Source organism: Balaenoptera acutorostrata, chromosome 15 (genome assembly GCF_949987535.1).
Source record: "Balaenoptera acutorostrata chromosome 15, mBalAcu1.1, whole genome shotgun sequence".
In the NCBI taxonomy this organism is placed as follows: domain Eukaryota; kingdom Metazoa; phylum Chordata; class Mammalia; order Artiodactyla; family Balaenopteridae; genus Balaenoptera; species Balaenoptera acutorostrata.
Window position 1 is genome coordinate 21,547,450 of NC_080078.1, and position 144,179 is coordinate 21,691,628.

The 144,179-nt window shown below is 43.2% G+C and overlaps 1 protein-coding gene across 1 annotated transcript; it reads right to left on the reverse strand.

Annotated features, from left to right (window-relative positions):
• Positions 1-3,265: 3,265 nt before the first annotated feature.
• On the reverse strand, positions 3,266-99,123 carry HS3ST2 (heparan sulfate-glucosamine 3-sulfotransferase 2). The gene is made up of 2 exons (XM_007198287.2): positions 98,326-99,123; positions 3,266-4,621 (listed from the first exon to the last, which is right to left on the reverse strand). Exons 1-2 carry the CDS (start codon positions 98,808-98,810, stop codon positions 4,003-4,005), a joined length of 1,104 nt encoding a protein of 367 aa, XP_007198349.1. The 5' UTR covers positions 98,811-99,123; the 3' UTR covers positions 3,266-4,002.
• Positions 99,124-144,179: the final 45,056 nt, after the last annotated feature.

The following is a 144,179-nucleotide window of genomic DNA, read 5'->3' on the forward strand; positions in this document are numbered from 1 at the left end:
CCAATGATATATTGTCTTTAGACAGAGGCAGGGAAAGCAAGGCTGACACAGGTGTAGGCACATTCGGATAGGCTCAGAGAGACACACTTACAGAGCGACACTCAGACGCAAGAGATCCAGACGCAGCTGGAAGCTTTGATGTGTGGATAAGGTTCTGTGCCCCGTACAGCTAGGTGTCCCCCAATATCTGCTCTCCCCTGCTTCTATAGAATACCCCAGTTTTAGCCGAGCCCTGTGCCACCAAAATGACAGATTATATTTCCCTACTCCCCTCGCATCTAAGAGTTCTACCCAAGGTGATGTGAGCAAAAATAGTACCACTATCCTCGCACAAGCCTAGGGGGCACTGTTTACAATGTGAGGAATACGTGAGTAAAAAGGATGTTGCAACCTTGACTGGAAGAGGTTTGTTCTGCCCATTCTCCCTTTTGCTCCCAGGAGACTGAATATTTGAAAGGAAAACAGCCAGACCATATATGACAACAGAACTCTGACCCATACCCCTGCAGCAACCGGCCTGGAATGGTCAGGACCTGCTCAATGACTGCCAGCTGTCCTACTTTTATGTCCCTGCTTCTAACTGAGGACCCACCAGAGAAAGTCAAGTATGCCCACAAAACAATCACATAGGATGCCCGCTTCTAGTTAGCCCACCTCCAGCTTCGTGGAGCCAATAACCACCTTCAGGGCACACCTGAAGAGTCAGGACGCTCCGTGTGTTCTCTTTTGGGCGATCTCCACTGATTTCTACACTCCCTTCCTGCTGGTGAGTATGGAATGAGCCATTGTGAATTGTGAGCTCCAGGATGGAAGGAACCTGAGTCTCCGGTATTTTGGAATCACTGTGCACCCTGGACTGTTAGTGAGAGAGAAAAACGCTTCACACATACACACACTCAGGTCCAGAGGAGACTTTTTTTTCCCAGATTGAATAGTCAGACCTCATCTATTTAAACCATACTAATTTGGAACTTGTGCAAGTTTGCCCTTGGGCAGCCTGGGCGAAAGGGTACTTTTGCACTGGATTAAAAATCAGAGGTTGCTGAGCAGATTCATGTATACACCTGATTTCACTCGTTTCAACTAGGATTTTTAAGGTACTTTAGCATCTTTCATTTGCATATGATGATTGATACGCTAATTACAATAGACTCTGACCTATTCATTAATACTTAGAGGCTACTTAGTCTGGGAGGTCTGTGAATGCTTATAATGCAAAGGAATAAAGCTGCATTTGTGCACACAAAATTCAGAATTTTCATCAATTCTAACCGGATTCTCCCTGATCAGGATAAACAAGCAAATTTCACTGACTCTTTCTTGGGTATTTCCTTTGTGTCCCAATGTAATTCTATCACCCTCTGGATACAACCTTGGCCACCGCATGGCCCAGGATCACAGGACACCAAATACTTTTGGATGGGGAATTTATAAGGGCAATTCATTAATGTCCACATACAACTCATCACCAGAGATTCAGGGCTCAGCTTCTGGGTGGTAGCAGCTCCCATTGGCCTCTGTGTCCCTTCTCCATGCCCATGGGGGATGCACAGAGGGGGCAGACTCCCAGAACTGGATTCTTGGTACAATGTTCTCAGTCATTTGATCTCCTAAGATGCTTGGGGTGGAAAGATGGGTTAAGACACAGAGCCAATATCTTATGTTTGTAAGTCTTGTAAGTCAGACTCTTATTTTCAGGAAGCTTCCATGATGCCTGACAGAGCAGACAAAGGCAAAGTGGCCCCTGGAGGTTCAGCAATCCTTCCCAGCTACCTGTGGGTCCTATGGAGCTATCTGGGAAGCGTCCCAGAAGTGCAGTTCCATGGGACATTCCTGTCCCTGCCACCAGAGCTCCAACATCCATCCACACACTCACACATTCATCCATCAAACACTTGCTGTGTGCCTACTACATGTCAGCAAGATACAACCTTGACTCTTAGGGAGTTCACGGTCTATGGTCAAGACAGGCGTTTACACAAATGATACTCTAGTGTGATAAAAGCTGGACCTGAGATGCATACAAACTACCAAGTGCAGAAGAGTGAGCAGATAACTCAGCTTGGTTGGGGAAGACTTCACAAATATCAAGCCAGCGACAATTGAGTGAAGTCTTATGGGAGCAGGGGTTTCCATTAGCTGGAGACACGTGGGGGGAAGCATTCCAAGCAAGGCATGGAGACAGAAAAGGATCAAGAAAAGACACGTAGTTCTGTAAGGATGGGTGAGGGAGGAGAAGTGCATAATCCCCAAACTGACATTGGGGTTGTTTTGGGCACCATGCTGGAGGATTCGGACTTTATTCTGAGGCCACGGTACATACTCAAAGCAGGGCTGTGAACGTAAATGCCTACAGGGTCAGGCAGATGATGAGGGGGGCCAGGTGGGAACTGAAAAACCAAGGAGTGCAGGTCCCATCCAAAGGTGACAGCCATTGTCCCCGTGCTGGAGCACAGGCTCAGCGTGGCCAAGTCTCTATGTCATACTGACTGAAGTAAGTCAGACAGAGAAAGACAGATATCATATGATATCGCTTATATGTGGAATCTAAAAAAATAGTACACATGAACTTTTTTACAAAACAGGAATAGAGTCACAGATGTAGAAAACAAACTTATGGTTAGTGGGGGGAGGGGAGGAGGGATAAATTGGGAGATTGGGATTGACATATACACACTACTATATATAAAATAAATTAATGAATAAGGACCTACTGTATAGCCCAGGGAACTCTACTCAGTACTCTGTAATGACCTATATGGGAAAAGAATGTAAAAAAGAGTGGCTATATGTATACATATAACTGATTCACTTTACTGTACAGCAGAAACTAACACAACAATGTAAATCAACTATACTCTAATAAAAATTTTTAAAATGGAAGCTGGAAATCCATATTTTTATATGAACACTACCAAGTTTTAAATGTTGGAAATTATTTCAAAACATCATGCTGGCCAAGCAAAAACATGTCTGATGTCCTATCAGCCTCTAGTTTGGCTTCACTTCAGATGTAAAGCATAAACAGAGAGTTGACACCGTCAGACTATGTTTCAGAAAGAGGATGTCCCCACTGACCTCCCCAGCCTTTGCCAGCAAGGACTTCTTCTCCCTCCTCCACCCCCTTGCTTCTTCCCTCACTGCCCTCCCAGACCATCCCCAGTGCAGCCCCATCTTGCCTGGAGGAGCTGGATGAATGCGCCGTGCTCCAGGCCTGACTTACAGAGAAAGCCCAGCCATGAGGACACGAGAGAGCCGTATTTATTTCACATGGACAAGCGTGATTCTGTCGCATGCTGAACATGAAAGCTCGCGTGAGGAAAGTACCCGTAACAGCAGAATTATGTGCTTTTGTCCACAGGGAGCAGGGAGAGTCACAGAGTGGTTTTCAAAGACAGTTCAAGCAGCGTTGAGACCACAGGCTTTGAAATCACTGGTTTATTTCATCAGCGAAGGGTCTGTCTCCTAGGAGTGGCCAGGGGGACACTTCCAGCTCTGTAATCTCGCCACGAGCTGCTAAGGTCAGGAGGACGAGGCTGGTCCCCCATCCATCACCCAGGGTGGCTCGGAGACTTAAGCTGAGAGGGGAGGTACATGCCACTCGAAATTAACAAACCCACCCCGGGGTGGACGGTGACAGGGACAGACTGCTGTGTTCATAGCAACAGACCATCATCCCTTATAATATGTATCGTAATTGGAAGATGCACTCCCACTCTTCCTAAAGCAATTTCCCAAGGCCTCTTAAGGGCTGAAGGGAAACAATTCAGAATTGACCGGACATGCCAGAAGCAGATCAGCTTTGCATGGACAGACTGGGAGGGCTAGTGGCAGGGACCCCTCTGGTCTCTTGGCCTTAGCTGGGCTCCCCGGTTCCAGGATGATGAAATCTGAGATGGGAACAGGGGTTGGAGCCTGGGTTCCCTGGGGGCAGAGGGTCAAGGGCTCTCAGGGCAAACCTCGCGGAAGAGACAAGTGGAAGAGCCCTTGCATCTCGCTGGCTCATTCCCACCTGAAGTCCTGCCCAACGGTTTCATAAAATTTAATATTATAAGGTCTATAAAATTCCCGGAGCTGGTCTATCACTTCCGGATCGATCTGTACATGAGTTCTGCCTTTCGATTTGCCCAGGCATCGAGGCAGGAGGCTCGATTCTGTTTTTTTCAAGCAAGGGAATCCTTTGGTCTTGTTGAAGTAGAAGTGCTTGTCCGTGATGAGCCGCTTAATGCCCAGGAAGTCCTGGACCCGCCCCATCTCGCCGGCTGGGTCAGTGATGAGCCGCTCGCCGCTGACGAAGTGGATCTGGGCCAGCGGGAAGTAGCGCAGCCAGCTCTCCAGGTGCAGCGCGTACATGCCTATGCGGATGGCGTTCCAGGACACATCCACCAGGCCCAGCGTGCGGTTGCGGAAGGAGAGGCCCTCGAAGGTAGGGATGTCCGGCTTCTTGGAGAGCGTCTGCGTGTAATCGGAGATGGCGCGGGTCACGGGGTTCCGCACGACCACTATCAGCTTGGTGTCTCGGGACATGTTGAAGATCCGGCGAGGGGCCTCTTGAGTAACGAAATAGCTGGGGGTCTTCTCCAGTGTGATCTGGCTCTCGAGGGTCCGGGGCATCAGGCTCCTGCGGGGCAGAAACGCACATGATCAGCCAGGGCTCTGCTGGGGGCTTGGAGGAGATCACTTCCCTCCACGCAGCTCCCTAGTGAAGCACCCGCCCCTCACCAACGGGACATTTGAGGCTCACCTGCTCTCATCTGATGAAGAACCCACTTTAACTCTTGTTGACTTTTTTTTTAGGTCTTTAACAGTTTGCTTTAAGACAAGAACCAACCTAAATGTCCATCAGTGTGAAATAAATAAATGATGGAATAGCCAATTAATAGAGTTAGGTAGATCTGCGTGTACTGTTATGGAATGATTTCCAAGATTTAGTGCTTAAATGAAAAAAAGCAAGATACAACTTGTTTATCTCAGGAAAGATACCAAGAAACCAATAAAAGTAATTGCTTCTGGGGAGGGGACTTGAGTGGGAGCAGAGCAAGGAGGTCAGGGATAAATGAGAATTACTTTTTATTGTGCAATCTTTTACGCTGCTTGAAATTTTTATTGTGTTTGTTACATATTCAAAAAATACAAAGGAAGCCACCGAATATTGTTCTAGCAAAAGATACTTCTCTAAATATATTAAGAAAATCTTTTGGGGGGAGGAAGGGCATGCTTTGTAGGAATAACATGTGTTTTAGAAATGAGTTCTGATGTCTTTTCCTCCTTGGTATAAGACTGAAGAAGCACAGAACTGCAGGCTAGTTGGGACCTCAGTCAGAAACCCTAATGCAACCTCTTGCTCCCTTACTTTTTTAGTTTCCTGGTTCTGCTTAAGGTTTAAGGGAGGATGGTGGGAAACGCTAATGTCTCTTTCTCAGGTGTGTCTCTTTCAGGCCCTTGTGAAGGGGAACACCTCTGGCTCCCAGTCACTACATTTTTCTTAAATAAAATTAAAATTTTGTTTTTATTTTTGGCTGCGTTGTGTCTTCGTTGCTGGGCGCCGGCTTTGTCTAGTTGTGGTGCGCGGGCTTCTCATTGCGGTGGCTTCTCTTGTTGCGGAGCACGGGCTTTAGGCGCGTGGGCTTCAGTAGTTGTGGCTCGCGGGCTCTAGAGCGCAGACTCAGAGCGCAGGCTCAGTAGTTGCGGCACGCGGGCTTAGTTGCTCCACGGCATGTGGGATCTTCCCGAACCAGGGATCAAACCCGCATCCCCTGCCTTGGCAGGTGGATTCTTAGCCACTGTGCCACCAGGGAAGTCTGCTACTTCTTTCTGAAGGTTGTGTTTTACCCTTAACTAGTTTTTCTTAATCCTGGCTGTTCATTAGATCACCCAAGAAAGTTAAAAAAAAACCCCACAAATGTCTGAGCCCCATCCTAGACCAACTGATTAAAAATATTTGGGGGTGGGTTCCTTTGTGAAGCTACTCAGATGATTCCAATGTGAAGGTAGGGGTGAGAACCACCAACACAGCATCCTTCCCCCACTCTTAACACTACGGCTTCCCAACACCCACAGAATGCATCTTCACAGTCCTCTGGAATAGAGGCGCCTGGTACCTGGTCTTCTTCGTCCCAGCCCCTATCATCATCTCTCTTCAGTAACCTGGCCTTACAGTTCTTTGACCAAATATCTCCTTTTTCTCTTCCTTTTAGCAACTCTTTCTCATGGCCATACCTTAGGTCTTGTCCTTGGGATTGCCCTAATTCTGAAAAGGTTCACACTGAAATTCCACTCTAGGACTATGTTGTGGGTTGAATGATGATCCTCCAAAAGATACCTCCACCCAGAACCTATGAATGTGACCTCATTTGGAAAAAGAGTCTTTGCAGATGGAAGTAAGTTAAGGATCACAAGATGAGGTCATCCTGGATTAGGGTTCCTTGTAAGGAATGTCCTTAGAAAAGAAGAGAAGGAGAGAAGAGATACACAGAGAAGGAGGCAATGTGATGATGAAGACAGAGCACGTAGTGATACGTCTACAAGCCAAGAAATGACAAGCATTGTTGGCAGCCTCCAGAAGCCAGGAGAGGAGCATCGAGCAGATTCTTGCTCAGAGCCTCCAGGAGGAACCAACCCTGCTGACAATTTGGTTTCAGAATTCTGGCCTCTAAAACTGTGAAAGAATAAATCTCCATTGTTTTAAGACATCCATTTTGTGGTCATTTGTTATGGTGGCCACAGGAAACAAACACAGACTACAACCTTCTTTCTTTCTACCTTTACCACGGTTTCAAAGTCATTGTATTGATACCCGATCTTCAGATTCATCTGTGATATTCTTGATTTCACTTTCTTCTAAACCTTCTCTGGACCCAGTGAACAATCATTTCAATAGCATCATCTTCACATCTAACCCTAACCCTAACCCTAACCACCATCGCCATCATCATCATCATTAATTTCTTTGTAATACTTGCTCTTCCAATCTCTAATAATGCATCTTTCCAACTTTTCATCCTTTCTAATTCTGTCTTTGGATTGCCAAACAGCAGGAGAGAAAATTGCTGATCCTGACAAAGGATTGCTTCTCCTTTATATATTTATTAATTCTAGCTTAAATTGAGCCCTCAACACTGCTCAATAATCTTTTATATTTGTCTTTACAGCGCCCCCATCATTCCTCATAGTAAGTGTTCCAAATTCTCACCATAAACTCTCAACCATACTCAATCACCCTAACACACAACTAGTCTCCCACTACTCTAGAAAACGATAAGCTTCCACCCCTCCACTCCTTCAGTCTTCCTCTCCTTCACCTTGAAAGTGACTATTATCCATCCTGAACCCCTCCCATTAATCTCAGAAGACAAGGTAGGCAAGGGCTCACCTGCCCACCTGTGCTGTCAGATCCCTTCCCCTACTGCCTTCCTTGCAAATCTACCCATTATCCCCTTGAATCTTCAAATTCTCTTTGCAGCTGATAAGCTGATACGACTGATATTTTGCTTCTAGGCCCAGAGTCTATAATGCACCCTTATGGGTTGAAACTTTTAAAGTATTTATTACTACTGAGAAGGCCATTTTTTAAGTTGGATATCATTCTTGGCAAATAATCACAGGTGTACTTGAATAGAATTCTTTGGCTGGATTTTCTTAAGACATCTGCCTGTAATATTTTACGACCTTGGCATACATTGTAATGAGGTTTTGGCCTTTATGACAAGAGTAGATGAAATTACATATATGTGACAGTGCATTTAAACTTAAGAACTTTCCAAACTTTATGGGGGTTATTGATATCAACACACAAAAAGTTGACCTGATAAGCCATTAAACAGATTTCTTCACAATATCCTTTTTTTTAAAAGATTTATTATTAATTAATTAATTTATTTATTTAATTTATTTTTGGCCGCGTCGGGTCTTAGTTGCAGCACACGGGATCTTCACTGAGGCATGCAGGATCTTTTGTTGCAGTGTGTGGGCTCTTTGTTGTGGTGCGCAGGCTTCTCTCTAGTTGTGGCGCGTGGGTTTCTCTCTAGTTGTGGTGCACAGGGTGCATGGGCTCTGCAGTTGTGGCACGCAGGCTTAGTTGCCCCGTGGCATGTGGGATCTTAGTTACCTGACCAGGGGTCGAACCCAAATGCCCTGAATTGTAAGGCAGATTCTTTACCACTGGACCATCAAGGAAGTCCCTCTTTGCAATATCCTTTAATATGCTAAAGAACATCCAAGAGAGGAATTGAAGGTGCAGCATTTCCAAAGCTTATCTGGCCAAGGAGCTGTGAACTTTTGCCAGGAGCACCAATTGACACTTCTTTCTGTTACCAGTTTGGGAAATTCTGACCAATTCCAGTGATCTTCAGAGTGTCACATCATTCCTCCAGCTGTGAACTGAAGTGAAGTTCCACCCTTCTAATTCCTAATTGGCATATCAGCTACAAAACCAAATTACAAATACTAAGAAAGATACAAACACCAGACTGTAAATAACATCACACCAAGGTCATCGTGTCGTCAGTCAAATGTGTACCCCAAATTTTCTCTATCCCACCAAAGGACACCCCTATATATTTATTTCTCATTAGGTCACTGGAATAGAGTACAGGAGGTCTGTGAGATGATAATGCACAAGGAGACCATATGGACACACACCTCCCTGCTCTGTGGTGGGAAGGGGGCATTAGGCTTTTCCTTAAGGCTCATTTTTCCTCCTCATGTCATTGTTCAAATTTTGCTGATTTGTTTCCAGCTGCTAACAAACAGCTGAACTTTTCTCTCACCCTGTAACCCTTTTAAGCTTCGGCGTCCTTTCTTTTCTGTGTAGCTCTGCAAAAATTCTGAAAGAATGGTCTAACGCTCATCGTTTGGACTTACCTCCCATCTGTTATTTTAACCTGCTCAGCAACAATTTCCACCACATCTGGTAACAGCTCCCAGATTTTTTTAAGGAACCACCACTCCTGCTTTAGATAAAATCTTAGCAGGCCAAGGGGAGGGTGCCGTGACTGAAGTTAGGCTAATTAGTGCCAATTGTGTCAGAAAGACAAAAATGTATCATAAAGACTGAAAGTGGACTGAATCTTCCAAGCAGACACAGAGCATGGAAGAGCCTCCCTATCGATTTCTTTTACCAAATCCCTTCAGCTCTCTGGGTTCTTGTCCTTTCTGAGACCTGGTTTTCCCACTTTCCTCTGTATTCTGTGAGTTACTGCACATCCTTCTAATTTGTTTGTTGATTGGTTTCTGGACTACTTTAAATTAGTCAGAGTCCGTTTCTGTTGTTTGCAACCCAAGAACTCCAACGTGTCTTACACAACTTGGCTTCCTCTCTGTGGAAGCTACACTCACCCCTACTTGATTATAAACTCCATGAGGGAGGGCAGGTGCACCTTATTTGCATCTACATCTGCAAAGTCTACCACAGCCGTGGCACAAGTAAAGTCTCCATCAGTATTTCTGAAGTTACATGAAGCCAACAACCTAATCCAATTATGCAGTGAAGCCCTCATCCCTTTTCACATTCTCAACTCTCTCCAAACCACTGGGAACCTTCCCAGGAGTCTATCTCCCACTTGCCTTATTCTACGTGATCTTCCTGGATGACCTCATTCCTTCCCCAGCCATTAGCACTGCCCAGGAGCTGTTGACTCTTCATGAGCCTGTAACTGCAGCTCCAGCTTTCCCACACTCTGGCCTGGAACGTCCAACTGTCTGTGGACTTGACACCTCACCTCAACAACTGAACTCCCCATTTTCCTTCCAAGCTTACTTCTCTCTTTTGCCTGTTTGTGTAGGTGATATCACTGTGAATCCACTCACAAAGCAGAAAAACGTCAGAGTCATTCTTGACTCCTTCTCACATCTAATGTCTGTCGTTCTTGTTAAGTTCTCAAGTTTCCCCCTCCCCCTCCCCCAGCACTCAAACACCTCAGGCTCTCTGTTCCTCTGACAACAGATTTCTCTCTGACCTCCATGCTTCTACTCTCTTCTCCCTTTCAATTTATTCTGCAGTCTGTGTCCACCAGGGAACTCCTTCTCAAGCAAATCCAATCTTGTCAACCATCAGTTATTCTTTTGAAGAAAGCCCACATTCCTTGACCTGGTACTCAAGGCTGCTGCCTACCTTTCCAGAATTTATCTCTTGCCACCTCCTGGCAATCTGATGCTTATACTATGCACTTATACTAAGTGGAACACAAAATCCACTCCCCAAACACATCCTGCTCTTACGTATGTTTTGCACTTGCTGGAGTTTTTTTTTTTTTTTTTTTTTTAAGACTCTTGATCATCTCTCTTGTCTCTTTCACCCTGGTAAATGTCTACTCATGTTTCCAAGTCCAAAGGAAAAGGCATATCCTCTGTGAACCATTTCTTGTAATTTCTTGGCACTTCCTGAATCCAACTACTAAGACCTCACCCCATTGTGTAGAACTTACTAGGTATGCATCCATTTATTTCAACAGATCATCAGCATCTTGGGTGTGTTTCTCATTCTTTTTTGCCTTCCTAGCACAATACCTGGCATGACATAGGTGCTCAATAAATTGATCAAAGATCCAGTGTCAAAGGTAGGTGCCTATTCAGAGGTTACCTCTAGTCCTCAGAAGTTACCAGTGTTTGCTTTATGAAGCTTGGCCTTTTCTTGGCATTCTGGCCTTGGGCAGAGGAAGGTTCCAGCAGATAGTCCTGGGGCGAGGGGATCGCTGTGCCGTTTTATAAATTTCATCATGGCCACACGTGCTCAGGTTCACAGGCTGAGGGGAATCCAAGCTCTGCTTCAATCAAAACCTCCCAATATAAGAAGGTAAAATGAGATTGAAAGGAACACATCTTGTGCCATTTCTGTTTTGCCATCTGCACTCTGTCCTTTGCCCAAGGCTCCCTCCAATGTTGAAAGAGGACAGGGCTGTGGTCATCTGTAGTGTGGCTGGGAAAGGAGGAGTTGGGGAAGTCAAGCTGGACTCTGGGATCACCTGGAGGGCTTTGGAAGTATGTAAATAACCCCACACCAGACTAATTAAATAAGAATCTCTGGGTGGGCACGGAGGCCTTGGTACCTGCGACTTTAAAGCTCCTCAGATGATCCCAGTGGGCCCCCCAGGGCTAAGAACCACGGTTGAGGACTGCATGTTCCTTTAGGCACGTAGCCTTCAATATGGTAGCTCAGGAGTATCACCTGGGGGTGCGCCTTAAAGAGTTCCAGTACATTCAGCTTCAGCGGGTTTGGGGTGCAGCCCAGTAGCCTACATTTTAAACAAGCCCCCTGCCCCAGGACTCATGATCAGAAAAGCTTGGGAAGCACAGCCTTAATAAAACGCACCCTCATAAGTAACATGATGGTGCTCATTACTACCTAAGATGTTATATATTTATTTGATGGATGTCTCTGCCCACCCCTGCCCCCAACCATAGACTGAAAGTTCCAAAAGAAGAGTGTTGGTGTCTGTCTTGTTCATGGCTGTGCTCTCAGCACCTAGGAGATGGCTGGCACTTAGTAGGGGCGTAGTCAATATTTGCTGAAGAGTAAAAATAGAAAGGCAAGGTTTTGGTTCCCAAGTCTGGGAACAACGAGGAAGAAGCATATTTGTGTGTGCCGGTGGAGATGTGTGCACGAAAGTCCGTATTTTATCTTCTCCCGAATGGAAAAATCACAGACTTCTGCAGCCCTTACCGAAAAAGACACACACACACAAAATCCAAACACTCACTTGTCAGCTTGAGGCTGTCTGGAAATGGCATTTTCTGACCCACCCAGTGGGACAGAGGCAGTTCCTGTGGCTCCACTGTCCACAGAGGGACGTGCTGTGCGGGGCCTCTGAGCAGGGCCGGCTCACCCCTGATTATCACTGAGAGGGTTCTCTGGAAGATTTCATTTCCTGCTAAATCTGTACACTCTGTGTATGTGTTCTAAAAGGTCTCGCTGCCTGGGGGACTTCAGTGATTTATTAGCTCCTAGCTGGGCAACCAGGCTCCTTGCAAAAAAAATCATTGCAGTCTCCAGAGGGATAATTAGGAGCGGAAGAGGGGGGAAAAGACTTTCTTGCAAGAAACTGGTTCTTAAAACTAAACCTAGAGGGGTGGGATAGGGAGGGTGGGAGGGAGACGCAAGAGGGAGGAGATATGGGGACATATGTATATGTATAACTGATTCACTTTGTTATACAGCAGAAACTAACACACCATTGTAAAGCAATTATCCTCCAGTAAAGATGTTAAAACAAAACAAAACTAACCTAAACCTGCTAAACCTGCTCACCCGCTACATGCTGGCTGCGCGCAGGCACAGCACCTGTGAGGGTAGAAATGAGGCCCCTCTAGCATTGTGGCAAGTCCTCCTTCCAAGTCCACAGCCCCAGATCCTTACACTGATGTGACCCAGGAGGAAACCGCTGAGTCCCAGCCTGAACCCCATCAATAATTCCTTACTGCTCACAGGATAGAGGCCTAAACAGGATTTATGTGGCTCATCTTGATCTGGCCCACAGCCGCCCTGGGCTCTGGCCAGACTGGACTATTCAGGGTTCTCCCCCGAAACTGCATTTTTCATGCTAAGGGACCTCTGACATGTTTTGCCCTCTGGGGAAAGGCTCTGTAGCCTATCAGGCGGAACTTCTTCATCTCTCAGCTCTTAGCTCATCATCACCTCCACCAGGGAGCCTTCCCTGACTGTGCCCTTATTATTTCCCCCCTCCCAGGAGTTAGGCAATTTGTTACCCTTGTGATTCCATGGTAGTCACTACAGACACATCCCATTTTTTTTATTTATTTTTTTTATTTATTACTTATGGCCGTGTTGGGTCTTCGTTTCTGTGCGAGGGCTTTCTCCAGTTGTGGCAAGCGGGGGCCACTCTTCATCGCGGTGCGCGGGCCTCTCATTATCGTGGCCTCTCTTGTTGCGGAGCACAGGCTCCAGACGCGCAGGTTCAGTAATTGTGGCTCGCGGGCCTAGCCGCTCCGCGGCATTTGGGATCCTCCCAGACCAGGGCTCGAACCCGTGTGCCCTGCATTGGCAGGCAGATTCTCACCCACTGCGCCACCAGGGAAGCCCGACACATCCCATTTTTTTACACATTATCTGCATCTGTCATCACCCTAGAGTGTTAGGTCACGGAAGGCAGCGATCACCACTGTCACATCTCTATCAACAAGGTCTGTCCTGTGCTTGGTACGCATTCATGTATTCATTGGACAAGGATTTATTGAGCACCTGCTGTATGCCAGGGTACAAAGACAGGCATGGTGTAGTCTCTGTCCTCAAGGAGTTAACAGTCTTGTAAACCCCAGGGGTAAGGGGGTTCCCTTTTCTCCGTGTGAGGGGCTGCACTGAACTTGGCTTCCCACTAGGGCTGGTGGCTTCCTCCTCTGCCAGGAGGGGCCATGCCTGAACCCAGTCTCTGACAGTCATCAAGGCCCCCAGGGGCTGGGCAGCTGGCTTTCCCAGATAACTTCTGTACACAGCTGGCACCTCAGCCCAGCCTGCCTGGTGTCCTAGTAGTTTGATTGTCCCCCCAGCTGACAAGGCTGTTCTCACCCCTGCCCTATAAGAAGGGAAGTTGATGTAGGTGTCGGGGCCGAGTCCCTTCCCTGGAGCGTAAACCCACAGCTGGTCCAGGCTCTGGTATGTCCCCCAGGGTGATGGTGAGAAGACAGAGTAACCCCTTGCCTGCCTCTTCTACTGCAAGTTTCCCCAGTGACGCTTATTCATTTTTTTTTTTTTAAGATTTATTATTTATTTATTTATTTTATTTTTGGCTGTGTTGGGTCTTAGTTGCGGCATGCAAGATCTTCATTGAGGCATGCAGGATCTTATGTTATGGCGCGTGGGCTCTTCGTTGCATTGCTCGAGTTTCTCTCTAGTTGTGGCATGCGGGTTTTCTCTTCTCTAGTTGTGGCATGCAGGCTCTGTAGTCTGCGGCACGCAGGCTCTCTAGTTGAGAGGCGCGAGTTCAGTAGTTGTGGTGCACGGGCTTAGTTGCCCTGCAGCCTATGGGATCATAGTTCCCTGACCAGGGGTCGAACCCGCGTCCCCTGTATTGTAAGGCAGATTCTTTACCAGTGGACCACCAGGGAAGTCCCCCCAGTGACACCTATTCTTTCACCCATACTTTGTGCATTATGGAATTTGTCTTGAGTCCTGTCATGTGACCGATGGAGACAAGAAAGGGATCCTCCTTGCCTGATATATCCTAGAGATGTTCGGAGGGCAGTGGGCTACTTTAGCAGCTGGTTGTGAGTATGGGATTTGGAATCAAAGAGACCTGAGTTTGAGTTCTGCCACTTGCTAATCAGAAGAAATGGGCACACAGCTTACTTCACTTCGCATAATGTCCTGTGGGTTCATCCACGTTGTCACAAATGGCAGGCGTTCCTTCCATTTTTATGGCTGAGTGAAATAAGCCAAGCACAGAAAGACAGATATCAATACTACATGATTTCACTTACAGGTGGAATCTGTATGTCGAACTCATAGAACCAGAGAGTAGAATGGTGGTTGCCAGGGGCTGGGGTAGGGGGTGGGGAAATGGGGAGACGTTGGAAAAAGGGTACGAACTTTTAGTTATAAGATGAATAAGTTCTGGGGATCTAATGCATAGCCTGGTGACTACAGTTAACAATACTGTGTTGTATACTTGAAATCTGTTACGAGGGTAGGTCTAAAGTGTTCTCACCACACACATACAAAAATGGTAACTAGGTGAGGTGATAGATATGTTAATTAACCTGACTGTGAAAATCATTTCACAATGTAAACGTATATTAAATCATTATGGTGCATACACACAGCATACATCAGCCATACACATAGTCTGCTACAGACTGAATGTTTGTGTTCCCACCATCCCCACCCCAAATTCATACGCTGATGCCCTAACTCCCAGTGTGATGGTATTTGGAGGTGGGGCCTGTGGGAGTAATTAGGACATGAGCGTGGAGGCCTTAGTGCCCTTATAAGAAGAGACATGGGAGAGATGATCTCTCCCTCTCTGCCACATAAGGACACAGTAAGAAGGCATCCGTCCATAAACTAGGAAGTGAGTCCTCACTGGGAACCAAATCGGCTGGCACCTTGATCTTGGACTTCCAACCTCCAGGCTGTGAGAAATAGCTTTCTGTTATTTAAGCTCCATGGTCTATGGCATTTTTGTTATAGCAGCCGGAGCTCATTGAGACGGGGTCATTGATGCCTTCGATGTAAACAAGCTCACAGCTAACATTTCTTGCGCAGTGACCGAGGGCCAGATGCGGTTCTCAGCTCTGTGTATGAACCACCTCCCTCAGCCTTCACATTAACTCTACGAGGCCGGCACTCTCACTATTCCTGTTTATGGGCTGAGGCATCTGGGACACAGGGAACTAAAGTCAGTCATCAAAGCGATGCAGCAAGTTGCAAAATCTGGATTCAAGCAAGTGTGACTCTAGCACTAGAAGAAAACATGAGAATATAAAATTAATCTTGGCACGAGGACAGCCTTTCTAAGCATGAGACAAAACTCATGGAGGAAAAGACTGAAAAGTTAGATACATAAAAAATAGAAGTCTCTGGGATGGAAAAATACCATAAATAAAATAAAGGGAAAATAACTCCCTGGAAAAATATTTGTAGCATATAAGATAGGGAAACAAAGGATGATTTCATATATTTTTAATATCTATATATGTGTTTATATATTTTTTCAAAGTTCTTGCAAATTAATAAGAAAAAGAGCCAGCTGGTAGAATAAAGGAATGCAGGCTGTGAAAAGTTAATAGCAAAAGAGCTACCTATGGGAAATAAATACATGAAAAGATACTCCATCTCTCTTAAAATTAAAGAAATGCAAATTAAAACTAAGATGAGATCATATTGTTCACCTATAAGACTGGAAAATATACTTTAAACAATTATAACAGTTATTGCTGGCAAGAGTGTGTAGAACTAAGTACTTGCCAATATTGGAGGGAGTGTAAATCAATGCATCTTTAGGAGGACAATTAGATATTATCTACCCAAATGTAAAATGCACATACCCTTTAACCCAGCAATTCCACTTCTGGAAATTTAGTTGTGCAAGTGTGTAAAGACCTGTGTACAAGAATGTTTGTTGCAGCATTTGTGGCAGAGATAGGGAGGTGTCCACCAAAGATCCCTGCCCCTCACTCCATAGTGTAGCTCTGTCTCTAGAGGGCGGTGGCCCAGCCACGGACTACATTTCCCAGCACCCCCTGCATCCAGGTGGGGCCCTGTGGCTGGTTCTATGTGTGTTACCTCCAGACCCAGGTGCTTACAAAGTAGGTGTGTCCTTTTCATTTTCTTTTCCATCTACTAGCTAAATGCAGAGAACTCTGAGGCCCTAGAAGGTCCAAAAGGTAGAAGGGGCACGAAGACCCCTTATAACTGGGAAAACAACCCCCTTGGACTACCGTGAGCAAGACATACACTTTTCTCTTGGCGTTTGTTTGTTACAGCAGCTGGCATTGACCTAATGACTGAAACACTGTTTGTAGCAGAAAGAGACCAGAACAACCTACATGTCTATTGTAAGAAGCTGGTTAAATAAAGCCAGACAATAGCTTATTTTGTGGCTGTTAAAAAAATAAGCTGGTTCTATAGATATTGACACAAAAAGGAGTCCAAGATGTATTCTTAAGTGAAAAAAAAAGCAAGATGCAGAACAGCGAGTTCAATATGCACCTATTTACATACAAAATATACACACAGATGCCAGTATGGATATGCATATACCATCTCTAAAAAGATACACAGTAAACTGTTAGCAGTGATCACCTTGGGGGACCTGGGTGGCCCGTGGTATAGAATGGACTTTTTTTTCACCTTTATCTTTCTGCACTCATTGGCTTTCTTTTCCTTTGCCATGAGCATGCATTCTGTGTAGTTAAAAAAACTAGCTAATAAAAAGCTATGTTAAAAAAATCTCCATTGATATTGTTTAGGGAGAAGATAGCCTGCATGGAAACAGTTTTGAGGAGTGAGGGGGAGGAAATGTGTCTGGAGGAGATGGGGTGTGGGTGAGAAGCAAAGATATGGAAGGCTGGGAATCCACAGCTCTGCTCTCCAGAATCTTGGCTCGGAAAGGAGGAAGGGCGACCGTGGGTGTGTTGAATGAATGGATTTTGCTGCTGCACGTACAGTTCTGATAAGTTTCCAGGCAACTGGACCTCAGTTTCTCAGGTGCCATCAGGCTAGTCTGGCCTGACCATGGGGACACTAGCAGGGCACCTTCTGTGGGTAACTCTGGGTCTCTCACCTTCTCTCACTGTCTGGGCTTAGCTCCTTCCCCACACTAAGCCTACGCTCCCTTTTCCCTGGGAGTGGGTCCCTTAAGTCAGCCCTTCTCACACTTGGAGGCACATTTGTATCACCTGAGGGTCTTGTGGAAAGGCAGATTCTGATGCTATAAGTCTAGGGAGGGGGCTGAGATTCTGCATTTCTAACAGGCTCTGCAGTGAGGCTGACAGGCTGGTCCATGGCCCACAGGTTGAGTAGCCAGGTCCTGGCCAGCCTGGCATGAATTGCATAGTCAGTGACTGTTTATGCACTAAATGGAATTGGCTAATGGATATTGGATGGCGAACTGTAGATGATGTGAATTCAGAAAACCCAGATTGGAGGCCCAGCTGTTCCATTTCCTGGCCTTGTGACTTTCATAGTAGTTTCCTCAGCGCAGCAGGTGGATGGTGATAAGGTGGGCTTCCCCTGGCTGCTGTGAGGTCTAAGCTGGATGAACACATGAGGGGCCCATGTAAACCATAAAGCACTGTACCCAGCCATCAATGGATTCCTCTTTCTCTACTTAATTTTCCCCCTTTCATTGAAGTCTTTCCTTTTTTGTTGTTCTTTCATTTATTCAGTTATTTTTAAAAACTGAGATATAAAAGACATATAACATTATATGAGTTTCAGGTGTACAACGTAATGATTCAACATACATATATATTGTGAAATCATCACCATTATAAGTCTAGCGAACACCATCACCACACAGACTTACACAGAGTTACCTTTTTTCCTCGCGATGAGAACTGGTTAGAGCTACTCTCTTAGCAACTTCCAAATACGCTATAGAGTTTTATTAACTGTAGTTACTGTGCCATAGTGTTTGTCTTCCTCATGTTCAAAAAGCCAGTCATCTGTCCCTTCATGCTCTCCTGCTACAGCCCTATATAGCTCCTTTTCTTCCCAACGTTCATGAAATAAAGCTCAATGGTTCTCCTTTCTCACCTTACATTCATCCTCAACTTGTCACATCCGCCTCCTTCCTCCTCACCCCCTTAAGGCAGCTCTCTCTGAGCAAACCCATAAATGCCGGTGTCATTTTGTCCTGGCCTTGTTTTAACTTTCTGTGGCATCTGAGGCATTAGCCCACTCCCTACTTTTTTATTTATTTATTTATTTATTTATGGCTGTGTTGGGTCTTCGTTTCTGTATGAGGGCTTTCTCTAGTTGCGGCAAGAGGGGGCCACTCTTCATCGTGGTGCGCGGGCCTCTCACTGTCGCGGCCTCTCTTGTTGCGGAGCACAGGCTCCAGACGCGCAGGCTCAGTAATTGTGGCTCACGGGCCCAGCTGCTCCGCGGCACGTGGGATCTTCCCAGACCAGGGCTCGAACCCGTGTCCCCTGCATTGGCAGGCAGATTCTCAACCACTGCGCCACCAGGGAAGCCCCACTCCCGACTTCTTCAGGAATGTGTTCTTTCTTGGCTTTGAGAACACAAGGTCTTGGTTTCCTTCTTACCTCTCTTACCAGTCCTTCTCCATACGTATTTCAGTTATTTTTCCCGCACTTACCACTTATATCTTTATGTCTCACTTAATGGCCCCACCATCCACCAGTTGCCCCAGCAACACTCACATCTAATCTATAACCAAATCCAGCTGGTAACCTCTCACCCAGTCTCTTCTGACATTGGTCCCTGCCAGCTTAGGACCCACCACAGCATCCTCGTTCACGGTCGGAGCTGCAAGGAGCGGCTCAGCATCTTTCTCTAGGTAGACTCCGCTTGCCAGCATCCATTCTGGGCCAGCTTGCTCCACCAAGTGGCCCCAAGGCTACCAGGGGTGGTACCAAGGGGTGGCTTAGGGGGCCTTCATCCTCCTTGCAGTCTCCTGAAGTCAATCTAAGTGAAAACAGATGGAGGGGAAGAAGGGCAAGTGCTGCTGGAGAACGTCTGAAACTGGCAGGATGGCTCCATTACAAATACCTTATTCTTGACACAAAGGGGGCCTCAGCACAGCCAGCAAATTCCACCATGTTCCTCTGGCCAACTCGCTCTCCCATTCTGCACAATGACTATCTCAGACCTTTTTTCCATTCTCTGCAAATGATCAAAGCCAGCCCTTTTCTGTCCCTCTCAGCAGATGAGCTCGCACCATGGAGAATAGAGAAACTGTTAGCATGAAACATCTTCATTATCCTGCTGCCAAACACATAAATTTTTCCACGCTGACCAGCTGAGGATGGAGATCGTCAACCCAGTGGCCTTCTGATGCTAGTCCCCCAGACCTGCGCGTCTCCACCTCCACCTCCACCTCCCAGTGTTCCCTGCCTCCAGTGTCCACGGAGGCCCACCTTCCACCTGTGCCTGGATCCATGCTAAGGACCTGTCAGTCCCCACCAGATCTGAATGCATCCCAGGTATCTGCAAATACCCCAGCCAAAGACTGGATGAATCAGTGAGTTCATCTTACTTTTTAACACCAAGCTTTACCATGTCACACTCCAGAGTCCCTATGGGTACTAAATTTTGCAGGGTTGAGCTCCACAAGCCTGCCCCCGCTTCCTGCAGCATAACAGTGCCCCCTAGTGGGAGGTGATCCAACTGCAGCTGTTGGCGGCAACACCTCCTGCCTGGTCCTCCACAATTCCGTCGCTTCCCTGGGAGATGTTAGCCACCATCAGGAGTTCTTTCCATTTTGTCTCCCGAAGAGGCAGGTGTATCAGAATACACGAAGCCCAGTGGTTGCAAGGGTGAGCAGGGGTTGGCTTTCTGATCACGCAGGGAGTAAGGAGAGCAGTGCTGTTGAGCAAAGCACTGGGGAGTCAGCTGCTCAGATATCATCCGGGCCAAGCTGCATGTATGGTTACTGAGTCAACAGCACTTCTACAGGGTCCAGGTCTCACCCAAACTGTGCAAATCTGGATTCTTGTCCAGGCTGTGGTGTAGAATGGTCCAGCTCTGCACTTCGGTTCTGGAAGGCATCCAGGACACCTTGCAAGATGAGATAGCAGACACTCTCAAATCCTTCAGTCCTACCCTTTCCTGCCTCCAGGGCTTTTCTGCTCTTTCTGCCTAGAACATTCTCCCCTGACTCTTCCATGGCTCAGCCCTTCTCATCCTCAGGTCTCTGTTCAAATGTCACCACTCTCAAATGTCACTCTCTAAACCCCATGGTTTATTTCCCTCCTCGCGCTGAGCACAACCTGTAATTCTTTTGCATATCTGTTTGTTTATCTATTGCCTTTCCCCCAGTTAGTCTGCAAACCCCATCAGGAAGGGATGCTGTCTTCCTTGCTGAGTGTGGAGTCTCAGTCCTTGTCACTGGGCCACACCACCACAGGCAGTCAAAAAAGCATATGACTCATGCTTGTCAAGTGAATAACAGGGGAAGAATCAAAGCCTAAAGGCAAGAAGACCTGGGTGCCTTGAGAAAATGCAGCAGCCTGAGCTCTTTAGAAAGGGTTTCCCAAAGTGCAGTCACATATAATCTCTGGTGTGCAAGTGATTCATGGATGAAAATTACATTTTTTAAAAACAATTTTGTATTTATTTTAATGTATTTTAGAAAAATAGAACTAGAAGATCATCTATATTTAACAGATTTTACTGCTTAGGATGAGGCTTAAATATGCAGTGACCATAGAAAATGTGACTTGATCTAAAGACAAATACTAAGTAAATAGTACAAATGGTACATGAATATGGAAAAAAGGCGATTCTTATAATGACTCAAGTTTGGGAACCTCTGGCTCAAAACAATGTTAGTTTGGCCAGAGGAAATCCAAGCCAGAGTAATGTAGACATAGACTCATTCAACAGATAATTATTAAGTACCTACTGTTTGCCAGCCATTGCTGGTGCTGAGGCCATGGCTCTAAGTAAACCAGATGTAGCACTTGCCCTCATGGAGCTTCTGGTCTGGTGGAGGACATAATGAACAAAAAATAAGCAAATATATAGTTACAATTTGGGGTGGAAGAAAAGAAGAGCAAGTGTAACGAGGGAATTGAGGGGTCGAAGAAACCCCAGAGTGGACATCTGAGCAGAAGTTCAGGAGATGAGCATTGGCTTGCATGAAAAGACCATACAATGAAATGAGAAAAACAATAGGATAAGACAAAAACAGGTAGGGATGAGGTAAGACGGTACTGTAGAGAATCTAAAAATGCCCTAGCAAACTACACTGACAGAAATCAAGAGTAGAACTAGCAACGTAGAAAATAAAAATCAGAACAAACTTGAGCCTGACCTTGGGCTTCTCAAGTAAAGATCCACAAGATTGAACTGTTGGGAGAGAAGATGACATGGAAGACAGAGTAGTCATAGGCAACAAATAGTTTGCGATGTTACTGAAGAAGAAACCTGAAACAAATTGGACAGAGCTATAGGCAAAGATTTCATTAAATAGACACTTCCAGAGATAAAAGATGGCAATGTGGGCAGATCAAAAGGCCAGCTTAGTCCAAACAAAATAAAACTTACATCAGTGAACCCATCCATCCATCCATCCATCCATCCATCTATCCATCCATCATCTATCTATACAAACATGCGTCGGTCAAACATTTAACATTATACGTAAAATGCAAACGTTTTATAAGTATTATATATACCCAGGATGGATAAAGCAAACAAAACAGTTTTTCTACAAATTCAAGCCAGACAAGGACTTTGTAGCAGCAGTAAATGCTAGAAAACACAAATCATCATTCATAGAGGTTTGCAGGAAAAAAAATTGTTACTTCCAATACCTAGTAGTTAGACAATTTGCCTGTGAAGGCAAAAGAAAAGCACTGTAAGATAAGCTTGTAAAGCATTCCACCTCATTCTTCGAAAAGTTTTCTGAAGATAAAAGCAGTGACCTGAGTGATGGTGTGGGGAACTTGGGAAAGGGAAGTTGAATATTAAAGGAGTGTGACTGGAATTGAACACAGCACAGAGTGTAAAGAATTAATATATCTAGCTCTTAATATCAATAGTTTTCTTTAAAAATTAGATGTAAAAAGTAATCATTTATACCCCAATACAGTTGAAAAAATTAATAATTTCATCAATCAAATTCAAAATCCCAGGTTAAATTAACACAGACTGAGAAATTGGCAATAGAGGAAGAGGGGGAGGGAAGGGGCAGAGGGAAAGCACAGGAGATCCTTTACCAGAAGGTCCCTCCTGCTCATTTGCTCTATTAGAGAAAAATACAATGAAGCATTAAAAACAGGACATACATCTTTCAAAACACTGGAAAATAGAAAAGCAAAGTAAATGCAGCTCATATAACAAAAGAGACAGGAAAGGAAAGCAAGGAAAAAATAGCCAAAATTGTAGAGCAAGATGACAGAAGTGCAGAAGTAGGATTGATTGTGTTAATATTAAAAATCACTGGAAATAGGCTAAACCCCATAATTTAAAAAAATGACAACAATAAAGATTTCTCATTCTCACATAAAACCTAGTCAGTCATATTTGTGTTTATAAGACCACCCAGAACACAGGGATGGAAACATTTTATATGAAAATGGAGGGGTTCAGATGCCGCAGGAAAATGCCAGTCTAAAGAAAGCTAGAGTCACATTATTAACACCAGAAAAAGTAGAATCCAACGCAAAAGACATTAAATGAGACAAAGGGCATCATTTAATATTGATAAAGGGCCCAATTCATGGTAGTGTGTTCATATAACATGGGGGAATCACAGTGTTCATCTCTCTTCCTTCTCTGGTCACCACTAAGTTGATAATGAATGGATAAAAGGTATAAAGTCAAAATATCAAGAGAATGGGTGAAGAGTTGGTGGCAGACAAGGAAGAGAGACTTACTTTTGGAAGAAGGGAGGCTGACTTACAAGGGGTATTTGTCTTGGAAAAGAAAGCTGAAACTTAAGTGGCTGCAGAGAGAAGGGGGTGTCACTATTGAGAAGAAAGTGGAATCTTCCAATAGCTCTGGAATTGGAGGCACCAGGGACCCTGGTGGGGTGAGAGGGCAGAAGCACAGTCAGTGTTAGAGGTCTCTAGAACGAGCAGCTGGACCTACAGAGCTTCCCCCAGCCCTACAGCCAGGCTGGAGCCACTTTCCTAGTAGGGCAGAGATGGGGAGATCATCTTGTGGTGCTATTAAAACAGGCAGCCCCCAGACACTGGCCAAGGTGAAGAGGGGGGCGAGACACCTGCCAGAATGCTGGCAGGCAGCTTATCTACCTCAAGCTGACAAGTGAAAGATCCCTCTTGAGAGAAACTGACCAGTCAAGATTTCAAGTAATATCTACCAAAGCACAATTTATTAAGAGAAAAGCTACCACATCCCATTGAGATCCATATCATTACATGTCATACAGAATCATAACTCAGTGCAGAAATGGGTCAAAAGGAAAAATGATCCTCTCAACTGATTCTGAAAAGGCACTTAGTAAATTCAACATCCATCACTAATCAAGAAAAAAATTACCTTAAGAAACCAGGCAGGCTGCATCTTTAACATGAAAAAGAATATCCATCTCAAACCCACAGGGACTTGTATATTGAAGGATGAAATAGTATCAATAGCTAACTTAAAAAAAAAGTTTTTATTGAAGTATAGTTGATTTACAATGTTGTGTTAATTTCTGCAAAGTGACTCAGTTATACACACATACATATATGTATTCTTTTTCATATTCTTTTCCATTATGACTTATCACAGTATATTGAATATAGTTCCCTGTGCTATGCAATAGGTCCTTGCTGCTTATCCATCCTATATATAATAGTTTGCATCTGCTAATCCCAAACTCCCAATCCTTCCCTCCCCCATCCTCTTCCCCCTTGGCAACCACAAGTCTGTTCTCTTCAATGGCTTACTTTTATTGAGAGCCACGTGGCAGGCATGGTTCTAAGTATTTTCATATCTATTATCTCATTTAAATCTCACCACAATATCACTAGGTAGGTATTTGTATTAACCTTGTTATTCACATAAGGAAATTTGGTGCAGAGAAATAATCTGCCAAAGACCCAAGGTACTAATTGGTGAAGCCAGGATGTAAACCCAAGGGTTTTGATTCTAGTTGTATGTGCTGTAACCTCCAGGCTATGAGTCTCGTTAAAGTCAGGCAAAACAAAGATGCCTGCTAACACAATTTATATTTAAGATTGTTCCATATTTTATAGATAGTTCAATTAAAACTTTAATAAATGGAGAGATGGGAAATTGTAATATTAGAAAGACATCCATACTTCTCAAATTAATCTATAAATCGAATGTAATACCAATCCAAGTCCCAAGAGGATTTTAAAAATTGAATTTGACATTACAATTATAAAGTTTCTTTTGGATGAATAAATTAAAAATAAGAGCCAATGCATTGTGTTAGAAGGAAGAATCATGGGGAGGAAGCTACAGTGTCACACAATATATATTATAAAGCTATAGTAATTAAAACTGTGTGGTTCTGGCTCAGAAACAGGCAAATGTATTTATAGAACCAAATACAAAATCAGAAATAAGCACAGCTACATAAAAAACACATGATAAAGGTAGTATTTCAAGTCAGTTGGGAAATTATGCATTATTGGGACTTTGTTGGGACAATTAGGTGATTAAGCTGGGAAAAATGTAGTCAGATTTCCTCATTTACATCTACACCAATATTAATTCAAGGTGAATGAAACATTTCAATGTTAAAAAGAAAACAATGGAGTAAGAAATTAAAATATCAGTAAATATGTATATATTCTTGAGAACTGGGAAGGCTTTATAACCATGATATCAAAGAAGAAAGAAAGAAGAAAGTTATAAGTTAAAGTTTTGGGGAATTCCCTGGTGGTCCAGTGGTTAGGACTCAGTGCTCTCACTGCTGGGGCCCCAGGTTTGATCCCTGGTTGGGGAACTATTATCCCACAAGCCGCAAGGTGAGGCCAAAAAAAAAAAGTTAAAGTTTTGGAAGACAAAAAAAGTAACCATAAGGGAAAATAAAATGCAAAAAAGCAAATGGTGTTCCAAATATGATAGACAAATATTTAGTATCTTTACTAGAGTTTTTATAAATCAATAAGAAAGACACCCCAACAGAAAACTGAGGAAAAGACATAAACGATTCCTGAAAGAAGATATAAAACTGGTAAAATATTAAAATTCATTAGGTATCAAAGAAATACAAATTCAATCCAAATAAGATAGCATTTTGACCTATCACAAAGTTATTATTTAGTGTTATCCATGGTGCATAGAAATATGCACTCTCATACAATGCTAGGTTTGCAAATAAGTTTAAAGTAGTAGATGCAGACTATTACATATAGAATGGATAACCAACAAGGTCCTACTGTATAACACAGGGAACTATATTCAATGTCCTGGGATAAACCATTATGGAAAAGAATATAAAAAAGAATGTATATATGTGTATAACTGAGTCACTTTGCTGTACAGCAGAAATTAACACAACATTGTAAATCAACTACACTTCAAAAAATAATTTAAAGGAAGGTTCTCGTTAGAATTTAGCCTGTTGAAATGTTAAGATATTTGTATAAAGATGTGTTATAAGGGTGCTCAACACAATATTCTTTATTTAAAGTGGTGAACTAACAGAAACAACCTAAATACGCACAATACCATAATGATTAAATGACGGTATGTATATGCATTTTGAGAAATGCTATGCTGCGATTATAAATAACTTTTCAGAAAATGTTTAATACACGGGAAAATGCTGGTATTAAACTGGTAGGTTGAAAAAAAAGAAGTTAGAAAATACCATATTACACATGTTAACTGGTCTTCTGTGTGTGTGTGTGTGTGTGTGTGTGTGTGTGTGTGTTTGGATAGCAAAAGCGAGGACATAGTTACCCCTGGATATTCTGGTTTCCTCTACTTCCCCCAACTATGTATAAAAATATACGACCTGCTGTTCTTGATGACTTTTCCTGAAAGATGTGTAGATAGAACAGACTGTTCTTCATTTGATATTTATACAAAACCCTTCCCAGTTTTGCTCCCAAAGCATTTATAAATTCTAAATGGGAAACTTCAGTACAGAGATATGGTCCATTTCAGCCAAACAACTTATAACCACAACTTCAAAGAAAAAAATGAGGTGTACATGCATAGTTATATTGGATGCTACGTAAGAGCATGGTAGAGTGGGCCTCTGGGAAGGGAAACCAGGAGACTAAGGGCTGGGAGGAAACTCCATTTTCATTACACATCCTTTGTGCATCCTTTGACTTTTTTTGTCAAGTGCATTTTTTCTTCAAATGAAGAATGCAGAAGGGGAAAAAATACAGGCATTGGAGCCAGACATGTCTAAGTTTGAGTCTCTGTTTTGCTACTTATTTGTGTACAGCCTTGGGCAAGTAACTATCCTCTCTCTGAGCCTCAGTTTCCCCAATAACGGGTAGAAAATAAACTTTACTCTGCAGGATTGTGGAAAGGATTGGAGGTGATGCATGGAAATTTCCCCGTGTGTTGGCTGGTGCATAGTAGGCGCTTGTTAGCTGTGGTTATTATGATTAATCTTGTACCTGCCTGAGACTGTAGGCAGAGCTGAAGCAGAATGTAATTATCCATTGTTGGAACAAAGCCAGGATACCTGAATCTTGCAAAACATGCTGTTGAATGTTCAATCAAGATATGTAAGTACACACAGCCGCAGAACATACCCAGTGCTTTCCCCCAGGGTTCAGGAAGTAAAATGCATTTTACCACAACACATCTGCTCGTTTTTTAAAATTCCACAACTAATTAACCAGAATCCTCATCAGCCATCTCCATGAGGATTAACTAAACATGTCAGCAAACCCTGGCCCTTTTCTGTTAAACACAGGCAACTTCTTCTCCCCACCAGTGGTTCCAGCAAGATGCTGACTGCAGGGGGATTTGAACTGCAAAGTCTAACCTTCATTTAAACCACTGTAAGGCATTTCTCATGCAGTAGGTCAGTTTGATAGCTCCTCAACATTAGGAAGGCACAATATCTTAGTGGTTAAACCTACAGTCCCTGGAGTTGGTCTGAGATGGCTTTTAATTCTGCTTGATCACCTCTTAACTGACAAATCATGGGTAAGTTATTTAACCTCTGTAAACCTCAGTTTTTTCCATCTGTTAAATGGGGCCAATTATGGTGCCTACCTCATAGGATTCTTGTAGTAATTAAGGGTGAAGATGGAAGAGCATTAAAGGTATTTTGCACAATGTCTGGTGCTAGGCAAGGCCTCAAAACATGATAACAAAACAAAGATATATGTGCTTTTGCATTAGAAGATTCCCGGGAAGGATCATGTCCTCATGCAGGCAATGGGGAAGTCACCTACCTCAGAAAGATGTATGTAGCTGAGCTCTCTTTAAGGAGCCCTGTAATGACCAGAAAAAGCAGTCACAAAGAACATGCACATTGTCCTCTGTGTTAAGCTTATAAATAATTTGCTTATCAAATATCCTAAAAAGGAAAATGTGAGGAAAACTGTTTAAAAGTATGATTGCATTACGGTCAAAAACATTTCATTGGTTTTCAAAGAAAAAAAAAAAAAAAGCTATGCTCCTTTAAGAAGAAAATCCTTTTAGAAAACCCCAAAGTCTGGTTATTACTGTGATTATCTAATAGTATCTCTCATATGTCAACATTTTTCAAGGGGTGGGCTGTCATGTAAATGTAACTAATTATTATTTAATTCCAATCACTTATGTGAAAGGTAATTTTCTGATTAGCAAGGCGGTCAAAGGAGAGATGTCAGAATTTTTTTTTTTCCTTTCTTATGTACAAGATTGTCATGGAGGAGATGTGGATTTGTCCTTATTATATCAAGAATCTTGACATGGAAGAAGGTAGTCACCATTTAAATGCTATATCTTGAATCAAACCTAAGAATAGCCATTGCGGCGGTCCCACCCCCTGAGCCCAGAATGTAGCCCGTGTTTCCGCAGAGCTGGAACTCCTGGCTCGGGCCCTCTTCCCTCAGCCGTCACTGAACTGCCCCAGAGCCCGAGGGGAGGGCGGCCTCACTGAGGCTGGCGGCTCTGGACGGGCCTCAGCAGCCGAAGCCACAACAGTCTTGGGGACCGTGGGCCAGCCGTGTGGGTGACAGGCTCTTGGTGCTCCAGCCAGGCATCAGGGCTGTGCCTCTGAGGTGGGAGAGCCAAGTTCAGGACACTGGTCCACAAGAGACCTGCCAGCTCCACGTAATATCAAACAGCGAAAATCTCCCAGAGATCTCCATCTCAATGCCAAGACCCAGCTCCACTCAACGACCAGCAAGCTAAAGTGCTGGACACCCTATGCCAAACAACTAGCAAGACAGGAACACAACCCCACCCATTAGCACAGAGGCTGCCTAAAATCATAAAAAGGCCACAGACACCCCAAAACACACCACCAGGCATGGACCTGGCCACCAGAAAGACAAGATCCAGCCTCATCCACCAGAACACAGGCACTAGTCCCCTCCACCAGGAAGATTACACAACCCACTGAACCAACCTTAGCCACTGGGGACAGACACCAAAAACAATGGAAACTATGAACCTGCAGCCTGTGAAAAAGAGACCTCAAACACAGTAAGTTAAGCAAAATGAGAGGACAGAGAAACACACAGCAGATGAAGCAGCAAGGCAAAAACTCACCAGACCTAACAAATGAAGAGGAAATAGGCTGTCTACCTGAAAAAGAATTCAGAATAATGATAGGAAAGATGATTCAAAATCTTGGAAATAGAATGGAGAAAATAAAAGAAACGTTTAACAAGGACCTAGAAGAACTAAAGAGCAAACAAACAGTGATGAACAATGCAATAAATGAAATTAAAAATTCTCTAGAAGGGATCAAGAGCAGAATAACTGAGGCAGAAGAATGGATAAGTGACCTGGAAGATAAAATAGTGGAAATAACTACTGCAGAGCAGAATAAAGAAAAAAGAATGAAAAGCATTGAGGACAGTCTCAGAGACCTCGGGGACAACATTAAATGCACCAACATTCAAATTATAGGAGTCCCAGAAGAAGAAGAGGAAAAGAAAGGGACTGAGAAAATATTTGATGAGATTACAGTTGAAAACTTCCCTAATATGGGAAAGGAAATAGTCAATCAAGTCCAGGAAGTACAGAGAGTCCCATACAGGATAAATCCAAGGAGAAACACGCCAAGACACATATTAATCAAACTATCAAAAATTAAACACAAAGAAAAAAAATTAACAGCAGCAAGGGAAAAACAACATATAATACACAAGGGAATCCCCATAAGGTTAACGGCTGATCTTTCAGCAGAAACTCTGCAAGCCAGAAGGGAGTGGCAGGACATATTTAAAGTGATGAAGGAGAAAAACCTACAACCAAGATTACTCTACTCAGCAAGGATCTCATTCAGCTTTGATGGAGAAATTAAAAGCTTTACAGACAAGCAAAAGCTAAGAGAATTCAACACCACCAAACCAGCTTTACAACAAATGCTAAAGGAACTTCTCTAGGCAGGAAACCCAAGAGAAGGAAAAGACCTACAATAATAAACCCAAAACAATTAAGAAAATGGTAATAGGAACACACATATCGATAACTACCTTAAATGTAAATGGACTAAATGCTCCAATCAAAAGACATAGACTGGCTGAATGGATACAAAAACAAGACCCATATATATGCTGTCTACAAGAGACCCACTTCAGACCTAGGGACACATACAGACTGAAAGTGAGGGGATGGAAAAAGATAGTCCATGCAAATGGAAATCAAAAGAAAGCTGGAGTAGCAATTCTCATATCAGACAAAACAGACTTGAAAACAAAGACTATTACAAGAGACAAAGAAGGACACTACATAATGATCAAGGGATCAATCCAAGAAGAAGATATAACAATTGTAAATATTTATGCACCCAACATAGGAGCACCTCAATACATAAGGCAAATGCTAACAGCCATAAAAGGGGAAATCGACAGTAACACAATCATAGTAGGGGACTTTAACACCCCACTTTCACCAATGGACAGATCATCCAAAATGATAATAAATAAGGAAACACAAGCTTTAAATGATACATTAAACAAGATGAACTTAATTGATATTTATAGGACATTCCATCCAAAAACAACAGAATACACTTTCTTCTCAAGGGCTCATGGAACATTCTCCAGGATAGACCATATCTTGGGTCACAAATCAAGCCTTGGTAAATTTAAGAAAATTGAAATCATATCAAGTATCTTTTCTGACCACAACGCTATGAGACTAGGTATCAATTACAGGAAAAAATCTGTAAAAAATACGAACACATGGAGGCTAAACAATACACTACTTAATAACCAAGAGATCACTGAAGGAATCAAAGAGGAAATCAAAAAATACCTAGAAACAAATGACAATGAAAACACAATGACCCAAAACCTATGGGATGCTGCAAAAGCAGCTCTAAGAGGGAAGTTTATAGCAATACAATCCTACCTTAAGAAACAAGAAACATCTCAAAGAAAAAACCTAACCTTACACCTAAAGCAAAGAGAGAAAGAAGAACAAAAAAACACCAAAGTTAGCAGAAGGAAAGAAATCATAAAGATCAGATCAGAAATAAATGAAAAAGAAATGAAGGAAACAATAGCAAAGATCAATAAAACTAAAAGCTGGTTTTATGAGAAGATAAACAAAATTGATAAACCATTAGCCAAACTCATCAAGAAAAAAAGGGAGAAGACTCAAATCAATAGAATTAGAAATGAAAAAGGAGAAGTAACAACTGACACTGCAGAAATACAAAGGATCATGAGAGATTACTACAAGCAACTGTATACCAATAAAATGGACAACCTGGAAGAAATGGACAAATTCTTAGAAATGCACAACCTTCCGAGACTGAACCTGGAAGAAATAGAAAATATGAACAGACCCATCACTAGCACTGAAAATGAAACTGTCATTAAAAATCTTCCAACAAACAAAAGCCCAGGACCAGATGGCTTCACAGGCAAATTCTATCAAACATTTAGAGAAGAGTTAACACCTATCCTTCTCAAACTCTTCCAAAATATAGCAGAGGGAGGAACACTCCCAAACTCATTCTACGAGGCCACCATCACTCTGATACCAAAACCAGACAAAGATGTCACAAAGAAAGAAAACTACAGGCCAATATCACTGATAAACATAAATGCAAAAATCCTCAACAAAATACTAGCAAACAGAATCCAACAGCACATTAAAAGGATCATACACCATGATCAAGTGGGATTTATCCTAGGAATGCAATGATTCTTCAATATACACAAATCAATCAATGTGATACACCATATTAACAAATTGAAGGAGAAAAACCATATGACCATCTCAATAGATGCAGAGAAAGCTTTTGACAAAATTCAACACCCATTTATGATAAAAACCCTCCAGAACAGAGGGAACTTTCCTCAACATAATAAAGGCCATATATGACAAACCCACAGCCAACATCGTCCTCAATGGTGAAAAACTGAAACCATTTCCACTAAGATCAGGAACAAGACAAGGTTGCCCACTCTCACCACTATTATTCAACATCGTTTTGGAAGTTTTAGCCACAGCCATCAGAGAAGAAAAAGAAATAAAAGGAATCCAAATCGGAAAAGAAGATGTAAAGCTGTCACTGTTTGCAGATGACATGATACTATACATAGAGAATCCTAAAGATGCTACCAGAAAACTACTAGAGCTAATCAATGAATTTGGTAAAGTAGCAGGATACAAAATTAATGCACAGAAATCTCTTGCATTCCTATACACTAATCATGAAAAATCTGAAAGAGAAATTAAGGAAACACTCCCATTTACCATTGCAACAAAAAGAAGAAAATATCTAGGAATAAACCTACCTAAGGAGACAAAAGACCTGTATGCACAAAATTATAAGACACTGATGAAAGAAATTAAAGATGATACAAATAGATGGAGAGATATACCATGTTCTTGGATTGGAAGAATCAACATTGTGAAAATGACTCTACTACCCAAAGCAATCTAGAGATTCAATGCAATCCCTATCAAACTACTAATGGCATTTTTCAGAGAACTAGAACAAAAAATTTCACAATTTGTATGGAGACACAAAAGACCCCGAATAGCCAAAGCAATCTTGAGAAAGAAAAACGGAGCTGGAGGAATCAGGCTCCCTGACTTCAGACTATACTACAAAGCTACAGTAATCAAGACAGTATGGTACTGGTACAAAAACAGAAATATAGATCAATGGAACAGGATAGAAAGCCCAGAGATAAACCCACAAACATATGGTCACCTTATCTTTGATAAAGGAGGCAAGCATATACAGTGGAGAAAAGACAGCCTCTTCAATAAGTGGTGCTGGGAAAACTGGACAGTTACATGTAAAAGAATGAAATTAGAACACTCCCTGACACCATACACAAAAATGAACTCAAAATGGATTAAAGACCTAAATGTAAGGCTAGACACTGTCAAACTCTTAGAGGAAAACCTAGGCAGAACACTCTATGACATGAATCACAGCAAGATCCTTTTTGACCCACCTCCTAGAGAAATGGAAATAAAAACAAAAATAAACAAATGGGACCTAATGAAACTTAAAAACTTTTGCACAGCAAAGGAAACCATAAACAAAACAAAAAGACAACCCTCAGAATGGGAGAAAATATTTGCAAATGAAGCAACTGACAAAGGATCAATCTCCAAAATTTACAAGCAGCTCACGCAGCTCAATATCAAAAAACAAACAACCCAATCCAAAAATGGGCAGAAGACCTAAATAGACATTTCTCCAAAGAAGATATACAGATTGCCAACAAACACATGAAAGAATGCTCAACATCATTAATCATTAGAGAAATGCAAATCAAAACTACAATGAGATATCATCTCACACCTGTCAGAATGGCCACCATCCAAAAATCTACAAACAATAAATGCTGGAGAGGGTGTGGAGAAAAGGGCACCCTCTTGCACTGTTGGTGGGAATGTAAATTGATACAGCCACTATGGAGAACAGTATGGAGGTTCCTTAAAAAACTAAAAATAGAACTACCATACGACCCAGCAATCCCACTACTGGGTATATACCCTGATAAAACCATAATTCAAAAAGAGTCATGTACCAAAATGTTCATTGCAACTCTATGTACAGTAGCCAGGACATAGAAGCAACCTAAGTGTCCATCAACAGATGAATGGATAAAGAAGATGTGGCACATATATACAATGGAATATTACTCAGCCATAAAAAGAAACGAAACTGAGTTATTTGTAGTGAGGTGGATGGACCTAGAGTCTGTCATACAGAGTGAAGTAAGTCAGAAAGATAAAAACAACTACCGTATGCTAACACATATATATGGACTCTAAAAAGAAAAAAAGAAAAGGTCATGAAGAACCTAGGGGCAAGACAGGAATAAAGATGCAGACCTACTAGACAATGGACTTGAGGATACGGGGAGGGGGGAGGGTTAGCTGTGACAAAGTGAGAGAGTGGCATGGCCATATATACACTACCAGACGTAAAATAGATAGCTAGTGGGAAGCAGCCGCATAGCACAGGGAGATCAGCTCGGTGCTTTGTGACCACCTAGAGGGGTGGGATAGGGAGGGTGGGAGGGAGGGACATGCAAGAGGAAAGAAATATGGGGACATATGTATATGTATAACTGATTCACTTTGTTATAAAGTAGAAACTAACACACCATTGTAAAGCAATTATACTCCAATAAAGATGTTAAAAAGAAAAAAAAAGAATAGCCATTGCTCCAAAGGCAGCTCTTTAGTCTGTTTTATTTTTATTTTTAAAGAAGTATTTTTGTCAAAAGTCCATTATGTCCCAGAAAAAGGTTATAGGTAATACCCCAAATCTCAGGTCTTATCGCACCTCCTAGTTGTGGTAAAAACCTGCTGAATGTGTCAAGCATAACCCAGAAGGAAATGATTTCAGTGCAGTGAAAGCTCCAGCCTGAGTTCTGATCCAGTCTCCACCGCTTACACTGAACAAGTCACTTCAACTCTGAGTCACTTTCTACACATATGAAAGGGAGAAAGTGATACATTTCTACAATGGAGAACTTCAACTATAACACTAATGTTAAGTGTCAACTTGACTGGGCTAAGAGATGCCCAGAGAGCTGGTAAAACATGATTTCTTGGTGTGTCTGGGAGCGTGTTTCTGGAGGAGATTAGCATTTGAATCAGTAGACTCAGCAAAGAGAGTGGCCCTCTCTTTACTCCCAGCGTACGAGGGCATCATCCCATCCATTGAGGGCCCAGGTGGAACAAAAAGACGAGGAAGGGTGAATTCAGTCTCTTCCAGAGCTGGACGCCCATCTTTTCCTGCCCTTGGACTTGGGGCTTCTGGTTCTCAGACCTTCGGCCTCAGGCTGGAATTTACACCATCGGTTCCCCTGGTTCTTAGGCCTTCAGACTTGGACTGAATTCCACCACCTCTTCTGTCCTCCAGCTTGCAGACAGCAGATGGTGGGACTTCTCAGACTCTGTAACCACGTGAGACAATTCCTATAATAAATCTCCTTTTATATATAATCTATATATGTCTTATTGGTTCTGTTTCTCTGGAGAACCCTGGCTGATACAGTCTCTCCCAGAGCTCCTGTGAGGGCTAAATAAAGTGTCTATAACGTGGTAGCACAGTTCCCCACACGTGATCAGTGGAAGGCTTTGAGGGAGCAAGGTCACCGGCTGCAGGGCTGGGACGAGCGAGCGGAAGACTGAACACAGAATGAAAGGTCTGAGATGACCACTGGGGGATGGAGAGAGGGGGCCTCAAGGCTCACACACAAATCACTTAGAAGTGCTCGGGGCTCTGATGAAGTGTAGGATCCATAGTTCAACAGTAGCATCAAGGCCATAGCAACGTCTTTCAAATGTGAGGTGTAATCCAGCGAAGGAGAGTGGAGCAAATGTCTCCTTGGCTTCTCGAGTTTGTTTTTTTGATTTTGCTTTTTTTAAAAAAAATCTATGAAGCAGAGGTCACTTTCTGGGCAGCATAAAAGTGCCTGCATCAGGCCCATGACCTAAAGTTGTACAAATTGTCTCCTGCCCCAGGGTGTTCCAGCCGAGGGAGAAATGGGGTAGAATCCAGTCGCCATCAAGTTTACTAAGTTTCTCCCATGCAGCTGGTCTACTGGGAGTGATGACTTTGTCTATTTTGCAGGAGGCTGGTGGTGACCCTGGGCTTCATAAAAGGAGTCCCCTTTACCAAGGTTTGGGGCAAATGTGGCTCCTCAAAGGCGGGCCATCCAGGCCCCACGTCCAAGGGAGTGATGTGAACCTACCCTTAACTTGCAGCTCCCCTCGCCAAGTTGTATTTTCCCAGAAAGGTTTTCCCCATTAGTATCAGAGAGAGAGAGAGAGAAGAGCTATATTTCAGTTTGTTTATTGCTCTAAAGCATCTGTTACTTTGCTATGTTTTGCAGGGAAACTTGGCATCTCATATTCATAAACTGGGCTGCTTTGGGTTTAATTGTGTAAATAACTCAAGCTATAAACTGGGATCCGTGGTGGTCTGGAAAGATTTTCAACAGAGAAGCAAGTGAACCTCCAGGGTTACTTTACTTAGAATATAGTCATGTGTTAACTGCACCCCTGTAATTGATGCAAATGTAGCTCTCGGTCTTGGGTGTGAGGGTGCCTGGAGCCCCATATGAGAGAACGGCTGATTTCTGATGACCTGACCCTGGGAGAGAGCCAGGCTGGGCCAGAGGTAGTCTATTGAAATCTCTGAGTGCCCTGCTTTTGGCAACCAGACGGTACTGACCCCAAGACTGTGGGCCAGACCTCCCGCTTGGTGTTGTACCCAAGACCTCATTTCTTCCAGATACACCATGGTTAGGTCAGTGCTGTTCTTCTAGGGAAGGGTCCCCACTATATCCCCAGTAGAGGATCATCTCTGGTAAAAATCTAGAACAAAATGGAATCTACAGGGACATACAATGAGGCCACTCTGGTAGGAAGTGACATTTGAGGGCAAGAGCCCCAAGTTCAAATGTTCTGTTCTTTCTGGGGTTTTCTTGGCTTCTCTCAATTCCCTCTTCAGAGACTGTGGACTGGGTTGGCCTCTGAAGGATTCTCCTGTATTTGAGGTTTAGGAAAACAAGGGTGGGAAGGCTTTCTTCCTCCAAGCTACCTCTCACAGATCCTTAAGTTAAAGAGGCAAAAATGGGGGAAGCCGGTTGGTACTGTGGTTGTGTGTTTTCATATAAGAGTGAAGAACACGATGGTCTAGGTCTGAAGATGTATCTGGCAAAAAGGAATGACAATCAAGGTAGATGTCTAGATGGAATCAGATCCTGCCTAATTTTTCACAGGGGATAAAGCTGACAGTAGATATTTTTTTTCCCCTCCATTTTACAGATGGAAAAACTGAGGTTAGGGAAGTTACCCGAGGTCATCCAGATAGAAAGTGGCGGAGGTTTGAACTCAGCTCTGTCTGACCCAGCACCTGCCCTGGAGGGTGAAACTGCAGGACCTGGCGTCCAGGGAGGAGACACAAGATATGAAGCCCCTTCTATTACAGAGTCCTGGGCCAATGGGCCAGGGAGACTCCTGCCAACACTTGTATCATCTCCGAGAAGCATCATGAATGAAGCTTCTGCATTTCCTTCTATCTTGGCAGGAGCTCCAATTTGGAGTCAGATGAACCTGGATTTGAAGCTCAGCTCAACCTTTTACTAGTATGTTCTCAGGCAAGGAACTCCTCTGTTCCTCAGGTTTGTTATCTATAAAACGGAGACAATAATAGTAATACTTCAGAGGATTGTTGTTGCAAGGATTAAATGAGATAATACGAGATAGATCACATGAAGCCCTTAGAATGGTCCCTGACATGTAATAAGCACTTTGTAAGTGTTAGATGTCAGAATTAATTAATTACATGGTGATATTTGGGCCAAGCAAGGCTCAGCTTCTTTCCTGACCCTGTGTTTCTCCCTCTTCCTCTGTCTCTGTGACTTGCCTAGAAATGGAGCCCTTATCCCACCTGGGGCAGGTCCTGCCTGTTCTGGTTTCAGGAGACAGGTCTGGAAACCACCCTCTGGCTTTTCTCAAAAGAGGGTGAGGCAGACCCAGGACCTCTCTGTGGCTGGCTGGTGGGGTGCCCCAACTTTTCGTGCAGGCTGGCCCAAAGTCAGGTTCAGGGGGTGGTGGGAACTTGCGGAATGCCTACTTTTGGTCTTGTGTTCAAGATGCATTCTTCAATCTAGCTTCACCAGGAATACAAGCAGATATTATATTTTCATTTCCACCTACATCTATTTTTTAAATTTGGTTTAGAATCAGGAAGTGAAGAGGAGTGTGATTAATTGCTAACCTCAAACCTCAACAGAAGGGAAGTATACAGTTCAACTACCATCTAATATATTATCCTTAAGCCAAAAAAGGAAAAACCCAGTTAAGTGGTTATTCCAGCCATTCCAGTGACTTCTCAAGACAGCTCACTTCATTTCTTTTTTTTTTTTTTTTGATTGTGCTAATTGTGATGCCTTGAACTTCGCATCCATCATCCACAGCACAGGCAGGCCTTCCATCAATGGCTCTTCTATGGAACAGCTTTTCAAATACTTCTATCTTAGAACTCTCTGGTCCTGGCAAAACTGCTCCTTTTCCTTCAACTCTTGCCCGTTGGACCAGGTTTTTTTTGTTTCCTCTGGCCTCTCCGATGTATCTGGCTCCCTCTTAAAGGGTATGAAAAATCCTCTGCATTGCTGGGCTGATGATCTGGGCAGCACTTGCCTGATACAATGAGCCTGGAGAGCATTCCCTGGGCTTCTTCTGTCACTTCCTCTCCTCCTGTGACTCTCAGAGAAGGAGGCACAAATGGTCAACATGTTTGGAAATTGGCATCTGTTTGCAGTTTATAATATTCTGCAAGTGCTATAAAGTGATCTGAATTTGCCCCAAATGGAGCATATGGTTGGCAGGATTGTTGCTATGATCTGGGAATCTTAATGTAGCTGAGTTCACCTCCCTTACTGATCCCCAAGACTTTCCTTGGAAATCCCACATATGCTATTTTTTAAGTGAAGTGAGAAATAAAGATTTTCCTATGAAAGTTCTCAATTATAAAATTTTGGTGAGTGTTTTTAAACAACATCAACAGCCACTAAAAACATGATTAGGTCCAAATCAAATGTGTTCCCTGACGCTACAGCCTACTGGCTGCCAGTTTGCAACCTGTGTGCCTTAGGCCACTGGCATGTTCTTGCTTTTACCAGATGTTTATTAAAGACCAATTAAATGCCAAGAACTTGAGATGATGTGGGGAGAAGAGAAGCAAGCAAAGGACCCACAGTTCTTGCTATTGCAGGTCTTGCAAATAAGTAAATTAAGGCAAGAACCTAAGGCATCAGTTTCTGAGATGCTATGAAGTGTCTTCTCCAGCTTCCCAAGGTCACTGGAACCTTCCTGGTGAGCAGTGAGGATTCTGCCATGGAAGTCAGCTGCCCCTATGTAAACCTTTGTTTCTACTTCTGTGGGCTTCCTGCAAGCTCTGCTTCCTTTCAACTTGGTTTGATTTGATACTTTCCATTCTGACATGGCTGGACATGCATTCTGGTACCCTCTTTAGAGCATGGAGGGGGCTGGTAACTGAGGGACACAGAAGAAAGGGGTAGAGATAGTGCAAGAGCAGTGCCTGAGAGCAGCCCTTAGAGCCTGCGGTTTTCATGTGGATCCCGCCGTATCCCCTCCTGACAGCACTGATGTCTGTACTGCCCACCAAGAGGTAGAGCATCAGGGAAGGAAGGGAACCAGAACTGCACTGAGCACCTGTTAATGCCACGAAATAATCAGGAGCACTCACGCTTGCCCCTCCCAACAGCCCCACAAGGGACATGCTTCATTATTCCTACTTTGCAGATAAGTAAAGTGAATGTAGATGAGGTAAATTCTTTCCCAAGATCACAGGATTAGTAGATGGCAGAGTTAGGATTTGAACAGAGGTCTATCCCTTGGTTGCAAGTGACAGAAACTCAGCTCAAACAATAAGAGAATTTATTGCCGCACACACTTTGGAACTCCAGTGATTCATCTAGTCTCAGGTGCATCCAGATCTAGGGGCTCAAATGTGTCACTGCGGCTCTCTGTCTCCATCACTTGGCTCTGCTGTCCTTGGTATGCTGGCTTCGTGTTGCAGACCGTTCCTTCCACGTGACTGGCAAAGATGTCCCTTGGCACAGCTTGAGGTCCCAGAGAAAGAGAGACTTATTTCTACTGGAGTCCATATATCATATCTTAGGGAAGTTTTGACTGGCTCAGTCTGAGTCACATGCCATCCCTGAACAAATCACAATGGCCAAGGGATAGAGTTCCCTGATTGGCCAGCCTAGGTCATGTGCCCACCTCAGTGGACTGGGTGCAGTCTATATACTCCTCATCCAGGACCACATGGCACAAAGGAGGTTCCCCAAGGTGAAATCAAGGTCTAGTACCAGCCAAAGAGGGGAATGGACGCTGGGGGAGCAAAACCAATAGATGTTGTCCACACTTTCTGATATCAAAACATTTCCCACACCTTTATGGGAAAGAAGATAAATCAAGATAGGATAGGAGACTTAGTAAATTTGAGCCTTCCCTCATTCATTTGATTACTCTTTAATATCTAGGTTGGCAGAATGTCCTTAAATAGTTTGGGGCTCTATGCCGTCTGGAGCTTTGTGGGGCTGGGGTGTTCTCCGTTCTCTCTCACCCTGACCCATCCAGCCCATGGCTGGCAATCAGGGGCTCTCTCCCAGACCAACGGCCCCTGCTCCCTGCCTGGGATGCTTGGCCATGGAAGATCCCCAGGCGTTGGTGGCAGAGGAAGAAAGTGGCTGCCTTACCCACGCTGGGAGCCCAGGGAAAGATTTCAGACTCAAACATATGTGCAGAAAGGATTCGGCAGTGGAGTTGCTACCTCCAGATTAATTTACACTCCAGTGGCCCCCAGAGAGGCTGACAGACTGATGGATGGTGATGCCTGCTGGCCTGCCACCGCGTTAATGCTGCCACAAGCTCAGCTCATTAGCTCCGAGTTCCTCTCCTTCCTCGCCACACCTTGGACACAGTTAATCTCATGTAAAATGGGGCCATGTGTACTCAATGGCAGATCCCTGGGGTGGATACCCAGCTGGGCTACCAACACTGCAGAGGGTGCTCAAGCTGCCCCTACCCCCCACCTCCATCCACCATCTGCCTTCATCCTTCCAAGGACAGGGTGCCTGGGTGCGCAGGGCGCCTGGCAAGAACATGCTTCACACGAGGAGCTCAATTACCTGCCCGTGGGGAGCTCAGTAACAGCTCCGAGGATAGAACCCTCCATGCCACAGTCCCACCCTGCAGGGGATTCGGCACAGGAAGGCTCCTAAGTCTATGAGACGCTGAACCTCTTGGTGGATTCTGTTGGAATCCACAGAAAAAATCAGTCAAACTGGTTATTTGCTCAGACAGCAGAGCCCGAGTGTGTAGCCAGAGCCCAGGTAACCTGCATAGACGGTCCTGGCACTGGCTGATGAAGGCTGGTGCTCAGCTCGTGAAAACAGAGCACACAATGGCTGACCGAATTTTTCACATATTCCCCCCAAAGACTGGGACAGGAATATATAGATAGGGCTTTGGGTAAATGCCAGGAGACCCTCTGCACCCTCCCCCTTCCTTCTGTGACTTCATCACCCACCATTTCCCCCCTCCTCACTCCAGTCCAGCTTCACTGGCCGTTTTGCAGTTGAACACGCCAGCCACACTCCCACCTCAGGGCCTTTGCACGTGCTGTTCTCTGCATGGAAAGCTCTTCCCTCAGAGCTCTACGCCTCCCTCACCTTTTTCAAGTCTGTACTCAATGCGCCTTCTGGAGGAAGACATCCCTGACCACCCTACTTAAAGTTGCAACACCCCTCCCCCAGCACTCCTTGCCCTCATGTCTTGATTTATTTTTCTCTGCCTCACTTACCATTTCCTAATATACTCTATAATCTACTTATTTCTGTTGTTTGGATCATGTTATGCCCCTGCTTAATATCTTTCAGCGGTTCTCCATGTCTTACGGGTCTCCCATAAGGGTGGGTGATTTGGTTGGTCCTTGGGCTCAGCATTTATTAACATTGAATCATAGACCAAAAAGTTTAACCTTTCCACTCTCTCCTGCTTAGTCAAGGACAAAGTCTCAGTCGGTGTTAGCGTGTCTCTAACATGTTATTCTCCATTTTTAACAAAGAGAGATCAGTTCTCAGGCTCTGAGCTTTCAGCAGGCGACAGTGTCTAGTCAGAATTGAAGAATATCATTTTGTGTTTGTTGTATTTATTTCTTTGACAAAAGATACCAGTTTTTCATTTACCAATGATAAAAAGTTTACTTTCTAAATAATTTAAGTAGAAAGCACAAGAACCTGATACGAAGAAAATCATGAAGGGGCTACACGAATGACACAAGTTTAAGAAATTGTTATGTATACAACAGATTCAAAATATCCTTCAATGGTGCACTAGCCTTTCACGACCTGGCACTTGGTGCAGTCTCTTAGATACTCTCCTCATGCACCTTGACTCTGGAAATACAGGAGGATTTACGATTCCCCTGGCATTTTTTGCAGTTTCACACATCTGTGCCCAGAATGGGCATCCCAGCATTATCTTCTGGGTGAAACCCAGCTCATGCATCAGAAGTCAGTGTCACCATCACCACCTCTGAGAAACCCCTTGCAATCTCTCTATGCAAGACGGAATTCATCCTTTGCTTCTCTCTGCTGCCTGTCTACCGTGTTTATACCTGTATTGTTGCATGAATTACATGGCACTTGTTTAGACAACGGTTCCTTGAGAGCAGAGACTGCCCTATGCTTCTTGTATCTACTGTGTGGAGTGGCTCGCACACATCAGATGCTCAATAACTGTTGAGTGAAACACTGTATCTCATGGACACTGCAGGACAATCTGATTGCCTGGCACTTCGGGGTCAGGGATGAGTCTAGAATGAAATCCAAGCTGATCCTGGCCTGCATCCTCCTCAGGGTAAGTCAGGACCTTAGGGCTCCCTCAAATTCCTCTCCTCTATCCAAGTGAGACTGTCCCAGCCCAGCACAAAGGGACATGCATCCTCCCCTGTACACTGAGTCACCTGGCCAACTGGGTATGTCAGAGGACCTCCATTTCCCTGCCCACTTAGAACCACGCAGAAAGTCTTCAGCTAGAATAACACTCCTGGTCTCTCTCACTACCCTGCGGTCACTCCTCACATTGCCTTGATTAGCTGGTGAGTTTGGAAGAAGTAACAAACCATGCTGTAGGCAGCAACCCTCTCAGAGCCCTGCCAGAAGCAGCTATCCCCCAAAAAGGGCAGTGCCCACTCCTCTGGTCCATCGACGCTGCGGGACAGCGCTGGGGGATGCCCAAAGTCCCAGCTCTGCTGTGACCAGGTGTGAGTCTAACTCAGCAGGGCCATCGGCAGGCTCTCTGGACCACATTCTCAGCCACCTTCGTCAGTGACAGAGCTGACCTTTTGATCGCCATTTGTCTGACTCTTGACTCAACTGGTTCTGAACTTGGGAAGGGAAGAGAGGAATGCAATCTCACGTGTTGCCCTCCTCCCCGCCCCAACTTTCAACAGGGTATAAAGTCTTGGAAGTCTATAGAAGCCAGAAGTCACAGGCTCAGGCAGAGGACCTGGGCTTGAGTTGTCAGGGAATCTATAGTCAGGACCCAACTGGGGGTGCTCTTGGAAGACTAAGTGCCCCACAGAGGCTGTATTTTACCCCCAACATACACCTACACTCATGCCAAGGCCCCAGAGTCCAAGCCCCTTCAAAGGGATCTGATTTGTGTGAGAACCCCACCATGGCAAGAACCCAGCATGGCAAGAACCCACCCTTCTGGGTTCACTCATCCCCCTTTTCTGCTTTCATCCTCTGAGCCCACAATTCCAACCACTCATGGCCACCTCCTCCTCCCTGTCTTTGGCATTCAGGTGTAGCCAATTAAGGGCATGGGCCCCAGGGTCAGACAGGCAGGCTAGGGCTTGATCATCATTCTTTCCACTTACCACTGGCTGGGCCAGTACAGTGACGGCATCTCCTGGGGTCTCAGTTTGCCCTTATTTAAATAGTGATAACGATAATACGACCTGCAGGGTACATGCTCAGTATGGTGCCTGGCACATAGCAAATGCTCTGTCAATGTTGGCTGCTGTTATGATGGTCCCACTAGGGCATGTTTCTGCAGCCTTGGCCTCCGACACCCTTTCTTGTTCGCGTCTGGTATTGACCTTCCTACTTTAGCCACAGGTAAGAGTCCTGCCCACTGCGTCCACCCAGCCCTAGGGGCGCCACACAGGGGGACATAGCCCATGTTGCCTCCTCACAGGGTACAAGGATCAGGCAGGTCCCAGATTGTCCAGATACAGGCAAAGTTCTGGGGCGTAAACCCTGGTGAGTGTCTTCTGAGTGCCTGAGGGACTCAGAACACTAGTCCCCTTTAGTTCTAGTGGCCTAAGGATGTAGGACCCAGAGACCTGAGGAGAACCAGGAGAGCTGTCATTAGTCCGCTGTTTCAGCTTCCTGGGGCCTGTGGGTCCCAGCGCTCATCCCGACTGCGACAGGTTCCAGCCCCAGCAGCTGCCTCTGCCAGTTCTCAGCAGTGATGTTCACAGTGAATAATGCCGTTTCCCAGACAGCATATGGCTTTGGCAGAGTTTGGTATTCAAAAGGCACAAACTCACGGTCGCATGGGCCCACTGCCCAAGCTACTCTGGCCAAGTCAGGCCACGCAGGGCAGCAGGGGTTGGGAGACTTGAATGAGTATCACCGTGAACCAGGCTTGAGGGGAGCAGGGTACCAGCCCCGCTGGAAGGCTGGCTGGTGCATCCGCCAAGGAACAAATTCCCCACAAGTCTAAGAATGTGGAAACTGGAAGTAAGGGAGGAATACTCCCTTTCTAGATTTTCCACTTGTTAGAAGTCAAGGGAGTAGTTTTCCAAGTAGGCTTACAGTCATGGTAGGATGTATTGTTTGCAAAAATGGTAACAACTCCCCTTCCTGTATGAACCCCCTTTGGTAGAGCCCTCCCACAATGACTTTAAACTTGGCCACATGACTTCCTTTGGCCAATAGGATAGCAGCAAATGTGAAACATGCAGAAACTTGAAAATCGCTGGTACATCAAGGCTTGCCCTCTTGCTGCTCCTGGAACCCTGTGGCCACCACTGAGAGCTCCCAGGCTCACCTGCTGGAGGATAGGAGACTGTGTGGAGATGGGGTTCCCATCATCTCAGGCATCCTGGACCAAGACACTGTCTACCAGGCAGCCCGGCCACTAGCTGGCCACAGATGCATGAGGGAGTCCAGTCAAGTTCAGGTGAGCCTGGCCCAGACCAGAAGAACTGTTCAGGTGAGCTCAGGCCAAACTGCCAAACTGCAGAGTTGTTGAGCTTAATAAATGGCTGTTAAGTCACGACGTTTTGGAGTACTTTGTTACGCAACAAAAGCAAACGGAAACATGTGGATTTTGTGTTGTCAGAGATCGCCAGAGTAGACACAACTTAATCCAGCTAGACTCTGACATATCTGTTTAGAACATCCCAGGATGGCAATTTATAGAAATTTAAAGAACAAAGGGAGTGATTATGAATTCAAAGTGACCTGTATCAGAAAGAAAAAGCCATCTCCCAATGCTCCCTCCCTTCCCAGTCGAGTTTATCTGTCCCCCAAAAGTTTTAGTCGGGTGTAAGTTGAAATAAGGGAAAATGGTCCAAGAAACTTGCCGTTAAAGTAAGATAAGACTTAATGGACATTTAAATGCCTACCATGTGCCAGGCTTTGAAATTGGTGTTTTAAACATTCTCGGTTTCATTCGCCGCCGCTTAACCTACGAGATGGATTCTGCTTCCGCAGGTTCTGAAGCCCAGGCTCAGAAAAGAGGCGTTGTTTTCCCCGGGAGTGGAGGAGCCAGGGTTTGAAATCTGCTCTGCTAATTCAAACTTCAGGTGTTTTCATGTTACCACAGGATCCCTATTCCAGCGAAGTCTTGTTGACCGCTACTTATGTGCCAGGTCCTTTTCTGAGTGCTTTACATAAATAATTTAATCCTCAACTCTAACCCAATGGGGTAGGAACCGTTGTTACCATCACTGAACAGATGAAGAAACTGAGGCATGGACAGCTTAAGAAACGTGTGCATGGTCACACATCTGATGAGTGGTCGATTTGACACCAGGCCTTCTGCCTCAAGGGCTCATTTTAGCCAGATTGTTCAGTATTTGTGGTTGAAAGTCTGGAAGTCATTATACAACTACATCCTTCTCATTTTGCTGTTTAGAAACCAATACTAGGGCCCCAGGCAGGGAAGCAGATTGCCTGACAAGCCCATGTTTTGGATTCTTTGGGATGAAGTTTGGGAGAATCTTATATTCTGGGGTCCAGAGCTGCCCCCTTCTCTGTCCTCAACAGAGCAGCTCACCACCTAGTGGAGGGTGCTAGAGTTGCCAGTTTAGGCACTTCCATGGATCAGGCAGGTAACTGGTGAAGGCAATGGGCTGGGTGGGGCTGGTGGGGAATCCTTGGCTACACGCTTCATCGAAAGAGGAAATTATTTCTTTCCAGCTGATTGTTAGCAGGCAGGAATATGGGTCCACTGTTGCCCAATTTTCCCATTTTTCAAGGCAAGCCAGAAATTTAATTTTTTCATGTGTTTTCATTTTTAAGTTGGCATCCAATAAAATTTTTTTTTCTCAAAATACCACGTGAGCCAAACAAAACTTCTTTGAGCCAAATATTGCCCAAGAGCAGCATTTGTTATATTTGGTAGAGGAGATAAAAGTCGGGGTAAATGACAATAAAAATCAGAATGAATTTAAGGGGGAATTTATCTCCTAGAAAATAAGTCTGGAATAATCATCTTTAGGGTCGATAAGAGAAGTGAAGGGTGGATTATTAAATAGTCTTTCACTTGGGTTTATCTCCAGGGCTGCCATTTGACATCCTAATACTCAGCTGACAAATCACAAGACTGTCCCATTTCTGTGTAGAGAGCAGATTTACAAGCCAAATTCTGAAATTTTCATCTCAGAGAGTCTGCTGTGCTACTGGCTCTTCGGGTATCTACAACAGTCTACAGATCTCGTTTCCATCAACAATAAACACACAGTCTGGAGAAGAATAGGCACCATCTGTAATCGTTCTACTGGCACCCAGCAAAATGTTTATATGCCTGGTCAGTTCCCACAGGGATATTCCAGGATTGTTTGTACCTCCCAGGTGAGCCTACCCTGGCTCTGAAAATGAATCCTTTTCCCTGCCAACATCGGAGTCTGAGCTCCACAGGTTTCTAGCCCATGAGGTGTTGCTGATAGAGGCTGCTCTCAATGTAGGAGACCTGTTGGCTTCCTTGGGAGACTTTGCCTCCAAATCCCAGGCCCCTCTGGGTGGAAGGATATTGGACCAGGTTCATTCATTCATCAAATGTTTATTGAGCACCTACTATGTGTGAGGCACTGTTCCAGAGTCCAAAGGTAGACTGAACAAAAGAGACAAAAACCCCTGCCTTCATGGAGATTGTGTTGTGGGGAGATGTACAATAAACAAGATGAATAAGCAAAATAGATAGCATATTAGAGAACATAAGTGCTAAGGAGAAAAAAACAAAGCAGGGACAGGGATGATGAAAAGTAAGGGGGTTAAAGTTTTACAAAGAGTGTCTGGGGAAGGCTTTACTCAGAAGAGGTGTTTGGGTGAGTTTTATAGCAAGTAAGGGAGGGGGCACGAGGCTCCTGGAGGAGAAAGCATTCCAGGTGGTACAAACACAGGTGCACGATCCCCGAGGTGGCACTGTGCCTGGTGTATGCTAGGGAGAGTGAGGAGGCCGCGCTGCTGGAACAGAATAGCAGGACAGGAGGTCAGAGGGACAAAGCACAAAAGGCTGGGGTGTGGGACATGGGAGGTCATAGAAGGACTTCGACGTTTATTCTGAATGAAATGAGAAGCAGAGGAGTAATCTAATCCATTTATGTTTTAGCAGATCCCACAGGCTGCAGTGCTGGAGACGGACAGAAGAAAGCCAAGGGCAGAAGCAAGAATCAGTTAGGAGGCTATTGACAGTCATTCACAAAAGAGATGATGGTGGCTTGGCGAGAGAGGGTAAGAAGTGGGCAGACTATCTGGTCAAATCCCCAAATTCTTGATTATTACTGCCACCACAAGCTTATTGGGCATTGCTGGTGGGCTTCGCTGGGGCCCATGGATCCCCTGAAATTGTCTGCAAAATGCTGTTTTGTGTATTGTATATATACGGGAGGGTCAGTACATGACTCTACATCCCAGGGATTATAAACTGCCCTCTGCAGTCAAATGGCCTGAGCTCAAATTCCACGTGAGCGCCTTACTCTCTCTGTAACCCTACACAAGCTTTTAAACCTTAGTATACTCACCTGTAAACTCAGGGATATTAATAACTGTGCCTACCTATGTGTTTTAAGAATTGAAGACTATATTTGTAAAACACTTCATAGTAAATATTCAATATACGTTAGCTATTTTTATCCAATTTTTTCAAGGTGTCAGTAACCCAAATAAGGTTGAGACTCTAAGCCTTTGCCTTCAACCTGAGCTGGACCACATCTGGTATAAAAGGGCTCCTTTTGTTCCCCTGGCTTAAATTTTACTAAGGTTGAAGATCTTGAGGTTTTAGCTTAGGCCTGCTCTGTAATCTTGAATCGGGAAACCGAGTCTTGGGTAGGCTGAGTAATTGCAATAACCTGCCCAAGACTGCAGAGCTAGCAAATGGCAGGGCTGGGTTTGAACCCACAGTTGTCTGATGCTACCCCATATCTTTACAATACCATGCTGCTTCCCGAATGTGATGGAAGACCTTCTCCTCAAAGATTTGTCCAGCAAGGCTGATGAGGGACGTCTCTAACAGAAGGCAAAGTCAGAATCAGCCCTGCCTCGGAGGGCTAGTTTTACGGAGACCCCCCTTCTCCAGCTTCACTGGGCTTCCCTCTGCTCTTCCAACAACATAAATCGCAGCGGCAGGTCTCGCTGTTGAATACCTGTCAGGAAAATGCTAATTTCATTGTAGGTCCCACCGCTGTTCAGATGATCACAAACAGTTCCATCAAAAGTCCTCAGGGGACAGCATTTATAAGTGATTCCCCCTGTAGACTGTACCAGTGGAGCCTCCTAAAACTGCTGCTTCATTAATGGGCCATCTTCATATTTGTTAATGTCTAATTACTGACACTAATGGACTCATGTATTTTAAAAATGAAATTATGGGTTTTATTCAATTAGGAAAAGCACCAGATAAACTGCTGAATAAATCTAGCAAGGGATACAAAGGACTGCTAGCTAAACAGGCACCCCCCAGCTCAGGAGACCTCAGAATGCTGCAGCAGCAAAAGTAACTCCAAAAAGAAACAAATCAATGCCTGGGATTATAAAATGGAGCACAGGTGTGGATGAATTCATCTTTAGATTAACAACAGTCCTGGGTACGGCCCACCCTCAGAAAGGGATCTGAAACTTAACTGCTGCTGACTTTAAAATATTTCCTGACTTTGCATTCTCTGGCTGACTTACATGGAAATAACATATCGGATAAGTAAAAAGGAAAAAACGAAGATCCTGTATAATCCCACCATGTACAAATAAACATTATTAACAGTGTGTTGTATACTCTTCAGACTTTTTATGTTTCTATATATATGATTTTGTGCATGTATTTTCAAAAACTAAACAGAATCACACTCAATGAACGTGATGTTCTGTAACTTTCTAAAACTTGTTAATATACAATGGATAATATTCCATGTTAATAGTTTATACTATGTACTTCATCGTTTTAAACAGTTGTATAGTATTCCATACCAATCTCTTATATTGGATATTTGTTTGCATTTTAAAATATTCAAATGAAGCTATATTAAACATCCTTGAAGTTAAATATACATCTACCCCTTATTTTCTTGAATTTGTTTTCTAAAAAGCAGAGTGTCTGAATGTGACTGAGTCTAAGGCTTTCCAACAAACAGTCAAATTTCCTTCCAGAACAGTTATACCAATTGACATTCATAATACCACTACAAGAGGGTATTTTCACATTTTCCAATTTCGTAAGTGAAAAAATGCTGCCATTATTTTACTTCATTTTTTTCATGACTACTGAGTTGAGCACTTTTCTTTCATTTGTAGATTGTCCATTTGAATTTCTGCTTCACACATTGCTTTTTCACGCTCATTGCCCAATTTGTTATTAGGGTGTCTGTCTCTTTTCTTATTTGTATGTTATAAATCTTTACAAGTTAAGGATAGTTAATGCTTGACTGTCTGTGTTGCATATACCATTATCCATTTTTAACTTCCGTTTCACCTTTATAATTTTTTTGGTGTAAAAATGCTTCTACATTTTTATGTAGTCCAATTTCTTAGTCTTTTCCTATATGTTTTCTGTCTTGGTGTCATGCTTAGAAAATTTTGACCATTCCATAGCTATAAAGTGGTTTTATTTTTAACAAGCATGTTGAGACATTTTGATATATGTGAGGGAAGAATTATTTTCCAAATGGCTACCCAGTTGTCCCAATACCATTTCTTAAATAAGTCTTTCCCACTGATTCAAGTGCCACATTATCATATAACAAACTCAAATATTTTATGAATTTTCTATTCTACTCCACTGAACTTTCTTATAGCAGTACTATACTTTTAATTATTATAAACTTACATTATGTTTTAATATAATCATATACTCCAAATTCAAAATCTTCTCCAGTGTTCTCACTGATCTCCAGATGAACCTTAAAAGTCAAGATTTTTCTTTTCATTGGTGTTTCCATTTAAGTGAATGAAAGGAATAGATTAATTTGAGGAGAGTTGACATCCAGGTACATGGCATGCCTTCCACTCATTCAGGTCTTTGTTTACATTATCTAGTAAAGTTTTATAGTTCATATACATTCTTTCTAGGCATTTATTTAAGTATTTAGCATTTTATTTCTGTCATAAACAGCCCTCCTCCCTGTGTATTGTGTGTAACAATACACAATATTCTTAACTGATTATTGTGTGTGTATGTGTGTAGGTATTTTTCCCTCTGCCAAGCTCTGCTAAACTCTCTTATTAGTTCCTAAACTGTCAGTTGATTCTCTGGTTTTGTGGGCAGACAATATCATCATCTGCTAATCAAGAAAAAGGGTGACTTCTTTTCAGAATCTGTGTCTAGTTTCACCTTTTTCTTGTCTTGTTGCATTGGCTATACCTTCCAGAACAATACTAAATAACTGCAGTCATAATGGTGTTGTTCTGGGCTTTAAATGCCACTTAAACATAATGTAGGAAGCTAGTCAGATAAATAAAAAGACTATCCACTAGTCCTAATTTAGTATTTTGTTTTCAGAAATGACCACTGACTTCTAGCAATGCCTAATTTAAAAGCCATCCAACTGATTGTGAATTTTTCCTTCCTTTTACCCACTATATGCTTTACTCGTATTATTAAGCACCCTAATAACAAGCCATTCTTAGCATTCTTGGAAGAAATTCTACTTGGCTACAGTAAATACCTCCTCACCAATTCTCTAGACATATATTTCTTTGTGTTAATTTAGCTGAATATTATTTGCTCCTTTATCATTCAGGTTTTCTGCATCTGTGTTCAGAATTTGGTATCAGGGAAATCCAGTTGCTTGCTAGTAAAATAAACAGGGAAGTATGTTTTTTATATGTCTGGAATAGCATAAATTATCAAGTTCCTTGAAGATTTGACTGAATTCATACAGGGACTAGCATACATGGTCTAGCAGCTTTTGGGGGGACATTATTTTCAAATACGTTCACGGTTGTTACTATGTTTTCAGTTTTTCTACATCTTCTTGAGTCAATTTTTTTCCCATAGAAAACCATCTGCTTAAATGAGGTTTTACCTTTTAATAAGTGAAATACATATATTTTAAAATCTGCTGTTTTGTCTTTCTAATATTGTGCATTCAAGTTTTCTTCCCGCCCCCCCCCCCTTGATTTACCTATCCAGAGATCTATTTTGCATTTTTAAAGAAGCAGCACTTGGGTTTATTTATCAATTAAAGTGTCTTGAGTGCCATGCTCCTAGCAGAAGTTGTAAATGTGTGATTTGTAGGTACTCAGTCATATGTACCCAGGGCTGTCTGCTCAGTCTACATCTCCCTTTCTGCAAGCGACCCCTTCACTCGCAGGAGTGGCCCCTGCAGCCTGTTTGTACTGAGTAGCCTGGCCTCCTAATCTGGACCGGAGCAGCTGTAGACACTTGGCTGAAGCTACAGCAGTCAAGCAATCTTGCGAACTTGGAACTGAGAATCAGATATACTAGTTAATATTTGCCATTTGCTCAAATAGGTAATTATTGCCTTGGTTCCTGGCTACAGTTCTTCATGAGGTCCTGCCATATTTCCTATACTTGGTTCCATGAAATATCCCTGTAACTTTATAATAAACCCCCCTTTTCTGCTTTACCTAACTTGAATAAGTTTCTGCTATTTTCAACCAGATGATACTTGATTCAGACGGTCACGGAGGGTCAGACATCCATCACATCACCACTTCCAGAAACAGAGAAACTGCATGTTGGTCATGTTGGTGTGGCCTTGACTGAAGGGACGGTGTGGATCAGATGACTTTCAGTCCCTCTATATTCTTACTTTTTAAGTTTATATGTTACCTTGAGACTTCAATTTCTACCCAACTTACCAAAAGAACGTTTGTCCAATACATTTGCAGTTACTGTGGTGTTGAGAGTTTATCTAAGCTACTCCATGGTACTGCTGCCTTGGCATCCATTCTGTTTGGTCAAGTGGGCTGTGGAGGCTTTAAGCTGACACTAGCCCCCGCACGTAAGCACATGCCCTAGGTAACAGCCCACAGAGTCACAAGCAAATGTAACTTCCTGATATGACTCCCCCAACAGCCCCGCACTCCTCCCAAGGTCTTCCCCTTGTGTGCCCCTTAGATAAGACCCCCATGGAGCTCTCCAAAATCCTACTCTTTCTGGTTCAAATTGACCAATCTGGCCTTAGCCCGGGAACCCCAAAGCACTCCAAACACAGACCCTAATAAAGGCATATTTCCCAGGTCCTATCTCTCTTTCGGCCTGCCCCCTGCCTTGACTTCCCTGTGTGGCCCTGTGAGATATGCCATGTACTTGAGAGAGATGCCATGTACTTCCTCCAGGACGGTGAGTAATTAACTTCTCTATTTCAATTTCTCTTGTGGTCTTTTGTTAAACCTCCTCACCATCCAACACCCTGTGTTCCACTTAGCAAATGTTAATTTAACAAAGTCTTAAAACCTGGTCACATGAGCGCCATGATTAGGGGCTTTCAGATGGAGTGAGGAACACTGCCAAACTCAACAGAGGAAGGAACAGTGGAGTGCTGTCATGGGTGCTGGGAGCTACAGAGGATGAGAGGAAAGGGTGGTGAGTATTTGCCATTGAGCATCTTGGATGGCCTGGAGAACTATGGATTGTACTAAAATAGCCAGAATCTTTGCCTCACTGATGGGACTTTCGGCACTCCCCTGTGTGTGAGCCTTGTGAGTAAAGGACACTTGCTGCATCAGAGGTGTTGTAGCAGGAGATGATGGTCTTAAGGGCGTGGGTCCTTCAGAAGGGTCCTGGCCTGGGAGGTCAGAAAATTTTGAGTGCTTCTCAGAGGAAGAGGGCCATTGAGTCAGGGGACCTGTGTGTGGAATGACCCCAGTGAGTGAGATGGCTGTTTTCATAAGCACCATGAGAATAAGAACAACTTTATGGCCCTAAGGTGGAGACAAACTAGCAATCACTGATGTAACATCCCAGAAGGCAGGATCCAAGAGGCACAGCATTCTCAAACACGTACCATGAATCTGCTCATTTGGGGGCACTAGTGGGGATACCAGGAATCCCAGAAGAACTTATATAAGGTCCTGGGCAACTTGTAGTGCTTCACTTGCAGCACAGCACAACTGGGAAGACACTGTGTAGTTGGTGGAGTAATGGTCCCAGAGATACAAGGGCCTAACCCCTGACACCTGTAAATGTGACCTCATTTAGAAAAGCAGTCTTTGCAAATGCGATAAAGTTAAGGACCTTAAGCTGGGGAGATTTTCGTGAATTATCAGGATGGGCCCTAAATTAAATCACGGGTATTCTTTGTAAGAGGGAAGCAGAGGAAGATCTGACACGCACAGAGGAGCAGGTGGTGTGAAGACAGAGCAGAGAGAGATTTAAAGATTGGAGCGATGTGGCCAATTGCCAAGGAATGCTGGCAGCCACCAGAAGCTGGACGAGGCCAGGACCAGATCCTCCCCAAGAGCTTCTAGAAGGAGCACGGTCCTGCCAACACCTTGATTTTGGCCCACTGCTACTGATTTTGGATGCTGGCCTCCACTATGTGAGAGAATAAACTCTCATTGTTTTAAGTCACGGACTTTGTGGTAATTTGTTACGGCAGCCTTAAGAAACTAATACACTGTACTTGTGGCTTCCCCGAGAGCACCCATGGCCAGTGTGTCTATTTACAGAATGTCCACGAGAGAGGACATTCACAGGAACGTTCTGGGTCAGGAGGCAGAGAGCCACTCGTGAGTGCCAAGCAGAGCTCCGGTGGCAAGCGGGCAACATCTCAGGGCAGAAAAAACCATTTGCAGGAGCTGGTGGACCCATGACTATTAAGAGGTTGGAAGGAGTCTTTGAGTTGCAAACAGAAACCAAAACAAAAAGGGTTTGAATGGAGAGAGAATTTTTGCCACAAAATGGAAGCATGCAGACCCCACTGGATCTGGGGGTTCAGATGATGTCCTCAGAGCTCGGCCTCTCTCTGCCCCTCCCAGTCCCAACTCCCTCACTGCTTTATCCACATGCCAGGGGCAGGCATCCTATCAGCCCAGTAACTTCAGTAGAAAAATGAAGTTGCCCTGATGACTCTGGCAGGAAAGTCCTGCCGCAGACACTATGGTTCAGCTCGTACCGTGAACCAATCACCACAGCCAAGGGGGCTGGGCATTCAAGGAGGTGTGAGACTTGAAAGTGGATGTAGGGGCAGAGATGCAAACAGTGCACCTGTGGTTGACAAAGCTGAATGGCAGTGCAGAGATCTTGGGATTCCAGTGGTGGGCATGGGTGGTTAATACATTGCAGAAGGCTTGACAACACACCTTCATCTTGAGGACCAAAGGGCTTTCTGCTCCAAGTGAGTTGTTACCTGTCAAGTTCAAGTTGATGGCAGTAGGAAGCTTGTGCCAGGGAATTCTTAGGATATGCTGGCCTTGGCGGGTATGTTGCATTTTTTATTGGGCTACCCACACACGCTATTACTTTTGCCCCACTGCATCTTTAAAGGCATCCCAGGACACCAAAATCACCATTATCTGCTTTCTCTGCTCTTCCTACCAGGCTGATGGGGAAAGTAACAAAACCTAACTAAATGGGGATGCTGTAAATTCAAAAGCAAGCACTGTCATTTTAGCCAGGGCCGTTTAAAAAATTGTACTCAAGTATTTCCTTAGCATCCACTATTTTCCAAGCTGTGCCGGTGCAGAGGATGTTAGCATTGAACAAAACAAACCTGTTTCCTGCTCTCATGGGCTGCCTCCTCCATCCCCGTAGGGGATGTTCCAACCTTTACTCTTTTCCTCTCGGCTGTCAACCTTGCTCAGCTCCTTTGGAAAGATGAAAGCCAGCAGGCATAGCTTGCTACCCACCCTGAGCCTGGGAACATCAGAGACACGTGAGATGACTGGTTCCCCAGCCAGCTTCCTGAGAACGGACTCTGATCCATGCCGGGAGAAGGAGAAGCCACAGAACGTGTCTGAGCAATCTGAGTCCAAAATGATCCAACGGTCAATGCTGCCAGAGCCAGGCAGGTAACAGAGATGTGGGAGATGGGAAGAGTGTAAGGCAAGTGACGCTAAACAGCTGGGACTGCAAGAATAACAGGTGCCTGGTTAGTTTGCCTTTAAAACACTGTGGGAGGGGCTTCCCTGGTGGTGCAGTGGTTGAGAGTCCGCCTGCCAATGCAAGGGACACGGGTTCGAGCCCTGGTCCGGGAAGATCCCACATGCCGCGGAGCGACTGGGCCCGTGAGCCACAACTACTGAGCCTGCGCGTCTGGAGCCTGTGCCCCGCAACGGGAGGGGCCGCGATAGTGAGAGGCCCGCGCACCGCGATGAAGAGTGGCCCCCGCTCACCGCAACTGGAGAAAGCCCTCGCACAGCAACGAAGACCCAACACAGCCAAAAAAAAAAAAAAAAAAAAAAAAACCACCACTGTGGGAGGCCAATGAAACCACTTCAACAAATCCACAGGCTGCATCTAGATCCACATTCCACCAGTTTGCGACTGATGCCGCCGACTCTCTTCAAAGAAACTGGGGAGAATCCTGCCTCACAAATGAGACACACAGCCACACCAGTTGCCTTTAGATCCTAAAACAAGAATGCCTAGTAGGCCTTTTGGTGCATTCACTCACGTATTCATTCGACAAATGTTTATTGATTACTTATTAAGTGCAGGATGCTGTGCTAGGCATTGAGCTACAGTGGTAAATGAACCCCCCCCCCCGATCCCCACCATCCCACAGAGCTCACATTCCCAAGGTGGGGTGGAGAGACAAGCAGCGGACATTAAACAAGTGAAATACGTCATGAAGAAAATACACAGGATGGGAGAGGCTACTTTAGACAAGAAAGGTCTCTGCAGTGGATATGCTGGGCTCACGTTTGAAGGATGGGAGGGAGCCAGGACTGGGGAGCAGAGTGCTCACTCTAGGAATCAAGTGCAAAGGCCCTGAGGCAGGAAAGTAGCTCAGTGGGTTCAGGAAACAGAGAGGACCCCTGTGACTCTAGTGAGGGTGGTGAGCCAGGGGCCACAGAGGTCGGCAGTAGCCAAGATCTTGGAGGCCGTGATAGGAGGTTTGTATTTTATTATTTTAAGTTCCATTGACCCATGACTCCTGGAAGGAGGCCCCCTCCACAGCTCTGGACTAAAAATTAATTCGTATTCAGATAATGGTGCAGATGCCTGCCTAAGAAAGAGGACCAAGGCTGGTCTGAGGGTCTCAGCTCCTCCAGCTCCCCTGTGACATTCCAGAGCACAACCCCATGTCCAGGCCCCTCTGAAATAAGAACCACCTTCCCAGCAGGTACAGGGTGTCAACACGCTCTGCACCAGAAGCCAACTGGGTTCGGCTCAGTGCAGATCAGCTGAGGCAGCTGCCCCCAGGCCACAATCAGAGACAAGGGTGAGGAGAAGGGTGCCTGCAAGCCTCATGTCCCTGATGGACCCCCCAGAGTGGGCTGGAGTTCTGGGGGCCAGAAAAGCAACGTACACATCCAAAGGCCATGACAAAACTATGGCTGTTTCATCCGTTCCTTCCACAAATATTTATTGGGGGTCTACAATGTGCCAGGAATAGTTCTAGGTGATGGGGATTGCAGCAGTGAACAAAATGATGATAATTCCTGCCTAGAGGGGGAGAGAGACTCCCCAAAAGTAAATTATATAAAGTGATAATTGCTATGAAGAAAAGGCACAGAAGTAGGATGGGGGAGTTCTGGTGTGTACGGGGGATGTTGTCATTTTAAATAATGTTTAGGGTGAGTCTCACTCACACTGAAGCAGAGATTGGAGCGAAACAGGGGAGCAAGTCACGTGGCTATCCGGGCAAGAGACTTCCAGGGCAAAGAGCAAGTGTGAAGGCCTTGAGGCAGGTGTGCTGGATGTTTAAGGCCAAGCCCTGTGGCTGGCCGTCAGGATGGGGAGGAGGCTGGATGGAGTTGGGGCACACACATCAATCAGAACTCTCCGAGTCTGCAGCCACCTGGAGGCCCACTCTCTACCTGTCCAATCCTACCTCTCCATGGAGTCTTATTTCAACCACCCCCTCCCCCAAGAAACCTTCTGACCAGTTGAAAGTGAGTCTCCCTCCTCAGAAATAAGGCATTTGTTTCCTGCCACCTCATTTGGGACTGCTCAGTTACTGCCAGAGATTAATGTTTACAGGTTTAATTCAGCAAGAAATCACAGGTTACAGATTGCTGGAATTTTCCATCAAGACTGCCAGTGGGGGGGCTTCTCTGGTGGCGCAGTGGTTGAGAATCTGCCTGCTAATGCAGGGGACGCAGGTTCGAACCCGGGTCTGGGAAGATCCCACATGCCGCGGAGCAGCTGGGCCTGTGAGCCACAACTACTGAGCCTGCGCGTCTGGAGCCTGTGCTCCGTAACAAAAGAGGCCGTGATAGTGAGAGGCCCGCGCACTGCGATGAAGAGTGGCCCCCGCTTGTCGCAACTAGAGAAAGCCCTCGCACAGAAACGAAGACCCAACGCAGCCAAAAATAAATAAATAAATAAATAAATAATAATTAAAAAAAGATAACATATGTATATTTAAAAAAACAAAAAGACTGCCAGTGGGAATTTTGAAGGGAGGTACAGACTTCCTCTAAGTTGGGCTAAGAAGCCAACTCTGACAGGAGAGGACCACTCTGGCCCAACAAGGAAGTCTTTGAGACAGGAGAGCGGGCACAGCCCAGAAAGGCTGTCAGGAGGCCTGACAGTTGGAATAGCGACCATGCCACTGAGTAGTAAATTACTGACTCAATTACATTTTCAGCAAAGACTCATAGAATAGGTACTAAATTCAGTTATCCAGCCTTCTGCATATTGTGAGTTCCCACTATCTTTCCCCAAATATCCCCTTTGTGCCAAGAATTATTAGAGGCCGTTTGCATTGTTTGCAAACACGAACAAGAATGTGTACCGTGAGTGTGGCAAAATACTTCGTGCTAGTCTCGAGTGTGGAGGCGTGGGTCTTTCCTGAGCGTGGGTTCCATTTGACTGGGATCATTGGGTGGGGAGGCAAGATCAAAAAACAAGGACAGAGTGGTTTTATCATATTTCCGGTCAGCAAGATTTTAGGTTTTCTTTATTGTATATATAATATGTATATATTATATCATATAGCACTTTGCAATATATCCAATGAATTCATGTACATCATCACAGAGATGCCCAGCAAGGGAGGCATTTCCCTCATCTTGCAATGCAGAAACAGACTCGAAGAGGGGAAGGGACTTGTCTAAGGTCATACAGTACAAAGCAGGGACTTGAACCCAGGCTGTCTGACTATACCTTTAAAGCTCATACTACTCTAGCCTCCTTACTAAATTGACTACCTCCCCAGAATAGCTCACTCCCCCTCAAACAGAAGAAATTGATTCCAAAATAGGTCTTCCTAGAATTATATTTGTAATAATATAGTAATCTACTTATCCTACACTTCATAATTTGAGAACATAGAGAATTCTGTTGTCTCAGCGGGTGAATTTTCTGGTTTAAAAACAAGTACAATGCACACCACAAACGCATGTGCTTACACATCCTCCTTGACACCCCATGAGCTGCTCAAGAGGGCCTCAGCACATGTTATTCTTTTACCTTTTGTGTCTAGCACTGCACCCGGCACGCTGTAGATGTCAGGAAATGTTTGTAAAATGAATGAATGAACAACAACGGAAAAAGCTATCCTACTTAGGAATCCCTCACATCTCTCCTTCAGCTCCCCTCCGATGCACCGAGTGGCTTATTAATTATGGATGGAAATGGAAGCTCTGAAACAGAAGCTGATGTGGGTATAAGCACACCCTGTGTTTGCATAATCATAAGTAGATTATTAAAAATGGATAAGGCAGCCATAATTGAGCTCCAGCCCACCAGAAATCTTAGAGGAAGCAGATGGAGTATTTGGGCATTTTCTGTGCTTTAATCTAAACCAGCAGAAAAAAAAAATTGATTAGAAGATTGTCTTTCACATTCCATTATTGATGTCTGGGCTATCATTAGCAAATGGGTCGCTGTAAGAGCTTTCCCCAGCACAGAATCAGAGACATGGGGCTTTTACTTAGAGGGAGTTAAAGTTTTCTCTGTTTGTCAGGCTCTTTTGAGAGTTTGGGCTTCTGGCCAAAGTTGTAAGTGAATTTTTCCCCAAACACATTTTCCTTTCATTTTGAAGTGGGGCTGGAAAGGAAATGATATTAATGCATTTTCCACTGTTTATGCTTAAAAATCATCTCAAATACTCATCAAGGGGCTCCAGTGGAAATAACAAGAAGGCTTTCTTAAAGGGAAATCATGCAAAGGCTTGAAGAAAGAAAATGGTGATTGGATAACACACGTGCGGAAAGACACAAGAAATGTCTTGTGAAACAGAGTACATATTGGCTCATGTGAAAAATTACAACTGTGGAAACCCAAGTTAACAAGTAAATAAATGTAAATAATCAAGGAGGAGCATTTCTCGAGTGCTTATATCATTGCCAAGTGGTCGTATCGACTCATTTCATCCTCTTGACCACGAGGCAAATGTTATCATCTCCACTTTACAGAAGAGAAAATGCGTGCTCGAGGTCAAAGAGGTATTAAAGGACAAAGGTCAAATCTGAACGCAGCCCTGTCTGATCCATGTCACAGGCCATCCACCTTCGTTGTACAGATCTGAGTCATTAAAATTAACGTTATTTTTGTCACTGTATTCAGGAAATCTCACATAAAGTCATGCGTATGAGAGCTAACCGAATTTTTATTATACAAACAGGTGTCATTCAGCCTCCCTGAGCCTCACTTTCTTTCCTCACTTGTAAAATGGGGGTGACAGTAATATATACCTGTGGAGTTGTTGAAAGGGTTAAATGATGCAGTGCATAAAACCCCTAGGGCAGGGCCTCATGTATATTAGCATTGAATAAAGTGTTGCTATTGAGACTATGTAGCAACAGTTGAAATGTTTCTATTCTTACATTTGAATGACACCCCCAGGCATCAGCTGAGAGCTGGAAAAACCTTAAGAAATGACCCAGCCCTGCTCCCTTATGTAAAGGCCCAGAGGAGAGACATGACATGCCCAAGACAGAGAAAAATCAGGATTGCTGCTTCCTGGGGCACTTTAAGGTCACTACCAACTGATGACACATCAGCTACCAAATGGAAGCAGACATGGAGCTCTCCTTCTTTTCCAGAGCCTAACCCACCTGCCCCAGAATGGACTTCCTACCACTCTTTACCACCAGAAGTGCTCAAAACCTACGAGGTAAGAGATGGGGAAAGCTTTGGTTTCTTAGTGAAGGTATATGTTTTGGGGCTATAGGCATGGAGGCAGGAAAGAAGAATAATCCTACATTAGCAATAGGATTTCTATTTCTGGGGAATGACACAGGATGGAGGATTTACATACTTAAACATGCAAAAATAAGCTGAAGAAACTGCATCAGGACTAGCAGTTGAGGGAAAGCAATTACAGATTGCAGAAAGAAACACTGAGCAGACTACACCTCCAGAAGCCTGCTGTGTGATATCAGCCTGTAAGCCACCTTCATGCAATTAGTAAAAGATGCCCCATCTGATACTTCCATCTGTTGGGAAACGGTAAAATTTACACAAATCTATAATGTCTATGATGTGACTTGGGCCCCTTTAAATGTGGCATGGCTGTGTAGTGCACGACCTGCCCAACTGTACATTGCATCCCTGCTGGACCAATTCACTACTTACCACTCTGAGGAAGGAGAGTGGTTTCACAGAATTAAGTGGAGAAGGTTTCTACAGTGGACATCTATTGTTTGTGTCACTGCCATCCATTCATCCTTTTTATAGTAATAGTACCCCAACATTTCTTTTTTAGGATTTGGATGGGGTGGATTCCAAACCCTGCTTGAGAAGTAGGACTATGACCCATGCCGAAACTGGGCAGAATATCCCATCTCCTAGATGTGACGAGTGGTTCAAAGATGAGCATGTGATCCAATTGGAGCCAAAGAGTCTACAACCAGACTGTTCCCGGGAATGCTGGGAAAGAAGAAAATATTCTTTCTGGTGTATTTGGAGTTGTGAGGGTTTGAGGGCTGAAGCTGTGGCGGGCATCATGCCACTGTAGGGGGCCTGAGAATGCAGTCAATACACAGAACGGAGAAAAGAGAGAGACTTGATGCGTTGTTTCTGATACCCCTGTACCCAGCCGGACCTAATGACCCCTGAACTTTTCAGTTATATCAGATAAAAAGTTCTCTTTTGCTCAAGCCAGCCTAGGTTTGTTTTAAGGTCACTTGCACACAAAAGAGTCCTGAGCCTCATAACCCCCACTGATTTTGAGAGGTCTGGACATCTGGAATGTTCAAAACCTGTGATGTTGGCCTGGTCAATTGTGGAGAAGGCACAGCCCAGGGCTGGGACTGTCCGTGGCCTCACTTTCCTTCTCTGCCTCCCAGAATGCTCAATCCAGCCACTTGCAAAATCTTCCAGCTCAGGATCCATGTGAGGGAAAATTATTAGGAGAATCTACTGCCCTCTACTTGGGAGGAAATGCCAGAGCTGGATGCAACTCTCATCAATTAAAAATGATAAAAAGGAAAAGTATGAAGCCTGAAAACTGCATCATAAAATGGACAGAGCACAATTATACTTCTAAAAATGGTTTACTGAAGGAAATAGAAGTAAATTCCAATAGCATTTGCTTCGGGCTTTCAATAAAATTAAAGAAAATGCAGACATCATGAAACAAAAACATAGATGAGATGAAAAGAAAAAGGGATGAAAATGATTCTGGTTTAGAGGCAGAAAGAAATTAAACCATTTAAAAATGCATTTGATAAATGTCTATTGACAGATGAATGGATAAAGAAGATGTGGTACATATATACAATGGAATATTACTCAGCCATAAAAAAGAATGAAATAATGCCATTTGCAGCAACATGGATGGACCTACAGGTTATCATACTAAGTGAAGTAAGTCAGACAGAGAAAGACAAATATCATATGATATCACTTATATGTAGAAACTAAAAAAACGATGAAGGTGAACTTGTACAGAACAAGAAACAAACTCACAGACTTAGAGGGCGGGCTTGTGGTTGCCACGGGGGGAAGGTGGGGAGGAGGGATGAATTGGGAGGTTGGGATTGGCATGTGCACACTACTATATGTAAAATAGATAATCAACAAGGACCTACTGTATAGCACAGGGAACTATACTCAATACTCTTTAATAACCTATATGGGAAAAGAATCTGAAAAAGAATAGGTATATGAATATGTATACCTAAATCACTTTGCTATACACCTGAAACTAACACCACATTGTGAAGCAACTATACTCCAATATAAAATTTAAACATTTTTAAATGCATTTGATACAGTAACAGCTAAATGAACAATGCAGAAAAGCAACTTAGTGACAACATGGCAAGTGTGAAAAAGTTCCCCAGGATTCAGAGGAAGAGAACAGAGGTGAAAATTGTGGAAGATAGGAGATATTAAAGACAGGCAGTGTGATGCAGCAGCAAGAAAACTTGTATCTGTGAACAAGACTCCAAGACAAATGTAACAGAAGCAATGTTCGATATGAGAAAAAAAGTTTCTTGAATGAAAGAAAAACCAAATCTGTGTTTCAAAAGAATGCAAAAATCATATCAGGAAAAAAAATTCATAAAAGACACCAAAACTTAGATGTGTATTCTGGTAAAGTTCTAACTTCAAGGAAAAGAACTACAAATATTCAGGGGAAAAGCTAACCTATAAAGGATGAGTCAGCCTTGCCTCAGACTTCACCTCTGCAGCATCAAACAGAAGACAATGTCGAGTTTGGGGGGTTCTGGAAGCCTGCAACCCCAGGTCTCTAAACACACAGCCAAGCTGCTGTCCCCATGTGCCACAAAAAGGAGGCTGTTCTCAGCTATTGAAGGCTCAGAAGGTTCAATGGCCATATTCTATTGCAGTAATATTCCAGCCAACCACTGGCTGATTCAAAATACAATTGTGAGACCATGCGTGTCTGAGTTTATAAACTGAAAAGTTGGATGAAATGGATGTTTTTCTAGGAAAAGATAAATTACCAAAATTGACTCAAGAAGAGTCAGGCTGCTTAGACCAATAAAGGTGCTAGGCTTCTTGCTCGACCAGACAGGCAGCCTTGGAGCATGCCCTGTCTCAGTGGATTTTGATTTGCTTTGGCTGCAAGCCCCAGGGAGATGCCTTCCATGGAGCTTTGCAGCACATGGCAGCCTTCCTTCCAGTTTTGGAGGGAACCCAGCCACCACATGGACTTCTGTTTTAGGGATCTCAGCCTGCCCATGGCCCTCTTCCTTCCTCTCAGGATGGCGAAAGTGAGGTTGCCTTCCAAGGCACCTTCAGACCAGCCTTATCTGTAACCAATCTAGCAGAAAATCCTTGAAGTTTCTACCAAACAGGTGAAGCTATTCTTAATATCTAAAACCAATGCCTTGGGATTAACAGATACAGACTAGTATATATAAAACAGAGAAACAAAAAGGACCTACTGTATAGCACAGGGAACTATATTCAATATCTTGTAATAACCTATAATGGAAAAGAATTTGAAAAAGAATAGATATGTATATGTATAACTGAATCATGTTGCTGTACACCTGAAACACTGTAAATCAACTATACTTCAATAAAAAATAAAAATTATAAAAAGATAAAACAAATGCAGATTTTCCTCCTACTGTGTTGATCCTTGTCATGGGCATGAGGGGGAAGGGGAGGAAGACTTAGATGCCCATCCTCTTCAGAAGTCTCTAATCCTGAAATGCAAATCAAAACTACAATGAGATATCATCTCACACTGGTCAGAATGGCCATCATCCAAAAATCTACAAACAATAAATGCTGGAGAGGCTGTGGAGAAAAGGGAACCCTCTTGCACTGTTGGTGGGAATGTAAATTGATACAGCCACTATGGAGAACAGTATGGAGGTTCCTTAAAAAACTACAAATAGAACTACCATATGACCCAGCAATCCCACTACTGGGCATATATCCTGAGAAAACCATAATTCAAAGAGTCACGTACCAAAATGTTCATTGCTGCTCTATTTACAATAGCCAGGACATGGAAGCAACCTGTGTCCATCAACAGATGAATGGATAAAGGAAGATGTGGCACATATATACAATGGAATATTACTCAGCCATAAAAAGAAACGAAATGGAGGTATTTGTAGTGAGGTGGATGGACCTAGAGTCTGTCATACAGAGTGAAGTAAGTCAGAAAGAGAAAAACAAATACCGTATGCTAACACATATATATGGAATCTAAGAAAAAAAAAAAAGAGGTCATGAAGAACCTAGGGGCAAGACGGGAATAAAGACACAGACCTACTAGAGAATGGACTTGAGGATATGGGGAGGGGGAAGGGTAAGCTGGGACGAAGTGAGAGAGTGGCACAGACATATATACACTACCAAACATAAAAGAGATAGCTAGTGGGAAGCAGCCGCATAGCACAGGGAGATCAGCTCGGTGCTTTGTGACCACCTAGAGGGGTGGGATAGGGAGGGTGGGAGGGAGGGAGACGCAAGAGGGAAGAGATATGGGAACATATGTGTATGTATAACTGATTCACTGTGTTATAAAGCAGAAACTAACACACCCTTGTAAAGCAATTATACTCCAATAAAGATGTTAAAAAAAAAAAAAGAAGTCTCTAATCCTCTCTTTTACCCATTCATGGACTCCTGAAATAGCAGTGGTAGAAATGTTACCAAATCTTTCCTCTTCCCTGTGGAAGAAGCCATTTAGAATCCTGTAAATAGTACACTCAACCACATGGATGAGTTTCAAAACATTATGTGGATGGAAAGAAGCCAGACACACATGAATAAATGCTGCATGACACACTGTATAATTCCACCTCTATGAAGTTCAAGAACAGGCAAAATTAACGTTTGATGATAGAAGACAGAATAGCAGATGACCTCTGTGGGGGTAGTGATTGCCTGGAAAGGGGCACAAGGGGACTTTCTGAGGTGATGGAATGTTCTAGATCTTGATCTAGGTAGTGGTTACACGGGTGTATACAGATGTAAAAATTGATCAAGCTGTACCCTTCAGATTTGTGCATTTCACTGTATGTAAATGATACAGCAATCAAAAAAAAAAAAAATCCTTCCAAGTGGATGAGGAAGGTGAGCTGGTAGAAAACGGGACTGCATATTCAGTAGGTAAAAATGTTTCTATAATTTTTTTTAACTTTTTATTTTACATTGGAGTATAATTGATTAACAATGCTGTGTTAGTTTCAGGTGTACAGCAAAGTGATTCAGTTATACATACACATTTCTTTTGTGCAGATGAGTCAGAACCTGATTCTTTTCTCAGTTTGAGAACCAAGACTACATAAAAACATCCTAAGGGATGTGGGGATTTTATAAAGGACCAAAAGGAACACTTTTCATCTTTTCTGAAAAAGTGCAGAATGAATTAAGATCCTTGGGGATACGAGTCACCATTGAATGCACGTAGTCGTCGGGACTGGAGAGTCTAGCCTGGAATGATGAGAGAAAAGGCGAGCTTTTCTGCAGGAGAAAACAAGCATTAATAACCAGCTGGAGAAAATTCTTCAGACAAATTGAATGTGACAGACAGGGGAAGGGGCAGGCCTTGTGAGGCAGAGAGTCATTAAGGGCTTCAGGAGGCAAGAAAGAGGATCATATGAAGCTTGAGGGAGGAATCTTTGGGGCTTAAGGTGGTGCCCCCCTTCCCCAGGAAGTAAGAATCCAAGCTGATCTGCTGGGCTGCCCTTTGCCAGAGGAAATGCCTGGAGACCAGAGCCAGCAAGGAGATTACAAAGCTTAGCTGGGAGGAACCATTTATGGGCTTGCCCCATAAAACATGCTTCTCTCATTTGCCATCATATCTGCCATTTATTACCTATAATGCTGCATTAAAAACCTCCCCCCAAACTCAGAGGTTTCAAATAACAATCACTTATTTCTGTTCGTGTGTCTACAGGTAGGCTGGAAGTCCACGGTTTCTCAACCTCAGCACTACTAACATTGTGGGCCAGATAATTCTTTGTCATGGGGGCTGTCCTGTACATTTGTAGGATGTTTAGCAGTATCCCTGGCCTCTACCCACTAGATGCCCATAGTGTCTTCCTCTTAGTCATGACAACCAAAAATGTCTCCAGGCATTGCCAAATGTTACCTGGTGGGCAAAATCACTTTCAGCTGAGAACCACTGGTCCAGGCTGAACTTGGGCTGGGCTCACCTGGGCTTGGGCCTAAGCTTCTGGTTGAGGCCAGGCCTGTTCCACGTGTCTCCCATCCTTCTAGGACCAGGTGGTGGTTATAGAAGCACAAGGGAGCAAGCCCAATGACACAAGCACATTCAAACCTTTGGTCATGTTACATCAGCTAACATCCCTTTGAGCAAAGCATGTCACATGGCCAAGCCCAACACTGATGGAGGGGAGACAAGAGTGATTATTTATGGAATAATAATCCAAACTATCCCAGCCATCAACACCACCACTGGCTGAAAATTATATTAGTCTAATAAGTTCTTTACCTTTTATCTTAAGTTATCCTAGGGGAGACCCAGGAATGTAATACAACAAGTGGGGAGTGGAAAATTCCCATGAATCAGGGGAATATGGATTATACCCTCCTTCAGGTGGATGGGTTTTCATCTTTATTCTAAAATACATGTGTAATAATGGTCCCACTCCAAAGAACAGACAGCTGGGCTGCAATGGAGAAAAAAATAACTTTGACTTGGAATTGGAAGACCTGAGTTCTAGTCCTTATTTTGCCACTTAGTAGCTGTTTGATTTGGGGCAAGTCCTTTGACTCCACCGAGACTTTGGTTTCCTCGTCTATAAAATGGGGCTACAACAGTTTCTACCCAGTAGGGTCGATGTAAGGGTTAAATTACATAACGTACATAAAATGCATGTGGTTGACAGTCTCTAAGATGACTCCATCAATCCCTTCCCTCCCTTTACACACATGCTTCTCCTCTCATAAGTGATGGGGTCTAATTCCTTTCTGCCCTTGAATCTAGACCAGCTTCAGTGACTTGCTTGACTAACAGAAGCCAGCAAAAGTGAAATTCTGGAACTTCTGAAGCTAAGTCATAAGAAGTCCCGCAGCTTCTGCCTGGACCTCTTGGAACACTGGCTCTTGAGATGCTTCTTCTCAGAACCCAGCTGCCATGCTCCTAGAAGCCCAAGGCAGGTGGAGAGGCCACACATCATCACTCTGGTTGACAACACCAACTGAGCTCACAGCCAACAGCCAGCATCAACTGCCAGCCATGTAAGCGAGCCACCTTGGACATTCATTCCAGTAGAACCTTCAGATGATAACAGGCCCAGCTGACATTTGACTGCAACTGCATGAAAGATACTGTGTAAGAACTGCTCTGATAAGCCCAGTCATTGCATGGAACCATGAGAGATAGTAATAAATTATTGGTTTAAGTGACTAAGTTGTGGGGTTGTTTGTTACACATGCCATGGTAAGGTATTATTTCAGAGCTATATCACACATATACATCTAAGAGAAGCATCACAACCATTCAGCCCTGGCATAGTTATTATGGTGAACCACTTGTGGTTTATGACACTGAGTAGTCTCTTATTCTGATAATGTAGCATCCACTCTTTGCTTTGAAGGAACCACTGGCTTGGGAAGGGGGTTCCCATATGGTGTTGCCAGTTTTAGCAAATAAAATACAGGATATCCAGTTAAATTTGAATTTCAGATAAACAATGAATAATTTTTTAGTTTAAGTATGTCTCCTGAAATAGTTGGGATTTACTTATACTAAAAAAAAATTCTGTGTTTACCTGAAATCTAAATTTAACTGGGTATCCTATATTTTATTTTATGGGAGCAACATTACTCCCATACCCAGCCCTGAAAGTGGAGATGACTACACTAAGCTGACAATGCATTGTATTGCCCTAGCCTTGGTTATCACTTCAGGATGGCTATATTACTCAATCCAGGACAAAGAGAGAGGGACTTCAGGGTTTGTGTGGGAACTATTTGAGGGAACCCTGTCTCTTTTGCTGAAATGGGTGCTGTGGTGATGGGAAGCCTGGAACTGCCAGAACCTTAGGATAGAAATAACCCAGGAGAAGCAGGTCCAAAAGATAGAGCATAATGGCCTTGTTTGTGCCCTGGATCAAGCCTTTCCTGAAGCTACTTCCAGGCAGAAATGTTAAGAGCCAGTGCATATTATTTGCCATATTCCCTTTCCACTACTGTGGTGAACTTGGAAGCCCATGTTGAGATGAGGTCTCCATGAGCTGGGTCCCTCAGTGACCACAAGGAGAAGAGGTCCCCTGCTGACACTTGAAGGACATGTAGCATAAACAAGAAACAAACCTTTGCTCTGCTAATCTTAATGATGTGTTAGGGATGTTTGTTATGCAGCATGACCTAGCCTATTCAGTCTGTCTCAATCGAGTTAGAATGAGAACTAGACAATAAAATGGATGGTATTCCCACATACTGAAGTTGAGCTGTAACATGTCCATACAGCAAACATTTTAGTAAAAGGTTTTTTCCCCCTCTTAATTTATGGTCTTAGTATCTGAGTGGGCTGGCTTATTTTAAAGAGACAGAGGACCCAATTATTTCAAAGAGGTAAATGCATATGTCTGTGAGCTCCTGCTGGCTGGCAGTGGTGAAATAACATGAGTGGGGGACTGATAACTGCCAGCAAGTGAGAGTATCTCTGCTAAACCTGCTATTTAGGGCTCGTTGCTTGCTTCACGACCCTCTGGGTGTTTAAATACACCATGCTGAAGATCATTCCCGTTTCCTAGATGAGAAAAACAAGGCATAGAGGGGTAAGAAAAACCCACACAAATCACAGTGAGCCAGCTGCATTGTCCAAAACCTGCTGGATTTAAAACGTTCAAAATGTGAACGCTTTTAAAGACTTTCAGGTTGAATACAAGATTTTAGAAAGCAGCTGGATAATTTTATAGCGTGTATAACCTGCTGCTAAGATGAATGCAATCAATCTAAAGGCCTCAGAAAAGCATCGTAGTCCACAGTAGAGTGTCAGGGTTTCTCGACTCTGTGGCAGGCGTGGGGATAATCATCCAGCCTCGCGTTAAGTTATGGTCTCTCTAACAGACAGCAGAGAACAAAAGGGAGAGAGAAATCAGCTTGAACACACAGAGTCCTTCTCCCCAAGACCAGCAGGGAGGAAGGTGAGTGAGAAGTCACAGAGTCCTCAAGCCTGAAACAGGGCCGGGAAGTGGGATGGCAGAGGCATGTGTGAAAGCAGAGACTTCCTTTCTAAAGGTGCTCAAAGGAGAATATTTCACAACCACACACAGAAGCAATCTGGATGCTTTAAAACAATGCTGTGCAGAAGCTCTGTTTTAGCTACCATCTTCTGCTCCAGTCTATGTGAACATCAGTCCCTTTCTGTTCAAAAAATCTTCCTGGAACACCTACGATATGTTGGAGACTATAGCAAATATAATCAAGGAGAGGATGCTAGGATTTACTGAATATCTACTACAGGTACTGTACTGGGGACAATGGTTCATATTTCCTCATTTAGTCTTGGTAAAAATCCTCAAAGGTCTTTGCGCTCCTGTTTTCCAAATGAGGAAACAGAGGCCCAGAAAGATAACACAACCTTGCCCAAGGTCACACAGTCAGTAGAAGAGGCTCATCTGACCCGCAAATCCATCCTCTTTCAACTACATCTTGCTGCATCCATGTAACAACAAATAAGACATAACTCCTGCAATTAAAGAGCTTATCAGTGAGTTGGAAGGAAAGGACACATATTAAAATAATAATTACAGGATTCTAGAAAACACACAAGGCTGGCCTGATCAGGCAGGAATTCAAGGAGAAAATGAGACTCCCAACTGAACAAATGTTTCTTTCTTATTTATTCTTCTGAACACCATGTGTTGAGAGTTAATCATACTCCCTGCTCTGTGTCATCATCATTGGTCTGTGACAGCCCCTTTCTTATGTATTTATTAATTAATGTACACACTTTTCTCTTCATTCCCCTCTCCCACAGGCAATCCATCCTCATATATTTATTGGATATCTTTCTGCTTGAGTATGTTCTTGTAAAATGTATATCGTTTGGCATGTAGGTTTTAAAAAATTTACATAAATGGTATTACGCTGAATATCTCGTTCCTTTTCCTGCATTGTTCACTCGGCGCTCTACTTTTAAGGTCTATCTGTGTTGCTTCGTGTTCATCTATCTGCTGATGCTGAGGGCTGCAGAAGACCCCACCTGTGTATCCCCACCCCTGTTCACCGACTTTCCTGGGGATGGAGGCTGTGTCCAGCTCCCCACCTCTATAACTACACTGCAGTATCTTTCCCTGTACATGTCTTTTTACGGAAATTTGTGAGGATGTCTTTGGGCTATCTGCCCAGGAGTGGAACTCTGGAGTTTTTGATATGTTTAATTTGACAGTCATGTCAGATCGCTGTACAGAATTACAGCAGTCTGCCTTCCCATCACCAGTGCCCGAGAGTTCTCACACCCTCTTATCTACTCTGACACATAGCATTTTTCTAATTTTTTGCTAGTTTAATAGGTGTGAAATGATATCTCAAATTGTTTTAATTTTAATATCTCCGATTACAAATGAGTTCATATAAAGCATACAGGTTTTTTTTTTTTTTAACTGCCTACTATGTGCTTGGCACTGTGGGTGATGTGGAACAAGTAGGTGACTTGGTCCAGGATCTTACTAAGATTACATGAGGGTACAAAGTAAGACCAAGCATATAACAAGGGAGGCATTAAAGGTGGGAAGACAAAAGGGTTTGCAATGAGATTGGGAACATCACTGTCCAATGCCAATAATACGTGAACAAGTGCTGACTGGGCCTCTTGGCTCAACGCAGCAACCAAGCTGAAGGACCAGTTTACACCTGACCACCCTGAAATGAAATCAGACAATAAACATATTTTGTTAAAGAGAAGAAAACTCAATTTGAGAAGACTGGAGGGGACTCCCCTGGCGGTCCAGTGGTTAAGACGTCACCTTCTAGTTCAGAGGGTACAGGTTTGATCCCTAGTCAGAGAGCTAAGATCCCACATGCCTCGGGGCCAAAAACCCAAAACATAAAACAGAAGCAATATTGTAACAGATTCAATACAGACTTTTAAAATGGTCCACATCAAAAAAAAAAAAAAAAAGACTGGAACTTTACCAAAAGTTGAATTTGCTTTATCAAAAAGCCTTACCTTCAACCTCCTACTAAGTTGCTGATCGTATTGCTAAGCAAATACAGCCATAATTAAAGAGACATGATATGGCCCTGTAGCAAAGTAGCCTGAGTTAACATGGACTCTCCTATCAATAGAAATTCTAGATAAAATATTACAGTAAAAATACATAGTTGAGTTCACAAAAAAGAAAGGGAAATCCCTGAATGGCAGACATGAAGAGAACTTTGATAGTTAGAATGATGCCACAGTGGCCCATAGAGATAACAGACCATATATAGGCCTTAGTCGATGGAGTTGTTATGCCCTCAGAAGGACTGAAGGTGTGACCCTAAGCTCATAGGAGGTGGTTACCTGGAATCAAGACCCCTGTATAGAGCTGTGAAACTTGCAAGGGTTGTCATCTTTGGGAAGAAAGACTAGAGAAATTTGTCCCACTGGCCCAGGGGAACTGTAAGGAACTCTGTCTTTATTCAGGGTTCTGGGAGGAAAAACTAAGTCTTGAAAAACTGAAAGCTTGAGCTTGTGTTGAGCATGGTGCAGGAGTCCCGAAGCAAGAAATTAACACAGAAGTCTGTCCCAGTGCAGCAGAAGCAAATGCAAAGCCACTCAGTAGAAATACTTCCAACCCAGGACACATGGTGCTCACATGGCAGAAACAATCCCCACTAAGATGAGCTTGAAACTTAAAAATTAAAAAACACTCCAGGAAATAATCCATCATAATGGAGAGTAAGATGATATGACAAAAAGGGAATGGGTGTTCCCAAGAACTTGAGATAATAAAGCCATTTAAAAGAAACTATGAAATAAATATGTTTAACATAATTAAAGAGATAAAAAAAAACCAGAAACATGAATGAAAGAATAGCCCATTATGGGGGAAAAACCAGGCAAATCCTAGTTTTGGTAAAAGTTCTAACCTTTCCAAAGTGAGCCTTTCTCTTGTTAAAAACAAATACTCTCCAACAAATGAAAAAATACAAAGGAAATGTTCTATAGTTTGACACTGAGAGATTAAAGAAGGTAAACAGGGGAGAATATTAAGAGATGAGAGAAATGCATTAGAAGGTACAACACGTGTCTAACAGGAGGACCTAGGAGGAAGAAGGGAGAATAGAGAATGGAAAAGAAAATACTCAGAGATGACAGCTGAGAATTTCCCAGAATTGATAGAAAGCATTAATCTTCAGATTTAGGAAACAAAGTATGTTCGGATCAAAATAAAACAAATCCATACTTTAGATACATTGTAGTGAAATTCCAGAACATCAAAGAGATAGTGAAAAGCAACCAGAGATAAAAGACATATTTGCCTATAAAGGAATCACAACTTGATTCAGAGCAGATTTATCAACAATGATACGAAAGTTCAGAAGATGCTGGAATTATATCTTGCAGGATCTGAGGGAGAATAACTGCCAACCTAGAATTCTGTACTGAGTTAACTATTAATCAAGAGTGAAGGCAAATAGAGACATTTTCAGAAAAAAAAAAGATATTGACAGAATTTAGAGTAAAAACTACTGAAGGGCATACTTGAGTAGATAGCAAGTGAACGTAGAAGGAGGAAGTGGATGAAAGATGCAATGGTGACCAAAGGAATTAGGAAACCTCTGGATAGATCTACAGAGAAGTTTCCTGTTTTTAAAAAAGGAGGTAATAATGATAATAGGATGTGGGCTGGTAAAAACAAGGTGTAACTAAAATCCTAGACAAAAACACGGTAGATGGGGGCCGGTGATAGGGATTTGTATGCTGAGGTTCTTGTATTTTGGCGGAAGAAGGTAAAATATTGACAGGCTGTAGACTATGAAGTTAAAATTATAAGGATAGCCCCTGAAAGAACCTGAGTATTACAGATAACGTCCAAAGTAGTCGAAGGAGAGGAGTCAGGGTGGCTTGTGAGCTGGCTTACGGTGTGGAGCAGTGGAAGAAATGTAAGACATGCCTCGGTAGGACACTGTCACCCACTCCAGAACCACTGATGTCTCTCCTAATAGCATGAGGCAGGTCATGAGGGGAATGATAACTGCGCCATTCTCTCTGGTCTTGCAGGTGGACAAAATCGCTGCTCCCTCCCAGGGCAGCCAGAAGCTCATTTTCACCTCTTATATGCACTCTGACACCATCAAAGAATTCCTATTTTGTGAGCTCCTTTGGGTAATTGCAAAAGCAGGCGACATCTCTGAAATAATAAAGTTTCTTTGCCAAGCAAAGAATATGCAGACTGAGCGAAAGGTGACCTCCCCGACATGAGTACAAAGGAAATGATGTGGTGTGAATGCAACTTAAGGAGTCTTGGGGAAATGTTGTGCTCCTTGACACCAGGCCACTCTCACTGGGCAAAGCAACCCACAGAATCTCTGATTTCACTTGCTTCCACTTACCTTTGTAAGTCAGGTGCCCATCGCCATCAAAACCAAAAGTCATAATTGATTTGATGTCAAAGATGACATGCGCACTGCACCACAATCTCAGCTTCTTGTACCAGCTAAACGTTGGTGGCAGCATCGTTGAAACTTCCTTTTGAGTAAAGTTAAAGGCTACTTTTTGTCTTATTCTGCACAACTTTGAGCATTTTTTTTCTAGAAAATGACCATTTATTTCACATTAAAAAGCTGAGGTAAAAAGATGCTTTTTGCAAGCATCACATTCATAGTGCATGGACTTGAAGGCAGCCAATTTCCATTGCAATAAGATGAATTCTGCAAAATGTTGCAGGTACATATTTATAAATTTGAGGGGAATGGGAATATAGTTTTCATCATGTTCTTGAAGACATTTATGAGCAAAATGAAGTTAGAAGCACCTAAGACATTAATTTTAACTAGCAGGAGGGATAGGTATGGGGCATATTGGAATCTTTGGGTGAAAGCGGACAAAACTGTGTGTCATCTAAAAAAAAAAAGCATATAATATGCTACCTTGAGTTGGAAAAAAAAGAGTGGAGTGGCTTCCACCCTGGAAAGAAAATTTCACATAACTTGTAGAAGTTACCCATGCAAAAGCTTTTGTGCCAAGAAGAAAACAACATTGAGAAATACTGCTCTAAGGTATGATTTAACTTATCAAATGTGATTGACAGGCCGTTCACAATTACAACTATTCTAAAGCTATAGGCAGAAAGGAACATTGTACCTCTCCTCCTTCGCTACTTACAATTTTGTTCTTTTCAAGAGCTCCTTCCAGATTTCCTGAGAAGCTTTTCATTCTCTTGTGAGTCAGCAGTGCAATGTGGTTTCAGTGGGCGCCTGTGAGTGAGGCTGAGTCCTGCCCTGCTCAGGTGCTACAAACCCTCGTTGATTCATTCAACAAACAGGTATCAATGTTATTAGGTGCCAGGCACTGTTCCAGGCACAGAGGAGATGGCCAGGGACAAGGTTGGGCTTCCTTTTGCAGTAATGCACAGATGTTCGAGGACATTCAGTGCAGTGAGGGAGTGTGTTACACAGGGTTGCTAAGGGCAATGTAGGGATGCACAACTGTGATCATCACTGTTTAATGCAGTTCACAGATGGGGTGACAGTGCCGCTGGCGCTGCACAGGGAAGTGTGGGCTGGGCGTTCATGGTTGGGCAGTGACGGGCAGCATCGGGCGGGGCTGGGCAGCGCTGAGACCCTGTGGTAAAAACAGTAGATCAGCATTACCATACCTGAGTCCCTAGGTAATGAGACCAAGGCAGGATCTTATAGGAAGAAAAATCATTCCCCGGACTCTTTCCGAGGCTGCAAATGGCAGTAGGGCACACACCCTAGCACAGGGGTCCCCAACTCCCCGGGCTGCGGACCGGCACTGGAGGGAAGCAGGAGGTGAGTGGCAGGTGGGCGAGCGAAGCTTCATCTGCCGCTCCCCGCCGCTCCCCATTGCTCGCATTACCACCTGAACCATCCCCAGCCCCGCAATCCGTGGAAAAATTGTCTTCCACGAAATTGGTCTCTGGTGCCAAAAAGGTAGGGGACCGCTGCCCTAGCAGACCCTGTACCACCCACCCTGCCACCTGGAACGAGGAAGAACTGGATTTGCAGTGGTCGCCTGCCTGCATACGCCGTTGTCCTTTCAACAAATTGTCTCCTCTCTCAATCCATTCTTGCACTTCTCAATGACCCCTGCCCTTTCATAAATGCAGCTCCAGGAGCCTCCACTGCTGGGTTTCAGCAGCCGTGGACACCTAATCGATAGCTTTTCATAACGATTTTCTCCCCAGCGAGGACTCTGGCCCAAACTATTCAGCTATGACAAACCTGGATTGAACTAAACAAAGATGTCAAAGCAACCAAAGAGGCAATTTGTTATTTATGCTTTTTAAGGACTCATTCTGAAGCTGCTGTAAGATATAGGAGCCTCCACCAACTGTCAAAAAGCCTCTTTGATCCAACGTTGCAGAGGATATTGAATCTGAAGGGTGGTGCTTGGTGGGTCTGCTGGGAACACCTTCCAAAGGAATCCAACATGGATCATTCAAAATCCCAGGCTATGGAATGTTGCACCCTGAGTCCCAACTGCATGATGGATTTTTGCTCAAAGAGATTCTAGAGTGAGACAAAGGAACTTTAAGTCCATTTGCTCCAAATTCATTCAGATACAACCCCCAGAATCCTGGCCATATACTTGCGCTATTGTTTACTTTCTATTTCTCCTTAAAATCCACTCACTTTTTTTTGCTTACATAAACATATATTTTTTTAGTTTAAAAAAAATTTTGTTAGAACCATAAATGGAAAACCGTATCTCTTGCCACAAGTGGTAGGTAACCATAAAAATAAGTACAGAGAGGAAAAAAAGATTAAACTCTAACTAGGTAGTGTTGCAGTGTTAGCTATGAACACCAAGCAGACCTTCTCCTTGACTCAACTGGAATGAGGAATGGGTATTGAAAAGGGCATGTTTTTGCTCATCCCTAGACTAATCAATGGCAAAGAGGAATGAGAACATCACAGTTGGCCTAGTTCCAAACATGATGGTAGCATTCTACATAGGAACTTCTAAAAATGTCTAGCTAGCCTTAGATAACTCTCTTGTCACTCTACAACTGCACAATTTCTAAGTGAAAAATTCCATAGGAAGAGAAGGAACTGGTACCAGAAAAAACAATGTGAGATAATTGCTTAGTGTATTAAATTTGAGAAGATGGCCATGGGTTAAACAAGTGAAAATCATAGAAAGGAATTTGAGATTTTCTAAATCACCTCCCGGTTAAGTAACTCATTCTACAACATTCTTAACTGACAATCATGTATTCTCTGCTTAAACACTTCCAGAGATGAAAATCTCATTATTTTCCATACCACTTATTTTACTTTTGAACTAAATTAATTGTTTTAAGATTATTTTTTAAATTATTGTTCTTATTTTTTTCAGAAGAAGTAATAGAATTTCAACACAGATCTGTTAACTAGTTCTGATGTGATATACTTTTGAGAAGAGTTTCTTTTCTTGATGCTTTGTTTCTGTATACTCTAGTAAATTAATGCCTATCATTAAAAATGTGATTCCTGTAATGCACACAGACAAAAAAAAAAAAAAAAAAGAAAAGGGCATGTTTTCACCATGAACTTTGATGTGTGTAACATGAGTATACATCATCCCAAATCACCTCAAGGATCACCCCAAACCACCTCGTTATGACACATTCCCCACTCAGGTTACACAAACCTAGTCTAACTCCCTGATTCTACAAATGAAAACACTGACACTAAGGGTACACAAGTCATCCACCCAAGAGCAAAGGCAAGTTGATGAACTTGTGGGAACTAGAACATGGGTTTCCTAACCCAAGACCAGAGCTCTTCTGACACCACTGTTGGACTAAGCTTTCCTTCCTTCAAGGCTCAGGACCTCCGAGCATCACAAGCTTCCCCTGGGAGAACCATGCTGGAGACATTAGTCTAGGAAGGCTCAGCTATCTCCCAGCCACCCGAGGTCAGCCCTGACTGGACACAGTGGAGCACAGAGCCCTGGGAATGGCTGGCTGCCCTGGCGCTGGGCCTCAGGGACCCTCCTGGAGGAGATGGCCTGGTCTGAAGGATTCCGAGCAAACAAAGGCCTGATAGGCACCTTTTAGCAAGAAACTAAGATGGGACTGAGAGACTAAGATGGGACCCTCTGTCTAGACCAAGCTCAATCTAAAAAACTGGAGGACTTGAAAGTCACGGCTGAGCTATCACTACTGAGCAGCAAAGTAGATCCCTGGTCCTTGGGAGATCTCTGTGTCTGCTTCCAGAGAAAGTAGTTTAGAAGAGTAAGCAGCTGGAGACCTTGACTTCTTTTTGAGCTCATGGGCAAGAAAGAGTGCACGATATGTTATGTGACAGATACATTCTATGCCCTGTTTCACTTCCCTTAGCCCACCTTGGACTTCAGCGGCAGCTATGATGGACAGTTCCTGTGAACCCTGACAGCACCCCTGCTCACTTTCCCCTCACCCAGGGCAGTCCAGAAAGAAGCACAGGGAGGGAAACACTCCTTGGAGAAACTCTTAGCCAATGGCTCTCATCTGGAGAGACAATTTTGAGGCACTTTCTAGAGGATTCCTTAGAATTCCTTGGATTCCCCAGCGCAATTGAGTCCAAGTCACCACCGTGCCAACCAGCTATTCGTAATTCACTTCCCCCCTTCCCCTTGTCCCTCTATCCACTATCCTTCCTGCTTCCAGGAATCATCTCCAAAATAGGTCAACTGTCTACTCCTGTAGAGAAAAGAGAAAAGATCACCACATGTATGGAAGAATAAAGTACTGTAGCTCATAAATCAGTGCGAGAAATAAGAGTAAACGTTAAAGCAGGACTATCGCTACAAGGAACAAAAGTAGTATTAGAAACAGCTGCATTCTCAGCAAGACTCAGAAAACACTACATCCATTCAACTGTAGAGAGGGAATAATCTGAAGTCAATAAGGGTTGCATGGAAAAGAAGAACTGATTGGTAAAGTAAAAGCCAAAAATGGAGGTGGGACTCCACATTTCAAACTACATAGCAGTGAATAAAGCAACTCAGGAGACACTTATAGAATTCAGAGGCAAAAGAAAAAAGTGATAGAGAGAAGAGAAAAGAATTTTAGAGGATAAATCTGTAAAGTTTATTAAGAATTTAATGGAAAATCCAGATGAATGCTATTGATCAGAGTAGAAGTGTTAGTAAGTAGCAAGATAAACTCATGAACCACATCTAAACATATCCTGATTCAATGTTTTAACTTAAACAGTAGAGAAAAATCACAAAGCATCCAGGCAGGGAAAAAGACAACCACACAAAATGAAACAGTTTGTCTGCAGAGAAAAAAGATGAATCCAGCTGACATCAAACTTCTCTTCTGTCTCATACACACCCACACACACACACACACACACACACACAAACACACACGCTACAGGACAGTAGAACGCTGTTTTCAGAAGGGTTTTTGTTTTCTTTTTTAAAAGTTTTGCCCTAAAAATTTTAATTCAGCCAAATTATTGTTCGTGTGTGAGAAAAGCAGAAAGATATGCTTAAACCTACAAAGGACTTAAATTAAAACAGTAACTTAAAAAAAAAAGTTATTGATGAAAGTTCTCCAACTGGTTGAGAGATAAATAAAAACAAACAGCTAAAGAAAAGATATAAATTAATGGAGGAAGGAAGGTGAATACCGGCACCAGTAAACACAGACTTACGCTGTGAATACAGTAATGAAGCTTACGGACAATATCAAATGTAATATTTGAAATGAGATACATTATATGAGATGATTTAATAATAATTACTTAGAAATAAAGCCCTCAGCAACAGCAGCTGCCACTTACCATTCCGTTCTCACCCTCCGTGGCCCCTGGTGATGTCTCTTTCTACAGTTCGCAGGTAAGCTTTTTGTTTTTAGCTGTTACTCTTGAACTCTTTTATCAATTATCTACGCTTTACCTAGCACTTCTGTGATTCATCAGCAGACAGAGTTTGGGGGAAATGATACCCACGTGAGTTCAGGATGTCATGTTAAAAATTATTTTTAAAATCATGAGAAAAAGTATCTTTAAGATGCACCAAGTGGGGCTTCTCTGGTGGCGCAGTGGTTGAGAATCTGCCTGCCAATGCAGGGGACACGCGTTCGAGCCCTGGTCTGGGAGGATCCTACATGCCGCGAAGCAACTGTGCCCGTGAGTCTCAACTACTGAGCCTGTGCGTCTGGAGCCTGTGCTCCACAGCAAGAGAGGCCGCGACAATGAGAGGCCCGCGCACCACGATGAAAAGTGGCCCCCGCTTGCCGCAACTAGAGAAAGCCCTCGCACAGAAGCGAAGACCCAACACAGCCAAAAATAAAATTAATTAATTAATTAATTTTTTTTTAAAATGCAGAAAACTATAAGACACTGATGAAGGAAATCAAAGATGATACAAACAAATGAGAGATATACCATGTTCTTGGATTGGAAGAATCAACATTGTGAAAAGGACTCTACTACCCAAAGCAATCTACAGATTCAATGCAATCCCTATCAAACTACCACAGGCATTTTTCACAGAACTAGAACAAAAAATTTCACAATTTGTATGGAGACACAAAAGACCCCGAATAGCCAAAGCAATCTTGAGAACGAAAAACGGAGCTGGAGGAATCAGGCTCCCTGACTTCAGACTATACTACAAAGCTACAGTAATCAAGACAGTTTGGTACTGGCACAAAAACAGAAATATAGATCAATGGAACAGGATAGAAAGCCCAGAGATAAACCCACGCACATATGGTCACCTTATCTTTGATAAAGGAGGTAAGCATATACAGTGGAGAAAAGACAGCCTCTTCAATAAGTGGTGCTGGGAAAATTGGACAGGTACATGTAAAAGTATGAAATTAGAACACTCCCTGACACCATACACAAAAATAAACTCAAAATGGATTAAAGACCTAAGTGTAAAGCCAGACACTATCAAACTCTTAGAGGAAAACATAGGCAGAACACTCTATGACATAAATCCAGCAAGATCCTTTTTGACCCAGCTCCTAGAGAAATGGAAATAAGAACACAAATAAACAAATGGGACCTAATGAAACTTAAAAGCTTTTGCACAGCAAAGGAAACCATAAACAAGACCAAAAGACAACCCTCAGAATGGGAGAAAATATTTGCAAATGAAGCAACTGACAAAGGATTAATCTCCAAGATTTACAAGCAGCTCATGCAGCTCAATAACAAAAAAACAAACAACCCAATCCAAAAATGGGCAGAAGACCTAAATAGACATTTCTCCAAAGAAGATATACAGATGGCCAACAAACACATGAAAGAATGCTCAACATCATTAATCATTAGAGAAATGCAAATCAAAACTACAATGAGGTATCATCTCACACCGGTCAGAATGGCCATCATCCAAAAATCTACAAACAATAAATGCTGGAGAGGCTGTGGAGAAAAGGGAACCCTCTTGCACTGTTGGTGGGAATGTAAATTGATACAGCCACTATGGAGAACAGTATGGAGGTTCCTTAAAAAACTAAAAATAGAACTACCATACGACCCAGCAATCCCACTACTGGGCATATATCCTGAGAAAACCATAATTCAAAAAGAGTCATGTACCAAAATGTTCATTGCAGCTCTATTTACAATAGCCAGGACATGGAAGCAACCTAAGTGTCCATCATCGGATGAATGGATAAAGAAGATGTGGCACATATATACAATGGAATATTACTCAGCCATAAAAAGAAATGAAATGGAGGTATTTGTAATGAGGTGGATGGAGTTAGAGTCTGTCATACAGAGTGAAGTAAGTCAGAAAGAGAAAAACAAATACCGTATGCTAACACATATATATGGAATCTAAGGAAAAAAAAAAAAAAGGACATGAAGAACCTAGTGGCAAGATGGGAATAAAGACACAGACCTACTAAAGAATGGACTTGAGGATATGGGGAGGGGGAGGGGTGAGATGTGACAGGGTGAGAGAGTGTCATGGACATATATACACTACCAAATGTAAAATAGATAGCTAGTGGGAAGCAGCCGCATAGCACAGGGAGATCAGCTCGGTGCTTTGTGACCGCCTGGGGGGGTGGGATGGGGAGGGTGGGAGGGAGGGAGATGTGGGAGGGAGGAGATATGGGAACGTGTGTATATGTGTAGCTGATTCACTTTGTTATAAAGCAGAAACTAACACACCACTGTGAAGCAATTTAAAAAAAAAAAAGATGCACTGAGTGGTTTATGAGGATTAAATACGAATTCAATTTTATCTAGTTCTTTTTCAGCATTATAAAGATGCTTGAGCCCTTTGCAGATTTTTTTAAAACCTTCTGGCTCTACTCTTTTTCTCATTCCTAATTTTGCCTGTTTGTGCTCTTTTTTGTTCTTGATTGAATACCACAGATGTTTGTCTATTTTATTGATTTTTTTCAGAGAATCAGTTCTTGGGTTTTTTGTTTAAAGCAATGTTACTGTTTTCCTAGATTCATTTCCTGTTTTTATCTTTCCTAATGATTTCTTCCTTGTTTCCTTACAGTTGTGTTATCATTCTTCCAACTTTTGGGGTGGAGTCCTTAGTCAATTCATCTTCTTCATTTAATAAAGAAGCTTGGCTGCTGTGGAGTAGGGTTTTGACTACATCTGACTAGTTTCAGTAAGTATTGTACACATTAGCATTATTTTCCACATATTGCACAATTACAATCTTGAAATTCTTCACTTACCTGAGTAATTGAGAGATGCAGTTTTAACTCCCAAGGTTATCTTTTTGTGATGTATAAGACACAGCAATAGAAACATGTTATTTAGTAACATGGAGGGACAGACGGAGAGGGAACCAAAGGAATCAACATCGGGTGCCTCCACCAAGTGGACATCAGAACGTGGGGAGACAGGCAGTAGGCTGCTGTCTTTGTGATGAGCCTCATGATATCATTTAACTGTTTAGACGACGCAGACATATGGCTTTGACAAACATTAAAACCACAAAAGCAAGTGGAATAAAATACTAGGCAACCATAACATAGCCAGTTGGGGCAGGGGAGGTTGGGAGTCACGGCATTCTAAGTTATTCTTTGTTAAGGCTTTGTTTGGTCAGATATAAAGGTAACTATTAAGCACAGAATTAGCTTGTATAACTTCCAGCCCAGCAGCGGGAAGAAAAGGAGGAATTAAGAAAGCTCCAACGATTCAAATAGCAGAGAGTCAGGGGAAGAGGAAAAAAGAAACAATGAAAATGAACAAAATAAATGATAGAAAAAAGTCCAGATACGTCAATAATCAGAACACATATAAAAATGTAAACTTTCTTATTGAAAGATGATTATCAGACTAGATAAAAACATGGAAGCCAGCCAAATTTTATTCCCCCACCAGAAACATATCTGAAATAATATGACACTACAAGTGTGACGTCAATCCAGAGTAAGCGTCATCAATCACTACACGTCCTCTTTTAAAAAGAAAAGAAATATATCCAACAGGAAAAACAATTAACAAAAAAATTCAGGAAGTAAATACAAATCAATAATAAACATTTTATAATAGCTTTCAAATTTTTCAAATTAAAAAGAGATTGTTTCCATGTCTTATATTGGCAAAGATCAAATAGACTGTTAATAGTGTTAACAAGGTTGTGGGGAAGAGCCCTTTTAGGCTCTGCTAATGGAGAATAAATGCCTCACCTATATTGCAATAGGGGTAGAGGAAAGTTAGCAATTTGTATCAGAAACTTTTCTTTCTTTTAGTATGTTTATCTTCAAACCCCAAATTCCTCTGCAAGAGATATATCTTGGGGGGTGGGGAATGGACAAATTTTTGCTGCTATCCTTTTTCTTACTAAATAATAAAATGTGGGGACAATCTAAATGTCCATCAATAGATTTGGTTAAATAGCTTACGGTACATCTACACCAGTAAATGTTATAAAAAGCATTTTAAATGATTCTGCAGATGCATACTTATTGTCATGGAAAGATATCCAGGTCAAATTGTTAAAGCAATTGGTAAATGTGGTAAAAAGCAAAATCCTAAGTGGCTACAACCAGAAGTCCAATTCTGGGTGATTTTTAAATTATTTTATCAGTTTCCTAAGTTTTCCACAATGTACAACTTTTATTTTAATTTTTCAAAGAATGTACTCAAAAAATAAAAATAAAAGGTGTGTAGTGAAAAGTCTCTCTCCTACCCCTGTCCCCATCCACCTAATTTCACCCCCAGGAAACTGCCATTACTAGTTTCTGTGTATTCTTTCAGAATCTGTTGTGCACAAATAAGAAAATTTAAATATATATTATTCCTTTCCCCCTTTTACACAAAAGATAATATATGTTTTTCACCTTGCTATTTTTTAACTGAATAACAATGTATCTTGAGAACTTTCCATATTCGTTCCATTTTTCTTTCTTTATCTGCTATGCTGAATTCTACCATGTGGACATATCTTTCTTTGTTTGCTTACTTATTTACTTATAGATGAATTATAATCAGCAAAATTAAAGCATTTATATGTTGGGGACAATGACCTCAGTAGCAGATGCCAGATGTCCTGATGTGTGGTATGATCATCATATTTGAAATAGGTTAGTAGGAACAACGAGAGCTGACCATGGAAAAGTCCAAATAGACCAATAATCATGGGAAAAAGGTAATGTTAGGAAATACAAACCATCTTTTCCTCAGGGGCCAGCACAGAGTAAGAGATGTCGGAGGGGTGGACACCTCAGACACGTCTGGTGCACGTACCCCTTGCTTCACTGTGCTTTATGTGCGAACTGCCCGTCTCTATCCCTCCCCATCACTGTGTCCATTTACTTCCTGGTCACGCCACACCTTGTGACCTCCCTCTCCAGTGGTACAGGAGCCTGAGTTATTGCAGCTCCTTCCATGAATTCAATTAAAACCCATAGGCTGGCAACACTCACATTTTTGCCTCCAGCCCAGGTGACTTCAGCATAACCACCCAAGTTGTGTCTTCATCACCTAGTGAAAAGAAATCCATTCAAACTAACCCAAGGGAAAACTGGGGTTGGTGAAAGGATGCTGGGGTGGGTGCCTTGCGGATATAAAGTGCAGGCAGTACAGTCAGACTTTAATGGCCTCTCCCTATTGTACACGGGGTCTCTGTGTCTAATTTCAGATGCCATGGAAAGAAAGAACACGATTGGTGGCCCATCCGTAGTGGTGGCTGAGGAGTGAAGTCTTGTGGGGCTCTGGGAAGCATGGGTTCTTCACCAAGTATTGGGAGGAGGGAGCTGTGGGCATCTCCAGTCCAGGGTGGGTGCTCTTCCCAGGGCAGAAGAGGGGGTGCTCTGGCAGGAGAAGGTGCATTGGGGAGCTTTTTGTCCCTGCTGAGTTGGCTCGGGATGGAGGGAGTGGAGAGCAGGGCATGCTTCTGTCTCCGTCCTTAGGCTGTCTGGTGCTCAGGTGGTCAGACCTGCTGTTGGTAGATTGTGAATTGGTTTGTTTTGCGGGGGAAATCCTTGGATACCTCTTCCTCTGTGGTTTGTGATCCATTTTCCCCCATCGCACATGCCCCGCCAACTCTCCCCAGGACCTCAGCCAAATCTTCTTATCCACCACCAGGCACTCTGATTATGAGATGCATTTTCCACTGCTGCCTCCTCCATGTCCTGACCTCAGACCTTTAGGTGGAGGCCTGGCTGGACATCTGCATTGGCCACCAAGGCCCCAGACCACAATGGAAACCCAACCTTTGCGTCAGACCCCAGCATCGTTTGGGAATGTGGGTGTGGGATGGCTAAGATTTAAAGGCTACCCACATTCTTGATTCTAACTCATAACAAAGATGGAAGGTAGGCTTGTGAACTCCAAAAACATGGGAACTGGTTCGCTTTGATAATTAAGAATTAGGGATATAGGATGGTCCTTCAGTAGCTGAGTTCTACAATCATGGATATTTTTAAAATAAAGCTTTACTTTTTAATTTTATCTTTAAAAGTATTACACAGGAAAATAGACTTTTATTAGTGTTAAGCACTATGAATTTTAACACATGTATAGATTCATGTGGTCACCACCACAATCAGGACACAGAAGGGTTTCATTCCCCCACCGCACACCTGCCGCAAATTCCCTTGTCTGCCTCTTTATATTCACACCCTCCCCCTGCCTTAAACCCTGGCAAACACTGATTTCTTCTCCATCATTTTAGTTTTGCCTGTTTGAGAGTGTCATGTAAATGGAACCATACAGTATGGAATCTTTCTTTCACTCGGCATAATGCCTTAGAGCTTCATCCAAGTCACAGCTTTTTTGTTTGTTTGCTTTTTTTAAGGAACAGTAAATAAAGATTTTACATAGGCCACTTAGGTTGGAATTGTCAAGAAACTTTGGGTAGCCCTCAGGTAATTGGTCTTATCAAACCCAGAGTCCAGAAAAAAATGATACAAAATCATTCCAGAGAAAAAGATCTAAAAATACTGCATAGCTGGATCTTTTCCTTCAGTTCTTCACGTCTGTATTCGCTTTTCCCATGATGCCCCATCAATTTGCAATTTAAATTGAAATCACAGCTTTTTAAACCACCCAGACTTTGTAATGTCAGCCAGTCCCTCCCAAGCTGTTGATGGACCATGACAACCAAGTATGATAAAATAATACAGTGACATCAAAGCAAGAGGGATCCAGGTGGGTAGGTCAGCGTTTCCCAAAGTGTGAGATATGTACCACTACTGGTTAAAAAAATATTTGGGTGGCACATAGACATGCCTTTAAATGCCACCTAATCACATCATTGCAAAATAATCATCTTTCCTTTTTCATTCTATTCAAATCTTCTGATTACATCATGGAGAAAGTCTTAGGCGCTATGATGTTAACGCCTCCCTAACAGATTTTGATCTCTCTCTTTAACAGAAAAAAAGAGGCTGCCTCAGGCAGAATGTGGCACAGGCAACAGTATTGGGCTGGAGTCTAATTGCATTGTTTGGTTTTTACTGCACTGGTTTCTATGACCACTTTCTGTTTCTGGCAAGTGATGATTCTCATTTAAGATAGTGATATAAAAAAAAAAAAAAAGATAGTGATATAAAGTTTCATGTTTACGTAAATAGGTTAAAGCAAAAATTATGAGTGGACTTTAACACCATGTAAAGGTTATAAAAGTATTTGTAGATGGCACCCAAACGATTGAAGACTGAGAAACAGTGTGTCAGATTTTAGATAGAACTTTGCTGACTCTATGATGGGAGAAGCTTGTTGACAGATTACCCCAGAGGCAAGACAAACCTGGATGATTGCCTAGCTCTTCCACCAATGGTTCACACACACAGACTCTCAATACTCATCATTCAACCAAGCCAATGGAGCTCTCTCCACATCAAAGCTCTGCTTGGCTTTAAAGGGAATTGTGTCAGAAATGACACAGTTCGTCCTCCTGAGGGGTGGCTGCCTTCTCTTCTCCATCATACCCTTCTCCCTCCAGTCTCCTCTGCACCACCGTCCCAATGTTCTCCTGTCGTTCTGCAGGTGCCAACTAGGCTGGAGAGAGGTCCACCCCTGCCCATCCCTTAGCCTCGCCTTGCAACCAAGACCTCACTCTCCAGGTTGGACTTCTATCTGCACCAAACCACCTAATCAGAGAGGCTCTCACCTCCTGTGCAAGCTAGGTCATCTCTAAAACATGAATCTCTGAGCCATCACTGCTCCAAACTGCTTCTCCAGGGGATAGGAGCTCTCTGCAGCTGGGTCACCACCCCCAGCTCCCAGTGCCATAATCAGAGCAGCTCAGAGCTCTCCATCCTTCTACACACTTCCCTGGGCACCAGCCACCTGGACAGGGTAGAAGTGCTCAGAGGTTCGTGTTTTAGAGATGACCTTGCTTGCACAGTTGACATTTGAATCATGTCCAAGTTTGAGTACCTATAAAAAAAATAGCTTTGAAATAAGTACCTCTCAGAGTCTTTGTGCCTATTTCCTCCTTGTCATCCTTGGTAGGAGAGAACAATCGAATTAAGTCAAATTCTTTCCCTCCTGACAAAATGACGGTCAGACAGAGATTTGGCCAAGTTGCCCAAGAATTTCTGGTTAATGGAGATGTTCGTGCTAGAGAAAATATGAGAAAGAGGCCTTAAAGTAGTAGGGATTTTGCCACCACAGAGCTTTGCAGTGACTTAACTCATTTCTCACAGAATTAATAATTCAGATCCCACACTGTTTCAGCCAGAAGTGGCCATAAACTGCAGAGAGTTTAACCAGCCACTTCTAAAAATGGGGATTGATCCTGGGAAATGCTACCTCCACTTTAAGCCATCTCACTTGAGCAAAATGAAAGCTGTTGGATGATTTCATACCTTCATTAAAACCATCAAAGCAGAAATGCACTGCAAAGAGGCTGCCAAGGCAGAGAACATTTCCCCATGCTCCAGCAGCTTTGGAGAAGGTGGGGAGATTCAGATCCTGATTATCTTGCGGGAAGGCATTATGGTGTTCAATTCTGTTTGAAGGAAACCACACGCAAGCCCCCTAAATCTAGCAATGCCATCAAGGCAGCTCCCTTGCCAGGCATGTTTATGAGGCTGGAACAAGAATGAGAAGCTGGGTGATACACACACTGAGTGACACGTGCCTTTTCTGGGTTGGAGCAAAGCTAATTCAATCTTCAAAAATCTCAAGAGATTACCTAAGAACACTGCATTTATAAAAAGGGCCTCAAAGACCTCCAGAAAGAGGGACTCTGCCATCTCTCACCAATTTGGGGGGGACCCTGCAGCCTCCAAGCTACAGTAGAACATGACGGTCCTTTCTTTGGTTAGTTCAAGGATACCTACAGGTAGATGCTTGGCCCGTCAAACCAGGGGCTGTCTTGGGAAGTATGTTAGGTTCAGACCCCAGCCTGCTGTCACTTGGAAGGGTCTGAAAGACAGTAAGCCCTTAAGAGATGTCATCATCACACCAGCATCTTCCCTGACTCCCCTCTCCTACCTAGTCCCTATGAATCCATCAGCAAAACCTGCAACTGTACCTTCAGAAGGTACCCAGCACCTGCCCACCTCTCACACCTCCACCGTTACCACTGCAAAAGCCTCCTAATCAGTTTCCCTGCTTCTGTCAAGCAGTCCAAGAGATCCTTTTAAAATATAAGTCAGATCATATGACTCCTTAGCTCCAAACCATCCAATATATCTCCCCACTAGCTCAGAGTAGAAGCCAAAATTCTTGCAATGTTTTGGAGACCATTTTGGCAGTATGTATCTCGAGCCTTTAAAAAAGTTCTTCACTGTGACATAGTAATTTCACTTCTAGGACTCTATGCTAAAGAAAGAATTAGAGATCTAGGCAATGGAGAGTTACTTAAATAGAAAAAAAAATTGGGGATCAGCAACTAAATGTCCAAGAAGAGGGGAATGGGTAAGCCCTCCACAGGACCACGGGATAGAATGAGACCCAGACACTGAAATCAAGGTTTGGAAATGTTTAATGGTGTGGGAACATCTTAATGATGGACTATTAGGCAGAGAATGCAGGATTGAAAATTGTGCTTTATGTGTCTACACTACGGTCTTAATTTTGTTTGAAACAAACAAAAGCCCCAATTCTGCCGCTCCCCAGCCAGGTGGCTTTGGTCAAATCTTTGAGTCTCTGAGAAGACCAGTTTCTCCAACTCTAAAAGTGAGAGGGGAACATTTTGGATGTCTCCGTTTTCACTGGTGCATGACACAGCATATACTTTTTTAAAAAGTAATAAACAAATCATAAAAAAAAATTCTTGCAATGCCCTGCATGGATCTGAATGGGGGCCTGGCCACCTCTCTGAATTTACTTCCCATAACTCACCTCCTTGCTGTGGCCACTCCAGCCGTTTTGCCCCTAGAGTTCCCTCAGTCACACCGGAGACCCTGCTGTCCTCAGAGCCTCTGCATTTCTTTTCCCTCTGCCTAGAGTGCTCTTCGCTCAGATCACACATGCTTTGCTCCTTCACCTCCTTCAGGTCTTTACTCCAACGTCACCTTCTCTGTAAGGCCTTCCCGAAAACACTCCGTCTAGAATCGCAGTGCCCCTCTCCCTGCCCACCGAGCTCTCTCCATCCTCCTTCCCTTCACTTTCCCACAGCACTTGTCACCATCGGACGTAGATATAATTACTTACTTCTTTATTGACCATCTCCTTCCCACCCCATAGAAAGTAAGCACCACAGGGGCAGGGAATTTTGTCTGCTTTTTTTTTCAACCGCTCTCTCCCCGGGGACTATAGCAGTACCTGGCATGGAGCAGATGCTCACTAAATATCTGTTGAAGGGGAGGCTGAGTCACCGGCACCGCACCCTGCGCTCTCTCACCCAGCCTCCCGAGACCCACGTGTGAAAAGCCTAACGAAAGGCTGGGGCCAGTCTGTAGCCTTGGAGCAGACTCACCAATTCCTAGTCGTCCTGTACACCTAAGCGTAGTCACTCAACAACTATTTATTGAGCACCTACTGTGTGCCAGGCACCACTCTGAGCTCAGGGGACACGACCATGCACAAGACAGACAAGATCCCTGATGTCCCGGAGTTTTCTGTCTGGTGGGGGAGACGGTGAGTAAAAAGAAAAATGAACAAGATCATTTCAAATTGCAATAAGAAGTAAAAAGTAAATAAACCAAGGTGGAGACAAGAGATAGAGGGCAATGAGGAAGGTGAGTCAACTTAGACTGGGTAGCTAAGGAAGGCGTCTTCGAGGTGACATTTGAGCTGGAACCTGCACGATGAGAAGCAGCCAGATCTACGGACGCTCTGGGGGAAGAGTGATTCAGGCTGAGGAAACAGCCACTGCAAATGTCCTAAAGCTTAGGCATCAGCTCCCCGGAAATTCTCTCTGACTCACCCTGAGTGGGGGCCCCTCCTGTGACCCCATATGCCAGGAGCATTTTCTCTCTCAGCATATCTTGCTATTGGATTTGTCTGCCCCTTCAATTCTTTAAAGGAGAGTTCTTTTGTATCTTAATTTTTCTAGGACTTAACACAGTGCCTGGCATACAGTAGGTAGTCAATAAATGCATGAAGAACTAAAGTGATTTGAAAATACTTTTTTTTGATTTGACTGTAATCAGAAGTGAAATTGTGCAATGAATGTATTTAGAAACAGCATCCCTATAGGGCCACCCCTTTCACCCGCCTCCTGCAAAAATCCCATCTGCCCATTGAGACCCAAATAACACACTATCTCCTCCAGAAAGCCTTCCAAAATTCCCCCAATTGGATTTTGTCTCCCCCCAACGCTACGATAGCTCTGCTTGCATCTCTGTTATGGTTCCTATCATCAGCTCTGACTTGCGTAAAAACTTCCCATGAACATTTCATAACCCATCAAACTGGGAGGAACCCAGGAGCAGGACCTGTGTCTTATTCACCTTCAGGTTCTTAGCACTTAGCTCAATAAAGGAATGATGAGAAAATCAACGACCGATAATGACAGCCAACACTTGTTGGACACCTTCCACGTGCTAGAAATTTTCTGAGCACTTTTACATGATATCACTCGTTCAGTCCTACATGTAGGCAAGAGGGTTGGTCCCCATGTGCAGATAGAACTGGGGCACTTGTTGGTGGACCGACACTCTGTGGTAGAACCAAGATTCCAACTCGTTCATTCTGATTCAAGAGCCCGAGCTTTTAATCACTGTGCTGAAACTGTCTTCTGATCTCCATTTTGAGTTCATCTCATCCATGAACTCAGGGCTGCCCTCCTTCCCTCTTTCCGGTGCTCCCTGAGGCACTGCTTCAATGCCAGATCTTTTTTCCACCAGGCCTAGGGTGGATCTGGGATTCCATTACCCGCAGTGAGCACCAAAGACCCGGGGGCCCTGAGTGAGCAGCAAGCCTCCGCCTCATCAGGGTCGATGACTATTTACCCCCCTGAAGGCAAGCTTGGGGAGCCCTGCTATCACAGACACCCTCTAAATGGGTTCTGTTGACAACATATGGTAAGTCCCAAGGACAATTTTCCCCATCGGAGCTCCTTTTATGCAGCTAAAAAGTATTTACAAAGACATAACATTGTTTTCCCCTCTTTATACAGTGAGATCAAACTCTCTGAGAAAGCAAGAGTGACACCCTGCCCTGCCGTTATGTTTAAGCCTCACATCATGCATTGCAGAGGGGGAAAAATAGGACTCTGCATCCTGAGATTTCAAAAAGACATCCTCTCTCACATGAGCCTCAAAATTTAAAAAACAAAAAACAGAATAAAGCTTTGAGCCCCTTTCACGTAAGTTGCCAAGTCCCTAGTGGAAACAACTTTACTTTTGACTTTTGTAACACTGATGCCTGCAGGTATGTAACGACCTATGGAGATACGATATTCATGGGGGAGACCGCTGATTCTCCACCAGCAAAAGCAGTGATGAAACCAACAGTAAACTTGTGGGTTTTTTTTTTTTTCTTTTAAATACCTGCTATACCCTTTATTCAGGGAATCCTGTTCTTCTGAAGGCTAGACTACTTTGTAAATATTGTAAGCAGCAATACTTTTCTGAATGCTCATATTTGTTCTGAGTTTTCCTTTGGCTTGTCTCTTCCAATCATTAACACATCAAAGGAACCTGAACGCTAGACACATCACTGCATTTACTTACACTGGATTTTCTGCAGACTAGTAGTGTTTCCTATGATGTTGGCGCATAGCTCATCTCAGTGATTTTAGATACTACATTAGACCTACTGGTGAGGAAATTTATTATCTTTTCCACTTCACTTTCATTCCTTCTGATTACATTAAGGAGAAATGTTTCACATTGATATTAGTATTTCTTTAACTGCTCTTCTTAGTATCCCCTAACGTCCTCTTTTAAACAAAGATAGAGCAGGCTACAGGCTTGGAACATTCTAGCCACTTTCAGTAGCAAAAACTCACTAGCACTGTTTGTTTTCAATCTACTTATTTTTACAATTACTTTCTAATTATGGCAAGTGATGCTGGTTTTCCATTTAAGGTGGTTTTCAAATAAAGTTGTTTTTTAAAAATATGTATTTTGACTACATTTGCATAATGGGTGTTAGCTTTACAAATGCACAGCACATCTCTAGAAGGATACACAAAAACGGATCCCGTGACTGCTTCTGGGAAGAGGAACTGCGTGGTGGACAGACAGAGTGGGAAGGAGCAGAATGGTTTTCATTGAATATCCTTTGTCACTCTTGAAGTCTGCACTGTGGGAACATATTATCTATTCTAAAATGTACACACTGAAGAAAAATCAACCCAGTTCTTTATAAAAATTATAATTTTTAAATGTTAACGTAAACATACAAATTATTAAGAAAATAATAGTAGAGGTCATGCCAGGTTTTGGCAACTATGAGGCGGTACAAAAATGACTGAAGCCTGGAAAATGCTACCCTCCGAAGATGAGGGCGTGACGCTGCCTCTCAGAGAACAGCAGTGAGAGGTCCTTGGGCCTCCACCCAGAGCAGACACCCTGGTTTTCTTACTCGTGGGAGCCGGTGGCCACGAGCACTGAGATGAAACCACGATTAACGCCGCTGATTTCAAAGCTTGGGAAGCCACTCCCAGTGGACTTGTGTCCGGGAAATCATGTGATGCTCAAGCCCCAGGTAACCCAAGCAGTCCATCTGGCCCAAGTTCCTTGGAAGCACACGCTCAGTAGTAACCCCTTGCCCCTCTCTCTCTAGGCCATTATCCTCTGAGGAAGCCCCGTGAGTGCAGCATCGGACCAACAGCCCAGCTGTGGAGCTTGACAGGCAGCAATTACCTCTGAAACGCTAAGTTATTTCCATCACTGTGGCTTTCACCCACCTCATCCAGCTGCCCATGGACTACAAAACCCTCCAGCCCATCCGTGCAGCCCACTAGGAGAGCAAAGTGGCAGCACAGCCAGTCTACAGCAGCTTGGCACTGATGCCAGCAAATGGTAGGCGTTTGACAAATAAATGGATTAACCCGCCCTGGGGTTAGTTCTGGAGGGGAGAGACGGTCCCACAGGTTTAGGTAGACTGCGTGACCTTGCAGACGCCCTCCAGCCTGACTCACAGCCAGCGAGCTTACCTACCCGCCCCACACCCACGGCTGAGCCCTCGCTCACAGAGAGGGCGTGCCCTCCAAGGGCACTCATTTCGGGGCACTGCCATCAATCCGGAGCTGTGTGCTTCCGCCCCCGCCCCGCCCACTCGCTCACTCAATCATTCAGGAATGATGCGTGGAGGTCTAACCAACGAGAGGAAAACTATTCTACAGTCCTGCACGCCAGATGCATGGAACAGAAGCCAGCACTGCAGGTAACAGCACCTGTTGGGCATCAAGCATGCCCTGAACCTGTTAGGGACTCTTGGGATATGACTCCAAATATCTGGGCAGAACAGCAGCCCATGAAGAACATGACCACCAGAGCATCTTGTTGTCTCCTGGTGGTTGTCAACCCACACTTCCCCTCATTTCAGGATAGAAAATGGCATGGGTAACAATCAAAAATCTAAAATGGGTACAGCTCCTTCACCAATCAGAAGAGACCCCTGCTGGTTGCAGAGACAAGCAGGGTCTTAGGGGCTTCCTGCTGGGCCGGGCATTTGCCACCTACTTGCTGGCCCTTTGTAAGGTCCAATGAGTTTCCAGAGCAGAGGGCATCTCTGGGGGAGAGAGTTTCCATCCAATATGGAAGCATCATATCTCAAGGACTTAAGACCCCATCAATCATTGGACACATCCTAATTTCAGAGATGTTAAAAGGTGAAAAAGAAAATGTGCTTCTTAGAATCTATGTAATATTTTAACATCCAAAACAGCTGTAACAATGTGTGCCGGTTGAATAGCACAGGGGCTGGTCCGGGTCTTTCCCCCCTAAATAGCCACATACCAAAGGCCATGGGGAAAGCCCAGTCTTCATTCCAAGCTCTTCCACTGTCCCACCCAGCTCTAGGGGGAAGCAAAGCCAGTTCTTCAAAAAGCCTCCTTGAGCGATGACAGTCCTTCTTGCCCATCCTGAATGTTCCTCGGTGCCTGACAAGAACTGTACACGTGCTGGAACTAACTACTATATCTCCAGCTGCTGCGAGGCTGACAGAGACCTACAAGGCGGACAGAGGATTTATGGACTCAGCGGATCCATTTAATCAGCGTGTGTGACATCCTCCTGGACAGAAGCAGGAAAACTCCTTATGAAGACGTGTCTGCACAGACACTGGAATTGTGTGTGCGGGTGCCCACGTGTGAGCTGTGCGTGCACACACATCTGTGCACATGGCAAGCACGGGTCCATCTGTGCCATGTGTCCAGCAGTTTGTTAAAGGTGGTAAAGCCTTCCACGTTCATTACTTCCCCTGCCTTCTGCCTTTGGTTTTATTTCTTCTTAAAGTTTGCCTTTCTAGAGTTTGGCTTCGCTCTTGAAATTTGATTTCTTGATTGAAATGAGCTGGATCGGGTGATAGACCTTATTCTGTGCTTTTAATTCTCTTTCTCACTTAGACTATTGCCTCTCGGGCAAATGCTGTGTCTTCTTTGCCTTACGCCACCCGCAGAACACCACTGCCACTGAACAAATAAATAACCAGACTTGTGGAGCCTAAAATTTACAGGACAGGCTCAACTATCACAATTTTGACACCAGAGCACAGAGTCAATTATCACATATTAACTTGCTCTTGTTGGCATTTCAATGCATTTAGAGAAGATTCACTTCCTCTTCACACTGCCACCCCCACCCCCAGTCACTGAAAACTAGCAAAATGGAGAACACTTTACACAAAATTCAGCTCCCCCTAAGACTTTAAAAACTACTAGACAATGCACAACTTACGTCTCTTTACGAAAGATGAAGGCCCTGAATATTCTGTCTCATAATCAACCTTTGATGCATCCCGAATATAATCTTAGATTGGGAGAAGCATTTTCACATACAGTGTCAGATATCATTCTCATTTTAAAGGTGAGCACACTGACACCCAGAAATGAGAAGTGACTTTTTACCAATGCAGGAGGAAGGAAGGGAGGGAGGGGAAAAAAGGACAATTAAAGCAGAGCTGAAAGTAGAACTTAAGGCCAGGACCCTTCTGTATGTGGAGCAAACAGGGAGAGGGGAAGCTAGCCAGGTGCAGAGGTGAGGTAAGCTTCAGTGATGGGCTCTCCTAGGGTGGCCTGAACTGGGCTAGTTCCAAGAGAGGATTCAGGCTGGGGGTAAGGAAGGTGCAGATTCTGTCTCCTGGTCTCTGGTCAATGGTGCCTCTCTGGCTGTTTCATTCTGCCTTCAGGCACCGTTTGTCACCTCCTGGTTTATCTCCACTTACTCACAGAAAGTCTCTCCTTTTGATTTGTCCGTTGTCTACCTTATTGGGGCCTCCAGACCTGGGAGGTTATCCCCAGGGGCTTCAAGGTGGGCAGATCATAATGAGATCCACTGCCTGCAACTCTGCAACTCTACCTTTGGAAAACACAGTCCCCTACAATAGGTGCAAGGGCTCTTTGGCCATGTCTACCCAGTGGACACTGGCTTTATGGTGGCAAGCTGTGTAGAACACTGGTTAGAGTACTTGGCTGGAAATACACACACACACACACAGCGTGTATGTGTAAATCTTGGTGGGACAGTTCATGCCAATGACTTTTGGGCCTAAATTTCATCAACTTGCTTTGGGTCCCATTCCAGATGCTCTCTTTTTGGGTTGCAGTTTTCACATCTGTGAAATGATAAGGGCAACAGGCAGAGAGAGAAGCATCTTACCACCTGCCGTCCTAAGTCATGGAATTCAGGAATAAAGTGAGAGCATGGGTTTTAAAGAAAACCATCTATCCCCATCACTTCTGCAACTAATGCATATTACTTGAGTGATAATAGAGAGTAAAACACATACAGAGAAATGTTCTGGAAATTATGGAAACAGCATCCAAATGGGGCAGTATTACCTTATGCAGAAATGACCATCCACACACGAAACCCTGGGCTCTGGGGGTGTGGGAGGTGGGGGTGTGGATTTGCAACCCAAATAAGCACAAATCACACAGCCCCTCCTGATGCTAGAGGCTCCTAGCCTTCCTGGGGAAGTGATGGGGATGGGGCTGTTAGTACCAGACCTGAAGGCTAAATGTTCTTTCAGAAATATAAAGGGGGAAAGGGACGGTAAGACAGACCCTGGGAAGTGGGGGGTAGTAGAGAGAGAAGTGGAGCTGTCAGCATGCTTGATGTTAAATAAAACCTACCAAGACTCAGCTGAGAATTTTAGCAGAATCCAAATGTGCTATAAAAAAAAAAAAAAAAAAAAAAGGCACGGCTCCCATCTCTAAGGTTCACAGCTAAGCTGGCTTAGAATCACACATGCCAAGGTTAAAAATAAAAAGCAGCCATCCCTGAATGACACAGGCTCCGAGAAGGAAGCCTGAGGTATGGTGTTCGGTGGCAGAGCACAGAAGAGTGAGTGCAGGGGCTGGGTGCAGGGAATAGGTGTTTAGTGGAGGGCTCAATAAAAGCCAATGCTTGGAATTTTGCTGTTTTGCACTTAAAAGGCACTTCACTTTGGCAAAGGGTTTCATAATGATCTTTAGATTTTCCATCGAGGAAATCCTGCCGTGCATTAGAGTATGGCCATGGCTGACCCACATCGTGCTCTGCTGTTAGATGTGTTTGCCTCTCCCACCCCACGGTCTGGCTCAGACGCTGTCCTCGAATACTTCGTAGACCCAGATGGGATGTCTGGGGGTCACAGCTTGGAAAGCACCAGACCTGCCATTCTGTGCCACCCTCCCTATTCCATAGAGCCAACATAACGGCGCCGGGGCCACCCATAGACCAGCTGTGCCCTGCGGCACTCCACTGGAGAGGGACTGCGTGTCTGCTTCCTGAGGAAGGGGCATGTCCCACCCCTGGTCCCATAAGCCATGACCACTGCAGGCCAGGGCTCCCTGGCAAAGGGGACAAGTTGGTCCTTTTGCCCCGATTCTTACAAATCCAGGGTCCTTATTATGAGCCCAGTGGGGTCCTCCTTCTAATGAAGTTGTCCTTTATCCAATATGCTTATGACTTTCTACTCCCTAGAGGGTTTACTTTAATAAAATTTTTAAAGAATAGCCTCAGCTACTGTGTCAGCTACCATGTTACCCCTCGCCAGTTCCATTATTAGGCAGACATTTCTAGCAAGTCTTCAAGGGGTCAGGCAAATGGTGAGAAATTTGTGACCCAGGTTTTATGGGGACCACATACATGACACCACCCCCAGGGATGCCCTGCTCAGCCCACACATGGGCCAGTCCTACACTTCAGCACCATACAGGGCTTGGGAGGGAAATGGGCATTGAACAGTGGAGGCTACTACCTTCCAGAAGCTTCAGGCTATTCCCAGACACCACCAGCTTGGGTGACTGTCATCCCTGGCCGTGCAGTGGCGGAGTGGACAGTCTGCCTATGACTGGTTGCCCCTATGACCCTAGCCAGCCTTCATCTGAGGTGCCTACAAGTATTCCAAACTCCACACCCTGGCTGCTGGTTTAGAAGCATCGCCCAGTACAAAGTGTCTCTGACACTTTTAGAGCGCTTAGAAAGGCCTTGAGAGGCACACAGGGCAGGGACTTTTCCTGCTCCTTGTGATGGACCAGAAAATCAAGGCTCAATGAATTTTAGGAATTTGCTCAAGCTAAGTGACGGAGCCAAGACTCACATCCAGGGTCCTTTCCGCTATTCAGAAACACTAATTCAGGGTCACAGTGACTGGGAGTCTCAGGCCAGATACAGCAGCAAATACCTGGAGCTCAGAATGAGACTCCGGAAGGGACCTTTGTCATGCCGACACCTCAGGGGATGCCCTCTCATTCGGCCTGAACTCCGGGGACGTCGCCCAAGCGCAGAGCCCTGCCGCGAGGGGGCCCTCTTCGGACTTTGCCTTCTCTGGGTCCGTCAAATGCCAGGAAAGATCTGGCGAGACCCAGGAGGGGGCTGTGTTCAGGCAGCACCTGTCCTGGCTGCCCCGTCCCTGGGCACTCGGCTTTACCCCAGACGCTGGACATGGAGCCAGCCCTCCACCTCGCCCCGAGGTCAGGCCAGAGATCTCCCTTCCCTTCCGGCGATTCCAGAGCCAACTGTCCTTCGCCGTTCAACAAACCGGGGCCCGTCTGCACAATCACTGGGAAGTTCTGGATAAATCCTTCTGCTAGAGTTCCCCCACCCCCTCACGTGTCAACCGGAACCCACTCAGCGAGCCGGGTTAAGGGGAAGCGAAAGCGCAGGAGATGGCTCAGAGGACGGAGCCGATTGGAGCCGGGGCGCGCAGAGTGGGGCTCCCCTCCTTACCTATACCAGTCCAGCCCGCGGCCGTAGTTCCTGTCGAAGAAGTGGGGCTCGGTGCCCAAGGCCCGCACATCCGGGTGCACGCGGATAAACTCCAGCACGGCGCGGGTGCCCCCTTTCTTCACGCCCACAATGAGGGCTTGGGGCAGCCGCTTGGTACCCAGCTTTGGCGAGCCGGAGTGGTTGGAACCCGAGAGGCGAGGGGCGGGCGCGGCAGCGGCGGGCGCGCTGGGAGCGCTGGGCTCGCTGGGCGTCGGGCCCGGGAGATCGCAGGGCCGGGACTTCTGGAGAAGTTTCTGGCCGCCCGCTCTGGGGCCGCGGAGGCAGCGAGGCGCGCCGAGGAGGCGGCTCTGGCCGAGGTCGTCGCAGCAGCACAGGAGGCTGTAACACAGGTAAGTGCAGGAGAGCGAGAGCGTGAAGGCGAAGAGCAGCCTGCGCGCCCTCCGCGGCTGAGGTGGCCCCGCACGGCCCAGGACCCTATAGGCCATGGCTCCATGGGCCCGCGCCGGGGGTCATGGTTTCCGAGGGGGCGCCGGCGGCGGAGCGGCTGGGGCCCTGCGGCCGCCTAGAGGGCTCGAGCGGCGCGGCCCGGGCCACGGGGGTCGGGCATAGGGGGCGCCGTCTTCTCCGGGCGCTGCCGGCCCGGGCGCGCACCATGCCCGGGTATCCCGGAGGCGGCGTCTCCTCGGGGAACGGGCGGCGGCGCCTCCGACATCCCCGCGTCCTGGGTTCCGGGGCTCCGGGCAGCGGGGCGGCTCCCGGCGCTCCTCGGTTCTCACGTGCGCCGGGTTAGAAGCGCTCCCAGCGCCCGAAGCCCCATCCCGGATCCTCGCGCCGCGGCGCCCCGAACGCTCGGCGGCGGCGCGGCGGTGCGGGCGGGCGGGCCGGACGGTGGCGCTGGCCGCCGGCCGCGTTCCGGCTCCTCGAGAAATGCGGGGCCGAGCGCGCTGCCGGCTCTATTTAAGGAGTCGCCTGACGTCAGCCGCGCGGGTCCCCCGAGCCCGCGCCCCGCCCGGGGACCCGGCCAGCCCCTTGGCCCCCACTCTCTATCCCTCCCAGGGACACACCACCCCGGGCCCTCCCCACGTAGGCAGCTCCCTAAGGAGCCCGGGCCAGCTTGGGATGGTGAGGGGAAGGTGTCGAGGCATTTGCTCCTCCGGGAGGCTGGATACCCCGGCCACCAGGGCCTCCCGACACCCAGGGGTTCGAGACTGCGCCAACATCCAGACCCAGACAGAGACCCGGGCACAGACGCAAGCATCCTGCACTGATAACAGGTCCCACCACACTGACACATGCACGCACGCACAAACACAGGTACACGCGTACCTGAGCGGGATACACCCCCAGACCCCACATGGGGAGGGGAGAGAGAAATCTAACCTGGGCGCAGAAACACCCACAGGGACACTCCCTCCACCCCCGTTTCACCCAACGGACACCCAGAGCCCGGAATCGGACATTGTGCGGTGTGCGCACGCAGGCGCGGGACTGGGACACACGCTCTGGACGGGATGGGTGGAGGAGCCGAGCGTGAGTGAGATTCCGTGACTATCCGTGGAGCTCCTTGGACCCCCGCGCGCTGACTCACACCCAGGCGGCTCGCTCTCACGCCCACGAAGCGTGCATCCCCACCCACTGTCACTCCACCTCTCCCTGGGCCTGGCGGAAGAGCGAGCCCCAAAGGAGCGGACTCCCTGAGGAAGGGTCCCTCTCAGCCGCCGCCCCCTAGCGGTGGGCTGCTCCCCGGGGAGCTGACCAGGGTCCCACAGCGTCCCTAAGGTCCAGGACTTCTGCACGCAGTGGCACTGGGAGAAGGAAACAGGGCGCGGAGGACTTATCCAGGAGCAGTTTCTCCTCGAATGACTCCTAAGTGACTGCCCACAGGACAATTCTCAGTGACCGTGCCCAGAACAGGCTTGAGTGACCAACCCCAGTACTGCCCTGCGCGACCACACTAGCGGATCAGAACTGTTCATCAGACAGGCCTAAACGACCATGGCCAAGAACGCAGCTGGGCTGCCACTCCGCAGTGCCATGTCATCCTGTCCGGGTGTTCACCAAGTGAGTACCCTCGTGAAATGTCTGAGTGACCACCACCCTCACTGCACCCCTCTCTCTCCCCAAACTGAACATCCTTTTTCAGGGTCCTTCTTTGGGGAATAATCTGGTCAGGCTCTGTGGACTTTAGCCCAAGCTAAGGGAATATTCTGTCCCCAAACCAGACCCATCCCTAGAAACCTTAGGCCAATCCCTCTCTTACAGATGATAATAATAACTAGGAAGTTTGTTTCAAGCACTGGGCATGTGTTAGCTCATTTAATATTCACCACAACCCATGGGATTGTTACCATTATCCTCACATCACGTCGTTTCCTTAATCCTAACATTTATTGAGTGCTTGTTTTGTGCCAGTAACATGCAAATCACTTGGCATTCACTACCTCATTTATCTTCAGCGACAGGTACTATTATAATTCCTAATTTACAGACAGTGAGATTAAGGCTTAATGAACACATACTCAGTAATTGGATGAGCTGGGATGAAACCCAGGCAGTCGGACTCCAAGATTCAAGCTCTTAGTTAGAGTGCTTTGCAGTTTCCTAACTTCCTTTGACTATTCCTCACATAATTCCATCCTAGATCTGAACTAATGTGTCTATATCACTTCTGAAGTCTGACACCTGGGGCTGAATGAGGAATTCCCCAGTGTAGACTGAAAAGCTCAACAGACTGAAAACTTCAACAGGACTCTCCCCTCCCTTCCGTAAACTCTGTTTCTAGTAATGCCTCCCATGACTCCATCATCTTTTTCTTGTAGCTACATCACACTGCTGACAGCTCAAGCTTCAGCCAGATAACGTCTCTAAGTGTTTCTTATAAGTGCTGCTGATTAAGGCACATCTACCCCATACTGTGCTTGTACAGTGGGCTTTTTTGGACCCAACATGTAGGTCCTTACACATTTGACCTGATTAAATTGTATCTTATCTCATCATCTCACTCCTCCATTAAAAAAAAAATGTCTATTGAATCTTGAATCATGACATAGCTTTCATTTATTCAAAAAGAAAAAGTAGAAAGAAGGAATGCCAACAGCTTTACCCTAGATTCCAGGTATACCTTGGGCAAATGGGTTGACAGCTCTGAGCCTCAGTTTTCTCAGCTGTACAATGGGGAGTTATGACAAACTTAAACCCCTTGGGGTTCTGATGTTGCGTAATTCTGATTCCATTATTCAAGGCATGAACCGTTCTATTGGCGTCATCCCATGTCTGTGTTTGATTACAATTTAATTAATTCCTCACTCAAATTCTTAATAAAAATGTCAAAACAAATATGTTGAAAGAAGTTCTAATATGTATTCTCAACAGTTTTCCACATTGTGAACCTGCTATTTCTACACTTCACTGTTAAAGTTACAAGGTTAAATGTGGATTAATCCACTCTGACAAGTGCTTTTTTCTTTAGGGATGGATATGGTTATTTCTCATAATTCTGTGCTTGGCTCAACTTTAAAATTAGTTTTGTCTTTGAATTCATAAACTCTGAAATTTCTGGATATTCAGGTATATCAGAGCCAGGCAGATCTACCTCTTCAAATTTCCAACCAGAGTAATGACCGTAACTGAGATAAAATTTTTCAGGGAGTGAGACAGTGGACATGCCTGCACATCATCCCTGCCCCTATTTTTTCCAGGAATGCCAGGATTTTCCTTTCGGGGGGTTCTGGTAGGATTACGCTGGGTTGTGTGGTTTGTCAAATAACACTCAGTTAAACAAGACATATGTTTACTTTTCTATCACATGAAAGAAGATACAGATGATTCAGTGCTGACGTGGCTCCAGAGTGTTAAGGACCCAGGCTCTACCCTGTGTTCCCTCCATCCCCAAATCACCGTGTAAGTCCACGATGACTTATTCATCTCCAGCCATCCTGTCCACATTCTGGACACAGGTAAGGAAGAAAGGACAGAAAATCATGACATATCCCTTTGAGGACGTTTCCTGGAAGTGACCTGCATCACTTCCACTTGTATTCAGTCGGTCTGAACATTGTCACCTGGCTTTCTAGCTTCAAGAGATCCTTTGAAATGCAGTCTTGATTCCGGGTGGCTATATTCCTGGCTAATATGTGGGTGCTTTGTTACCCGGAAAGAACTTGACAAAAACTTATGGAGGGCAATTCATAATCTCTACCGTTCTTAGAGCGTTTTCCCTCATTCTTTTCCTATGTGGTGTGTGTGGTCTGAGCCTAGTTCAAGGGCAGGCATATGACCAAGCCCAGTCAATCACAATTTTCCAATCACATCTCAGTGACTGAAAGCTACTCAGCACTTTCCAGTGAGCATTAACCACAGAACTTTTGTTGAAACTACTGGAAAGAGAAACTTTTTCTTCTGAGATGATAAACTAGTACAAAATAAGCCTGAAGCTTCCAATGGCCATCTCTGCCATCAAGAGGGGAAACCCTGGAGAATGAAACAAACACAAAGGAGAGCGGACTGAACGATGGAGAATCAGATTCCTGATGGTATGTGAATCTAGCCGTGCCAGAAGCATGGTCCCTGGGCTTTTTGCTCCAACTGATTAGTTACCTTTCTGTTACTTGCAATAGAAAGAGTCTTGATTAATACAAAAAACATGTGCCACCTCAATTACAGGGAACAGGGACCATTTTAATACTAAAAAATGGTGAAGGTGGGGTGGGGGCTTATTTTTAAGGAAATACACAGACTACAACTGGAATCCTTCAAAATCTGGACAGTCATAGGATCCAACTACTGTCTCCATCTTCTCTAGTCCTCTTTGTATCTTGTTTTCTTCTGACTCTTAATTGCCTTTTTTTTTTAACATCTTTATTGGAGTATAATTGCTTTACAATGGTGTGTTAGTTTCTGCTTTATAACAAAGTGAATCAGATCTACATATACATGTATCCCCATATCTCCTCCTTCTTGCGTCTCCCTCCCACCCTCCCTATCCCACCCCTCTATGTGGTCACAAAGCACTGAGCAGATCTCCCTGTGCTATGCGGCTGCTTCCCACTAGCTACCTATTTTACATTTGGTAGTGTATATAAGACCGTGCCCCTCTCTCACTTCGTCCCAGCTTACCCTTCCCCCTCCCTGTGTCCTCAAGTCCATTCTCTACTTCTGCGTCTTTATTCCTGTCCTGCCCCTAGGTTCCATTGGTAGTTTGATAGGGATTGCATTGAATCTGTAGATTGCTTTGCGTAGTATAGTCATTTTCACAATGTTGATTCTTCCAATGCAAGAACATGGTATATGTCTCCATCTGCTTGTATCATCTTTAATTTCTTTCATCAGTGTCTTATAGTTTTCTGCATACAGGTCTTTTGTCTCCTTAGGTAGGTTTATTCCTAGGTATTTTATTCTTTTTGTTGCAGTGGTAAATGGGAGTGTTTCCTTAATTTTTCTTTCAGATTTTTCATCATTAGTGTATAGGAATGCAAGAAATTTCTGTGCATTAATTTTGTATCCCGCTACTTTACCAAATTCATTGATTAGCTTTAGTAGTTTTCTGGTAGCATCTTTAGGATTCTCTATGTATAGTATCAAACAGTGACAGCTTTACTTCTTCTTTTCCGATTTGGATTCCTTTTATTTCTTTTTCTTCTCTGATGGCTGTGGCTAAAACTTCCAAAATTATGTTGAATAATAGTGGTGAGAGTGGGCAACCTTGTCTTGTTCCTGATCTTAGAGGAAATGATTTCAGTTTTTCACCATTGAGGACGATGTTGGCTGTGGGTTTGTCATATATGGCCTTCATTATGTTGAGGTAAGTTCCCTCTATGCCTACTTTCTGGAGGGTTTTTATCATAAATGGGTGTTGAATTTTGTCAAAGGCTTTTTCTGCATCTATTGAGATGATCATATGGTTTTTCTTCTTCAGTTTGTTAATGTGGTTTATCACATTGATTGATTTGCGTATATTGAAGAATCATTGCACTCCTGGGATAAACCACACTTGATCATGGTGTATGATCCTTTTAACGTGCTGTTGGATTCTGTTTGCTAGTATTTTGTTGAGATTTTTGCATCTATGTTCATCAGTGATATTGGCCTGTAGTTTTCTTTTTTGGTGACATCTTTGTCTGGTTTTGGTATCGGGTGATGGTGGCCTCATAGAATGAGTTTGGGAGCGTTCCTTCCTCTGCTATATTTTGGAAGAGTTTGAGAAGGATAGGTGTTAGCTCTTCTCTAAATGTTTGATAGAATCCGCCTGTGAAGCCATCTGGTCCTGGGATTCTGTTTGTTGTAAGATTTTTAATCACAGTCGCAATTTCAGTGCTTGTTATTGGTTTGTTTATATTTTCTATTTCTTCCTGGTTCAGTCTTGGAAGGTTGTGCTTTTCTAAGAATTTGTCCATTTCTTCCAGGTTGTCCATTTTATTGGCATATAGTTGCTTGTAGTAATCTCTCATGATCCTTTGTATTTCTGCAGTGTCAGTTGTTACTTCTCCTTTTTCATTTCTAATTCTATTGATTTGAGTCTTCTCTCTTTTTTTCTTGATGAGTCTGGCTAATTGTTTATCAATTTTGTTTATCTTCTCAAAGAACAAGCTTTTAGTTTTATTGATCTTTGCTATTGTTTCCTTCATTTGTTTTCATTTATTTCTGATCTGGTCTTTATGAGTTCTTTCCTTCTGCTAACTTTGGAGATTTTTTGTTCTTCTTTCTCTAATTTCTTTAGGTGTAAGGTTAGGTTGTTTATTTGAGATGTTTCTTGTTTCTTGAGGTAGGATTGTATTGCTATAAACTTCCCTCTTAGAACTGCTTCTGCCGCATCCCATAGGTTTTGGGTCGTTGTGTTTTCATTGTCATTTGTTTCTAGGTATTTTTTTATTTCCTCTTTGATTTCTTCAGTGATCTCTTGGTTATTAAGTAGTTTATTGTTTAGCCTCCATGTGTTTGTATTTTTTACAGATTTTTTCCTGTAATTGATATCTAGTCTCATAGCATTGTAGTCGGAAAAGATACTTGATACAATTTCAATTTTCTTAAATTTACCAAGGCTTGATTTGTGACCCAAGATATGATCTATCCTGGAGAATGTTCCATGAGCACTTGAGAAGAAATTGTTTTGTGTTGTTTTTGGATGGAATGTCCTATAAATATCAATTAAGTCCATCTTGTTTAATGTATCATTTAAAGCTTGTGTTTCCTTATTTATTTTCATTTTGGATGATCTGTCCATTGGTGAAAGTGGGGTGTTAAAGTACTCTACTATGATTGTGTTACTGTCGATTTCCCCATTTATGGCTGTTAGCATTTGCCTTATGTATTGAGGTGCTCCTATGTTGGGTGCATAAATATTTACAATTGTTATATCTTCTTCTTGGATTGATCCCTTGATCATTATATATTGTCCTTCTTTGTCTCTTGTAGTAGTCTTTATTTTAAAGTCTATTTTGTCTAATATGAGAATTGCTACTCCAGCTTTCTTTTGATTTCCATTTGCATGGACTATCTTTTTCCATCCCCTTACTTTCAGTCTGTTGTGTCTCTAGGTCTGAAGTGGGTCTCTTGTAGACAGCATATATATGGGTCTTGTTTTTGTATCCATTCAGCCAGTCTATGTCTTTTGTTTGGAGCATTTAATCCATTTACATTTAAGGTAGTCATTGATATGTATGCTCCTATTACCATTTTCTTAACTGATTTTTGTTTGTTATTGTAGGTCTTTCCCCTCTCTTGTGTTTCCTGCCTAGAGAAGTTCCTTTAGCATTTGTTGTAAAGCTGGTTTGGTGGTGCTGAATTCTCTTAGCTTCTGCTTGTCTGTAAAGATTCAATTTCTCCATCAAATCTGAATGAGGTCCTTGCTGGTAGAGTAATCTTGGTTGTAGGTTTTTCCATTTCATCACTTTAAATATGCCCTGCCAGTCCCTTCTGGCTTGCAGAGTTTCTGCTGAAAGATCAGCTGTTAACCTTATGGGGATTCACCTTATGGGGATTCCCTTGTATGTTATTTGTTGTTTTTCCCTTGCTGCTTTTGATATTTCTTCTTTGTATTTAATTTTTGATACTTTGATTAATATGTGTCTTGGCGTGTTTCTCCTTGGATTTATCCTGTATGGGACTCTCTGCACTTCCTGAACTTGATTGACTATTTCCTTTCCCGTATTAGGGAAGTTTTCAACTACAATCTCTTCAAATATTTTCTAAGTCCCTTTTTTTTTCTCTTCTTCTTCTGGGACCCCTATAATTTAAATGTTGGTGCATTTAATGTTGTCCCAGAGGTCTCTGAGAGTGTCCTCAATTCTTTTCATTCTTTTTCCTTTATTCTGCTCTGCGGTAGTTATTTCCACTATTTTATCTTCCAGGTCACTTATCCGTTCTTCTGCCTCAGTTATTCTGCTATTGGTTCCTTCTAGAGAATTTTTAATTTCATTTATTGTGTTGTTCATCATTGTTTGTTTGCTCTTTAGTTCCTCTAAGTCCTTGTTAAACGTTTCTTGTATTTTCTCCATTCTGCTTCCAAGATTTTGGATCATCTTTACTATCATTACTCTGAATTTTTTTTCAGGTAGACTGCCTATTTCCTCTTCATTTGTTTGGTCTGGTGGGTTTTTACCTTGCTCCTTCATCTGCTGTGTGTTTCTCTCTCTTCTCATTTTGCTTAACTTACTGTGTTTGGGGTCTCCTTTTCACAGGCTGCAGGTTCATAGTTCCCATTGTTTTTGGTGTCTTCCCCCAGTGGCTAAGGTTGGTTCAGTGGGTTATGTAGGCTTCCTGGTGGAGGGGACTAGTGCCTGTGTTCTGGTGGATGAGGCTGGATCTTGTCTTTCTGGTGGGCAGGACCGCGTCCGGTGGTGTGTTTTGGGATGTCAGTGACCTTAGTATGCTTTTAGGCAGCCTTTCTGCTAATGGCTCGGGTTGTGTTCCTGTCTTGCTAGTTGTTTGGCATAGGGTGTCCAGCACTGTAGCTTGCTGGTCATTGAGTGGAGCTGGGTCTTAGCGTTGAGATGGAGATCTCTGGGAGAGCTTTTGCCGTTTGATAATTACATGGAGCTGGGAGGTCTCTGGTGGACCAATGTCCTGAACTTGACTCTCCCATCTCAGAGGCACAGGCCTGACACCCGACCGGAGCACCAAGACCCTGTCAGCCACATGGTTCAGCCAAAAGCAGCGGCAACTCCCCTTTTTTTCTTTATCTGTAAATCAGTAAAGGTTACTGAGTTGCGGGCAACAGAAAGTGACTCCGGCTAACAAAAGCAAAAAGCAGAATTTGGAATAATTCACACAGAAGAAGAACTTCCAGGTAATACATGAATTTAATAAGAAGAATGGAGAACTGGGCTTGTAAACAGAATAGCAGCCACAGAACGCATTTCTTTCTCATCCTCTTCCTTCTGAGTCTTTGTTTTCTCTTTTGCATCAGCAGTATCTTGAATCTTCCTTCCCACTCTAATACTCTGCGTGTAAGACCTTGAATTTGAAGTTATAAAATGACATTTTCATTCCCTTAAGTCTTTGGACCCAATCAAGTCTTTTTTTTTTTTAATCAGTCATCAATTTTATACACATCAGTGTATACATGTCAATCCCAATCGCCCAATTCAGCACCAATCAAGTCTTATTATTCAGTTTTATTTCAGTGTCATTTTCAAAAATTTCCCTAGTGCCGAGTTTTATAAAATGTGAGAAAAATGTTCCAAAGAGGGTGGTTCTTATGAGGCAAAAGGCTGGGATATGAAGTCACATGGTCTGCAGGTTGTGTGAGATGCAACATTCACATCTGAGCCGAGAGGATGTGAATGAATATTCCACATTTAAGCAAGAGGTTAGGAGTGAGGATGAGAGAAGATTTTACACATGCTCCCTTCTCTGGATAAAATCAGAGGGCAAAAGATCAAGGGACCAGGTACTGCCTATAGAAGGGAACCAAATCTAGAAGACTAGGAACCATGGTTGATTTTAAGTACTTTGTTAGATTCCAAGCCTTTTATCATTCTCCATGACGGTTTACTTTTGCCATTGGCAACAATAATCATAACAATAATAGGCACTCCTTACTGCGCATTTACTCAGTAGCAGGCACTGGGCAAAGCATTTAGATGCATTAACTAATCTAATCCTCTCAATAAACATGACACAGATTGTTACTATCCCTATTTTAAACATGAGGAAACAGTGTCAAGTAGGTCGAATTGTCCATGTTCTCACAGATACTGCAGGGTGAAGAAGGGGGAAACTAGTGCAAAAAAGCACGAATGGGGAGATTGACGATCAGCTTTACCCATAATGTTCCTTTGGGTCAGTGCTGTTACACGCCCCCACCTCCCATCCTGCATTATTTAACCCACATTGTCTTATATCCACCCGATCTTACCACCTTGCCTTCCTAATAAGACTGTAAACTCCTTGGTGGTGGGGATTAAACAGCTAGTTCCAGCTCAACCTGGTACTTGGAATTTGGGCTGCATATTCACGTTGGGACTCCCTCGGTTTCTTTATCTCCTTTCTTCTTCTTCTTCTTTTTTTTTTCACTAATGCAAGTTAACTTTTTTTTTTAACAACTTTATTGGAGTATAATTGCTTTACAATGTTGTGTTAGCTCCTGCTATATAACAAAGTGAATCAGCTATACATATACATATATCTCCATCTCCTTTCTTATTCTTGATGGACCACTAAATAATATTACCCCATCAGAGCTTCCAAAAAAGAGCTAATATTTCATTTCAGAATTTTTCCAAAGTGAATTATTTGTAATGTCAGGGAAGATACTAAGCCTGTTCACCTGTACAACAATATGGTAGAGCTGACCTCCTGATACTCCCTCTTTAACCACAAGGAAGCAGATAAGAATGTCACTGCTGGTGCCGTCACCCTGAATTTATCAATTTCCTGTGATATAGATTTTAGTAGTATAAGAGTGGAAGATCTACCTAGGTACAGAGAACAATTTAGGGAGATACATTTGTCAGCTTATATTGAGTTTTTTGTTTCTTTTCAACATTTTTATTATACAGATAATACATTCTCCAATGGAGAAACAAATGAAAATACTGAGAAGCAAAAAGTTTCCCAAATCATAACATTCAGAAACAACTGTCATTAATTTTTTTTACATCCTTCCAATTATAAATGCATTTGTTTGTTTATTTATGGGCCAGCCCATAGCTACTGTTTTGTAAGCTGTTTTTTTTTTAACTTAACGATATTGTGAATCTATGTCATATCATTAAGTATAGACCTGTGTAGGTCTAGTACTTTCAGAAAGAGAAAATAACTTTCTTCTGGAAATGCTGGATGTAAGGATGGTGTAAGCCTGCAGCTACCATGAATGGAGAGAACCTAACAGGCATGTGAATTAATTCACCACAGAAGTGAGCAGAGTGGGAGGAAAAGACTGAGTCCTGGTGATAATGTTTGAATCCCTGGATCCAGCTTTGCCTGAAGCTATCTCTTCAAGAGGCAGTAAAGTACAGTGGTTAGGAGTGCAGTGTCTGGAAGCGTACTGCCTGAGTTCAAATCCTGGCTCTGCTAATAAGATTAAACGAGATTATAAACGCAGTGCACTTAGAACAGATCTTCATTAACGATAAGCCCTCAATAAACATTAGCCATTATTATGCTGCAAACTTTTTGGATTACATCCATGAATAAATTCTTTTTGACTTAAGCTATTTTGATTGATACAGGTATGTACTTTTCAATTAGGTATGTATCTTTCAACCTATTTGAAAGTTTTATTGACAATAAAGTAAATCTCTGTTCTCATTAATCACCTAAGACACCTCCTGCTTTGGATCTAACTTATCTCCTTGATATTTTAAATGTTTCTAGGGAAGTAACCAAATACCCTCTCTGGACAGTTCATAGCAGGTGTTCAATAAATGCTTATTATATAAATAGATAGGTAATACCCTCAAAGACCCTTTTGCCTGGAGGACAATAATTTTAGCCCTGAGGATATGGGACAACTTAACTTAAAGGACCGAATTCTCTGTTTATTGATCACGTCCTTCATACCCACTCTTCCCTCTTTATTCAGTGTAAATTCCATGGATAAACACAATAATCACTTTTTTGCTTATGTCGTCAACTCCCTTGACCTTCTCTCATAGTGCCGTATTTCCTAGTTAAAATCAATTCTCTGCCCACTCAGTGCCCAATGCCTGCACCCAGACAGTTGAACACAGAAAATGCACAAGCACGATGACTAATCTCACTTAAAATTTACCATTTCTAATCTCAAGTGGATCCTTAACACTTCCTAGCAATCATACTACATTTCCCTAATCCATTTTCCCATTCCCCTATGTAACCATTTAGTTCCTTCTCACCTCTTCTTAAACCTCTAACACCTCCTCCCCATCCCCCGTCATCCAATGGCCTTGCTTCTTACTTCACTGGTGAATAGAAGCAATTGAAAGAGAACATTTACCACCGCCTCTACCCACCTGCCTGTAGCTGTGTTTATATACTTTATTTACTCTCCTGTTAATATGATGTTATGGTCTGTCTTTTTAGATAAGGCCAACCCCTCTACTTGTGTACTATATCCAATCCACTCTTGTCTATTCAAGGACATGACTCCAGCAATCCTTCCCTTTTTCTCCTGCATCATCAGCCTTCTCCCTCTCTACTGGGTCCTTCCCATCAGCATACAAATAAATTGATACTTCTTCCACCTTAAAAAGGAAAGAGAGACATAATCCTGTCTTGACCTCATCTCTTCTCCAACTAGAGCACCATTTATATTCATTCTTCTCTTTACATCTCAACTCCTCAAGAGAGATCTCTATTCACTGACTCTATATTCTCTCCATCCACTCACCCTGGAGTCCATTTCAGTCAAGCTTATGTTCCCACCTCTCCTGTAAAACTTCTTCTCAAGGTCACCAGCGACATCCATAGTGCTAAACTCAAGTCAATTCTTAGTCTTCACTGAACCTGACCTATAAGCAGAATTTGACACAGTTGGCACCCTTTTCTTCTTGAAACTTTTTGTTCCCCAGGATTTCAAGACACCAGATTCTTCTGGCATTTTTTTTCACCTCTCTGCTTCTCCTTCTAAGCTTCCTTTGATGGTTTCTTTTTGTCTCCATGATCTCGAACTTGGGGTATCCCAGGGATTCATCCTTGGACATCATCTATTTTCTGTCTACACTTACTCCCTTAGTGAGATCTGAAGTCTCATGACTTTATATACCACTTATAAACTACTGCATCTCAAATTCCTATCTCCTTTCCCCTAAACTGTCTACTCAGACATCTCCACCTGGACATCTAGTAGGCATCTCAAACCAAACATGTCCCAAACTGAACTCTTACTAGTTACCTAAACTTGCTTTTATCATAGTCTTAGTCATCTAAGTAAATGGCATTTCTCATCTTCCATTTGCTCAAGAAAAGAATAATCTAGAGCTAGCCTTGACTCCTTTTTTCTCTCATACCCCACATCTGATCCATGAGCAAATCTTATTGATTCTCCCCTCAGAATATATACTGGATTAGACTGCCCCTCACCACCTCCATTGCCATCATCTTAGTCCCAGCTACCATTCATTCTCACCTAAATTCCTGCAGTAGCTACTCAGTCATTTCTTCTCTCTCATTTCTATCTTCACTCTTCTATGCTTTCCTTTGGGTTGCAAGATGCTGAAAGCCTGAAAACTACATTTCCCAGAATCCCTTGCCACCTGATTTCCAATTAAGTTTGCCCAATGTGAGTTCCTAGCAGGAGACTGGAAAACAAATGGAAGGGAGAAACCATGCTTTGCTACTAGAAGTGTCTCACATAGCATTAGCAGCAACAGAAGTGTTGGTTAAATGCAGGTTTCTAATTTCTTGTTCATGTAGTATGGAGGTTGAAGTGAGCATTCCTATAATTTTAGCAGCACAGAACTCATGGGTGTAGCAGACCCTCCACCTCTTGGACAGTTAGGGGGCCTCAGGGTCCTACAGTGTTAGTGGGAATGTGACCTCCTGGCTTCTTGCAAGGTGGAGGTGGCTGTGGTTCCTAAGGCAGCAGAAACAGTAGCAGATGCTCCAGCAATCACTGTGATATAGCAGTCATGGGCCACAACATTTTCCTTTTTGCTCCTATAGCCTAGGGGTAGTTCCTGCAGTTACTAATTTCTAAGTAATTTTATCCTTCCCTTTTTGTTTCCCTTATCCTTCCATGACTGTTAGAACCAACCTCCTGTATTAAATTCTTTCTGTTTAAAATACCTAGGGCTTCCCTGGTGGTGCAGTGGTTGAGAATCTGCCTGCTAATGCAGGGGACACGGGTTCAAGCCCTGGTCTGGGAAGATCCCACATGCCGCGGAGCAACTAGGCCCGTGAGCCACAACTACTGAGCCTGCGCGTCTGGAGCCTGTGCTCCCCAACAAGAGAGGCCACGATAGTGAGAGGCCCACGCACCGCGATGAAGAGTGGACCCCACTTGCCGCAACTAGAGAAAGCCCTCGCACAGAAACGGAGACCCAACACAGCCAAAAATAAATAAATAAATAAATATTAAAAAGAAAAATACCTAGAGTATTTTGTTCTCATGAGCAGGCACTGATTGATACAGCCCCAACAGGTCTTCCTAAAGTCATCTCAACAATGAGAGGGGTCCTTCTGTTTAAAGCCCTTGTGGCTTCTGACCTCACCCAGAGAGAAGATCTGCCTCAGAGGCTAAAGACTTGTAAACCTGGTGAGAATTGTTTTGAGACAATAAAATTAAGATAAAACTGCCAACTGCCCAGATTGCTCCCTTCTACCCTGTCCCCACACTATTCTCAAACAACTAGCAGACTCAAAACTGGCCTCATTCAAAAATGAGAAGTTAACAGAAGAATCTGTCAGGGGACCAATGAATAAATACCACATAGGAGGATGACTTTAACCTAATTCCCCTTGGTTTATACCAACACTCCTCCCCTTCTCACCACTCTGTCTGAGGTCTCCCTGCTTGAGGTCATCTTAGTCAATTTTTCTGTAGAATAAGTGACTAAAGAATGGGCAGCATAATTTCCCAGTTGTGTGCATGGCCTGTAGCTCAGGGTGCAGCTGCTCAGACTTCTACCTCTTTCCTGCTTTCTGCAACACCCAATGACTCCAAAGCTCAGCCTTTAGAAGATTCTCTCCAGCAGTATTTCCTACTTTAGGCGTTCAGTGCAATTTTCTCAGCTCTGCTGTGCTGGGTGCTGCGTCCAATTTTTTATTGTAATTTCTCACTTGCTGTTGTGTCCTCTCACTTTCTTTGTCCCTGTAGATTAATACTTTTCTTTCATTCCTTTAGACGTAGTGGTATTGTAAGAAATACAGTCTGTGTGACAGACGGGTTCTGAAAGAACCTTGAACTTCGCCAACAGAAAGCACTCAGGTGGTGGCTTTCAAGCTAATCTCTGTGTGCCAAAGAGGCTGCTCCTCCAGGTCTGAGTCTTAAGCTCTGACCGTTCTCCAATGTGGACCCTGCAGGTGGCAAGCAGCAGCCAAGTAAACAGTTTAAGAAGGTCAGCTGGTGGGTATGTGGGAAACCTAATTAATTTGTACCATACAAGTAGTACATGAATCATTCCTTTTGTAAAAAATGTAGAATACTGCAGCCAAAGATATGGTGCCCTTTGACCATCCCCCAGCAATTTTTGTCCTCTCCCCCAAAGTTACTAACATTATCACAGTTTAGGTAGTATACTTTCGGTCTTTCTTCTATGCTTTCATGTATAGAAAAATCGGGCGAAAAAAACAGCATTCTTTATTGGGGGTTTAGGGAGTAGTACACATATACAATTATGATATTCTGCAACATGCTTTTTTCACTCAACATGTTAATGCTTGTAGACTTAACTCAGTCTCTGCAAAGTGCTTCATCCTATATATGCTGCCTCAAATTGTTTCCAATTTACATTTTTTATAGATCAGGGTTGATTTAGCCATTTCCCTGTAAATAGGCATTGAGCTTTGTATCCATTGTGATTTATCTTGGCTGCATATAACTGAGAAACCCAAAGCAACAGCAGTCTGAATAGGATATCAATTCATCTCATTTAAAGGAAGTCCAGAAGTAGGCAGTCTGTGTCTACATGGCAGCTCCAAGAAGTTACCAGGCACCCGGGCTTCCAGCTCTCTATAACCTTGGGTGTGTCTCACCTCCTTGTAGTTGAAGATGGGTGCTGCAGTCCCCACCATCACATCCTCAATAGAGGTGACTGCATGGAGGAAGGAAAGAAGGGTGCCCATCCTAACTTTTAAGATTTCCCGGAAGTCCCATACAACTGTCAGCTCACCGTTCACTGGCTGGAATTTAATCACATGGCCACCTGGCTACAAGGAAACCTGAGACATGTATTCTTTTGACAGGCAGTAATGGTATTAGGTTCAGTTGTTTTGAAAGAGACAAGGATATTTGGCAGGCTGTTAGCAGTTTCTGCCTCAAGTTATTTCCGATCTGTAGTTCTTACAACAATGCTTCACTGAACATCTTTTAACACAGGAATCACAGTTAAATATCCCCAGCCAGCTACAACAGTCCCTGGGCCAGGGCTGGAGGGCAGTCCGAGCTCCCTCTGTGCCAGTCAGTTAACTCATTATAACTATTTAGTTGCTGGATCACGGGACAGTAGGGACAGTTTGAGGCTGAGGGGAAAAGGTTAAAGTGCCCTGGGCAGTGGGGATTTAGAGCACTTGTAGGACTTGAGGTGGGGCTGTCTACCAACCCAAAGAGAAGTATTTCAGTATGTTAGCAACTGGTAGAGCCCAGCTTTTCCTTGCCCTTACTGTGTACACATGCTAGTATCTCTCTAGATGGATTCACTGGGTTATAAGGTGTGAATGTTTTAAATTTTAATAGATCCTCCCCAATTTCCCGCCAATGTGACTTTGCTAATCCATACTCCCCCAGCAATTCCTCCCAACCTCATCAACTCTACTATTAAGAAAGTATATTTTAAAAATAATGTTGCCTGTCATATGCAAGAAAAAATTGGTAACTAATTGTTTTTATTTGCATTTCCCCGATTATCACTGACGGTAAAAATCTTTTTATATATTTCTTGGCCATTTAGGATTCCTTGTATGTAAACTGACTGTTTGTGGGCTTTGCCAATTTCCCTGGAATCTTTTTGTATATAATCTAAGGTAGCATTCTAATGTTTTCCAATTGAATAAGCATTTGTCCAAAATTAATCACTGAATAGTCCTCTCTTTTCTCACAGATATAAAATACTACATTTCTCATTCCTGGACTCTCTCTTTGGATCCATAGACCTATTTGTCAAACTTTTCAGACAATATTGTCTTAACATGCATTAATTTTGTAATAAGTTTACAAGACTTTTCCAAAAAAATATTCAAATGAGAATCATGAAGAATAGACAGAATGCTTTTGAAAATAAAAATAAGAATGATATACTTTGTGAGATCTTAAATGATAAAGTTGTAGTAATTAAAACAGTGTGTTAATAGATCAAGACAGAACAGACATTGATCAATGAGACAAAAAAGAAAACTCACAAATAGGCTCTTATGTTCGGTATGTGATGGAGTTGGCATTCGGGTATTGGAGTTAAGGCAATTTGTTAGCCAAAACAAATTCCAGATGAAGCAAAGCATTCAATATTAGAAATTAGGTCATAAAATAATTATAAGAACATTTTGAGATAAAAAGAGAACTTTTTAAACCTAAAAGCAGTGGAAGATACCATAAAGGATAAGACAGGTAAATTTGGCTACATAAGCAACTTACAGTTATATATCTAAAAAGTCTCAAATAAAATTAACAGCAAATGACACCAAGAAAAATATTCGTAATGTAAATGACACAAATTTTAATACCCTTAATACAGAGGTATATAGAGAGAAGTATATTAATAATTTTATACCTCTTATATAAAGAGTATATACCTTTTATAAAAGTATAATAAGGAGCATTAAAAAATCAGTAAGAAATGATGAACACCACAATGGAAAAATGGTCAACTTATATGAATGGCTATTTCAGAAAAAAAGAAATACAAATGAGTAATATACAAATGGAAAAATCGAACATTAAAGAAGTGCAAAGTAAAATCATGTTAAGTAGAATTTATTACCAATCAAGTTGGCCAGTAATTTTAAATGATAAACTCCAGGCCATCAAATATATGGAGAAAGGGCTCCCTCATGCATCCTTGAGTATATCAATTGGAACAATTGTTCTGGAAGACAATTTGACAATCTACATTACAAACTTCAGAAAGTATTCATACCTTTTTACTCAGGGTAGAAATTTATCCCAAGAAAATAAATGATGGATACATACACAGGTTTGTGCATGAGGTTATTGGTTAGTGACAGCATTATTCATATAAAACTGGAAGCAATCTTAAAACTGCATCAATTGGTTTTTGCTTAAATAAATTACTGTCTCTTGCTCTCTCAATGCCAATCCCCTATATCCACCCCAATGCAGAGTGTACTAGGGAGAGGTAGGAGGTCACAGGCTAGAGAAGGAACAAGATTGCCATTGTGTATCTGTGTCTGAACTTGGCCCCTAATGATCTAACCTAGTGGTTCTCAGCCCTGACTGCACATGAGAATCAACTGGAGCGCTTTTAAAAAATGCTGATATCTGAGGCCTCACCAATTGGTCCTGGGTGAGGTCTAGGACTGGTATTATTTTTAAAGCTCCCTAGGTGATTCGAGTGTGCAGCCAGGGTCAAGAACCATTGCTAACAACACTCCCTTTAAGTTGATTAACTACATAGGTTATTGACCAAAGCTGGAACTAACAGCCTCCAGAAGCCCCAGGGAAGCCAAACCATTGCTTGAGCTGGGCTCATCGCAAGTGGGCAGCAGCCAACCTCATGCCCCAAGAGACTGGCTTCCCTGGCCTTGCTACAGCCTGGCCAACCAAGTGTCTTGTTAGATTCAATACCAAAGAGGTCATGGGTGACCTTGACAAGCACACTTACTGGCGAGGGAATCTTGACTGTTCATGACAAACTGCCACAACAAAGCTACACACCAGTCTGTGTTTCCATTTTTAGCCTCTTTATTACCTCCATCTGTTGATGGAGATGCAGCAACAAACACACGGCGTGTGAGCTGCAGCGTTATCTGGTATTGTATAAATAAGGACAGCCAAACTCCTACGGTCTCCCACTTGCAGCGGGGGCTGATGCTTCCTAAGTGGGTCCCTCCTTCTGTCCGCACATTCCATCCCTACCCCCTCAATCTCTGCTCCCTTCTCCTCCACCTCAATAACACGTTTGCAGTTTACGCTCCATTTCACACAAACAACTTTCTAGCACTTCCTTGCTCACACAGTGATGGCTTGAGGCTTAGCTGCAGACCTTGAAAATGCTTCTTTATTTTCATCAGCGACTGCCCCTTCCCTAATCCTTCCCTCCACCCTGTCTCTGTCTCCCAGCCATCCCAACCCCTGTGTAATGATACTGTGAGTTGCAAGGACACATTTCTGATAATTTATTAACATACTAAAAGAGGTGATGTATTCATGTCTAGAATCCCCCTTCTAAGTATAAAATGAAAGAATAAAATGGAAGGGGGAAAGATGTGGATACTATTTATTGGGGTTCTGTAATTTTCGGTGCCCTTTCCACCATGCTCAGATTCTCAAGAGAGAGAACGCAGGGAATTGGAGATATTCCAGGGCAGTGTTTCTCAAACTTCAGTCATTTACATGCCAGCTTCGTGATTTCTGCCCTACCAACATTATGATTATTTCTGTAAAATTTCTTTATATCATCTCACTTTTTATAGTTAAAATGAACCAGATCATTATTAAAGTGAGCCTGACCATTACTAAAAGTAAAAAACCAGCATCATATCCCCAAATTGGAGGGAACTTTAAGAACTTATACAATAAAGACAAAATGGAGTTGTTTCATCCTTTAGATATTGTTGTCTGTTAGACACTGAGTTTGAGACTTGTCTCCTTGTTCAAAAGGTGAATAAACGAGAGAGGTGTTAAGGACATTTTAGCACCAGACTGAGAAGTCTCCTTGATGTAATCAGAAGGATTGGAAGATGTTTGTAAAAGAATAGCTTTCTTTGTGAGTTGATGGCTGTGTGACACCTGAAATTATCTTGGTCCCATCACTAACAAACACTCCACAGTGGGAGAAGCACTGCTCTAGCCCAGTGCTGACTTTTTATTTTTAGTGGGATCCTCTCTCTGCCCAGACACCATTTTGATCATTTTTCCGTTAAACCAGGTCAACTATCTATGCACCAGGATGACACATGCTTACCTCCCAATCACTTGCCATTTCTTCTCCATTGCTACTGGGGACTCTTTAGCCCTATCTCTACAACTTTGACTTCTGGGAATCCTTGGTCCTAAAGAAGACTGGTGAGAGGAAAGGGTATCAGGGCAACAGTGGTAAAATATCATTCAACTCAGCTTGATAGCCTGCCCCAGGGGACACACCTACAGTGAATTCACCCCAATGGGTGTCCCCATTCAGGGTCAGACATTTGTAGGGGGTATTATTCAGGTTTTCTACAGTCAAGGCAAATAGCTATTAGCACACATTTTGATTTTTAGGTTCAAAATCATCTCTACCAGTCTACTCTATAGAGGATACCCTGTGTAGTGGTAAAGCTTGTAGACCCTGGAGCCAAGCATTCTTGAGTTCAAAGCCTGTCTTTGCTACTAGCTGCCCAAGTGACCTTGCCCAGGTTATCTAACCTCTCAGCATCACAGCTTTCTTATCTCTGATGGAGGTGGCAATAACAAAAGGGACTACAGCTTAGAGGATGAAATAAGATAAAGTATGTAAGGAGATTTGCACGGTGCCTGAGAGAAATGAATACTCAATAGATATTAGCCTCCATCATCATCATCATCATCACCATGTATGAATCTCTGAGATGGCAATGGATAACATTTAAGTGCTAAAGCATCATAGTAAACATTTATTCTTCTTTTAGGCTGCCCAGCTCTGAGCATCTTTCCTATGTTTCTGGAATTCCCCATGCTATGAGTCTTGGTAGTTGGCAGAACCTGCTCTCTACTAAGAAGCTGAAAGTGTCAGATCTCACTTTCCTGGACTCCCTTGCAGCTAGGGAGAGCCAGATTCTGGCTGTGTCCCTTCCCATGGAGTGAGGAGTCCACAGGACTATGGAGGTGTGCTCACCCCTCCTTATAGACCACATTCCAGGTATCCTGGATCCTGGAATACCTGGTCAAACAGCCTCAACTCATTTCTAAGTCCACACAGATCTCTTCCCCAGGTTTGTCCTGCTGAGGGTGGACTGCGTCAGCACCCTGAAGCCCAAAGGGTGGCCAAGAAATGACTCTTTACAAGAGAGGGTGTGAATGGAGCTCTGATGTTTACATGCTTGTGTGAAGGAAGAGCCAGGAGTGGAAAGAGAAGTGGGGTGGCCCACAGGCCGGGCGGGGTGGGGGTTCCCCCATACCCTCACCTTCAAGTGTAGATCTCTGAGGAGTCAGAATTCTAAATCTGAACTTGGCCTTCCAGGATGCTCTGAAGGTATATCTGTCAGGATTGGATTATAGAACATGCTTTATTTAATAGTTTGTAGGTTTTATTCATAACTTTTAAATGTTTAAGCATATAGTATATGGACCTCCATTTGTGTTCTTGCTCCAGATCCTGAAAATGATGAGATTTGCTTGAGTACCTGCTCCAGGCTTCGAGTCAGGAGCAAAAGATACCAGGAAGCAGGAACCAGAGAGATCTTTCTTTCTGTCTCCGTCTCTCCCTGTGTGTGTGTGTGTGTGTGTGTGTGTGTGTGTGTGTGTATGTTTGCAGCAGTAGTGGTTGCAGCAAGATTGAAGTTCTGGAGGTAAGTGGTAAAGTGGTAGCAGGGAAATTGGGGGCACCCAGTCCATTGCGTGAGATGCTGATGGGCAAGTTACGTCATCAGAGCAGCTCAGGGCAGCAACAGTGCCTCCCCAGCCAGACCCTCTGCGGGAACCTGGCCAGAGATTCCTGCTGCCCAGCCCCTCCTGGTTCTTCCCCACTTTTCTTTCTCCAGACATCTCAGCGATTCTGTGAACTACTTACCCAACAGCCTTTTATTTTCTTTTTTTAAATGTTTACTTATTTTCACCCCACTAATCCATGTGTCCAGTAGAAAAAATAAAACATACACAGAAATAAAAGATAAAGTTACCCATAGTCCCTCCACCCAGAAGAATTCATTATTATCACTTCAGCATATATTCCATATTTTATATCTATTGATATAAATACACAAAATTATCATAATAAATTGTTTCCTTATTGTATTCTTTATTCCATTTTGTAACCTAATTTTCTCACAAAACCCTATGTTGTGGACATCTTTACATGCCAATGCATTTTTTTAAATTAAACTTTTAATTTTGAGATAATTATGGATTCATATGCACTTGTAAGAAATAATACAGAGAATAATACAGAGAACTGCACACTCATTACCCAGTTTCTCCCAATGGTAACCTCTAGCAAAACTATGGTACAACATCACAACGAGGATATTGACATTGGTACAATACACTGATCTTATTCAGATTTCCCCAGTTTTAGTTGTACTCGTGTGTGTGTATTTATCTCTATACAACGTTATCACATGTTCGTGCATCCACCAGCACAGTCAACATACGGAACAGTTCCATCATCACATGGGTCCTTCATATTGTCCTTTAATAAGTACACCCACCTCTCCCCCAACCCATTCTCCACCCCTAACCCCTAATCTGTTCTTCACTTCTGATAGTTTGTCTTTTCACAGATGTTACATTAAAAGAACCATACGGGCTTCCCTGGCGGCGCAGTGGTTAAGAATCTGCCTGACAATGCAGGGGACACGGGTTCGAGCCCTGGTCTGGGAAGATCCCACGTGCCATGGAGCAGCTAGGCCCGTGAGCCACAACTACTGAGCCTGCGCGTCTGGAGCCTGTGCTCCGCAACGGGAGAGGCCGCGACAGTGAGAGGCCCGCGCAACGCGATGAAGAGTGGCCCCCGCTTGCCGCAACTAGAGAAAGCCCTCACACAGAAACGAAGACCCAACACAGTCAAAAATAAATATAAATAAATTAATTAATTTTAAAAAATAATAATAATAATAAAAGAACCATACAGTATGTAACCTTTTGAGGCTGGCTTTTTTCACTCAGCATAATTCCCTGGAGAGCCATCCAAATTGTTTTGTGTATCAATAGTTCATTCCTTTTTATTTCTGAGTAGTATTCATGGTATGAATACATCACAGTTTCTTTCATCACTCACCCATTAAAGGACCTTTCCCATTTTTGCCTATTACAAATATAGCCTCTATGAACATTCATCTACAGGTTTTTGTGTGGACATAAGTTTTCATTTCTCTGGGATAGATGTCCAAGAGCTCAACTGCTGGATCAAATGATTATTACGTGTTTAGTTTGTAAGAAACTGCCAAGTTATCTTCCAAAATAGTTGCATTGTTTTGCAGTATGTAAGTGATCCAGTTTCTGTACATCCTCACCAGCATTTGGTGTTGTCACTGGTTTTTATTTCAGCCATTCTGGTAGGTATGTAGTGATACCTTATTGTGGTTTTACTTATGTTTCCCTGATGGCTAATAATTGAACATCTTTTCATGTACTTATTTCCTATCTACATATCCTTTTTGGTGAAATGTCTCTTCATGTCTTTTGCCCATTTTCTAATTTTATTTTATTTTATTTTATTTTATTTTATTTTATTTTATTTTATTTTACTGTTGAGTCTTGAGAATACTTTATATATTCTAGATACGAGTCCTTTGTCAGATGTGTGGTTTGTAAATATTTGCTCCCAGTCTGCAGTTTGTCTTTTCATTCTTTCAACAGTTCTTTGCCAGAGCAGAAGCTTTTAATTTTGATGAGGTCAAATTTATCAATCTTTCCTTTTACAGATTGTGTTTTTTGTGTCAAGTCTAAGAATTCTTTACCTGGCCCTAGATCTTAAAGGTTTTCTCTTGTGTTTTTTTTCTTTTCTGAAAGTTTCATAGGTTTACATTTTATATTTAAGTCCATGATCCATTTTGAGTTAATTTTTGTATAAGATGTGAGGGTTAGGCCAAGGTTCAGATTTTGTATATAACTATTAATATAAATATATGCTCTTCAGATTTTTCCAGATTTTGTATATAACTATTAATATAAATATATGCTATTATAAAAATGAATTGTGTCATAGCTTATGACTTATTCTATAACCTAATTTTCTCACAAAGTCCTATATTGTGGACATCTTTATACTCCAATACATTTTAATCTGTATGATAATTTCTAATGGCTGTATAATAAGTCATCAAATTGATGTATCACACTTTATCAAGGCAGGCATATTTTAAAGCCTTCTTACGCTGTCCCAATAACCATTCAATGGATTTCTTTTTCGCTTAAAGCAGGCAGCGTCAGTATCTGTTGCTTGAAGCTAAGAACTCTGACACAAGCACATAAGCTGCTTTTTGAGAGGTTATGTAAGCAAACATCACATGTCAAGTATGTCAGAAAAAGAGCTGGAACCTAGAAAACAGTTCCTTCCTTGAATCCTTTAGGTCTCAGTGTTAGACTGAATCAGAGAATCTTGCAGCTTCAAATTTAACCTCATCTTCCTGCGTTAAAATACTCCCCAACCCATGGTGGTCATCTTATTTATGTTTCTATTTCAGTGTGTGTTTGAAGATTTACGCAGATTCTTTTAAAGAACCTGAGTCATTGCCAAGGTTGAGGTTGGGGCTTGTAGAGGTCATCCACCTCGCTCATGGGTTCTTCCCTAGGAGCGCTTAGCAGTAGCATCTGGAGAGCTTTTTCAGTCTGTACCTGCTCAGCCCTTACCTGACTTTACTAGATTATAATCTTCCAGAGTGAGCCCTGGACCTCTGTACTCGGGGAAACTCCTCAGGTGAATCTCACCCACACGCAGGGTAAAGAACCTCTGCTCTGGTCCAGCCTCCCTCCCTTTTAAGTATCCCAAAGTAGGGATTTCTTCTTGAAAATTCTCTTGCTTGATTACCTCCAGAAATGTGGAGCTCACTTCTGAAGCTTGTTTAAATTCTTTGACTACTAGAAAGTTCTGTCTACTGGGTATGAGTTTATTTGCCTTAGAGCTTCTTCCCACGGGTTATCATTCCATTATAAAACCGTGGTTCTTGCCCTTGACTACACCTTGGAAACTTGGAACCACTTTGGGGGCTGTAAGAAACACTGCTTCCTGGGGCCCACCCCCAGAGGGTCTGATAAATTGGTCTGGGGTACAGCCTCAGCACTGGGATTTTTTTTTTTAATTTTTATTTATTTATTTATTTTTGGCTGTGTTGGGTCTTCGTTTCTGTGCGAGGGCTTTCTCTAGTTGCGGCAAGCGGGGGCCACTCTTCATCGCGGTGCGCGGGCCTCTCACTATCGCGGCCTCTCCTGTTGCGGAGCACAAGCTCCAGACGCGCAGGCTCAGTAGTTGTGGCTCACGGGCCTAGTTGCTCCGTGGCATGTGGGATCTTCCCAGACCAGGGCCCAAACCCGTGTCCCCTGCATTGGCAGGCAGACTCTCAACCACTGTGCCACCAGGGAAGCCCAGTGCTGGGATTTTTCTAAAGCTTCCCAGGTGATTTGATACGAAGACAAAGTTGAGAACCACTGGATTAAAGGCCCAGGGAGTCGCAAATTCAAATGCCTGCGGTGATCTAACAGGTAATGAGGTGACGACTGTGATGAACTAGAGAGCTCTGGATTCATCCAAAAGAGCCGTCAGCTACTCAGCAGCTCCAGGCAGTTGTTGCCATGCTGGAAGGTAGACCCAATGTAAGGATTTTTTAAAAGGAAGATTGGAATTCGGATCTTTATGTGAAATTGACGAGTGATAGAAAAAGAAAAAAATCTGCAGGCCAGATCCAGCCAGGGGCTTGGGCCTCTGTTCTTAACCTTCTTAGTGTAGGAATTCCTTCTAAAGCAGGTTTCTCAAGCTCAGCACTATTTGCATTGTGGACTGGATAATTCTTTGTTCTGGGGGTTATCCTGTGCATGGTAGGGTGTTTAGAAGCATATTAGTATAGATCAACAATATCTCTATCTCTTGTGGGGGGGGGAATTGCTCCTGAGAACCACTATTCTCAAACAACTCTCATTACTTGCCTCCAACCATGAGAAACTCACTCCTGCACCCTCCCATTCTATTCTCTGGTACATCAACGATAAGGACGTTGTTTATTTTTCTAAGGAGATCTTAATCTTCCCATAACTTCCATCTATGAGCTCCAGTTCCATTTTCTAAGGCCACATGAAGGCAAGCCTTCCAAATTTTAAAGTCACCTCCTGTGTTCCCCCATAGTCTTCTCCTCTACCTGCTATGTTCCCCGATTTGTTTCCTGCCCCTCACAAGGCACGTTTTCCAGACAGTTTTCCCTCCATCAAATGCCCTCCTGGTCTTGGCTGCCCCTCAGAAACTGTGGAACCCAGTCCAACACAACATTCCAGGTGCGGCCTAACCAGCAAAGCCAGCAGAGGAGCTATTTCCTGCCTCAACTCGAACACTGTGCTTCTATTAATGCACCTTTGGATCACACTAGTTGTTTTTTTGGCAACCACATTCCACTGTTGACTCAGACTGAGCTTGTGGTCAATTAAAACCCACAACTCTTGGTCATGCTGCTCTTAGGCCAGTTTACGCCATCCTGTACTGCTGTGTGTGTGTGTGTGTGTGTCCGCACATATGCCCTTTAACCTAATTTTAGTATCTTACATTTACTGTTGTTAAATTTCATCTCCTTGGTTTCAGTTTATCGTTATAATATACTAAAGATTTTGAATCTATATTCGTCATTCAACAGAAGAGCTGTTATGCCCAATTTTGTGTCATTCACATGTTATTAGCTTGGCAGCCCTACTTTGTCCTCATTTAAGACATTGTTAGAAGTGCTGTCCCAGGCAGTCTGGACAAGAGGACTGTAGAACTTACCCCACATGACACGGACTCTGAAATGTCCCAGTATCCCATCCCTCAGCCCCCATTCCTGCCGATTATCCACAGGATGTTGGGAGAAAATTTGTCTTGTTAAAATTCAGATACACTATTACTCAGTCTTTAAAAAGGGAGGAAATTCTGACACACTTGACAACATGGATGAACCTTGAGGACATTACACTGAGTGAAATAAACCAGTCACAAAAGGACAAATGTTGCACGATTCCACTTACATGAGGTTCCTAGAACTGTCAAATTCATAGAGACCGAAAGTAGAATGATGGTTGCCAGGGGCTAGAGGAGGAGGGGACCTGGGAGTTATTGTTTAATGGGTACAGTTTCAGTTTGGGAAGATGAAAATTTTCTAGAGGTGGTTGCACAACAATGTGAATTGTACTTCATGCCACTGAGATGTACACATAAAAATAGTTAAAACTGTAAATTCTGTGTTATATATATTTTACCACAATACAAAAAGAAAAAGAAAAGAAAAGAAACATATAGTAAAAAAAATCGAGATACACAACTTCTATGTCATATATATCCTGAATCCGATCCCCTCAGAATCAATTAAATCAATCTCATACCCCTTTCTTGGTGACCAGGTCATTCTTTTCCAAGTGCTCACAAAGCAAAAATGTAACGATTCACTTAGGGTTTTGCTGCTTAACTCTCTTTTGCATCTTGAAATCTGCCTTTTTTTAGAAACAGAGATGAGCGTTTTTTCTAGTCTCTGGTTTTTCTTCCCATAAAATCTGTGGCTGCTTGCTGTCCCAGGTTACAGAGATTAATGAGACTCAGTTTCTGCCCCTCAAGAAGTCAATTGGTTACTGGCAGTTGTTTGGGAATCCCATTTTCATGTATTTTAGAACTATTATATTTCAAAGTGAGTCAGGAAGGAAAGAATTCACAGCAAAATATAGTAGGTTGGCTAGATAGACTATGGTCTGGAATAGATTTTCCTAGAAAGAAAAAGGCATAGAAAGTAGGTGGGGAAGCTGACCTCCCAGGTTGAATCAGTAGGTCTGGTTTCCAAGGAGTATGACTATCTCCGGTCATGGTTTAAGTGAGTGGTTGGTTGACACAATGGCTATGAAGAGTGACGACATATGGTGGGGGGAGGCCCCAGAGGAACAGTGCTCAGAAGCCCAGGCAGACAGAAAGGCAATCTGAGAAAGCTCCTTGTGGGTGGCAGGTCCCAGCCACCAGCCCCAGCTGGAATGAAGACAGTGTCCTTCTGGGAGATAAAAGGCATAAACGATTTGCAAGAATCAGAACAAAGAGTGGAAGTCAAAACGGAAGCCATGCCTCTGAACTGGGAATGGGGTGCATACTGGGGGACAGAGTTGGATCCCAGTGGTTAGGTGACCACATGGAAACCCAGTGGTCAGTCCAGACTACAATAGTCAAGATCAGTCTATCAGGGAGACAATGGGTAAAGTATGAGTTTGGCCTGTGAAAAGGAGAGGTCAAGAAGAGCATGATAGGGACAGATCAGTGGGGAGAGGGGCAGCAGATTCTAGAGGAAAGAATGTATACGTGAATTAAAGCATATTAATCAAAGCAATAATCAAGTGTTGAAAAATACTTTCCATTAGTGGCAATATAAAGAATGGGAGAAGAGGGCATAAGGAGATCTGGATGCAGGATTAGGATGTGAAGCAAATGGTTACATTTGCTGTATTGTATTAGGCCAGAATTATGATCTGGGATGGTGAATATTGCTCTCCATCCAGAATGATGCAGAGGGTATCACTTTGAAAGATATGGTCAGCCATTGTTATTTGGGACATCTCTCCCAACAAACTTCCCAGGGTTTCCTGCATCTCAGGAACATTTTGTGGGGCTCCCAGAGAGAAGGTAAGGTCTTATAAGCTGTTCTTGGAGTATTTAATGGGAAGCTGGAAAATCCAAAAGTACGTCTCTGTTGTACTTATTAGCAGCAGGGGAGCAATAGCCCTTATACACCCCAAACTCTCCTACCTCTGGTGGAGGAGATGCTTGGCTACAATAAAGCCTAGTTCACTGTCATCAGAAGACACCCCCTTGACTTCCCTAGTAAAGAAATGCACTTGTACATATATGCAATACAACGAAGCACATGGGTGCCTACCTGCTCATGCCCCTTCTAGTCTGGTCATGGATAAGGAGAGACTCCTCTACCCACCTGATATGGCTCCTTAGTTGTCTCTTTCCTCAGACTGAGCTGTAGAACGAGGTGGGAATATGCCCAGAACTAGATGGGTAACCTGATTGCTAAGCTTGGGGGCGGAGTAGAAAAAGACCCATGAAATGAAGTGGGGGATTGGGTTGGCAATTACATTGGAGGCTTAACCTCGTTTGATGAAGCAGAGTTCTGTCTCTTTCTGTATCTCTGTTGCTCTTTAAATCTCATTTTTAAGGATTTCTTATTTCAAATCTAAAGACCATTTTCTTTGTTGGAAGCAAACTAAGACCCGAGTTCTGCTTTTAATCTGTCATCTGTTGGCACAATCCTGTCATTTATCTTCTTGCTTCAAACGTGCCCCCAAATCAATTTTTCTCATCCTTAACGTTTTTGCAAACCTTAGCTTTTTTTTGGCCACAGCCTCCCTGAAACCATTCTTGTCCATGCTTAACATTCTTTTGTATTCACCTTTGGTTTTGTGCTCGTCTTTCCATCTTTATGTACTGATCATTTTAAGATCACAACTTGCCAAAGAATTCCCTGTGAGAACGTGCTAGTTTCTTAGGCTAGGGCCCTGACTCTTTTTTTTCCCTATGAGAATTATATAGGAAATCATCAAACATTCCTTTATTGAGTTCTACATATTCTTTTTTTTTTTTTTTTTTTTAATTTTATAGCTACTTTATTTATTTATTTATTTATTTATTTTTGGCTGTGTTGGGTCTTCGGTTCGTGCGAGGGCTTTCTCTAGTTGCGGCAAGTGGGGGCCACTCTTCATCGCGGTGCGGGGACCGCTCTTCATCGCGGTGCGCGGGCCTTTCACTATCGCGGCCCCTCCCGTTGCGGGGCACAGGCTCCAGACGCGCAGGCTCAGTAGTTGTGGCTCACGGGCCCAGCCGCTCCGTGGCATGTGGGATCTTCCCAGACCAGGGCTCGAACCCGTGTCCCCTGCATTAGCAGGCAGATTCTCAACCACTGCGCCACCAGGGAAGCCCGAGTTCTACATATTCTGTTTTGCATTTTGGGCCATGGGACTATGGCCTATGAAAATGTCTAATCTTTCTGTCTAACAGTTAAGACATTGGATACAGTGAGTCACTGGGTCTTCACGGCAGCCCCATGAGCTAGGCAGGGCAGATATTAAAGTCTCCACCTCACAGCTAAGAAAGGTGAATCTCAGGGAGGTTACAATGAGGTTGTAATTGAGACTGAATTCCAGACTATTTGACTCCTAGTCAACAGCAAAAACATACAGCTGGTTGAGCATCTACCATGGGCTGAACCCTGTTCTAGACTGTGGAGATACCGTGGTGAACAAAACAAAAAGTCAATGGTCCTATGGGACTTGCATCCTAGTATAGAAGGACAAACGGTAAAGGAGTAAATAAATAAATATAGAGGGTATGCCAGCTGGTGCTCAGAAGGGAAAGGATGTTGCTTTGTGTCAGATCAGGGCATGCCTCACTGAGGAGGTGATATTTAAAGGACATGAAAGGAATGAGGGAGCCATGTGGGTAAGTGCAAAAGAGCGCTTCAGACAGAAGGAAGAGCCAGTGCAAAGGCCCTGAGGTGGGAACGTGCTTAGAGTCCTAGGCAACAACAAGGAGACCAGTATGGCTGGAACAAAGTAAGGGAGGGAGAGAGTAGCGAGAAAGAATATCCAAGGGTCCAGATCATGCAGGACTTCATGGGTTATTATAAGATCTTTGGTATTTATCCTGAGTCATATGGAAAGCCTTATGAAGAGGTGGATGGGGAGTGTTAGAGAGACAGAAGAGTCAGTGATAACTTCAAGGTTTTGGAATTCAACAGCTGAAGGTTTGGGGCCGCCATTGATTGAAATGGGAAGGATTGTGCAGGAAGCAAGTTTGGAGTGGGGGGAGTAGGGATCAAGAGTTCAGTGTGGTAGTTCTATTTTTAGTTTTTTAAGGAACCTCCATACTGTTCTCCATAGTGGCTGTATCAATTTACATTCCCACCAACAGTGCAAGAGTGTTCCCTTTTCTCCACACCCTCTCCAGCATTTATTGTTTGTAGATTTTTTGATGGTGGCCATTCTGACTGGTGTGAGGTGATACCTCATTGCAGTTTTGATTTGCATTTCTCTAATGATTAGTGATGCTGAGCATCCTGTCATGTGTGTGTTGGCAATCTGTATATCTTCTTTGGAGAAGTGTCTATTTAGGTCTTCTGTCCATTTTTGGATTGGGTTGTTTGTTTTTTCGATATTGAGCAAAAACTAAAAATAGAAATACCATACGACCCAGCAATCCCACTACTGGGCATATACCCTGAGAAAACCATAATTCAAAAAGAATCGTACCACAATGTTCATTGCAGCTCTTGTTACAATAGCCAGGACATGGAAGCAACCTAAGTGCCCATCGACAGATGAATGGATAAAGAAGATGTGGCACATATATACAATGGAATATTACTCAGCCATAAAAAGAAACGAAATGGAGTTATTTGTAGTGAGGTGGATGGGCCTAGAGTCTGTCATACAGAGTGAAGTAAGTCAGAAAGAGAAAAACAAATACCGTATGCTAACGCATATATATGGAATCTAAAAAAAAAGGTTCTGAAGAACCTAGAGGCAGGACAGGAATAAAGACACAGACGTAGAGAATGGACTTGAGGACACAGGGAGGGGGAAGGGCAAGCTGAGATGAAGTGAGAGAGTGGCATGGACATATATACACTCCCAAATGTAAAATACCTAGCTAGTGGGAAGCAGCCGCATAGCACAGGGAGATCAGCTCGGTCCTTTGTGACCACCTAGAGGGGTGGGATAGGGAGGGTGGGAGGGAGACACAAGAGGGAGGCGATATGGGGATATATGTATATGTATAGCTGATTCACTTTGTTATACAGCAGAAACTAACACAACATTGTAAAGCAATTATACTCCAATAAAGATGTTAAAAAAAAAGTTCAGTGTGGACATGCCGTTGACTGGAATGAGGCAGACTGAGAGAGGAGCAGGTGGGCTTGGTGTGGAGGAGACTGAGGAGATGGGGCATTTAGTGATCACAGTTTAGGAGTTCCAGAGAGTCAGCGGAAAGGTTTGGGGGAATGGTGTAGGGGATGCAGAAAAATACGGGGCTGAGAACGTCTTCATGATTCCAGACTTGCCTATCCAATTTCTCCCTTGGCCACACCACTTGGAAGTCTTGGTCACACAAACTTAACAGGTTCAAAATCAGTCCATTGATATTTCAACCCTAAATGTGTGCCTCTGCCATCATTTCTCACTTCAGTAAATGGCGACCCTCTTCCCAGTGCTCACACCTGAAACCTGGAAGCCGTCCTTAAGTCCTCCCCTTCTCCACCCCACTCCTATGGCCACCTACCCCCAATCCCTGTGACATCACCCTCCTATAAAAGATATCTCAAATCCAAGTACCTCTTTCTCCCCAGCTATCATGTGCCAGTCCAGGCCTTCATCACTTCTTGCCCAGCATATGCAAAACCCTCCTCATCCATATACCCACCCCACTCGTAGCCCCCTGGTCTGTTCTTTACACAGCACACTGGATTAATATTTTTTAAACATCCATCAAATCACATCACTCCTTTGCTCAAAACCCTTAGAAAAAGTCCAAACCCTTCCTGCTTCAAAGCTCTACATGCCAAGACCTTTTCACTTGCAGATCTTTGCAGTACGGTTCCCTCTGCCAGGATCTGTGACATGCTTTCTATTGTCTTCATACGTGAATACCAGCGTGGATGCATGTGGGGTCACAGTCTTCTTTGCTTATAGTGGCACAGGCACCACTTGAGTCAATCATGGCATTTATTTCTGAAGCGGAAAGGTCTGAAGCACCCAGCATCCTTTCTTTCTTTTTTTTTTTTTTTTTAAATCAAGTTCCTTATTGTTATCAATCCTATTTAATCTTACCCTCTCATTAACCCTTAACAGATTTTTTTTTTTTAAAGAAATTCACGTTCTTTTATTTATTTATGACTGTGTTGAGTCTTCGTTTCTGTGCGAGGGCTTTCTCTAGTTGTGGCAAGTGGGGGCCACTCTTCATCGCGGTGCGCGGGCTTCTCACTATCGCGGCCTCTCTTGTTGCGGAGCACAGGCTCCAGACGCGCAGGCTCAGTAATTGTGGCTCACGGGCCCAGTTGCTCCGTGGCATGTGGGATCTTCCCAGACCAGGGCTCGAACCCGTGTCCCCTGCATTGGCAGGCAGATTCTCAACCACTGCGCCACCAGGGAAGCCCTCCTTTCTTTAATACATATTTTGTTTTCTTTGCCTTTTGTGTTTGTGTTTGTTTTTGAAGATCATTTTTTTTCCTGCTTGGATGCTTGCTGCATAATTTCTTTATCTTCAAAATGTAAAAGACATTTTTAGATCGTGTCTAGTGACAGGTCTCCTTTCATTAACTTTTTTCCCCTGAAAACATAATGAAGTTTTTCATTTAAGAACAGGAAAGATTTTGCTTGTTCTGGCTTTTATAGTTCTATATTCACTGTGCTGCTATTTCCCTGCCCTCATTTATAGTTTACTTCCACTAGTTACGGTTTTGCCACAGTGAGGAAGAACGTAAATCTCGTGAATCGAGAGCCTTGGCCAGACCAGTGGCGGCCTCCCTCCACAATCACGGGGACCACTTTTGAGTGCCTGGCGTGACTTCTCTTATGGGGTTGCTGTAACAGAAGCATGAGCTGTCCATTTGGAGATACACACAGCCCCATCCTCAAGGAGCAGAGGAGCCAAAGGAATACAGTCTGGAAATAACAAATAAGATTAGAGGCAATATTCTGGTCTTGATGTCTTCGTCAGGCTCTGAGTAGAATAGATCAAAGTTTGTCTTTATTTCCACGGCCTCCAAAAAAAGGCCTCAGGCCAAAAAATGTCACTGCTAATTCAATTTTCTTTTTCTAATGTGTATGTCACTCAGCACCTTTTGATTTCGTAGCCCTCTGCCTGCTGCTGTATTTTTTAATCCTGTTAGAACTGAACTTCATGACTAGTTGCTTCAGTCTTAGAGAGGCACAAATGAGACCCTTTGGGCTACCCTCTGCCCAGCAGGGATTTCGGTTATGAAGTTTGGAATTACTGGTCTCCTATAAGCCTAGGAGAAAAAAACAGTCATTCGGTATAGTCTTTTACCAAAGGCCAGCCTTTTCCCTTTCCCACTTTTCTTCTGAATAAAACAAGGAATTGGGGGATGAAAGAAATGACATTTCAAGTGTTTCTTAATAGCAGAAGTTAATTCCAGAGGGCAAAATCAGAGTTAATTCCACAATGCTCAGAATTTAGTCACAGTCATGGTTGAAATAGTGCAGAGCCCTTTAAGAAAGGCAAAAAAATCATTAAACATATTAAGTTTCCAGAATTTGTAATCCAAATCTGTAAACAGATTTCCATACACTGATGTAGAGAAAACACAATTATCATTCATCATGGGTCTGTGGTTGTCAGAGCATCTGAGCTGAGGCCAGTCCAGCAGCCAAATTCAGGCTTCTCCATCGTGCCCCAACTGAAGCCCGAGCAACGGAGCCGTGAGACAGACGCTGAATAATTCAGGCCCCAAGTCATCCCCGGAGCGCCCCCTCTACATGGATAGCTCTCTGTAGATCAGGGTGGTTTTGTGCACATCTATGGGTGTGAATCAGGAAATTACCTCTATTGATTTTGTCGAAGTGTGTGATGCAAATTTACATTCTGTCTCCCTGCCCCCAAGTTAAATACCAGCAAGTATCCCCTTCCAAACAGCCAAGTACACCAGACTTTCAGCTGGCCCTGTGGTTTGGGAGTCTCTGCTGGGTAAGTGATGTTCTGAAGGTATTTTTACTGTGATCACTTTAATTTTAAAATTTTCATTTATGAACTGTGTCAAACATACAGTAAATAACAAACATCAATGTACCTGGCACCCAAATTATACAGGTATTCACATTTTCCTACATTTGCTTCAGATCTGTTCACATGTAGAACATCACAGGTAAAACAAAAGACATCCCTTCCCCCACGTGCACTATCTGAGTCCCCTCCCAACCTTCCTCCTCAGATGTAAACATATCCTGAAGCTGATATGTATTCTTTCCATGAATATTTCAGGATTTTGGCTACATATGGAGGCATCTTTAGTAATTTGGAGAAATGATGTCATGCTCTCCATGTCTTCAACATTATGATTTTGAGATTTCTCAATGCTGGAAAATGTAGACCTAGGTTCTTTTAACTGCAGGACAGTATTCCACTAAGTAGATAAATATGACTGTTTTCATTGCACTTTAGGCTGTTTTCAGCCTTATCTCCACTTCCTCGTGTACAAAAGTGAATTCCTTTAGGGCATTGTCTGTTAACTTCTTTTTTTTTTTACCATGACCAACCCCTAGAAAGCATATGTTTACATTGCCACCAACACCCACACCACTTTTTTTACAAAACCAAGACCTAATCTTACTATGTGTAATGCACCTTAGTATTTTCTTTTTCTTCTTTTACTTTGAAGGCTGTTTGGGAGCTTTTTGACTTCACAGCTCACTAATGGGTGGTGGCCAGTCCAGGGCATATGCCTAGAGAATACCGAGTTGGAGGGTATGCAGGTGCTAGTTTATCTTGATGCTTCAGAACTGCTCTAACGTTTACACCACTAGCAGCAATGTTGCAGGTTTCCATCATCTCACATTCTTGCCAATACTTGTCATTGTCAGACTTTTTTTCAAACGTTTTGCCACACTGATGGATGTAAAAGAATCTCATTGCTATTTCTCTTTGCATTTCCCCCATTGCTATTGAACTTGACCTTTTACTCTTCCATATGCATTTTTAGACTCAGTATCTGCAATGTTTTAATAGGAAGTGTTTTTCATTGTTATTAATGTCTAAATATTTTCTAATTTTCATCAAATTTCTTCTTTGACACATGAATTGTTTAAAAGTGTAATAGTCTCCCAATGGAGCGGGGAGAGGGTTGGACTGCCTTTTCGCCCTTTTTTCCCAATTTTATTGCATCGTCAAGGAGGTGGTCTACTTGATGTTGATTCTTTGGTATTTTTTGAGACTAGCTTTGTAGCCTTGAAAATTTTTGATAAATATTCTATGGGTGCTTAACAAGAATATATTCTAATTTTTAGGTTTTATATCCTAAACATGCTCATTAGACCAAACGTATTAGTTGTGATGTTCAAAATGGCAGTGTTCTTATTTTTGATTTCCTTTGTGCATCAGTTTCTGAGAAATGTTTATTAAAATTTCCCTCTGTGATTGTGGATTTGTCAAATTCTTCTTGTAATTATTTGTCAAATTCTTCTTTTTTTTTTTTTTTTTTGTCAAATTCTTCTTGTAATCACATTTGCTTTATATGTTTTGAAGTTATGTTATTAGTTGAATATAGGTTTGGATATTTGTATTTTACTGGTGAATTTTCCCTTTAGTAATTATAAAATAGTCATTTTTATCCCTAATTATGCTTTGTTGTTTTAAATAATATTTTATCTGATTCTGCTATTGATACACCAGCCTTCTTTTCATCAGTATTGCCTGGGATATCTTCTTTCATCCCATCACTTTCAAAAATTACTTTTAAGGTATATCTCTAATAAATAGCATTTGGATACATTTTTTTTAATCCAATGCAAGAATCCTTGTGTGTTAATTGATGACAATGATCTGTTTACATTTATTGTGATTGCACATTTGGATTCATTTTGACCATCATATTTTGTGATTTTATCTTACATTTTATACAGTTTCTATTTCCTTCTTTTACATTGAATTAATTAGATATTCTTTCCTCTCTACTCTTTTGGAAGTTATACATTTTATTTCTATTCTTTTTTTTTAAGGATTTTTTTTTCTTTTTTATTTATTTATTTATTTATTTATTTATTTATCTATTTTTGGCTGTGTTGGGTCTTCGGTTCGTGCGAGGGCTTTCTCCAGTTGCGGCAAGTGGGGGCCACTCTTCATCGCGGTGCGGGGACCGCTCTTCATCGCGGTGCGCGGGCCTTTCTCTATCGCGGCCCCTCCCGTCGCGGGGCACAGGCTCCAGACGCGCAGGCTCAGCAATTGTGGCTCACGGGCCCAGCTGCTCCGTGGCATGTGGGATCTTCCCAGACCAGGGCTCGAACCCGTGTCCCCTGCATTAGCAGGCAGATTCTCAACCACTGCGCCACCAGGGAAGCCCTATTTCTATTCTTTTAGTAGTTTCTCTTAAGTTTTTAATATGCATACTTCATCTCTGTAGTTCATCACTATTTTTACTCTCCTCCAAAATAATACAAAGACCTTAGAAACCTTTAACTCTCATCACTTTCCTTTCATCTGATTCATTTTTGTTGTCTATTTTATTTTCACCTTGCTTTTACCCTCTCCCCCAGTATTAGTTACTGTTTTTAGGAGAAATGCTTTCTTTACCCACAGATGTCACCAGTTTGTTTGCTCAGTAATGCTTCTGGTACCCTACTCTTTCATTCTGTGTTCAGTATATTTTTACTGCAATACATTCCTGGGAGCATTAAACTCTCTTCATCTTTTCTGTCTAGAAGTGTCTTTTTTATTATCTCCACTATTGATATTTAAACTGAGTATGGAATTCTAGATTGACAGTTTTCTTTTTCAGAATTTTGAAGGGACTCTTCCATTGTTCTGGGCTTCTATTGTTGTCATCAATCTGTTTTTCCTTCTGCAGATTTAATTTCATTAAAATATTCCTTTCCTTTGTTATTTTTCAGTTTCAACTTGATGTGTCCAGATATGGATATATGTTTATCCTGTTCAGAACTCATTGTGCTTCCTAAATTCTGAAAATTCTCATTGAATATTGCCTACTTTTCATTCTCTCTATTTTTTTCCTTCTAGGACTCTTGTCATATTCTGCACTCCATATCTTTTTCCATCTTGTCCATCTGTTCTTTTCTGTGATTTTTATTCTAGGTAGTATTCTTAGCTCTATCTTATACTTCAACAATTCTCTTTTTAGTGGTTAATCTGCTGTCTAACATATTTATTGAGCTTTTATTTTCTGTGGCCACACTTTTTTATTGGCAGACATTCTATTTGATTCTCTTTCAAATCTGCTTGTTAGTATTTTCATAGTATCCTGTTCCTTCAGGATGATTTCTACTTTGTTAATCTCTTTAAAAATTTAAATGAACTTATTGTGTCTTTCAGATTGCTGTTCTGCTACTTGACATTCCTGGGGTTGCTAATTTTATTGTTTGTGGTGTCTGCTGACTCTTCCTCATGGTTGACAATTTCTCCCTACTATTTGTAATTTTTTAATGACAGTGAATTCCTAGTGGGGATTGTTTATATCATAAAAATCCCATGGAACCTAAGGTTATGGTAATGTTATTACAGAGTAATTTTGCATTTGTATCTGCAAGGAACCCTGGACATTTTACTAGTAGAGAGCAAGCTTTTAATGTGAATTTATCACTTTAGAAATCCAGGTATTAGTAGTGTAAATTTGATTTTTAACATCACCATGAGGTGCAGACTCAGCATTTCAGTTTCTCATGGATGAGTTAATTTTGTAATTTTCCAACCCAGAGCCCTGCTTAGTGACAAATTCCCCAATTTGCTTCCCTGGGCTGATGGGTAAAATTTTTCTAACCCCCCTTTCATTGAGGCAGTAACCCTATCAGGGTTCTAGCTTTACTTACTTAGACCTCAATTTTCAATACCTCCCACCATCCTGGTAGGGACAGTGGGTAGAACAACCCAAACAGATACATAAGGGTTTGCCTTTCAATGACCAGCCATGCTGACTTGGGTACAGGAAAGTTCTCTCCACTCACCGTAATGCAGGCCACTGTCTCCACCTTCCCCAAGGCCAATTCTTTTTCTATTGATCATAGGTATACATTTCAAACTTGAAACTCAGATAAACTCAATAAAAATTCCTTCTTTTTTTTTTTTTTTTTTTCAGTTCAACTTGATTATCTGACTTCATGCTCTCCATCCCTCTGATCTATATAAAAAGCTTAACTTTGGTCCTTCCTGGGGTCAGTCATATCTATGTCTTTTGCATCCAAAGAGTGGCTGCATTTGGTTCTCAGTCATGGGTCTACACAGGTTGATACATCCATTGTCCCTGTCTGCATGGCTTCTTTTCATCCACTCCCTCTCCATGCCTCCTTGTAATGCTTGGAGAATAAGAGTCTTTTGTTAGGCATCCTGTGGTCCCATCTACCTAGAAACATCACACAGCCTTTCTTTCCTGGGATTTTGCCATCTCCCCCAGTGGTGCTGCCATGAAATAAGGTTCATCTCTACTGCTCAGGGATCGAATATTTTCTCTCTCTCTCTCTCTCCTTTCCCTACCTTGCTGCTCATTCTCTCCTTCCTTCTCCAGGGTAGCAAACCTTAAGTCTAATGGAACAAATGACATCTTCCCGTTTCTTCAAGTCAATATACTTTGCCTGCTGTCTTAAATTTCTTTTCCCTAATACAAGGCTTAAGCTTTGGAGGGGGAAAGCTCAAAAGGAAACTCTCTTCTGATTTCCACTCCTCTACAAATGTCCCATGAGGAAAGCACAGAGATTGCTCCCTGACTGAATAGAGGGAAAGAAATGGGAGAAGGAGAAGGGAAATTGTGGGAAGGGAAATAAGCATTAATACCTCATAATGTTTTCCTTGAGTTGTGGTTAATATTATTTGGTTTTCGAGTCTGACATACTTAATTTTAAATCCTGACCATGCCACTGCTAGTAATGTGATTTGGGCTAGTTATGTAACCCTTCCTAGCGTGTGTTTCCTCATTTTAATTGGGGGATAATAAGATTACTTACCCTGTAGGTTTGTTATGAGCAGTAAATGAGACAGTGCATGTAAAGCATTAATTTCACTACCTAGCATATGGTAATTTAATTAATAATTGGTAGTTATTTTTATGAACACATAGTAATTGTTGGGATTCACTTTTTGCTTAGAGCTAGATAATCTCAGATGAGTTATAAGCTCTTGAGCCCTCAGTTCCCTCATGTGTCATAAATTGCAGGGGCCTCATTTTTTTTTAGGGACCTCATTTTTAATGAGGGTACATAGAAGCCTACAGCATATGCTCTCAGTTCCCCACCAGGTCTCCTCAACAGCACCCAGCTCCTGATCTTGATGCTACAGTCTCATACTCACATTCTTCTTGAAGTCAGTGGGAGCCACCCTGCCTGGAGGTGCTTCAGAGATTATGATGTCCTCCCCACGGCCACCTGCAGCCAATAGCTGACTGATGTGGGGCGTATAAAAGCCAGCTCCCTTTCTTCAAGACAGTACTGACTCAGGTGCAACTCAGCCTCCAGAGCTCTCTACAGGATTGCACTGAGGCTAGACGGAGGCTCCAGAAACCACCACATCTTTGTCTAGCTACTCACTCTGCTTTATTCTGCCTCCCTCTCTTTCTTTCAAGTTTCTCCTGAGAACAGTCTCAGCACGTGCACAAGAAGCCCCTTCACAGGTTCTGCTTCTAGGAACAGAACCCAGATTCATAGCAAGGCTTAGAACACAAGTATTTCTAATACCAAAGACGAGAGACAGTCTTAACTTTTATATTGTACTGTCTTTCTCTAAATTAAAAATTATTTTACAGATACACACACAAATGCCTAATATGAAGTAAGCGCACAAGAAATAATGGGTTCATTCACTCAAAAAATATTTATGGAGGACTTACTATGTGCCAGACAATGTTGTAGACCCTGGAAAGTATGCAAAAAGCATAAGTATGTAGAAAAAAAAAACCCTGGATTTTGTAATGATATTAATAGTTACAATTACAATCTATTATATGCTAGATACCTTGTATATCTAATACAATACTGCAACGCTGACATGATTTCTGCCTTCTTTTGTCATAAAGCAACTAAGATCCAAAAAGGTCAAATACGTAACTTGTCTAAGGTCATGTATTAGGAAGTAGTGGAGGCAGGATTCATACTGAGACCTCTCCACAATGCACACCCTTTTAATAAGACCCCACTGCCTGTTTTAGCACCAAGAAATTCAGTTATCTATTTAAATGTCTGCATCCCGCCCCTCCCCCCCAACTAGACCTGAGTTAATGGCAAGACAAGATCTTTTTCATTTTAATATCCCCAGACCTAGGAAAATGTTTGACATAATAGGAAAATGCTTGTTAATGGATGAATGAACGAATAAATGAGAATGAATGGCCAGGATTTGGAGGGGGGAGGGGTTTGATTTGTTTCCAAAATTAATGCTGCACACCCTCTTCCCTGTAGGACTCCAGTTTGCTTGTGGTTTTCCATTCCAGAAAAGGCTGGTAAGAGGAGACACAATCTAGCTTCGAGTAATCCATTTCAGTTTAATTCAACACTTTCTATGGGCCTCACATGGGGAAGCTCCTTGTCAGGCCCAGCTAAACAGTCAAGCTTGGCTGAGTGATCAGCCTCCGCTGGGGCTGGTAAAGCCCATGAGTGGAGCCCAGGGCCCTGGATGTTGAGAACCATCCAAGAGAAGAGCAACTGGGGGCAACAGAGTAGCCAGATAAGGGCAACTAAGATCACCCAAACTCCTGGGCACATTCTGGTATCTAGAAAGAGATTGTGCATCCAGGTATTTCTGCAGAAGTTCAGGGTGATTTGGGACATTTAAGGCAGGATCCAGGAATGGTGATTGGTTGGAATTTATCAGGAAGTGTCAAGTCGAGAGAGAGTCTACAGAGCTGGGAGGCAAGTAGATGCTTTTTCTGAAAGTTAGATAAGATATCATCTGACATGAGCATCTATTAGATGATTTACCTGCCCCATTATCTCTGAGAATCACCCATCTTGCAAAGCCACAGCTCATGTTTCTACTGCATGACACTTCTCCCAGCCATTGGTGATTGGTGGGGAGCAGACACTTAACCCAAGCTGCCCCAAGTGGATTCTCTCTCCTGGACCCTGAGTCTGGGAGTTGGAAGTTGTGTTGGGCCACGGCAGAGCTGTAGAGGGACCATGATTAAGTCCTGGCACTGAGGTCCCCAGGGCTGCTCTGGTTCCTACCGTTCCTTGAGTTGCTTGTTCATCTCCCCCTTGGATTCCAAGAACTACTATATCCTTCCAATAAATTCCCTTTTTCACTTAAACGAGCAAGACTAGGTTTCTGTTACCTGCAATCAAAAGAGCCTTAACTAAAACATTGCCAGATATAGGTAGAGGAGAGCCTCAACGCAGCTGCCTTTTATCTGTATTTATCCTTCCTTTGGTGTATTTTCCCCCAATTTTTAAGGGGAAAATAGAGGAAGCTTCTGACACTTACAGTCTAGAGGGAGAGACAGATGCACACAACTTATTTCAATACATTGTGGTAAGTGCTCTAATGGAGGTATGGTCAGAGTGTTGTGGGAGCTGAAAGGAAGATTCCTCCAACCCTGCTTGGGGTGAGAGTGGCGAGGCTTCCCACAGAGCTGAGTCTCACAGGATGGGTGGGAGTTCTGACATACTTATGTATTATCAGGAGCATCAGAAGAGTGTTAGCAGCTTTTATATTTCTTAAAAGGATAAGAGATGAAAGAGGAAATAGAGTAAGGTATAATTTGCTTCTGTCTTATAGAAGGTGTTCTAGCCAAGATAGTCTGGGTTTCGCTGTGGTAACATATTAACTCTGGAATCTCAGTAGCTTCACACGTTATATTTCCTTCCTTCTCACTGTACATATGCAGCAGGGTCAGTGAGGGCTCTGCTCCAAACAGTCACTTAGGGGCCCAGAATGATGGAGGCTCTGACATCTTGTTCTGCACCATCAAGAACATGAGTTCTCCTTGGTCACCACAGCAGGGGAGAGAGGGACAGGTTCATTATGGCAATTAAGTACCTTGGCCCCAAAATGACACATGTCACTTCCATTCCAGTCCAGTGTTCAGAACTAATCACATGGCCCTGCCCAACTTCATGGGGGCAGGGCTGTGCCATCCTCTGGTGTGCCCAGGAGAAGAGGAGGACCAGATAAGGGTGAGGACTGGAAGTCTCCCCACCAAGAGGAGACCATCATTTTTAAGCCTGAATCTGAGTCTAAGCCCCTGTGCCTGAGACTCAGTCTCGGTCTTTTGTCCCAAATCCCATTCAGTCTGTACTTGCTCCATCAGTGGCACACTTGCCGCATCTTAGCTTAGTAGCAAAGAGTCCTTAGGGTTCTATGGAGGGAGGACAAAGATGGTTGTGGCTTTAAGACTCTCAGGAAATCTTATTGACTTTATGAAACCCATCAGCACTGTGGCAGCAGTGCGATGGGATTCTTCACAGCTTACTCATGAAGTACTCTCTAAGAAGGATTATATGGGCAAAGCCCATCTCTTTCTTTGCACACATCCCCAGTTCCCTTTTAAGTCATCTCAGCTCCCATCACCTCAAGCCACTAACTGAAGAATATTATGAGAGGCATAAGAAATAAGCCTTCAAAGGTCCAAAACTAAGCTCCTTATCGTCCCCCTCAGTTGCTCCCTCCACAGCCTTCCTCACCTTAGTTAAAGGCAATTCCATCCTTTAAACTGCTCATGTCACCCTTGACTGCTCTCCTTCTTTTACATCCCACATCCAATACATCAGGAAACCCCATTGGCTCTACTTTCTGAATACACCCGAAGTCACTCATCACTTTTATGCCTATCATCCTGGTCTGAGCTATCATCATCTCAAGATTTTCCCATTTGATTCCTTACTGACCTCACTGCCTCTAGTCTTGCTTAACTATAGTCTATTCTCAAAGCAGCCATCACACGCTACTAAAAGATATGCCAGATCATGTCACTTCTCTGTTCTGAGCCCTACAATGGATCTTCATGTCGTTCAAAGGAAAAACCAAAGTCCTTATGATGGCGTACAAGGTCCTGTGTGCTCTTCTCACCCCGTGACCTTTGTGACCTCATCTCCCCTTTATTATTTCTCCCCTGCCCAGCTAGAAGATAGGCTCCTTGAGGGCAAGTTCTTTCTCAGTTTGGTTCATTTGATATGTTTAAAGCATCTATTCACTTGATATATTCCAAGAATCTAGAATGGTTCTTGGCATATAGTTAAGTGCTTAATAAATATTTGTGGAATAAATTAATGAAATATGGTTTCAGAGATATTTGCTCTCAGTGATTTCTTGTGGTGGATTTATCTTATCCCTCTGCAGTCTTGGGAAGTGAAACACCTATTCATAAGCACAAGAAAATACACCAGAGCACTTCCAACACCCAACTCTAAAGAGAACATTGGGTCTATTTATGGATCATCCCCAAGGGATGAAACAAATTACATAAATCCTACAGACAAAAGAGGGGGAAGGTGAAATCAAGCTTGCTACAAGGAGTTCAGGTTAACACAGGACAATCTCATCCCTGGATAAGAAAATGCAGAGTGTTAGAAAGCTCTAGCAAGAATCTCAATGAGCAGTTATAAGCTAGAGCAGCTGACTGTACATCTCTGCCATAGGCTGAGTTTGTGAGGTTCCCACAGATTCTTTCTTTTTATGTCCACCTTGATAGCCAATCAGTGCTCACAAAGCATCTCACCGGAAACCTAGCCCCATAGCTTGGACCTTCTGTTCCTGATGCTGCAGCCAGCCTGCACCTTGAGTATTTCTATATTCATCTGGAGAAACATGACATGGCAGTCTAGAGTGGTAGAAAGAGCTTCAAAGTCAGGCAAACCTGAGTCAAAATTCTGAATCTTAGTTCCCTCATTTTCGAAATGTGGATAATATTATCTACACCATGGAGTTAAGAGAATTAAATTGCACAGTGGATGTTAAGACTTTAACACAGTACCTGGTACTGAGTCAGTACTCAATCAATGCCTAATCCCATTTTATGTTTCTGATCACGTGTGAGGACCTCCCATTTCCTGTAGGACCCTCCACTTTGATTACTTGTTCAGTCTATCACCTGTTGTCTAATGATGTCTAATGATGTCACTGACACAATTCTGGCTCCCAACACCCATGGCTGAGTCTGTCTTCCAAGGACTCTGTCTATTCCTAAGGCTTAGCTTGAGATATGAAGTGGCTACCACCAATGGAAGAGGAAGAGTGTCTCTGGAGTCTTGGGTGGAGAAACAGGTTTTAGTTAGAAATTTATCAGTGTGGATCTGCTGGGGGACCAAGCCTGATTCTGCTGAAGAACAAAGTCTGATTCTACATGACTAGATTTCAGTTATACTTGACCAAAACGTTACTAATCCAGGGCAAGTCTATGTATCAGCTGCCAAACTTAATAAAAGTTTGTCCTCTGAAGTTCACCCACTTCCCTAGAAAAAAAAGGTTGGAAGATGAATATATAATATTGAAGGTAGAAAAGCACTTTCTAAGTGTGATAACAAAGGTAGAAACTACAAAATAAAGGACTGGTAAATTTCACCTAGTAAAAACTTATTAATATGTTTCAAAACATTTTTAAAAATATTTATTTATGTATTTATTTTATTTTAGGCTGCATCAGGTCTTAGTTGCAAGGGCTTCTCTCCAGTTGTGACTCGCATGCTCAGTAGTTGTGGTGCATGGGCTTAGTTGCCCCGCGGCATGTGGGATCTTAGTTCCCCGACCGAACTAGGGACCGAACCCACATCCCCTGCATTGGAAGGTGGATTCTTAACCACTGGACCACCAGGGAAGTTCCTCAAAACATATTTTTAAAAAGACTAAATTTTAAAAACTGGCTTGAATCATTTGCAGATAATATGTAAAGAGCTCTGACAAATCAATAAGATAAAGATCAACTGTTCCAATGGAGAAATAGTTAATGAACGTGAAATATAAATTATAAGATAAATAGGAACAGCTAATTACAATACTCTACCTCATTCATAAGCAAATCAATACAAATAAAAACAACAACCTACCACTCCCAGCTAT

Bases quoted from the DNA above. Each gene is read 5' to 3' on its own strand.
- HS3ST2 (XM_007198287.2), bottom strand. From the start codon at position 98,810: ATGGCCTATAGGGTCCTGGGCCGTGCGGGGCCACCTCAGCCGCGGAGG. The intron at 4,622-98,325 runs GTAAGGAGGGGA...TCTGCCCCGCAG, and splicing joins CGCGGGCTGGACTGGTATAG to GAGCCTGATGCCCCGGACCC.